Below are 144,179 nucleotides of genomic sequence, written 5' to 3'. Positions count from 1 at the left end.
CAAAGGAGGCTTCTTAGAGGAGGTGTGATTGAAAGTGGGTCTTCATTTCTCTCTAGGCCTTCCTGAGTCTCTTGGACTTTTTTTACAATGCCCCAGCAACCTCTTCACCCTAGAAGCTCACTCTAGCCCTGAACTCTACACATTATAAGTGCCCCACCCTAAGGCCTCTCCCTCCGATTGGCTGGTTCCCTTTTAAGAAAGCCCAGACTAGCTGTGTCTTTATTCCTCTTCAGGTTGCACTCCTGACTCTTGGTAAATTCTCACTGTTCTGGGTACTTTCATCTCCACCCTTCAACCCTTTTCAGATTTCTTTTATGTATTGCCCTTGAGAATGTAAGCTCCTTGAGGGCAGGGACTGTCATTTATTCATTTATTTATTTATTTTTTGCTTGTCTTTGTACTGTTAGCACTTAGCATGTTGACTTGACTTGATGACTTAAACAAAGTGATAGATATGAAGGCGTGCAACAGATACTAGAGGTTTTCTCTGACCAAGAAAAGAGTTCTATGTGGTACATTGTCCAAATGCAAATACATTTTCAAAACATATCGGTGAAAAAAACAAAACAAAACAAAAACAAACAATAAAAAACACATCAGTGTACAAAAAGCATGGGAAGAGGGGAAAGCATATTTGGAGCCGAAAGGATATTCTTCTTTTGGTTCAGTTACTTTCCAAGACCTCCTTTGTATTCTAGGGGTGCACCAGCCACCCTAGTTTCAATTGGAGCACAGACCATAAGCAGGTAGTGAGTATGAAGTCATCTACCTAGTGAAGATAGCTTCCACCTTTTCTACTCCTATAGAAATAAACTGAGAGCTCCTTTAAGCAGCCACATACAAACATTTTACCACCATACATCATTCCAGAACAAACAGGGCTGTGTTAGATACACAAGCATCTCTGATCATCCTACTACACAGTGGGAGGACATTCCAGGCACATGAGCAAAAAGGAGATGAAGTGGAATGGAAATATGGAAAGTTTATGCAGGGGTGGTAAGAAGATGGGCCTGGCTAGAGCTAAGAAATCATGAGGAATAGGAAAAGAGCCTTTGGAAGGCTCTAGGAAAGATGAGAAAAGGAGAGTACACATAATTAATAGAGGGATTAATGGAGGGGTTTAGACTTAATTAAAAATTCTAATAAGGAGCCCCTGAAGGTTCTAAAGCAGGTGAGTGGCCCTTGTGGAAGATTATTCTGTCAGATATAAGCAGAATGGCCTGGAGCAGACAGAATACTACAGATACCTCATTCTTTTCTTTCCCATCAACTACTGAATCCTTAGTGAATAGCCAAACATAATATTGGCATGTTGAAGTTCCTGTCAGGGCAGGCCTTGTGAGTAGGTGGCATATATAGCTACTTATGTAGTGAGGTTTCAGAAATATTGAAAAAGTTCCCTGCCCTAAAAATAACCTTCTCCATTTGGCTCACTACTGTCAAATTCCAAAATTAGAATTTCATTCCTTTAGTTTAGGCCAAGCAGGTAAAATGCAAATACCTTTAGAAGAAATAATAAACCAACTTCCATGTTATGAAAAGTACCGGCTTAGCCCAGGTCCTCAGAAAAAAACTCCTATTAGCAATGAAGAACAGCAGCTTATGAAACAACAGAACTAAAGAAAAACACCTCTATCCCGCAATGGATTGCTCAGGAAGACAGGGTCTGAAAGCAAAGACCACACCATGGGTCAGGGTCTCCTGGTAGGTGATGGTATAAGCAAACTAGGACAAGACCAGTGCAAAAGGGGTCTCAGGAGACCAGACTAAAGCCAGCTTGATATTAGGCCAGCCCCGTCCAGGGGCCAAGGGCTGAAACCTTGGACTTCCAGTAGGTCACACCATATAGCAATGGACAAAGTCAGCTGAAATCAAGGTTGGGGGACTCCTCAAGAGATAGCTGCAAACAACATCAGTGGGTGGGGCTTGATTCCAACAAAGCAGCCTCTTCTAGGTCCCAGACCAGGACCTTGGAAGGCAGTTTCCCATCCTAGAAATATAGTGGAGGAGGCAGGATTGAAACCTAACCACACCATACAGTGTTGAGGCAGTACAACAGCTTTCTTTTTCTTTTTTTTTTAATTCCTCATTGTTTTAAATTTTTAAAATTTATTTTGAATTTAAATACAAAAAGAGAGGAAAAAAAAGAACATTTCCATGCACACAACAGAACATTACAAGAAGATTCAATATAAAACCATGAATTTCTATTTCAGACTATTTACTTTTTTTTAAACTATGTAATAAATACTACACATTATTTCCAAAGCTATCCTGCTTTTCTATATGTCCTTCGAAGTTTTCTTTTGTTTTCTTCTGTGTGCTTTTTCCCTCTCTCTCTCTCTCTCTCTCTCCCCATCCAGTACAACAGCTCTCAGACTATAGTGGAGACAAGCCCTAACTAATCCTAGTACAACATCATCCCATTCCAGACCAGGGCCTGACAGGGTATGGGCCCAAGCTGAGACCTTTGTCCCCTACCCCAAGAAGAACTTGGGCCCCATTTGTCTGTGGGGCCCTAGGGAACCCCACCTTGGACTCTCCTTGAAATTTTCCCACTTTGTCAAGGAAGTCTCTAGTATTCACCTGAGCTATGATCCTATCAACTGACCTTTCCTACACCCAATCTCTCAATTCTCTCTCACCCTTAATTTAGCACAGCTTGCTATCGTCTGTTACCTCTGGATGCCCCCCAGCCACTTCCCACCATTGAGCCTATCTAGACCCCATTCTATCCCTTAGACACTCCTATCAAGATCCTCCCTAGACCCCTCCTCACAGTCACCCCAAACTACTTGTCCACTCCTAAACCCCTCCCACAGTCTTTCTGTTTGTAGAGTCCATCTCATCTCCATTAAGGTGTTCAGATTCTTTAAGAGTCTGTCCAGTATGGTAGATCTTTAATAAACCTTGTTTTTGGCTGAAAGAAAGCTTGGGTCAAATTCATTTGGGCAGAACCCATGTCTCTTGCTCTCAGTATTTTGGGGTCCCAGCTCTCCTGAACATCAACAGGCCTACCCACTCTACCCATAAGTTCAGGAAGAGACAGATCTTGACTTTGGCACAAAGTTCTAAATCAGGAACTGAAGATGAAAGCATGAGCAAACAGAAGAGAACACCTAATACAACAAAGAAACACTATGAGTTAATATAAAGATAAAAATCCCAGATGAAAGAATTAACTCTGAAATAATCATAAGTAGAACCACAGGTAAAAAGAATGTATTGGCCACATGGACTCCTTAAGTGCATGTAAGGAAAGAAGGAAGAACTGAAATAAGTGTAAAGAAATGCAATTACAATACCTGGAAAGAGAATAAACATCTTAGAGCAGAAAGTGGTCAATCTTATTCAGATAATGGACGTACTGAGCATGAAAGAAAAATAACTCAATGATTCAGTAAGGCAAGAAGAAATATTGGAATTTTGTTAAAAAACTGAAAAATGAGAAAAATAAGTGAGGTATCTATTATAGAAAACTTCCTTGGAAGACAGTACAATAAGAGATAATTTAGAGCTAGTGAGGGTCTTGGCAAGGGGTGGCCTAGAGTCAAAAAGACCTTCATTCAATACTCCTCTCAGTCACTTACTAGCTATATGACCCTGGGTAAGTCACTTAATGCCTCAGTTTCCTCAATTATAAAATGGGAATAATAATAGTGTTTACCTCCCAGAGTTGGTGTGAGAATCAAAGGAGATAATATGTGTAAAGCACTTAGCACAGTGTCTGGCACACAGTAGGTGCTTGTTTCTTTTCTTCCTTCCCATTGTATTCCATGGAACCCATAACTAAAAAAAAAAAAAAAGATATATTTTTAAAAATTGTAAAACAAAACTTTCCAGAACTATCAGAGACAGAGGATAAAGTGAAAATAGAAAGAATCAATTGAAATTGGTCACCTACTGAAAGAAATTCCAAATTAAACATATTATAAAATGTTACAGACAGAAGTCAGAACTTCCAGATCAAAGAAAAAAATATTGTTAACTAGTCAGAACTGTTGAGGTCTGAGAGGTTGAGACACTCCTCAAAAACCAGAGTACAGGACAAGGTCATCTGGAATGAATTCACAGACTCAAGCAGTCTTTAAGTCAAGTTTACAAAGATTTATTGTTACGTTTGCTTTACAGTGGGCAGAGGTCCTTAGGGAACTTGCAACCTAACAGGAATAATGCTAAAGCTTATATAGGAAAAGTAGTGGATTATGTGGCAAGTATAATAATTAGGTGATAACATACAACTATGTCATTCAGTACTGGAAACCATGGAGGAGGGTTTCTCTGGGGCATGTCTTTGGTCTGTTACGTCTGAAACAAGATAGCTTCAGAAGTTGACATCTATAGCTTGACCTCTGGATTGTATACTGTAACTGTGGGCATCAGTACTTGATAGTTCTGCTGGTACAAGATAGTCCTGTTCATACAAGGGAAATTCTACAGAGGTCAGCTTGTTCTTGTAACAGGGAGAGATAGTTTGACTCACTGGGCCCACTCATGAGTTATTGCCAGAGATACGGTTCTTGGGCTGCAGCGAAACTGTCAGGGATAGTGTTTCTGAGAGTAGGGAGAAATATGATCTTGGAAGTGGGGTCTGAGTACAAGCACCCAAGCACCCCATAATTTCCCCCTTAAACATATGGGACCCAAAATCTTTTGGGGTAAGAGACGAAGGTCTCAGCTTCTGAAACAGCTTCCTGCTGGGATTAGATGTAGAGCTGTCTCTGCTTTGTGGGGTCCCCCATTCAAGGGGTTGGTTCTTTAGCCAGTATCTGGAACTTGACCAATGCCAGGTCCAAGGGGTGATGGTGATGCTCTTGGACAGGGGTTGGTACCCAGTCTGAGAAGTCATCTGGAAGTGGAGGACACTGAGCCTAGGGGAGACAAATCTGGCAAGGAGATTAAAGAAACAAAGGCCAAAAAGGAGTAAGAGGAAAATGACCAGAAGTGGGGTAAGTATGGGCTGTTCTTCTGACAGAGCTATCTGAAATTTGGTTGAGCTTTTCTTCTTAAGATACTGTCATACTTCCTCATACCTTTTCAACATACTTAAACCATCTGAATTTGGCACAAAGGCACCCAGACCACCTATCCATGGACAACAGGAGGGACTTGGATGTCCCCCCCTCCATTTGTCTACCTTCTATATTTTCAATCAAACCTTTATTTATCTTTCCAAATCTTTCGAACTCATTACTCAGACTACTCACATATAAGACAAGATAGCTCGTAAATTGTTACTCTTCACTGACATAACTGCATTGCCTTGAACAAAAGAGGTTCCTAACTTTAACCTCACAACTGAATAGATTCACATCCTTATTTCACAAGCTTGTTTATTCTTCTCTAATTATATTCACTCCAAAAGAAAGAGATACTTCAGAAATTGAACCTTTTACATATGATAAATTTTAACTCTTGCTTAGGCCATGGAATGACTATAAATTCAGATCAAAACAGCAAGATCTCACATACTTACATTGTGCTCATGTCTTTTACTGACCACTTACTCTGATCATAGAAATTTGCCATAAAAGGAAAAGGCAGAGACATGTGACATACCAAATATGACAGGATAAAACATCTTCAGCTCCGTTTGAATTCAGATAAGAGTCAACCATGCAGTATCAATTCTACCTCATAGTTGGACTCAGGAATAGTCAGGTGGGAAAACATTCCTTTTCAAAGGAACACAAATGGGGAAACTGAGCCAGGAGAATCCCATCCTAATCCCATCCTAGATTGAGGCTAAGATTGTCCTCATGGCTTTTTCCTAGATGCAGACCTTCACTGGTTAACAGTACAGGATCACATTCCCTCTGAGTAGCTTGTGGCATTTCTCTCAGATATTGATTTAATGCAGACAACTATACCCAAATTCAAACTCAAAACAAAATTAGTTACAGTCCCAAGAGCCTTTACCTCAAACAGCAAGTTTCAGTAACCATAGCTTAGAGTCAGATGCAGTTAATTTTACTCTCATGGAGTTGTAATAAGCAATAAAGACTTACCAGGACTCACATACATAAGGGATTCCATGTAACATCTTTCCTTCTCAAATTTAAACTTGTCCTGGTGTAAAAACCAATCATTAGAAATCACTTACATACACTTGCAAATTCTCAGCAAGTCAAGTTCATTGTTTAGGAATTTCATAACCCAAACAAGTGCTTTGCTCACACAAATGGTTTCCAGGGACCTAGAAAGTTTACAAAATAAGGAGAATAGACATGGACCCCAGGGAGGGGCTGATCCTGGTGCCCCTGACTGCTGACCCCCATACTACAAGGAGGATTGTTCTGAATGTGCAGAACCAATCTGGATAAGGCTTTCACCCAATGCCCTCCTTTTCACAGACAGTAATCAATTAACAATTTTAGGTTGTTTTTTTTTGTTTGTTTGTTTTGTTTTGTTTTGTTTTTGGTGAGGCAATCGGAGTTAAGTGACTTGCCCAGGGTCACACAGCTAGTAAGTGTCAAGTGTCTGAGGCTGTATTTGAACTCAGGTCCTCCTGACTCCAAGGCCAGAGCTCTATTCACTGTGCCACCTAGCTGCCACAATTTTAGGTTTTAGCATTAAAACAGTAACCCCAAATAACTTAGTTAACAATTTACAACTTTCATAAGTGATAGCCAAATTGTTTTAGCTGTAACCTCCACTGTAACTACAGGCAAAGGTGGAAATACCTGGTTTTCTAAATGGCAGTTATAAAACATTAACAGGGTTAGCAAGACTGATAAAATAACAAAACTGGTTTTAAACAATTTTCCACCATCCTTTAGTTTTTTTAAGTTCATACTTTAATAACATCCAAATTATGAAAAGCTGCTTAATATAACTGATACAAAAGTTTACCAATTTAAAACAATATTATGTACTTGAAACTTGAAACAAACACATTACCAATCAGGTGACTCCAATTCTGTTGAATACATTTCCAAATTACCTTACATAGAAAATTGGGCATCTCACCACCATTGGCATTATATACAGGTCACATCTAATAAATGAACTAATAATAATAATAATAGTTAACATTTATGGTGTCTGCCTTCTGTCAGGCATTGTGTTAGGCACCTTCAAATTATGTGAGATAAAATGAGGTAACTTGCTTAATGTCACCCAGTTAACAAATTTCAGATCCTTACGTTTTCCCAATTTGCCTTACTGCCAAGCAGTATAATAAATTCTGACTTAAGTATCAGATTAGGAGCAACACATTTCACTTAAAATATGACCAGAATGAATTCAGTTACCTTTTGGTTGTGTTCTGGTACACAAAAACTTTTCTCTTTTACATGTGAGGCAGGACACGTTAAGAGCTAGTCAACCTGCCTCTTTGATCTAAGGGGAAAAGGTTCCCCCTTTCTTTCTTCTCCCTCTCTCTCTCTCTCTCTCTCTCTCTCTCTCTCTCTCTCTCTCTCTCTCTCTCTTTCTCTCTCCATTCAAATCTTGGCCAAAGTTAGAATGTAGAAAGAGAGAGAAAATTTTTTACCAACAATTTTCCAAAAGTTTCCAAACTCTTTACTCTCAAACCCTCTGTTCACACAGTTCTTGCAAATAGATTATGCTTTTCTTTCTACCCATACCCCTCTCATTCCTACATGCTTAAACTTTCTTGCCTTTCCTTCTACCTATTTACCCCTCTGGTAAACTTTGATTAAGGTCCCTTTAAAACTGCATGTATCTTATTTCTTTCTAATTCTGATCTGACACTTCTCTTACCCTCTCCAACTTGCGTTTACCAATCTTATAACCGAAATAGTAAAGTATTTCTCTCTCTCTCATCCACCTGCTCCTCTGAGGCTGCTGCAATCAGGGAGGGAGGAAGGGGAGGAGAGAAAGAAAGTGGCATTCCAAGCAAAGTCCAGCTGCAGCCTTTGGATGTTCCTCTTGCTGCCTGGCTGCAAAGGGTGTTGGATTACACACCGACACTCACTCATACCACAAAGAGACACAGACACACAACAGATACAGACAGGGTAATAAAGATGACAGGGAGAATCCAAAAGCTCAGAGAGGCTTATCAGAAATCCCCTGCACAAATCAGACAACTTTTCATGGTCCTCCAGATTGTATAGAGGCCAGGTAAAATGTTCCTTTTTAAGGTCTTGGAGAGTAAGCTTTCTCTAGTCCTGTAGAAGGTAACCTAGGGATGAATCTCAAGGTGAAGACAGAGATTGGCTCATCCTTTTTGCCTATAAGCCTATAGATAGAAAGGGAAACCAATAAGCACCTGTAGTCACTTGCCTCAGCCAGCTCCTGGAGAGGGAGAAAATATGCAGGTGTTCCCAAAATATGGAGTCCCTTGTCAAGAAAGAATTCTGCCAGAGTCTATTGCAGGCTCCACCCAAAGTGAAGCCATCCTAGGTGCTTGTGGGATAATCCAACTACAGAGCGAGGGGAAGGAGAGGCTTAGCTTGACTCAGAGAATGCCTGAGACTTCAGACAGGCCCCACATTGGGCACCAAAAATGTTACTGTCTGAGAAATTTAGACCCCTCAAGGACCAGAGTATAGGACGGGATCATCTGGAATGAATTCATAGACTCAAGCATTCTTTAAGCCAAGGTGGCAAAGATTTATTGTTACACTTCATAGTGGGCAGAGGTCCTTAAGGAATTCTGCCATGGTGGGCAGAGCTCCTTAGGGAACTTGCAACCTAACAGGAATGATGCTCAAGTTTATATAGGAAAAGTAGTGGATTATGTGGCAAGTATAATAATTAGGTGATAACATACAACTATGTCATTCACTACTGGATACCATGGAGGAGGGTTTCTCTGGGGCATGTCTTTGGTCTGTTACGTCTGAAACAAGATAGCTTCAGAAGTTGACATCTATAGCTTGACCTCTGGATTGTATATGTAACTGTGGGCATCAGTACTTGATAGTTCTGCTGGTACAAGATAGTCCTGTTCATACAAGGGAAATTCTACAGAGGTCAGCTTGTTCTTATAACAGGGAGAGATAGTTTGACTCACTGGGCCCACTCATGAGTCACTGCCAGAGATAGGGTCCTTGGGCTGGAGGGAAACTGCCAAGGATAGTGTTTATGAGGCCAAGGAGAAATATAATCTTAGAAGTAGGGGCTGAGTACAAGCACCCAAGCACCCCATCAGAACTACATTCAGGACCACATAACTACATAGGATCAAATATAAAAGAAAGAACATTTTGGAACTGGATACTCTAAAAAGAAAAAAAAAGACTTGCAACCAAGAATAACAATCTGCAAAAGCATCTAATTCTATAAAGGAGCAAATGGTCCTTTAATAGAACAGAGGATTTTAAAAAAACATTCCTATTGAGAAAATCAGAGCTGGGTAGAATCTTTAATCTTTGAAATACAAACACAGGAGTCAGGAAGAACTTGGGTAAATATATTTGTGTGACTTGAAAAAGCTAAATGATAATTGAATGCTCACACTCAAATAGTGAGAAAAAAGACAACCGTACCTTCAAAAATCCCACTGTTTTTTAACAGTCAAAAATGAGTCAAGAAAGATAAACTCGGCCTGGGTAGCATTTTGTGCTGTTTTGTTTGGATTTGAGAATAAAGAATAGGAATGGAAAAAAATATATATATGCAGGAAGAAAAAAGGAAGAAGGAGGAATTTACTATTTTTCATAATTAGAACGTCATCAGAAAAATAAACAAACATGAGCGGGGAAGAGCAGCCATCTCATGAACATCATTCTTATTTAAAAAATTGTGTTTTAAAATTTATTATTTTATTTTCCCCAATAACATATAAAAGCAATATCTAACATTCATTTTAAAAATTGAGTTCCAAATTCTCTCCCTCCTTATCTATCTCCTCATTGAGAAGACAAACAAGTTGATATAGGTTATGTGTGTGTAGTCATGCAAAATATATTTTCATATTAGTCATGTCATTAAAGAAAACAGACCAAAATAAAAACCCAAGAAAAATAAAGAATAAAAAATGTATCCTTTGATTTGTACTCAGATTCCATCATTTCTCTCTCTGGGGATAGATAGCATTTTTCATCATAAGTTCTTCAGAGTTGTCTTAGGTCATTGTATTGCTGAGAATAGCTAAGTTATTCATAGTTGATCATCCCCCATCATTGCTGTTACTGTATACAATGTTCTCCTGGCTCTTCTCATTTCACTTTGCATCAGTTCATATAAATCTTTCCAGATTTTTCTGGGAGCATCTAGCTCATCATTTCTTATAGCATAATAGTATTCCATCACATTTACATACCACAAATTGTTCAGCCAATTGATGGGCATTCCTTCTATTTCCAATTCTTTGCCACTAGAAAAGAACTGCTATAAATATTTGGGCATAATTCCAGATTGCTCTACATAATGGTTGAATCAGTTCACAACTCAATGGCATCTCAATTTTCCCACAGCCACTCCAACACTTGTCATTTTCCTTTTTGTCCCATTAGCCAATTTAATAGATGTAAGGTAATACCTCAGAATTGTTTTAATTTGCATCTCTCCAATCAATAGTGATTTAGAGCATTTTTTTCAGATGGCTATAGACAGCTTTGATTACTTCATCTGAAAACTCACTTGAACATCACTCTTACTTAAACCAAGAAAGGAAAGGAATTAAAATTAACAGGATAATGGGTGGAGATAGGGAAAGGAAGAGGCAGGATTGGAGAGAAGGGATGGAGTTGGGAAGGGAATGGTTACAAGCAAAACAAATTTCAATTATGAAGAACGAACTGTGAAGCAGAGTATAAAAGGAGAGGATGGAAGGATTAGATGTGGTTGACTAAGTTGGGCTGGATAAAGAAAGGAAAGGCAAAGAAGGTAGAATCAGATCATTCTGATTATGGATTGCTAGCATTGCTTCCACTCTTTTTTTAGTCACTTTTTTTTTTCCTTTGTAAAAGAGGGTGTCAAAAGAGGAAACTTCTTTTATAGGTCATGATGAAAGGAAAACACTTAACAATTATAACCATGAATGTGAATGAAATGAATTATTCATAAAATGGAAGAGTGTAGCAGAATGGACTAGAAAGCACAAACCAAAAAAAAAAAGTTGTCCGTAAGGAACACACTTGAACCATTAAGATTCAGAAAGTGTGAGGGTTGGGGAGATTGAATATCCCACTTAGAATAATTCCTCTGTCATAAGGATCATGCCTCCTGCACTCTGTCATCTCCCACATTATCTTCATCTCCCTCTCACCAGAACCTTGAGCTCCTAGCACAGTATACCTTGAGCTTCTTGAGCACCCTCTGGATACCCTGATTCTATTGATGGGCTTTTGCCTTATCTCACTAGATATTGTCTTTCCCCATTAGAATGTAAACTCCTTGAACAATTTACACAATAGTAATATTGTAAAGATAACTTTGAAAGACTTAGGAACTCTGATCAATACAATGAAAACCACAAATCCAAAGGTCTCATTATGAAACTTTCTATCCATCTTCAGATAGGAAGTTGATGTACTCTGAGTACAGATTGAAATATATTTCTTCCTTTGTAGGGGGCAGACACGCAGGGGGATCCCTGATGAGGGAATTTGTTTCACTTGACATAAGTATTTGCAATAGGGTTTTTTTGTTTGTTTGTTTGTTTTTGGTTACCGCAATGGCTGAGGGAGGGGGAAATGGGAAGAGGGAATTCAAAACTGAAAATAAAATTAAATTAAATTTAAAAAAAATTTAAAAAAATTAAAAAAATTTTTGAGGAAAATAAACTATATTGTTATTTGTATTTTTATTTGTATGCTCAGCACCTAGCACTGTACCTGGCACATAATAAATGCTTTATCTATGTATTTAACAAGATGTTCTATACCTTGATAACTTTATTAGATGAGAATACCTCTCCTGAAAGTCATTAACTAGGTATGGAGAAGTCTTTAATCAATTTAGAAGGAGTGCAAGTCATTGGACAAAATGAAATAATTTTACAAAAGAAGTGTGTTGGGATTAGTTGAGATAGCTTTTTGTGGGGCTTGGATAAAACTGCAAGCCAACTTAGAACAAGTAATTCCAGTGGCGGGCCAGCCTGGAGGGAGTAGCTTCAGCCAAGCGCCTGAGAGTGAATCACTTGTGGGGTGGGTGGAGAAGGTCTTGTCCCAACCTTGACCAGAGGATGACCTGTGGATTTTGAAAGGTCAGAAGATTTTGGACTTCCCTTAGCCTTCTTAGACATCTCCCCAGGAGGCTCATGGTAGTGTAGGAATTGAGAGCCAAGCAGAAACTGAGGAAAATTGGCTTCATGATTCTACAAAGAGCCAAGCAGAAGGCTAGACCACGCTCAAAGGGAAATTCATGAAGACTCCATGAAAAGGCTGAAAGGACTTCCAGCAAATAGAAATCGTGAGTTGCCCTTTTCTTTGCCAGATGTTCTCTCTTAGTTTGAATCCACTTTCCCCTAGATTGGTTTGGGAGAAGGTTTATACCAACTGTTCTTACTATACCAACTCAGCAAATATCTGCTTTTAAAAGCTAATTGAGGCAGCTGGACTGCGAGGGCCTGGGCAATGGTGGCGGCTCCGGGAAGTGAATGGTTTTACCACCATGCCTCACATTGTCCGTCCCTTCAGTGGCATCAGCCCCCGGCCACTTCCCTCTTTTCTCTGGGCCACAGTGCTCATATTTACTGCCTTCTGCTACATGCTGGTGTTGCTGCTCACCACCATGTTCATCTTCTTTGCCATCTGGCACATTACAGCAAATGATGAACCTGTGGGTCACGAAAAATTTGGCAACAGTAAAAGGTTTCTGAATGCGCAATGACCAAAAATTAATTAAAAATCAAATGCTTAACGAATCGGAGGTGTTTCTGGTAGAGCTAACCACAAGTTGCATATCACAGCCTTGGTTCTGAACACAAAGCAAGCTCTTTGTGCTGCATGTGCCCTCGGGCCACACAATACCAACAAATGCAGAACCGAAAAACATAGTGAGTAGAAAAAGTTTAAGAAGCCCTTGCAGTATAGACCAATGTAAAACACTCAGTCCTCTTGTACTTCCAGAATATCTCATCCACATTTTCTTCTGCATCACGTTTCTCTGTACATGTCTGTTACACTGGGTCTCAATATTCCACTTTTGGCATATCCTATTTTGGAGGTATATGAGTTGACCAGTGATGAGTGAATCAGGACTTTATGATCCTACAACTATCATGAATGCAGATATTCTGGCATTCTGTCAGAAAGAAGGATGATGCAAATTAGCTTTTTACCTACCATCATTTTTATTTTTTTACTGTCTATATGGCAAGATTTGTGTTTTGGTGAGCTCTTAAGATGACGTACAACAGACTCAGTCCAGTTAAGTGCAAACAAAAGCCACAAAGTGAAAGGATTCTATCAAAGAGAACCTGTTTCCAAGATTAGCTTATGAAATATGATGAGTTACTTTAAAAAAAACCACCTCCTTATTTTTAAAATGTTTCCACATTTTTGGTTTGTGGAAAGACTGTTTTCATATGCCATGCTTAGACAAAGAAATTAAATGGAATTACTGATAAATTAATATAAAAGGATCACTTCTGGTTTTGACAGGTTTGAACTTATACTCCCTAGCAACAGCCATAGTTTTCTGAATAATCGTATTAATTACTGACTTCCTTAGTCTGTTGGAAATTTTTGTTTATAGGAGCTTGTAGTAGCTTATGTTGGTTTTACTGAAATACTGACTCATTATAAACTAGCTGTAGAGATCACGCATTGTTGAGGACTGAAAACTTTGTATATGTGGCCTTGTGGGAGGCCTTATAGGTTTCTTCATATATTATGTAGAAGATTACCTGGATATATTTTTTCTTAGCATTTGAATATTAGCCATATATATTGCATGACCTGTGAATTTTCCATAATAGTTCCATAAAATTCATATACCTTAATTCTTAAAATATAAATGAACCTATTAAGTATACTAAATTATCTTGAAATGCATTTAAAATTATTTTAAATGGTTTTATTTGTAGCAGTCATTTAGTAAGAAATTCGATATTCTAATTATTGTTACAATCTAGTAATAAAAGATATTCTTAAGGACTTGCAAGTTATACCTTAGATGTTCAGAACAGAAAATGATAGAGAACATTGTGTAACTACCTTGCTGTTCCTTAGTGCAATACAATAAAAGTCTAAAATGAAAAAAAAGCTAATTGAGTCTATGGCTAAATGAAATAAAGTAGTAATTAGTGAGGGGGAGTACATATTGATGGGGGCTAGTGAGCAATAGCATTAGAAGTTCTAGAAGTGGTATTGCTGGGTCAAAGAGCATGCAGTTTTATAGACCTTTGAGCATAGTTCCAAAATGCTCTCCAGAATGGTTGGATCAGTTCACAACTCCACCAACAATGCATTAGTGTTCCAATTTTCCAACATTTATTATTTCCTGTTTTGTCATGTTAGCCAATCTGATAGTTGTGATGTGGTACTTCAGAGTTGTTTTGATTTGCATTTCTCTAATCAATAGTGACTTACAGCATTTTTTCATATGACTATAGATGGCTTTAAACTGCCTGTTCATATCTTTTGACCATTTATCAACTGGGGAATGACTTGTATTCTTATAACTTTGACTCAGCTCTCTACATATTTTTAGAAATGAGGGCTTTATCAGAGATACTGGTTGTAAAAATTATTTCCCAGCTTTCTGCTTCCCTTCTAATCTTGGTTGCATTGGCTTTTGGCAAAATCTTTTCAATTTAATGTAATCAAAATTATCTGTTTTGCATTTCATAATGTTCTTTATCTCGTTTGGTCATAAATTCTTCCATTTTCCATAAGTCTGACAAGTAAACTATTCTTTGTTCTCCCAGTTTGCTTATAGTATCAGCCTTTATGTCTAAATTGTGTACCCATTTTGACTCTGTCTTGGTATAGAGTGTAAGATATTGGTCTAACGCCTAGTTTCTGTCACTTTCCCCAGAAGTTTTTGTCAAGTAGTGAGTTCTTATCCCAGAAACTGAAGTCTTTGGGTTTATCAAACAGTAGATTACTACAGTCATCAACTACTCTATCTTGTGTCCCTAATGTATTCCACGGATCCACCACTCTATCGTTTAGCCAGTACCAAGAAGTTTTGATGATTGCTGCTTTATAATACAGTTTAAGATCTGGTATGTCTCAGCCACCTTCCTTAGCATTTCTTTTCATTAATTCCCTTGATATTCGGGAACTTTTGTTCTTCCAGATGAATTTTGTTATTATTTTTTCTAGCTTTATAAAATAATTGTTGGTAGTTTGATTGGTATGGCACTGAATAAGTAACATAATTTAGGTAGAATTGTCATTTTTATTGTATTAGCTCAGCCTACCTATGAGCAACTGATATTTTGCCAGTTATTTAGATCTGACTTTATTTGTATGAAAAGTGTTTTATAATTGTGTTCATATAGTTCCTGGGTTTGTCTTGGCAGATAGACCCCCAAATATTTCTTTCTATAATTTCTAATTTCTAATAATTTCTCTTTCTATTTCTTGCTGCTGGGCTTTGTTAGTAATGTATAGAAATGTTGATGATTTATGTGGGTTTATTTTATATCTTACAACTTGGCTAAAGTTGTTAATTATGATTCTCTAGGATTCTCTAAGTATATCATCATATCACGTGCAAAGAGTGACAGCTTTGTTTCTTCTTTGCCTTTTCTAATTTCTTCAATTTCTTTTTCTTCTCTTATTGCTAAATCTAACATTTCTAGCACAATACTGAATAACAGTGGACATCCTTGTTTCATCCCTGATTTTATTGGAAATACTTCTAGCTTATCCCCATTACATGCTTGCTGATGGTTTTTGTTAGATATTACTTATCATTTTAAGGAAGACTCTACTTATTCCTATGTTTCTAGTGTTTTTAAATAGGAATGAATGTTGTATTTTGTCAAAAGCCTTTTCTGTATCTATTGAGATAATGATATGATTTTTGTTAGTTTTGTCATTGTTATGGTCAATTATGCTGATAGTTTTCCTGATATTGAACCAGCCCTGCATTTCTGGTATAAATCCTATCTGGTCGTAGTGTATTATCCTCATGATAAATTTCTGTAATCTCTTTACTAATATTTTATTTAAACTTTTTGCATCTATATTCATTAGGGAAATTGGTTTATAATTTTCTTTCTCTGTTTTGGCTCTTCCCGGTTTAGGTATCAGCACCATATCTGTGTCATAAAAAGAATTTGGTAGGACTCATTCTTTGCCTATTTTCCCAAATAGTTCATATAGCATTGGAATTAATTGTTCTTTAAATGTTTGAAGGAATTCAGTTGTAAATCCATCTGGTTCTGGAGATTTTTTTCTTAGGGAGTTCATTGATGGCTTGTTCAATTTCTGTTTCTGAAATGGGGTTATTTAAGAATTTTATTTCTTCTTCTGTTAATTTGGGCAATTTATATTTTTGTAAATATTCATCCATTTCACTAAGATTGTCAATTTATTGGCATACAGTTGGGCAAAACAGCTTCTAATTATTGTTTTAATTTCCTCTTCATTGGTGGTGATTTCACCCAATTCATTTTTGATACTGGTAATCTGGTTTTTGTCTTTTTTTTTAATCAAATTAACCAAAGGTTCATCTATTTTATTATTTTTTTTCACAAAACCAGCTCTTAGTTTTATTTATTAGTTCAATAGTTTCCTTAATTTCAATTTTATTAACCTCTCCTTTGGTTTTCAGAATTTCTAATTTGGTATTTAGTTGGGGGATTTTAATTTGTTTTTTTTCTAGCTTTTTTAGTTGCATGCCCAATTCACTGATCTCTTCTTTCTCTGTTTTATTCATTTAAGCATTGAGAAATATAAAATTCCTCTTAAGAACTGCTTTGGCTGTATCCCATAAGTTTTGGCCTGTTGTCTCATTATTGTCATTCCCTTGGATGAAGTTATTGATTGTTTCTATGATTTGTTGTTTGACCCACTCATTCTTTAAGACTAGATTATTTAGCTTTTAATTAATTTTTAGTCTATCTTTCCATGGCCCTTTATTACATGTAATTTTTGTTGCATCATGGTCTGAAAAGGATACATTTAACATTTTTGCCTTTCTGCATTGGATTGTGAGGTTTTTATGCCTTGTACATGGTCAATTTTTGTGTAGGTTCCATATACTACTGAGAAAAAGATATATTCTTTTCTATCCCCATTCAATTTTCTCCAGAGCTCTACCATGTCTAACTTTTCTAAGATTCTATTCACCTCTTTAATTTCTTTCTTGTTTATTTTGTGGTTGGATTTATCTGGTTCTGAGAGGGGGAGGTTGAGGTCCTGACTAGTATAGTTTTGCTGTCTATTTCTTCCTGTAACTCTCTGAACTTCTCTAAGAATTTGGATGCTATACCACTTGGTGCATGTATGTTTACTAATGATATTACTTCATTCTCTATGATTCCTTTTAGCAGGATGTAATTTCCTTCCTTACCTCTTTTAATAAGATCTATTTTTGCTTTTGATTGTCTGAGATCAGGATTGCTACTCCTGCTTTTTTTACTTCAGCAGAAGCAAAATATATTCTGCTCCAGCCTTTTACCTTTACTCTGTGTATATCTCTCACTTCAAAAGTGTTTCTTGTAAATTACCAACATATTGTAGGATTCTGGTTTTCAATCTACTCTGCTATCCACTTCCATTTTATGGGAGAATTCATCCCATTCACACTCACAGTTATGATTACTAACTTTGTCTTTATTTCCATCCTACTTTTCCCCATTTATGTTTTCCTCTGTCCTTTCTCCCTTTTCCTCCTCACCGGTGTTTTGCTTCTGACCACAGACTCTCTCAATCTGCCCTCCCTTCTACTAATCCCCTCCCTTTTCTTCCCTCTTTCCCCTCCTACTTCCTATAGGGTAAGATAGATTTCCATACCCAATTGAGTGTGTATGATATTCTCTCTTTGAGCCAAATCTGATGAGAGTAAGGTTCAAAAAATACTCACTTCCCTCTTTTCTTTCCCTCTGTTGTAAAGTCTTTGTGCCATTTCATGTGATACAATTTACCCTTTTCTTCCTTCTCCTTTCCTCTTCTCTCAGTACAATCTTTTTTTATGCCTTAATTAATTTTTTTTAAGTCATCACGTCAAAGACAACTTATATCCACCCCCCTCTGTCTATGTATACCCTTTCTAAATGTCATAATGAAGATACAGTTCTCAAGAGTTACAATATCATCTTTCCATGTAGGGAATATTGAATGGTATTTTTTTTTTCCTTTTCCTGTTTACCTTTTTATGCTTCTCTTGAGTCTTGTATTTGAAGATTAAGTTTTCTGTTCAGCTCTGGATTTTTCATCAGGAAAATTTAAAAGTCCCTTATTTCATTGAATATCAATTTCCTCCCCTGAAAGATTATGATCAGTTTTGCTGGGTGGTTGATCCTTGGTTATAATCCAAGCTCCTTTGCCTTCCAGAATATCATATTCCAAGCCCTTCAGTCTTTTAATGTAGAAACTGCAAGGTCCTGCACAATCCTGACTGTGGTTTCACAGTATTTAAATTGTTTCTTTCTGGCTGCTTACAGCATTTTCTCCTTGATCCGATAATTCTGGAATTTAGCTACAATATTTCTTAGAGTTTTCATTTTGGGATCTATTTCTAGAGATAATTAGTAGATTCTTTCAATTACTATTTTACCCACTGGTTCTAGGATATCAGGGTAGTTTCCCATGATAATTTCTTGAAAGACACTGTCCAGGTTCTTTTTTTTTTTCTCACATGGTTTTCAGGCAGTCCAATAATTTAAAAATTATCTTTCCTGGATCTATTTTCAAGGTCAATTGTTTTTCCAATGAGGTATTTTACATTTTCTTCTTTCTTCATTCTTTTGATTTTGTTTGACTGATTTTTGATATCTCATAGAGTCATTAGCTTCCACTTGCCCAATTCTAATTTTTATTGAATTGTTTTCTTCAATTAGCTTTTGTACCTCCTTTTCCATTTGGCCAATTCTACTTTTTAAGGAGTTGTTTTCTTCAATGGACTTTTTTTTCCCATTTGGCCAATTATATTTTTTAAGGAATTGTTTTCTACAGCCAATTTTTGTCCTTCTTTTTCCAAGCTGTTGACTTCCTCTTGTATACCTCTCATTTCTTTTCCAAATTTTTCTCCTACCTCTATTATTTGACTTTTAGAATCCTTCTTGAGTTGTTCCAAGAAGGCTTTTTGGGCTTGAGACCAGTTCATATTCTCCATTGAGGTTTTGCATGTAAATATATTGACGATGTTGTCCTCTTCTGAATTTGTGTTTTGATCTTCCCTGTCCTCATGGTCAGTGTCCATTTCTGCTTTTCTCTCATGCTGTTTGCCTGATTCCTGGCTTTTTAAGTTGATGTCTCCTGCTGAAGCACAGGGGGCACTGTCCCAAGCTTCTTGTGCTGGGAGCCAGGGGCTTGGTCATTGGCTTTGTGTGCTGGGGCCTCAGGTGCTGGCAGCTGGAGGCTATAGGGGTCTGGCTGCTGGAAGACACCTACTCACCTATAGCTGCCCTGAAGCACTCCAAGGTCGGCTGGAGGACACCTGCTTGCTGGCACATGTGGTGATTCTGCTGGTTCCCCTGGCTGTGCCAAGGTAAGCAAGGGTATTGATGTTGGTGATTGCCTGCTCCACCCCTCTGGGACTCAGGGTCTCTCACTGGTTTGCTGAGGTGGCACTTGCTGCTGGCTTGGCAGGATGCCTCAGGTCCTGGACTGTGCCCCCATTCCACCAGAGTGAGAGGGACCTTTCCCACTGATTCCCCAAGCTTCCTGGGCTAATAGAATGCTCCACTCCATTTTTCTGCCAGCTCCACTGTTTCAGGATTTTTCCTGGGGTGATATTTTCTGGGTTTTTAAGAGGTCAATAAGGGAGAATGAGAGCAACTTACTGCTTACTCTGCCATCTTGGCTTCCAGAAGTCTCAATAAAGATTCATTCCAAAAGCCATTCTCAATAGATTCAAAGGATATGTACAGTCAGTTCTTTAATAATACATTCAAGTTTATCAACAACCATGTACAAAGAATGCTCCCAGTGATTAATAAGAGAAATTTGAGTTAAACAATTCTGAGATTCCATATCCACATCACATCTGTTAACGTTCCATATCCACATCACATCTGTCACGTTAACAATGATAACAAAGGAGGAAACTAGCAATTGTCTGGTAGGATTGTGGAAGGACAGGTGGAACAATGCACAATTAGTAGAGCTGTTAAATCATTCTAATTCAATCCTTGTATAAAAATTTTGAAAATATACTCTCAAGCATTGCTAAACTGTATATACACTTTAACCCACAGATATTATTATAAGATATATAATCCAAAGAAATTAAGGGCAGAAGGAAAGAACCTATATGTAAAATCTAACACTTTCAGCTATAACAAAGAACTAGAAACAAAACAGTTGCCCATCAGTTTGGAAATGGCTGAACAAATTGTGGTATACAAAAGTAATAGAAAATATTATTATGCCACAAAAATACAAATATGACAGATTTCAGAGAAATGTTTTGCTTTATTTTATTTTATATACAAATATAAACATATTTATATATTATATATTTATATAATTTTACATATCCTGGGGGGTGTGTCCTTATTTCAACTCCCATTTTCACTATTAAGTCAGATTCCACAGAAGGTAGGTACATCTCTGGTTGTAGGGGTAACCCTTGGGAGTTTGGACCATCTTTCCAGTATTACTTGTTTGAGCTCTCATCTGTGTGTTGCGCAAATATCTATCTATTTATCTATCTATCTATCTATCTATCTATCTATCTATCTATCTAATATGAATATATATTGCAAGTTACAATTAGTATCTCCCCAATATCATTAATTGGCTCAGTTATTAGTTTTGTAATATCATTTAACCATTAACATCAATTAGCTTTTATCAAGGGATATTTGCTGAAAAGATATAGCAAAAACCAAAGCACAGAAACATCCCCCTGAACTACCTTTGTCCCTGGGAGAGCAGGCTCAAACTTCAAGCAGTTGCTACAAAACATTTGCCACACATCAAGTTCACTTTTGGCTTTGGTACTGCCACTGAACAAGTATTTCCCTTCCTTCAGGACATAGCTTCAATCTCTGAATCAACCCGCCCATTGCTGGCTTGGATCCTGCAGGTCATTCCTCAGGGTGATGTTAGTGCCTCACCTTGCTCAGGCACCAGCAAACTCTGGTTTGGACTCCAGGGTGGATCACTGATACTCTTTCAACCTTTCAAAGCTCATAAGCTTGAATATGTTCTGCCTCCAATATCCCTTCATCAAAGGTGGGAAAGAATAGACACAACAGGGACAGAACAGGAGTGGGGACATGTGCTCATGGTTTCATATTGACTGAGGTGTGGAGGGTGCCTAAAGACTCATTGCAGTTAATGTATCTTTTGCCATCAGGGAAAAAGAAGCTATTTAATGACTTCCCATGTTGGCAGCCCAACATCTCCTCCCTCATTTACTATTTCAGGCTATTTGACTATTTGACATCTTCCAATAATTTGGTAATTTTCTAATTTGATTCATTATTTATGTTCATATATCATCCCCCTCCCTCTTGATTATAAGCTTTTGAGGACAAGGACAAGGTCTTATTTAATTTTGTATCCCCACAGTAGTGGACTTGTAGATAGTAGGCACTTGATAAATGTCTGTTGATGTTAATTCAACATTTGTTGAGCTGTGAGTCCAAGACAGGACTTTTAAAATGTTAGCAGGAGCTCCTCAAGTGAATGTGACTGTAGGGAAAAATTTTCTTTTGAAAATCCCACCCTTGAATTTTAAAATGACATAGTAAATTCAACATGTTAGTTTCAAAGCTGTCCTGTTTGTTTATACCTACTTCTGTGTGTTCTTCCTTTCTTCTTTTCCTTTTGACATCCCTATTGCTTGTCTTCTCCCTCTGAAATCTGTACCTCCCAACAACAACAACTCCCTTATAACAAATAAGCATTGCCTCACATTGACCATTCTGAAAATGGATAATCTTAAACTGCCCCTTGAGTTCCCTTCTTGAGTCAGGTGGTTGGCAACATGGCAACTTTCTAACAAAGCAAATTTGTTCAATATTAGGATCTAAGACGACTGGAAAGCAGATATCATTAAAGAAATATGTCATGTTTTTTTTCTTTCCTTTTTTTTTTTTTTTGGTTTAGTTCTACGATTTCTTTGGTGTAGGGAACTCCTGGTAGATAAATTTCTTCTACCATGATCACCAATTGCTCTACATTCATAGTCTTTGATAGTTCCTGGGGGCACTAAGAGGTTAATCAGCTTATATAGGGTCACACAGCCAGGATATATCAGAGTTAGGACTTAAACTCACATCTTACTAACTGTGAAGCAAGCTAGACTAGGATGCCTTTCACTAAAACATATCTCTCTTTATTTTAGGCATTTTTCTGTTGTGTCCTCTTTGTGATCCTATTTGGGGTTTTCTTGGCAAACATAATGTAGTGGTTTGCCATTTTCTTCTCCAATTCATTTTACAGATAAGGAACTGAGGCAAACAGGGTTAAGTGACTTGCCCAGGATCACATAGCTAGTAAGTGTCTGAGGCCAGATTTGAACTCAAGTGCAGCCTTATATCCACTGCACCAACTAGCTGCCTAATAAGATATCTATTTAATCCATTAATACTTCATCATCTGTGATTACATCCTGTGACTACATCTACAGAGCTTGGGATAAGGGGGAGAGAAGGAATCAAATCCTCCTCCCTTTTACTTGTTCCCCCAGTTAAATATTTGTTATCCTCAGAAAACAAATACGTTTTGGAAAAAAGTCCTTTTTGGAAAAGTTCAGTTGACACAGTTTAGAAAAGATCTATAAATTAATATTCTTCAACAAGGATATAGGAGTATCTGTACTAGAGAGATCCTTTCCAAATTTAAGGTTACATAATTTTAAGAAATATAAATTTTAAAAATTCCTATAGGTTACTGCTTATTTTAGTGTTTGAAAAGGCCTTCCATAGTTCAAAGAAAATAAAGAAAAGGGAAAAAGAAAATCAAGCCTCTGACCTCAGAGGGAAAGTCTGGTCCCTATAGAAGTTCCCAGAACATGTGAAGCTCTCCCCAAAAGAATTAGGGACCTGAGCTCAACTAGAAGCCACTCCCTCACTTTGCAGGTGAAAAACCACTATGCTTTGTCCTGGTGTTTGTGGACAACAGTAGATTTTCTAGATCCAGGAGAGATGAGAATGTTTGCCCTCTCAGTTCTCTGCTACTGACATAGACTGGATTCAGTTTGGAAGGGTAAAAACATCTCCAGGTCTTTTTATCACATAGGTCATCCCAAAATTTCTCCAGGGACTCCTGAAGCATATAAGGCAATCCAAATGGGGGTCCAAATTCATACTTCACTTAGGACAAGCAGCTTCACTTAAAAGAAAACAAAGTCAGGGAAAAGCCAAAGAAGCATCAGGCTCCAAAAAAAGGGACTCAGTGATTGTGGTCGATTTCTCAAAATTTCTAAGCAAGTTAAGTAAACCTTATCCTATAGCTCTGCAGTCCATAAGGATCCTCAGACAAGTTGTCTGTGTTCATGTCACAATGAAGCAAGCAGTGGAGATCTGGTAGAAAGTTAAAGAAAAATGATGATTGGTTGAACTCCAAAAGTATGCTCTTGGCAAATTGCTAGGTACCAGAATTATAGGGATACAAGTATGCTGCTTATATCAGCTTTCATAATCATAAAGGGTACAGTAAAACAAGCAAACAAAAACCAGCCAAACAGATACAAGTGCATCCCTTTGTGAAGTATGAGCACTACTTTCTGATTACTTCCTATCATTACATCAATTGAACTGAGGAGGGGAGGAGAAAAAAATAATTCTCTCTCCTTTATATACTTATTTATAAAACATATGCATGTACTACTGTACTAAGACTACTACTAATACTAATGTACTACATTATAAAACTTACTCAAAAATGGACATCTAAAAAAAAACAAGACAAAGATAAAATAATATTTGATCCTAGTATCAATAGGGATCAAGGAAGCAATATGGTCAGACCTAGGCTTTAGAAAAATCACTTTGGGGCAGCTAGATGGTGCAGTGGATAGAGCACCGGCCCTGGAGCAAGGAGGATCTGACTTCAAATCCGGCCTCAGACATATAACACTTACTAGCTGTGTGACCTTGGGGAAGTCACTTAACCCCATTTGCCTGGCAAAAAAAAAGAAAAAAGAAAAATCACTTTGACAGCAGGATGGAGAATGGATTGGAGAGACAAGAAACAATGTAGGGAGACCAATTAAAAAGGTGATTGCAATAATACAAGTAAGAGGGCCAGAACTAGAGTGGTGGCTCTGTGAGTAGATAGAAGGGAATACATGGGGGTCAAAATGACAAGACTTAGCAAGTGACTCGATTGTGGAGTGGAAGAGATAAAAATGATAGTGCTTGTAACAGTAATAACTAAGTTTGAAAGAGGGAAGGGTTTGGGTTGAAAGAAAATATGAGATCTACAGTCTGCCATGTACAGAAATATTGATATACATCTCAATGGACCTTGACTGGGAACAGTCCTCTCTACAAAATAGTTTAATGGCTACTTTATATTCATCCAGCTACTCTTCTCAGAAACCCTGTAACACATAAACCTCTCAGAGACTGAGGAGGGAATCTTCTCCCGGCTTTCTCCCTCTACTAAACAACCTCAAAAATTTCTTTCTAAAACTATTTAAGATTTTCGGGTTCATTCTCCCTAGTTTTTTATGTCTGCTCATGCTGTGGGATCTACTCTGTTTCACCCAAACTGAAAAGGAAGGAGGCAGGGCTTTTACTCATAGGTTGCTCCTCCAGAGTGCAGACCCCACCTCTGAGAGGTCTCTGCATCAACTGATCTTGGGGAAAAGGGATGAGTATGTTTGGGGATAGGAGCCAATTTTACTAATAGCACTTGTGCAGCTGCTGCAGTAGGTGCCCATAGAAGTGGCTATGTTATAACTAAGGCTCTGGACCAGCTAAATGCTTTACAAATACTTTCTCAATTGATGCTCACAACAGGCAGGTGCTATTATTATTCCCACTTTACAGACGGGGAAACTGTGGCTAAGTGACTGGCCCAAAGTCACATAGCTAGTAAGTATTTAAAGCTGGATTTGAATAAGGACTTCCTGACTCCAGGCTAGTCCCTAGAAACCAGATGATGCTTTATCTTCACATCTCATCTAGTCATCCAGCTATCCACCCACAGTGCATGGCATACAGTAAGTGATTAATAAATGTTTTTTCATTCATTCATTTACTCAGCTGACCTGAAGTGCCTATATTGTTAGCTATTACAACACAGGGAGGGTTGGGATGGGAGAGTGTTGGAGGATAAGAATAAGTGTGGTTAAGTTGGACACAAGCCCCATTGTTGGCTATTGTGGGAATGGTGGGATGTGATCCATTTTCCAAAACTTTGGTTGGTTGATGGCACACATCTTGGGGTCGGGCTATGACCACTTCTTTAGAAACTTAGATTTTTTTGTAGCAATTGTGCCAGAGATTGTCTGTCAATGCAATAATGGCAATAACAATTTATTTTAAAGCTTGGAAGTGAAAAGGAAGAGGATAATAATTGTAAGGGAGCTACAGGATCACGTGAATTTTTTTTTTTTTCAAAATAGGGAAACCTGCAAGTTTGAAGGCAGATGGAAGGAACCGGAGAAAGAAAAAGATTGAAGACACTGGAAAAATGGGATAATGAAGGAAGCACAATGAAAAGAAAAAGAAAAGAAGCAATAATAGGTAATATTTATATATCAATTTAAGCAATTAATGTAAACTATGTTATTTCACTTGATTCTCACAGCAATCTTATAAGGTGGGACCATTATCACCCCTATTTTATAGATGAGGAAACTGAGATTGAAAGAAGCTAAATGAATTGCCCAGGGTCACATAATTAGTAACATTCTAAGGCAGGATTTGAACCCAGGTCTTCTTAACTCCATGTCCAGTATGTGATCTCTTCCTCCATCTACCTGCCTGTAAGAGGAAGATAGCTTCCTCCCAGATAAGAAGGTGGGAAGGGAATATAGATATTGAAATTGTTATTTTGAGGTGGAAAGGAGGTTGAGGTGGTTCACAATCTTGACCTTGTTAGTACTGTTGTTGCTCTTAGCCTAGAGCAGTTCCTATTCTCCCAGTTTTCTTCTACCTGAGTCCACTTATTGGTTTTTCTTAAGTACTTACCACCCCCACCTACTATCTATCTTAGATGAGATTCCTTCCCCCACTTTTGCGGAGAAGACATAAAGAAATAAGCACATCACTGCCCTTTAGGTTTTCTTTAAAGGTTTTTCCTGCTAGTCATTACAGGGAGTTACCCTTACGCTAGTAATCTATTGTCCCATTTTGTGTCAAGGAGGAGGCCTTTGATTCTCAAATGCTAAGCCAGGAGCGTACAGGTTCTAGTAGGTCCTACCATGCTGGAACACCTTCAGGTATGGGAAAGACCATATATCTGTTGTCTGCACACCATCTTCATCAAGTTTGGGCAGATTCTTTATTAGAGAAAGACTGGATAACAGAATTTTTTTGGAGGGCATCACAGGAACTAATGAATTCCTGTCTGTATCTACTAAAGTATAGAGGGGTTGTGACTTGCATAAGTGAAGGGTATATTCACACTGATGAAATTGTAGATCTTGGATTTAGGTAAATATAGGGAAGATGATAGAGTGACAGATGATAGAACATTTATTAAGCACTTACTTTCTGCAAGGCACAAACCAAAGAGAAAAATTATGAATAGACAGAAATTTTATAAACTAACCCTGGTTTTCTACCCAAAGCTATGCTTCAAACTTCCCCCCACTGACCAAATGACTCTCTCCCACAACTGAACCCTCCTCTCTTCCTTTAATTCTTCTCTTTCCAGAGCTATGAGGCTTCAGTATTGTCTAAACTGAATGCTAATCCAAGATTCTTGACTCATAGCCCAAGGTAGATTTGTTTTGGCTAGGCCCTCAGCCCTTCTATCTTTATTTCTCAATCTAATCTCCAGGTGTGGGATTTTTGGTTATAAAGGGCTCTATATCAAGTCCTCCAAGATTCCTTCTGTGAGCTTCAGGCTGTGTTGTTTGGACTTTTTAGCTTCCTATTTCATGCTTGTTGAGGCATTGATGATTTCAAATGCTTTTCAATTAAATTCAAACAAGTATTCATATTGCCCCTATTTTGTTCCAGATACTGTAGGAACCTTTGTAATAAAAACACAACAATCCTTTTGAAGTCCCTTTTTCCCCAATTTTATTAATTTATTGATTTATCAACAATCACTTCCACATGCTTTTGAGTTGAAAATTTTTCTCCCCCTTCCTCCCCAAGATGGCTCACAATCTGATATAGGCTTTACATTTACATACCCATTAAACATATTTTCACATTAGTGAAGTTGTAAGTAAAAATTAAAACCAATAGGAGGAACCATCAGAAAGATGAAACAAAACTCAACAAAAGGTAAAAATAAGTGATAGCAATTCGACTTCCATAGTTCTTTCTTTGGATGTGGACAGCATTTTCCATTCTGAGGCCTCTGGAGATGTCTTAGATCCTTGTAATGCTGAGAAGGGTTCAGTTTAACAATATTAGTCATTGCATAATGTGGCTGTTATTGTGTACAAAGTCCTCTGGGTTCTGCTCACTTCACTCAGCATCAGACCATGTAGGTCTTTCCAGGTTTTTCTGAAGTCATCCTGTTCATCATTTCTAATAGCATAATAGTATTCCATTACATTCATATACTACAACTTGCTCAGCCATTCCCCAGTTGATGGGCATCCTCTCCATTTCCAATTCTTTGCCACCACAAAAAGAGCTGCTATGAATATTTTTGTACATGTGGGTCCTTTTCCCATTTGTTTGATCTCTTTGGGATATAGCCCTAGAAGTGCTATTGCTGGATCAAAGGGTATGCACATTTTTGTAGCCCTTTGGGCATAGTTCCAAATTGTTCTCCAAAATGGTTGGATCATTTCACAACTCCACCAACAATGTATTAGTGTTCCAATTTCCCACATCTTCTCCAACATTTATCATTTCCCTGTTTTGTCATGGTGGCCAATCTGATAGGTATGATGTGGTACCTCAGAGTTGTTTTGATTTGCATTTCTCTAATCAATAGTGATTTAGAGCATTTTTTCATATAACTATAGATGGCTTTAATTTCTTCATCTGAGAATTGTCTGTTCATATCCTTTGACCATTTATCAATTGGGGAATGGCTTGTGTTCTTATAAATTTGTCTTAATTGTCTATATATTTTAGAAATGAGGCCTTTATCAGAGAGACTGGTTGTAAAAATTCTTTCCCAATTTTCTACCTTCCTTCTAATCTTAGTTGCATTGGCTTTGTTTGTGCAAAAACGTTCAATTTAATGTAATCAAAATTATCCATTTTGCTTTTCATAATGTTCTCTATCTCCTGTTCGGTCATGAATTCTTCTGTTCTCCATAGATCTGATAGGTAAACTATCCCTTGTTCTCCCAGTTTACTTATGGTATCAGCCTTTATATCTAAGTCCTGAACCCATTTTGACTTTATTTTTGTATATGCCTTTTGAAGTTCTACCTTCACTTTTAGCTTGCTGAAGAAGAAGAGCATTTCTCTGCTCAAAGATTTCTATCATGGATTTTTAGGTCATTCTTCACTATCTTGGCATTTACATGCTTCACCCTCAGTGGAGCGATTTGACTCCTGGGAATCACTATCATATCCTTGACTTGATTTCTTTCTCTCTTTCTTGGTTAGTATGACTTTTTGTGGAGTCTAGCTACTTCACCTCTTTTTCTAGAGTAAGACCTCTCAAAGGTCCACCATTTTTTTGAGGTCTACATCTTCATGGCCTTCTGGAATACGGTATTCCAAGCTCTACATCTGTTTATAATGGTGACTGCTAAATTGTGTCTGATCCTGACCCTGGCTCCTCAGTACTTGAAAGCTTTGTTTCTGGCTTCTTGCAGTATTTTTTCTTTGACTTGGAAGCTCTGGATTTTCACTACAATATTCCTGGGACTTTTCATTTTGGAGGCTTCTTTCAAGAGGTTATGAGTGGATTCTTTTTTGTTTCCACTTTGCCCTCTTGTTCTGAGACATATCAGCAGAATTCTTTAATGATTTCTTGAAATACAATGTTTAAACTCTTTCAGTCATTGCTTTTAGGTAGTCCAATGATTCTTAAAGTATCTCTTCTCCTGTTTTCTAGGTCAGTTGTTCCTGTTATGAGATACTTTACACATCCTCCAAGTTTTCAGTCTTTTGACTTTATTTTAATATTTCTTCTTCTCTCTTGGAGTCATTAGCTTCTATTTGGTCTCTAATTTTCAGGGAGTTTGTTGCTTGGGCAAGGTTTTATTACCTCTTGTGCCAAGGTATTAATATCCTTTTCAATTCTTTTTTCCCCCATTTTTCTCATTTCTTTTCCAATTTTTCCCCTAGTGCTCTCATTTTATTTACAAAAATATTTTAATTTTATTTAAACTCTTGCCTCACCTCTGAGTAATTTTAGTTGAATTTATTCCAAAGTGTGTTTTTCATTTAGGCTTTTTTTATAGATATTTTAGATGTTTTCTTCTGGGTTTGTATTTCAAGTGTTTCCTTCACCAAAATAGCTTTTTATGGTAGTAGTCTTGTTTGGCTTGCTCATTCCATATGTCTTCCCAGTTTTATCTGAATGTCTTTCATCATTTCTTATAGCACAATAGTATCTCACTAAACTTATGAATATAGTTTGTTCAGTCACCCTCTAACTGATGGGCAGCCCCTTAGTGTCTGGTTCTCTACCACTATAAAAAGAACTGCTATAATTTTTTTTATACATAAAGGACTTTTTCCTCTTTCTTTGTTTTCTTTGGAGTATAGGCCTAGTAGTGGTATTGCTGGGTCAAAGGATATGTACATGTGAGAAACTTTTTGAGTATAATTCCAAATTACTTTCCAGAATTACTGGACCAATTCATAGCTCAACTAATGATGCATTAATGTGGTTGTTTTCCTGAAGCCCCTCTAATATTTTAAATTTTCCTTTTTTGAAAACTCTGCCAATTTGACAGGTGTGAGGTGGAACTTCTAAATTACTTTATCATTTCCCTAATTATTAGTGATTTGGAACTTTTTTTTCATTTAGTTATGGACAGCTTGGATTTCTTCCCCTGAGAACTGCCTATTCATATCCTTTGAACTTTTATCAAGTGAGGAATAGCTTTTAAAAAATTGCCCCTCAGTACTTTATTAGGACACTATCCCTGCTCACTTCACTTTCCTCCCTTTCCAATCTCAGCCTTGTAGTTGGACAATTCAATTCTATACTGTCCTGTACTCTTGAATTCCTTCCCTCCATGTACTAACACCCCTTGTCCTTTGCCAAACCTCAGCCCTGGGTTACTATTTCTCTCCATCTTCTCTGCCCCTACTCAACTTGCTGCTCAATGGACATAGAGGAAGTCACACACCCATGGTGATTAGGTACCTTACAAACTCCATCAACCCACTTCAACTGAGGCCACATTTCAGCAAGAGAGTAATTTATTCCTTTCTAAGTGATTCTCCATCTCATTCTCCATAGAACCTATCCCAAACATTCTTTTCTCTCCTAACCCTCTGTCATCTTCCTTCTCCCTCCTGCCTCTCAGTGGAGGACCTTGCCTCTTTACTTCAAAAACTAAGGCCACTTAATGGAAGTTTCCTCTTTTCACCTTCTCTTAATCTCATAACACTTTGATATTACTCTCACTTTCTTTTCCTTTTCTCCCAGTCTCTGACAATGAGGCAGGCTTTCTCCTTGTCAAGACCAACGTCTCTGCCTGTGCTCTTGATCTCATCCTCTTCTGTCCTCTCCAGCAGATTGCAACCTCAATCAGCCTCCCTTTCTGATCTCCCTCAATCTTCAACCTCTCCCTATCTACTGGGATAGTTCTGTTCTACTGCCTTCAAACATATTTGCTCCCTTCATCTTGAAAAAAACAAACTTTGCAATACCATATCTCTCACTCAAGCTATCATATTATAACTCCTTTTCTCAGCCAAACTCCTAGTAAAAGCTGTATGTATTTCTTGCCTCCACTTCCTCTCCTTTTATGTACTCCTCAACCTTTTGCAGTCTGGCTTCTGGCTTCAATTGAAACAGACAGCTCTCTCCAAAATTGCCAACTTTCTCTTAATTACCAAACCTTATGGTCTCCCCTCCTCCAACCCCCAAATCCTTAGGCTTCTTGACCTATCTGCTGCATTTGACACTGTCGGCTACCCTTTCCTCCTGTCTGCTCTTTCTTCTCTTTTCATGACACTTTTCTCCTGGGACCTATCTAAAAGTCTCCTTTGCTGGTTTATAATCCATACTCTCTTCTCTATATACTCTCTTGGTGACTTCATCAATGCCCATAAGTTTAGTCATCAAATTTGGAAAACTCAGTAGTGGCCACAGGATTGGAAAAGATCAGTTTACATTCCAGTCCTGAAGAAGGGCAATGTCAAGGAATGTTCAAATTACTGAATAATTGCACTCATTTCACATGCCAGCAAAGTTATGCTTAAGAGTCTGCAAGCTAGGCTTCAGCAATATGTAAACCAAGAATTACCAGAAGAGCAGGATGGTTTTTAAAGAGGCAGAGGAACTAGAGACCAAATTGTCAACATTCAATGGATTATGGAGAAAGCAAGGGAGTTCCAAAAACCATTTACTTCTGCTTCACTGACCACACTAAAGCCTTTGACTGTATGGATCCCAAAAAATGTGGCAAGCCTACAAAGAGATGAGAATACCAGATCATCTTATTTGTCTCCTGAGGAAACTGTATGAAGGCCAAGAAGCAGCAGTTAGAACCAAACATGGAACAACTGGTTGGTTTAAGATTGAAATAGGAGTATGACAAGGCTGTATATTGTCATTTTATTTATTTAAATTATATGCAGAATTATGGGAAATGACAGACTGGATGAATCAAAAGCTGGAATTAAGGTTTCCAGGAGAAATACCAACAATCAACAATTTGCAGATGAGACCACTGTGATGGCAGAAAATGAAGAGGAATTAAGAAAAGAGGAGAGTGTAAAGGCTGGCTCAAAGCTTAACATCAAAAAGACTAAGATCTTGGCAACTGCTCCCAAGACTTTCTGGTAAATAGAGGGATAAGAAACAGAAGCAGTGTCAGATTTTATATTCTTGGCCTCAAAGATCACTGCAGACTATGACTGCAGCCATGAAATTAAAAGATGCTTGCTCCTTGGAGAGAAAGCTATGGTAAGGCTAGATAACATACTAAAAAGCAGACATATCACCTTGATGATAAAGGTCCATATAGTCAAAGCTCTGGCTTTTCCAGTAGCAATGTGTGACTGTGAGAATTGGACTATAAGGAAAGCTGAGTGCTGCAGAATCGATGCTTTCAAATTCTGGTGCTGGAGAAGACTTTGGAGAATCCCTTGGACAGCAAGGAGGTCGAATCAGTTAATACTTAAAGGAATTAATTCAGACCATTCACTGGAATATTAAATACTGAAGAAGAATGAAGCTTAAATACTTTGGCCACAGAATGAGAAGCTGGAACTCATTGGGAGTTGGGAAAGACAGATGTTGGGAAAGATAGAAGGCAACAGGAAAAGGGGATGACAAAGGAGGAGATGAATAGATAGTGTCATGGAAACACCAAACACGAACCTGGATAGACTGAGAGATAGTGGAGAATAAAAGGGGTTGGTGTGCTGTGGTCCATGGGGGAAGAGTCAGACAAAACTAAACAATTGAACAACAACAACAACAACAAAGGCAGATGACTCCTGAATCTATGTATCTAGCATTAGTCTCTCCTATGAACTTCAGTCCCACATCACAAATTGCCTATTCAACATTTAAAACTGGGTTTCTAGAGTCACGTCTAACTCAATGAGCGGTTGCATGGTATAAGTGACTGAGTGCTAGGCCCAGAGTCAGGAAGACTGATGAAAATTTTACCTCTGACATTTAGTAGCTGTATAATCCTGGCAAATCATTTAATGTCTATTTTCTTAAATTCCTCATCTGCATAATGAGCATAATAAAAGCAACACCTCTCCCTTCAAGGGTTTGATCAACTAAGATAACTTACAGGGAGCATTTAAAAATTTTAAAGCACTATGTAAATATTAGCTGTTGTCATGATAAAACAAAATTTATTATTTTTCCCTTCAAAACCACCACTATTCCAAATTTCCTATTTCTGTCAAAGGCACCACCATTCCTCCAGTCTATTTAGTTCAGAACTTCTGTGTTATCCTGGCCTCTTTACTTTCCCTCGCCCTACATATCCAAGTGGTTGCCAAATCTTGCATTTTCATTTGCCGATAATTTTTCCTATTCAACTCTTTCTCTTTATTCACTTGACTATCCACCATAGTTCGGGCCCTCATTACCTCTTGTCTAAATTATTGCAACAGACTCTTAATTGGTCTTTCTGTTTCAACTTTCTCCTACTTGAATTCATCTACAAAGCTGCCAAAGTGATTTTCCTTAAGTACAGATCTATGTCACTCCCCAATTCAGTAGTTCCTATTGCTTCTAGGCTAAAATACAATTGCTCTGTTTAGTTTTTATAGCAGAACACAACCTGGTCTCAACATACTTTTCTAGCTTTTGTATATAATACTCCCATTTTTGACACCCTCCTATTTAACAAGCTTTAGTAGCTCTCTATTACTTTCAGGATCAAATAGAAAATCCTCTCGTTGGTCTTTAAAACCCTTCAAAACCTAGTCCCTTCCAACCTTTCCACTAGACATGTACTCTATAATCCAGTGACCCTGGCCTCCTTGCCTTTCTGTTCTTCCCACACAACACAACAACAACAACAACAACAACAACAACAATAACAACCACAACCATCTCTGAATCAGTATTTTCACATGCTGTTCTCCCCATGCTTGGAACTTTCTCTCTCCTCATCTGTGCCTCCTGGCTTCCCCGGTTTCTTTCAATTCTCAGTTAAAATCCAACCTTCTGCAATAAGACTTGCCTAGTCTTCAAAATTAATGCCTTCCCTATGAGACTGCCTCAGTCTATCCTGTCTATGGCTTATTTGTACATAGTTGTTTTCACGTTGTTTCTCTCACTAGGAAGTGACTTCCTTTGAGATCAGGGACTTTTTTTGTTTGCCTTTCTCTGTATCTCGGATGCACAGCGCGGTGCCGGGCACTTCATTGTCAGGCTTGCTGACTTCTTCAGGATCCACTGGTCTTTCACTTCCTTACAAAAGACCCACCCATCTTCTCTCTCTATGCCTTTGCACAGCAGTAACCAGACCTTGAGCCTGGAAGGCCCTTCATCTAGACTGTGAGCTCCTTGAAAGCAGGTACCGATTTTTGTCTTTGTATCTCCAGTGCTTAGCACAGTGCCTGGCACTTAGTAAGCGCTTAATAAATAAAAGCCAGCTGCCTGCCTGCCTCCTAGCTAGCATCTCTCTTAAGCCAAGGTGCCGCCGAGCATCACTTCTCATTTGAAACCATAGTTGCTGGTGTCCTCCCTCCCAAACTACCCTGTATTCCTCTACTTTGTATTTATTTTCTATTTGTCCTCCATATAGTTATTTGTGTACTCATTGTTTCTCCGGTTAGAATGGGTCAGGGTTGCTTCATTCTTTAGATTTGCAATTTCGGAGCTTAGCCCTGAGCCTGGTACATAACAGGCACTTAATAAATGCTTGTGGATCGACTGTTTTGCCACCAAGAAATGTTAACTTCTCTCCGCCCTTTGCTCCTTCTTCAGCAGCTCCCGAAACCTGCCTCGGTCTCGTGAGCTGCTCGGACCCGAATCGCTGCCCCTGGCCGGCCCGGCCCTTCCCCAGAGGTCAGCGCACCAGCCCGGGGAGGGAGCGCGGCAGACGGGCAGCCGCAAGCCCAGGATGGGAGAGCATCCCCGCGAAGGGACGCAGTAAGTGCTAGAGGCTTCCAGAAGCCTAGGTAGTAGGCGGGGTGGCAGGAAGAAGGCGACAGGGTGTCCTGCCTCTGTCGCCGCCCCAGGAGCCCGGCCTGGACTTGGCAGCTGCTTCCTGCACCCAGTTGGGGGGCCCACAGGGCCCGGGGACCACGTGCGAGGCTGGGGGCGGAGAGCGGCGGGGGCGGGGGCGGGGGGCTGCTGCTTCGGCGGAGCGCCGCGGCCCCTTTAAGGCCGGGGAGGAGCCTGCCCGGCCGCGCATGGAAGAGTCGCTCTGCGCAGCTGCGGGAGCCTTTAAGCCCGGACTCCCGGGCTGTAACTTGCCTTTGCTGCTGGGAGCGAGGTAGCCGCTGTTCGTCCTTGTCTTTCCCCTTCCCCGCCCCGGGAACCCCGGCTCGCCTAGCCTCGCCTCGCCTCGCCGCGCCCCTCCGGCGGCCGGCCGCCCTCCCGCCGTCGCTACAGCGGAGCCCGTGCCCGCGAGCTCCGGCATGCCTCGGTACGAGCTGGCTTTGATCCTGAAAGCCATGCAGCGGGTAAGTGACCCGGCCCAGCCCCGCTCCTTCCCCCCCCTCCCCTGCCTCTGCATCCTCCCTGTCTGCTCCGCAGTTTCGGCATTGTCACGCCCCCCGGCCCCCCGAGCCGGCGCGGGTGAGGGGCTGCTCTGCTTCTGACTCCCCTTGGGCTTCTGGGGCGGGGGCTGGGGGGTACCCGGGGAGGACGCAGCCGAGTTCATTTATTGCTTCCCGCTCGTCCTTTTCTTACACACGCACGCACACGCGCGCGCGCGCGCACACACACACAGGTTGCCCGCGCCTGGCAGGTCCCGGGCGCGGGCGCGCGCCTGCGGGTGCCTGGAGACGGGCTCGCGCGTGTGTTTCTCTGAGTAAATGAGTGGAGGCGTGCGGGGGCGTGGGCAGCTCGGTGAGCTCTGAGGTGGTGCGTCAGCTCGGGATGGCCTTAGTAAGTATTTCCATAGCGCTTTTAGGTTTGCAAACCGCTTTACCCACGGTGCCTCCTTTGAATCTTATCACAAACCCCGGAGGTAGGCGCTATTGTTAACCTCAATTTACAGATAAGGAAACTGAGGCTCTGAGAGGTTAAGGAACTTTGGTCTAAGGGCTGGTACGTGCCTGAGGCTGGATTTGAACCAAGGTCTTAATGACTCTAGGTCCAGCGCTTGATCCACTGCGCCACCCAGCATACACCACCTATGTGTATCCGTGTGTGAGAGCTTGATCGCGTGTTTCTGTAAGAGTGTAGATGTGTGCCCCCGTGTGTATGTATTCTCATGTGTACTATACGGTGCATTCGTGCCTATCTGCCTGTGATCGTGTGTGCATGTGCAGTGGGTTACGTTCATTTCTCGAAAAGGGGGTGTTTCCGCTCACTCCCGGACTGCCAACTCTGCATCATCTGTATACACAGGTATGCCCCTTTAGGATAAATGTGGAACTTAAACCATAATCTTCTTGCCAGAAGAGAGGAGGAAAAAAAAGTCAAACGCTGAATGTTTTCTGGCCATCGTCGAGTTGGGGAAACCTTGCAACGTTACTACAAAACAAATAAAACCCAACTTTCTAATTCTATGCCTATGGTATACTTATTGCTAATTGCCGTATTCTAGGTTCTCCTAGTAAAATGCGCTCCTAATTTTTACTCATCTTTTTATATGCCTCAACTATCCTCAGCTGTTTTTGATTGAAGAGCATGTGTTTTGAAACTTCAGCACAGTTCAATAAAATTATCTTTAAATCCTCATGTGTAGTACTCTTTTGACTTGTTGCTATGTTTCTGACTTCAATGAATATTCAAAGAATCAAACTTCAAAGGAGGGGGGAAAACTCCACTAAATCCTTAATCTAATTCTTCATCAAAAAAAAATTAGTAAGCCTAAGAGTTTCTATGTATCTTCTATGTATATTGCTTCTTTGTATATAGCTTCAATGTGTATAGCTGGTGTTTTAATCTTTATTTTATTCATCCAAAGATTGTTCTTTCTGCTTCTCTCTGATTGAAAATTTTTCATGTGAGAAAAAGAGAAACAGAGCCAGGGCAGAGAGGAGGCAGAAAGAAAGACAGAGAGAGGGGAAGATAGAGACAGAGAGAAAAGCAGACCAAAAGGTAGGTAGAGAGACAGACTGTTTCAAGGGAGCTTTTGGTGGCATGGTACATGATAACACAAAGTTAACTTGTTTTGTGCTTTATCAGCCCTAGTGAAGCTATTTGAGTTTATTATGCTATGGAGACAGCTTTTTATCCTAGCACCATTGTGTCTGATATCTTAGAAATTTGGGCTTTTCCCAGGAACTCCTCTTGGTACTTAAAAAAAATAAATGCTGTATATGTATTGGTATTTGGTATTATGGTTTTTAGTATTTACAGACAGACCTTTTCATATCATAGCTATGTATAAAACTTTGTTAACTTTAGAATGTGTAACAAACAGTGATTGAACATCTTAAGCTTTTGAATATGGCAAAAATTTGCTGAACTAGTGCTAATACTTACAAGGTCTAAAGAATTTAATAAATGCCACAGAAAAGGAAGAAAGCATATGAGTAATTTGCTAACTTTCCAAGTTAGAAAATTACTGGATACTATAAATTTTGAGTTCTGCCCTGAGAGTCATAACATTGTGCTCTCCTGACTTCTTCCTTGCAGTTGAGAAAATAAATTAAGAATTTAAAGTTTATGAGGCCCCCAAATAGTACTCCATATTTTCCCAATTCACATAAACATGAAATTTAATTGGGGACAGAAAAAGGAAGGGGGTGGTAGGTGGGAAAGCAAGAGCTAGAGATATATGCTTTGGGAATAAGGAGAGTGTTATTGTGCCCTTCTCAAGCAGTCCCTATATTATAGAAGTTATTAAAAAATTGGTTTATTGGCCATTGGCACCTTCCTATCTTCCTACTTTTTTCATATTAATCTGTTTATTTTTATGTAGGTAAATGGAAGGTGGGCAAGAAAATCTTGTTAATCAGTATTGGCACAGCCTGTGTGTATTTGAATTTTGTCTGGAAGCCAAGAGCAAAGTTAAATCACAGCCTCTTTATCCGTACAGTGTGTCTGCAGGCACATTAGTTAAGTTTTGCTTTTTCTCAGCTAGCTGTCAAGAGATAGGTGGGGGGCTACCTAAGTTTAGGGCTGTGAATGTGGGCACCACCTGGCATCAAATAATGTTGACTTAATCACTCTTGTGTAGTTAATAACACTGATAGGAGGGGGGGCAGGTTTGGAGGAAGGAGAGTCATAGGGAAACTCTTGTTGAGTTTTGTTTTCATGTTCCTTGGTCACCAGGGTTTGTAGAGGGCACATTGCAGCAATGATGTTATGGTTGAAAAGGCTAAAGAAATTATCTTGGATTTAAAGTGGATTAAGAGTAAAAGGTATACAGCTCTTACTTTTTTTCTCCTGCCTTTTGAAATGTCTATGTAATGAACATGCAAGGTTTTTCTGGTTTCAGAAAATTTGTTGTGCTTAAGTTATTCAGAAAACTGGGATTTGCAATTCTTAGGCTAAATAGTTGCGAAGGTCAGCTTGAACAAATGTACTTAGATGTTATATTTTATAGAGTGTATATAAAGGATTCCATGTGTAAATTATTACTTTTGCAGACCCCAGATTAATAGGATTATAAATTTAGAGCTGTAAGGGACTTTAGATGTCATTCCTAAGGGTTCCTCACCTCTTTTACAGATAAGGAAACAGACCTAGCAAGAAATAATCTACTCATGGTCACAAATGTAGTAAGTAGCAAAGTTGGGATTTGACCTCATGTTTGCCAACTCCTTCTCTGGGGGGGAAAAAAAGCTTAATTGACCAACAGATATTTATGTTGCTACAATGTGTAAAAACATGGAGACTGCTTAAAAATAATAAAAAATAAGGGCTTAAGGGATAATTACATCATTAGTGCCTTTAGATTGGATTGGATACCTAGAGGTGTTTCTTTCCCATCTGTTTCATGCCAGTTATAATCTGTAGGGCAGTGGGGTGATTCTCAGTCTTCTTGGAATTATGACATCCATTGTTTGGTTTCCTTTTACCCTCACCACTCCCTTCCTCCTCCCAGTACTAGTGACATAAGTCCTTCTTAAATGTGAAATGTTCAAAACGTAATACTTTGTTTTTGATCACCTCTCAGGTACCCGAAAAACCATTAGGATGTGACCAAGTTATTTTTGGGGGGAATCCCTGCTATACATTTCAGGATATATTTAGTACATATTTGAAACAGTGATTTAATGTTAGTGAATTCGTGTTTGAATCAGGGAAAACTTTAATGAGATGGGATGGAATGGAAAAACCTAAGTCTTTAATAGGTGCCAGGCACTTGTGGAATAGTAGTCCTCAGCAAAAATAAATAAATGAAAAATTTGCAAGTAAAATTTAGTTTGAACTTATATGTGCATGTTTTTAGTACAAGAACGTTTAACTCCTTCAGGTTCTTCTCTGGCTAAAAATGCCTTAACTATATTTTTAATTCTCAGTTGTTAAGCATTGCATAACAGAGTAATGGAAGCATCATTTCTTCAGATGTAATTGCTTAAAATAATGAATTGTAGTGGACATTTATTCAGGTTAGCAACCTTGGGATCATCTGCTCCTCCCGTGGTCCAAATGTCCAGTTCATTGCCAAATCTTGTCATATCTGCCTTCACAACATCTGGTGTGTCCCCCTTCTAAAACTCACATAGCCACCACCCTTAAACTGACCTTCATCACTTGTCACCTACACTATTACAGGAGCCTTCTAACTGGTCTTCCTTACTCAAGTTTCTCCACTGCAATCCATCCTGCCTTCTACCAAAATAAATTTTTTAAAATATGTCTGGCAATGTCATTTCCTTCTGCAGCTCATTTTACAGATGAGGAGCTAGGGCAAAAATGGTTAAGTGACTTCCCCAGGATCACACAGCCGGTAAGTGTCTGAAGCCAGATTTGAATTCGGGTAGATTCCAGGCCCAGCACTCTTTCTATTGCACCACACTTTTCATCTATTTGGTACCTACTTGTTTATTTACTGTCTCCCCCACCAGGAGAGGGCAGAGACTGTTTTTGCCTCTTTGTGTATACTCGGCATTTATTTAGCACAGTACCTATAAGTGCTTGTTGATTTTTGATCAATGTGGCCTCTCTAGATTGCTAATGCATTCTTAGGCCACATTGATTTAAAGTGTGATGTCTAGAGTAGGGAGGTACTACAACTTTACTTAGTGCTGATTAGAGCATTAAGCACTTAGAGCACTTTAATAACTAACATTTACATAGTTGCTCTCAGGTTCACAAATTGCTTTGCTGTATTATCTCGTTTGTGAGATAGGTACAGTAGCTACCCTCCCTGTTTTACTAGAGGGAACCTTGGCTCTAAGAGAGGGTAAGTACTTTAGTATGTCCGTGGTTACTGAGCCAATAAGTATTGGAACCCCACTGGGGTGGCAGCTGAAATAGTGAGTTTCCTACCTCTTGAAATGAGTTGTTAAAAACATTGGCTGAGTGATCATTTGCTAGAGATATTGAAGAGAGGATTCCTTTCTTGCATGAGAGATCACACTTGATAACCTTTAGGCATGGAGGTTAAAAATAAGGGTATGATTAATAATTTGAAATAACCTTTAGAAATAAAATTAAAGTAGCACTGTGTTTTGGGAAAATGTGAGAACATACAAACCTTTGGTTTGAAGAGAGAGATTAGGTTTAGTAAGGAGATAGAGGGGAAAACCTAAGACAAAAAAATTTTTGTTATATTTGTTGGCAAGAGGAATACGATAGACATTTTGGAGAAAAAAATTAAAAATATACATATGTGTATATATATATGTGTGTGTGCCATATTTATGCATACATACATATATATATGTATGTGTGTGTATATATATATATGTATGTATTGCATTTTTACAGATAAAAAAACGTTATTAGGTTAGGTTACAATGAGGTCCTCCTGACTGGTGTTAATAAAGAATCCCCTGAAGTGGTGGTATAAAAGTATTATGCATAATTTGGTTTACTTGGAAAATTATCATTGTTTTTGAGAAGGCTTTGGGCTAGAATGAAGGGAAAGAGCAATTGGAAATTTTTTTTCTATGCCTTTGCATCTCTACCCAGGTATTTTAAACTTGGGAATGAAAAATTAATGCTTTAAACAATAGCCTCATGTAACTTAGGTACTGAATGAATGCAAGCTCATATATAAAAGCACCAAATTTATCCTTCTGTAATGTAGGAGCAAGTAAATTCATAGCCCCTGTGGAAATATTTAAAAAAATAAAATAAACATTTGTTACCATTTTAAAAAGTTGTACCAGCTGTTAGGCAAGGCTTAAGGTAACAACTAGTTAAAATTATTTTGGCTTTTTATTAGAGATCTTTTGGTTTTCTTTGACAATTTATGACCATATTTCAATCTTATTGCCTTGCCAATCTGTCTCGATTCTAATTCAGTATTTAAGAATCCCCATTTGTTATTTACAGTGGAAGCAAAGTTCCTCTCCCCTTCTAAAATAGACAGTTGTGGGATTCTTTCATCTGTTTATTGCACTATCAGGGAAATAGAGAATTCTGACGCTCAGACGCATAAGATAGGTAAGCCATGGTTAAGGGGGGGGTGTATGTGTAATTTTGAGGAAGGGCTCTTGGAAACGAGCAGTTTTTATGTTATCAGTCAGCTTTCTGTTCAGCTTTGCTGGTAGATAATTCTCATGTTGGCACATGATCTGTTGTGCATGATGACCAGGGAAGTCCTTGCTTAATTTCATTTTCCTCTATTTGTCTGTACCCTGGGCCTGTCTTCTAGGAACTTTGGAAAGGAGGAGGTTTCTGTTTGGGAGTATAGAAGTAGATTGACTGTGATATAAATGTTTAGAGCTTTAGACCCTTGTTAATAGAGTCTGTCAGTTCTATGCCCTTGGGCTACTAGCATCCTCTACCTAGTCTGCAATCAGTAATCTCCCTTAACCTTCTCAGCCTCATGCTTGAAATCAGACAATTAAAACTAGATATTCAGCTATTAAAGGGCTTTGAAGGATTCTGACCTTTCACTGAGGCCTTTGTTCTTTAAAAAGAAAGAGTTATTTAACCCTATGAAGTGATTGAAAGGTTTTACTTCCCCAGAGTTGCACGAAATGATGGGGTCAATTTATGAGTGTACATTTTGTGGAAATGGTTTCAGAATATTGTGCAAAGTGAACAGTTCTCTTAAAGAGCTCTTTTTTTCCCCCTTCTCGTATTGACTGTTCCTTATCTCTTATACATTTCTTAAATGCTGTACTAGTGATAATTTGTTTTGATAGATATAGCAAGTGAGGAAATAACCTCCACCAGTACACACCCACCCAGTGCCTTTTTTCTAATTTATAATCTGTAAGAGTTGGATTATGTGACCTTGACTTGGTCAGTGTCCCCCAACCAATTTGTGTCAGGTACAACTTGAACCCAGGTTATTCTGATTCTGAAGCTGGCCTTCTGTCTACTGCATCAAGCTCTCTTTCAATTAAAAATCTAGTTAATAAATAGTAATTATATGTAATTACAAGTTTAATAACTTTTAAGGAAAGATAAAATTTAGAAGGATCTGTGATTTTTTTCAGTGTAAGGAATTTTTAGGCAGCTCACAACAGGTCCTTGACCTAGGGGCTTTCTATAAATAGAAATTTATAAGTCATTTTCCCACCCCTACCCTGCTAGTGTGAGGCAGAATTTGAACCTAGGTCTTCCTTATTCTGAGCCCACTACTCTTTCTACTAAGCTGTGCTTCTTCTTTGTGAAGCTACTCTCCCCCTCCCCTCTTTGGTTGTTTGGACCTTTGATTTCATCGAAACTCCTTGTGTTGACATTTCCTGCTTGGTTAACTGGTCTGTACTGTTGTTATTTGTCCTTTAAGAGGACCATGGCAACCTGAAGGTGATGCCATTACTTGCAATTGAATTGGATTTAAGTGAGGGAGGGCTGTGCAGAGTCACCAGCCTCACTCTCTCTTCCTGAGCCATCTGGGTCCAGTGGCCAGATATAGCTCAGGATGACTTCAGATGGCCCCCATGCAGTGAAAGACCTTGGCCTTTTTAAGTATGGTCTTTCCCAGGTTTCAATTTAACTGTAGATCTAGAGTACATGTCTTCTGAATCTAAACCAAATTAATATCTTCTCATCTAGTATCATACTTTTGTTCATTTCATAACAGATATACTGATATAAAGCCCAATAAATATCACTTAACTCCGTTTATACATACTTGGGTATTTATTACATAAATCAAGTTCCGCTTGTACTTTTTTCTTTAAAAATTTTTTTTTAAATTGAGATGTTGTCCTTTGTCATTGTTTGCTTATGTTAACTCTTCTGTTTGCACTTCAGAGATTCTCTGAAGCTTTAAGTCTTTTTGTAAGGAATACTTAGAAATCTATTAAAAGGTCCATTTTTTCCCTTGTGCGGTTGTAATCAGTTTTTTTTTGATAATCTATTCTCAGTTGTAAGCCTATTGCCTTTGCCTTCTCCCTCCTTTCTTCTTTCTCTCTCTCCATGTCTGTCTGTCTATTCCTCTCCTCCACATAATGTATACACACATATACATATATATGCACATACATACATACATGCATACATACATATATATATGTATAAACATTATCCATATTTTTCTTTGCTTTATATGTATATTGAATATATCTTATTCCAAGCTCTTTTCTCCTGTAGAATAGTGGCCACTTTATGGTGGTTATGGTTCCTTGCTACTTGAATTCTTTGTTTCTGGCTTCTTGTGGTATTTCTTTTCTTTGACCTGGAAACTCTGGATTTTGGCTTCTGGGAATTTTCATTTTGGGGGTTTCTTTCAGGAGATAAGTGATTTTTTTCTATTTCTACTTTGCCCTCTGGTTTTAAGAGATCTGGGCAGTTTTCTTTCATGATTTCTTGAATCATAAGCTCTTTCATTTGGTAATGACTTTCAGGTAGTCCGGTGACTCTTGAATTATCTCCCAGGTCAGTTGTTTTGGCTATGACATGCCTTTTTTAAATCATTTCACTTTATTTTAGTATTTCTTGTCATTGTCTGCTGTTTGGTTCATTCTGATTTTCAGGGAGTTTGTTGCTTGGGTGGGGTTTTATGTCTCTTGTGCCAAGCCTTTTTTTTTTTCTCTCTTCTAATTCTTCTATAGCTTACTTGTTTTCCTATTTTTTCTCTACTGTTCTGATCTTGTAAAAAATATTTTAAATTTAAGGGAAAAAACCCTCTTATTTCATGTCTTTGACAGATTCTAATTTAAAATTTATGCCCAAGATGTGTTTTTCATTTAGGCTTCTCTAGTAGATATTTTGGTAGATATATCTCTTATAGGTATGTATTTTGAATAGCCCCATCACAACAATAGCTTTTTATGGTGGTATTCTTGTTTATTTGCTCATTCTTCCAGCCTACTTCCTGGCTCTGGACTTGATGTTAGGGCCAGGCTCTGCACACTTTTTTGAGGGAAGGTCTGGTCTGATCCTGTTTTCTTGGGATGTTGAGGTTTGTGTTATTTCAGGATTTTATGGACGAGTGAGACTGGTGGCCTGCAAGTTTTCATTGTCCCCAAATTGGTTTGATCCAGGGCTAAAGTCTGAAGGCTCTGTCTCCCATGCTTTCCTGCAGCTGAAAATATGTGTTGTTGATTACATTCATTTGTTCATTCAGAGGATATATGTGTCTAGTATGTAAATGTAGTTAAAGTTCCTTCCAACTTGTAAAGACCTTTTCAATTCTTGTAAAAAGACCTTTTAGATCTTATTGTCACAAATTGACTTAAAGAAAAAAAAATGCCTTCTAAACACCCATGTCTTTCTTGTACTTTGTTGGCCAGCCTACTGTATGTACACCTGTTTTGTGCTTTTTATGCCCAACATAAAACTTTTTAATAAAGATTATCAGTCATTGTGATATAGTTTTTTAAAAAAAGGCAAAGGACTAGAGTAGAAATGTCTTCCTTTAGATAATTTTACTCTAGTGCAAGAATTCTTTCATCTTTTTCTTGTCATGGACACTTTTGTCAATATGGTGAAGCTTATGGCCGCTTTATCAGAATAGTGTTTTTAAATGTATAAAATAGGATTACAAGGGAAACTAATTATATTGAAATACAACTATCAGAACATTTTTTAAAACAGTTCACTGGCCACAGGTTAAGAAATTACTCTGCTCCAGTGGATGTTTCAGAATGAACTCTGGGAGCAAAATGTAACTTATTCAGAGAAAGCTGTCACACTTCTGAAGTGACCAGAGTAGGAGAAGGTGGCCAGTGACATGATCTGTCCCTTTTTGCTATGTGAATTTTAATTGTTTTCTGTCACCTTTTGTCTTTAATGACCTCTTTTGTGGTTTTATTTTTGGTCTATTAGTAATACTTGTTAGGTACATAAAATCAATAGTTAGCTCTCCTATTAATAATACTCTTGCTACTTGGGTTCCTGGGCACATCATGACCTTGTAGGTAATCAGTGGCTCCTTGGCAAAGTGTAAGAAATTAGGAGTGGTAAGGAGTACAGGTTTGTTTTTAATTAATTGCAATCTTTGTGAGTCTCTTGAAAGAAATGGTAAATAATAGTCTGTGTCTCCCAAAGGACATAAACATTGTTCTCAGTGTTTGTTTATATATGGACCTATGTGGAAAGTGACTTTTTATTCCTTAGTCTTTTTATCCTAAGATTGTTGTATTTTGAGGTAGTAGTAGTAGTAGTAGTAGTAGTAGTAGTAGTAGTAGTAGTAGTAGTAGTAGTAGAAGTAGGAGAAGTAGTAGTAATGGTAAGCTCCTTCAGAATAGAGACTGGTTTTATTGATTTTTTTTTCTTTTTTATCTATCTGTCTAGCAGATAATGGATGTATAATAAAAGCATACTGAACTAATGTATATTGGGTGTTACTATTTATATTTAATTTAAATAAAGTAAAATGTAATTTAGCTTAATATAACTTAAGTTACAAATAACTTTTTTTCAGATGTAGGTTTTCTTCTACTCCACCAAAAAGTCCATCAGAGATAAGTCTGACTATAGAAAATTGGGCAAGGAGTGGTTTGAGCCATAATACAACTTAGAATAAAATATTTTTGACTAAAAATTGTCAGAAATTGGTATTCATAGACCATTTTTTTCCTGTCTTCTGTGTGCCCAGATGACTGAGTAACCATTATTACAAGTTAATGTATACCTTTGTGCAGAACACTTTGGAAGTTTGAATGCCATCTCTAGGCAAGGCATAGTTTCTTTAGAAAATGATGCCTCCCTCACCCCCACCCACCCAAATGTCTTGGTGATGGTATAAATGACCATATGTCAATAATGGCACTATGTAGCATCTTTTATTGCCATTGAAGTTTGTCTTATGTAGCCTGTTAAACATGGTGCTTTATTGGATGATTTCTTCCAAATTGTATAATGATCATTTGTGGTTTTAACATTCTCACTTTTTTTTTTGACCTTTAAGGAAGCATTTTTTTTTTGACTAGTGGCTCATTACAAATTTTTTCTTACTTTAAATTTCATTACTGTTATGATGATTTTATTTGGGTGAAGATGCATAAATGACTCCTCTTGTCATCCCTCTCCCTCTACCCCCCAAGAAAAAACCAGAATGGAGACAGTCAGACAGGGCTGACTACCTTTTTGTTCTTTTCTATCCCTTCAACAAAGTCAAAATTTTTTGTATTCTGAAGAGTCCTTTTTAGATTCTCCAGATCAGCACATTCTTAGAGTGATTATAAGACCTTAGTTACAGGTAATCTTTAACAACTTTTTGAAGACTAGCAGTTTTGTGTACATAGAACACAAATTTAAGTTCAAATATGATCAAATCAAATAATATTTAATTGCAGCACATTTCTTTTCAGTCTTAAATGCTTTATAAAACTTTTTTTTGAAGTAAAAAGCAAAATAGTTGGGGAAACTATAGTATAGAGAATGATGTATCAGAAAAATGTTAATAAATTCTTTGCAAACCTTAATGTTATAGAACTAATTAGCTTTTATGACCTGTGTTAATATCTTATTTTCTGGTTTGAGATGATTGTAAAACCTGTCTTGAAATAATCTTATACATGATGTTGTTAATCATTTGTTTAAATCCAATAAATGCAGGCAAAAACCTCTTCATAAAAAGTAGTTGCATGGTGTAAGGGAAAGAATGCTGGACTTGTCATTAAAGAGCATGAGTTCAAATTCTGACTGCCACTGTGACCTTGGGTAAGTCACCTTCTCTCAATAGCTATCTGTAAAATGAAGGTATTAGACTGGAGAGAAGACAGAGGGGGCACCTTAGAGATACCAATTTTAGGGCTAGGAGGCACCCTAGAGATCTCCTAGTCCAGCTTCCTTGTTTTATCAATGGGAAACTTAGACTGAGTGGTTAAGTGATTTGCCCAAGGTCACACTAGTTGTGAGCCTCAGAGGTAGGATATAAATCCGTGTCACCTCCAGCACCTCCTCCTTTTAAATTTTCCTCCAGGGTCCTAGACTTAGGATCACTGAAACCAGTCAAAAGGAAATGCTATCGTGAGTTTGGAAATCCATTCTAAATGAAATCTGTGAGGACCTAAACCAGGACAGCAGTATTAGGGTGAAGTGTGATTAGCATTTTTGTGGACCTACAGTTTACCTTGAGCAATTATGTTAATTTCAGGATTCTTTCTCAGTGAGGACATGATGGCAGGTTCCAGGTTTGTCATGTGGAAAAGAGATGGTTCTCTTTGGCCTGAGAGGGTGGAGTGGAAGATAGAAAGAGTCCATTGTAGACTTAATGTCTGGAAAATTTTCCCAACAGTTTTAGATATCCCAAAATAGAATGGCTTGTCTTGAGAGTTTATAGATTCCCTGTCCTAGAAGTTGTTGAGGTAGAAGCTATACAGCAAGCTGCTTGTTGAGTATGTGGGGATTCCTTTGTTCATGGGGTTGGACTACATAGTTGCTGAGGTCTCTTCCAACAATTATGTGATTCTGTAATTTTCTCTAACCTTCAGGCAAACTAGCTCTAAATTGATTTAGAAGCAGGATTTTCAAAATATGCCTACTTATGCAAGAGGTCTGGGTTGATATTCTATGGCATTTACTTGTCTTCTGTCCTGACTTCAGAACCGAGATGACTTGAGTTTAAATTCTATCCCTGACACATACTGGGACAAGTCACTTAAAATATCCTTACTACTTCCTGATAACTCTCTTAATAGAAAGAAGTACCTCACACTTCAAAGTTTCCTGTACTCCATTAGCTCCTTAATTACTTCCAGGATCATCTATAAAATCCTTTGTTTGGCATTCAAAGCCCTTCATCACCTGGCTGCCTCCCCCTGCCCTTCCATTCTTCTTAAGCTGCCACAGATTGTGTAATTCAGTGACACTGGCCTTCTTGCATTGCTCTGTCTTCTATCTCTGTACATTTTCATTGGCTATCCTCCATGCCTGGAATTCTCTCCCTCCTAGCTTGCTTGGCTTCCTAGTCCCAGCTAAAATCCAACTTTCTGCAAGAAACCTTTCCCAGTCCTTCTTAATGCTGATGCCTTCCCTTTGTCGATTTTTTCCAGTTTATCCTATTTATCTTGTTGCTACATAGCTATTGGTTTGTTGTCTTCTCCCATTAGATTGTGAGCCCTTGAGAGCAGGGACATATCTTTTGCCATTCTTTGCATCCCCAGTGCTTAGCATGTAACAGAATCAACACTTACTGTTTGTTGACTTGTCCATACCAATGGCATTAGTTCTCTTTTAGTCCCTGTCCCTATTTTATTTTATTTTTTCTTTCAAAGTACATTAATTTGGGTGATAAATTTCTGTTCTTCTACATACTACTGTTTTAGTTGTATTGGGAGATAAACAATTGGGTAATTTTAGTATATTGCTCATTTAAGTGCAGCATTAGACATTTCTGGCATCAAAGATTTTGGAAAGAAACTAAATTGCTATCTATTTCCTTTCTAACCTTGAGAAATTTCAGTGAAGAAACATCTCCCAAGCTATGGGATGTTCAGAAAAGGCTTACTTGCCTGTTAACGAGTCTCTAATTGAGAGCTGAAATACTTTGGTCCACCAGAAATGTGCTTTTATATTTTCTGGTATGCTTCCAGTTGGAAAGCTGGAAGATAACCTTGTAGAGTTGTGCCTCCAGGGAAGGTGAAGTTGGAACCTGGTGGGAAATATGTGTGAGTAGAGCAGAAGGAACATGGGAATGTGAGCTCCAAGGTTGCCCTGGTGGATGTCCTTGAATAACTTGCTTTATCTAGGTGACTTTGATCATTAGCTCTCTGGTAGAATAGAGGGGTAGTATTAAAATTGTCCCTCAGTACCAGAAAGGAAATAGATGCTTACAATAACCTTCTCATTTAGCTTGTATACTTTAACAGGTGAAAGGCACTGTGGTGCACGAGACTACTGGACTCCATCTCAGGAGAAGACTTGGGTGTAAATCTTGCCTTTGATATTACCTAGCTGTTTGATTATGGGAAAGTTACTTAGCCTCAGTAACCCTTGGCTAACTTTATTAGATTTTATGAGAAGAGAAATGACTTGTGCACTGTTAGTTGCACCCTATCAGTAGGAGAAACTCGCACAGAAGACCTAGGAAATCACAGGTCCTTGATGTGTATTGATTTCTTAAATTTTAAAGAATATTTTATCCTTTACTTAACAAAGGTATGCTGGAGGGAGGTGAAATGCCTCATTAATCTTTAAGTATGAGCATTTACACCTTGGAAATCAGCAAACCTACATATCAGGACTTGATTTATTGTTTTGTTGATTGTCTAAACTTAAGAAAGTGATGGAGAAAATGTTAATTATGGAGATTAAACATAAAAGTGTTTCATGTGTACAAAATTTTTGAGAGCTGGTTTTTAAAACATTTACCACCACACCCACTGCTTATAGATCACTTTCATTTCCATATATATCCCTCCTCTTCCCCTACCCAGAGAGCCATCTAATTTATACAGTATTCCTTGCTGATAGCATGCCAGTCCTTTGAAGGACAAGAAGTATTTTTTCGTTGCTTCTTCAGAGACAAGCTTAGCCATTATAAATCTATCTTAAAATGATAATTTAATTTTAATTCAGTTATGGTTTTTATTTTGTTCCTTCCATTTAGATTGGAGTCATTACTCATGTTGTTTACCTGGTTTTGCTGACTTTACTTTTCCTTACTTCCAATGACTTTAAAAATAGTATTTTATTTTTTCCAATTATATGTAAAGATAGTTTTTAACAATCATTTTTATGAAATTTGAATTCTAAATTTTTTTCCTCTCTTCCCGCTTCCTAAAATGGTAAGCAATTTGATATAGGTTATATATGTGCAATCGTGTAAAACATATTTCCATTTTTAGTCATAGTTGTGAAAGAAGAAACAGACAAAAAGGAAAAAAAAATATGGCAAAAAATGAAGGGAAGATGGTGTGCTTTGCTCTGCATTCAGGGTCCATTAATTCTTTCTCTGGATGTGGATAGCATTTTCCATCATGAGTCCTTTGTAAATTGCCTTGCATCATTGTATACTGAGAAGAGCTAAGTCATTCATGACTGATCATCACCCCACATTGCTATTACTGTGTACAATGGTCTCCTGGTTCTGCTCATTCACTTTGCATCAGTTCATGTAAGTTTTTCCAGGTTTTTCTGAAATCTGCCTGCTCATCATTTCTTATTGCACAATAATGTTCATTACATTCATATACTACAGCTTGTTCAACTGTTCCCCAATTGGCAGGCATCCCCTCAATTTCCAGTTTTTTGCCACCACGAAAATAGCTGCTGTAAAGATTTTTTGTGCATGTAGGTCCTTTTCCCTTTTCTGATGACTCTTAATAGACAATAGCTTTGACTGTCCTTTGAATTTTTGTTGTCTGCCTTTCAAGAGTCTTGATCTGACATAAGTGAAATAAGGAGTGTAGTGTTTGTATGATTTTTTAAAAGCCTATTTGTTCCTCTTTTGTGTTTTATCTTAACAAACCTGTGACTCAAACCAATGTACAAATCAGAAAACTATGGCAAAAATAACTCATGTGCACAATTAGTCTTAAACCATTTTTGATAGATTTCATTGTCCTGAAAAGTGGTGAAAAATATTAAGTTTTTGAGATGAGAAATTTTTGAAGTGGTACAAAATCTTCCCATGTGCTACAGTGAACTCTTAATTTGTTAGTTCCCTTCTTTGTGGGAGTAGTGCAGATGAATGTCTTTGAGTTTAAGACTTAAGACAAATTCAGGTGACCTTTCACCTTTTAAAAAAAGGAAATACCATGGTGAAGTAGAAAGAACACTGAATTTAGAGTTAATGGACCTGGGTTCAAATTTGCACTACTTACTTTTGTGGTCTTGGGCAAATCATTTCGGTGGGCCTCAGTTGCCTCAAATGTGGAAATTGGACTTAAGAAAAAAAAAGAAATTGGACTTGATAGAACCTATTGTAAAGATCCCTTTGTAGTAGGTCTGACCCTGTTAGTCCCCTACTCAAAAACCTTCACTTGTTCAGTCTTCTTGCCTTTAGGGAAAAATAGAAACTTCTCTATTAGATGTAGAAAAGCCTTTCACCATCTTTTCTAGGTTTCTGGGCTGTTTACTAGCCTATTTGCTATTCTGTCCAAATGTCATTCCATCTCCTGCCTTATATAAGACTTCCTCTTATTACTCCCCTTTCCTCTTTCCTGGAATCCTCTGTCTTCACCTCTGCCCCCTGGAATCCCTAGCCCCTTTTGGGCTCATCTTAAGCACTATTTCCTACATGCCTATTAATGCCCCTCCTTAATTTGTTTATATTTTGTATTTAAATTAGCAAATGTTGTTTCCCACCAGTAGAATGTAATCTCCTTGAGGTGAGGGACTGTTTTGTTTTTGACTTTGCATCCTCAGCTTCTAGCTCAGTTCCTGGCATGTATAAAGGTCATCAATGAATGCTTCTTGAATTGAAATGCAGGGAAACAGACTAAAATGAAAGGTGTAGTAATTCTTGGAACAAGCTCTGGAAAAGAAATAAGCCCAATGAAGATAAGTGGTCCCTTCCTGTGGGTACGATGGGTAAGTGGTGCTTCCAAATAGACTAATTCTGTGCATTGTGGATGAAAAAAGAAAAAAGATTTTTATCTGGACAAAGAATGTTCTGCTTGGTTTATTTCTGCATTGTTGCCCTGTCTTACCCATCTTCTTGGAACTCTGACTTCCTGACACATCTATGTGATATGTATATAATTTGGAGTGATGACCTCATAGTAGTGGTTCTCAGCATTTTTCCCAGTTTTCTGATTGGAGAAGAGAGGCTTGTGAGTCCTTCTGGTAGTTAGTAACTGTATGGCCTTAGGTGAATGATTTATACCTCTTTTGACCTTACTTTTCCTTACTTGTAAAATGAGAGACTAGATGATCTTTAGGATTCCTTTTTGCTCTAAAGAGATACTGTTGAATAACTAGACTTTGGAACCAGAAGACCTGAGTTCAGATCCCCTTTGACAGTTGCTGGTCTTGTGGTTGTGGATTTATTTATATTTACTATCTCAAAACCTCGACATCTTTATCGCTTTATCACTTGTGTTACCTACTTCACAGCTGTTTGTGAGGAAGGCACTGTTAAAAATGCGAGGCCATTTCCTTATGCATTTCAGTGTCTTTTCTAGCATTGTGGTGTTTTGGTTTTTTTTGTGAGAATGTAAAATTATTCCTTAATTATGGAGAATCAGAATGAAGTAACCAGTCCTTCCTGCTTTTCATAGCTCTGAATTATTCTACAACTTTTCAGTGAGTTAACTTGAAAGCCAGCCCAGTCTTAAAAATAAATATAAAAGCATAAATTGGCAACAGTCAAATTTTGACTAAGGAAGGACTTGTCTGTTTCCATGTATTTTAAGAAAAGTGGATGTCTAACCATTCACTTTACTATCGCAGTGGACATGTATGTATCTGTATAAAATAAAGGTATGAATGCTAGGAAATTCCAAATATACTTGATAGATATCTATCCATCTTAGTGATATTCAGTTAAATCGGCAAACGTTCATTAAACATCTACTTTATGTTAGATCCTGGGGCTACAAATTGAAAGAAAAAAAAAGAAATAATTACCACTTTTAAGGAGCTTATATTCTGTTGGGGAGGGGGTACAAAACGTGCCTATATGAAGGATATGAATAATAAATGTAAAAGGCAAAGTAGTTAAGGAGGTAATTCAGAGTTGAAGAGATCAGGAAAAGGCTTTAGAAGTGATGGTCTTACAGGGCAGCCAGGTGGTAGAGCACTGGTCCTACAATCAGCAGGACCTGAGTTCACATTGGGCCTAAGACACTTACTAGCTGTATGACCCTGGGCAAATCACTTAACCCCTATAGCCTAAAAAAAAAAAGTGGTAGACTCTGTTGAGTGGATGTTGGGAGGGCATGCATTTCAGTCATGGATGATAGTTAATGCAAAGGTATGGAAAAGATAGAGCAAGTAACAAGAAAGGCCAATTTGGGTGGACCGTAGAGTTCAAGAAGGAAAGTAATGTATGACGAGGCTAGAAAGACAGGTTGGAACCAGAGTGTGAAGAGCTTTGAAAGCTAAGCAGAGGACTTTATGCTTTATCCTAGAGGCAATAGGGAGTAGGGGAGTGACGTGGGCAGATAACTTAAGGAAAATTGCTTTAGAAATTGTGTGAGGGATGGATTAGAGTAAGGGGTGGCACCAAATATCGAGACCATTGCACTAGTCAAATGGGAGCTGATGAGGACCCAAACTAGGGTGTGAGTGGCTCTGTAAATAGAGAGGAGGGAGGCATATGTGAAAAATGTTGTAAAGATAGAAAGTGTAAGATTTGGCAGCTGATGGGATTATGTAGAGTGATTGAAGAGTTGAGGGTGATATTGAGGTTCTGAACTTGAATGATTGGAAGAATTGTCACATCCTTGAAAGTAGTAGGGGATTTTTTTGAGGGGAGGCAGGGATGGGCAGAACCATGGCAGGTCTTCTGGCAGCAGAGAAGAAATGGGTTGATAATAAAAAACTAAAGATTAGAGAGAGTATAATAGTGGGGTCACTGTGCTGGAGATGACTACAAATCATGGAACCAAGGACAAACTCAGTGAATGGCCTCCTTTGTCAATTAAAGATGAGGAGAGGACCTCACCTTGAGAGAGTGCTGGGAAGAAGTATTATGGGAGGTTTGGGAATATACAGTAGTAAGCAGCAATGGTGTAGTAAAAAAGAGCCTGGATTTGGAATTAGAAGACTTGCGTTCAAATACTCTTTCTTTCTTAGTCTTTTTTTTTTTAGTTTCCTTATTTAAAGAATAAAGTTATTAGAACAGATAACCTCTAAGGTATGCGCACAAAAAGTTTGCAAAAGCTTTGGGGTGGAGTGAGACAGGTAACATTTCTGGGAACCTTTCCTTTATGATTTCCTGAAACATGAATGAATGAAATAGCTTAAGTGCTTCCTGTGTGCCATGGGCTGGGAGTACAAATAGGAATAGTTTGGTAGTCCTGGGGCTCATGCTGTAATTAGAGGGACAACATGAATTCAGCTGCAAGGCGGGTGGTCAGGCCTAGGGGCCATGATGGTGCATCAGCAGGTCAAATGGCTGTGTAGGGAGATTAGAAAGTATGACAGCAGGATAGATAATAAGACTTCACGATTCTGTCACATCAGAAAGTTTGTAAGTGGTGACTCCTACCTTGGCCAGACAGTGTAAGCTCCATTTTGCTTTTCCTTCTTGGGAAGCTGTGGGCTTGAGGGAGGGGTGAAGGTAAGGCAGGGGCAAAAGGCTTTCATCCCAGATTGTCTTGTACTTGTGTTATTTGTTGCATTCTCCCAGTGGAATATAGGGATGCAGTTAGAGAGGAAAGAGCACTGTGCCCTGTGGAATCAGATGACCTGGGTTCAAATCCCACTCCAGACACTTACTGTCTTTGTGACCACAGGCCTCAGATTCCTCATCAATAAAATAAGTGAGGTAGCTGTGTTGCCTTCCAACTCTGGATCCAGGGTCTAGTGATTCCCATGAAGTCAGTGATTATTTCATTTTCGTCTTGATGAAATTTGTGATCAAGGAGATTTCTGCTAGGAAGAAAATGGACTGGTCACGTGTCAGGTCCAAGGAATGACAAGTGAACTGCCAGAGTACTCCATTGGTTACCTTTGTGATGTCAAGAGAAAGTGAGACAGGCTCCTATCACATTTGTTGGATGCCCCCTGGCAAATTTGTGGGAGGACATGGCTGAGTCACGTGGCATGGGCAGGTATGGATGGGTTGTGAACTACATTGTTGGAGGCATCTTCTAAATGGACGATGTTATGGTTATCTGACAATACTTGGGGCCTAGCTGATGTAACACATTATGCATAGTATATATTTAAGCATTTGTTGAGTTGAATTAAGTTCTTGCTTTTCACAAAGCCCAATGATTAGCCTAGCATCTTCCCTAATGTTTACTCTCCTAGCCTGCCTTCTCTCCAGACTTGACTGACTACCCTTATTGGCAAGTTGCTTAACCTAACTGGGCCTCGGTTTCCTTATTTGTAATGGGGCAGATCAGTGGCACAGTGGATGGAGAGCAGGGATGGGAGATGGGAAGATACATTTTCTTGAGTTCAAATCTGGCCTCTTAGCTTTCTGACCCTGGGCAAGTCACTTAACCCAGTTTGCCTCAGTCTCTTCATCTGTAAAATGAGCTGGAGAAGGAAATGGCAAACAGCTCAGGGATATTTGCCAAGAAAACCCTAAATGGAGTCACAAAGAGTTGGATACAACTGAAAAACAACAAATTCCTCATCTGTAGAATGAGGGAGTTGAATTTATAAGCTTCTGAGTCTCTTCTAACTCTAGGTCACAAATTCTTAAATTGACATGTCCTTAAGATTGATTGCTTTAGTGTACAAAGATTCTTAATCTTTTTCTAACTATACAATATTCTGGGCATATTTTTCTGTTTCCTCTTACATTTTCTACATCCTTTGCTTTCCAGTATCATAGTTCTGCTTGCCAATTGCCATTGAATCCATTGTCTTATATTTTCCATTAACATTCTTAACCTATTTTGTTTTGTTGTTGTATTGACCTAGGTTTTCTTATTAGTTGCTTTATTTTGTTTTATAATTTGGGCTTATTTTATTTCCTTTAGAAATTTTGTCTATTTTGTTATATCTTGATAAAACGAGTTTCGTTTCTGGTGCTTCTGTTGGTGCTGTGTCTATATTTTTCTTCTGGCAGATTTTCTCTGCTTTTTTAATAATCTATACTATTTCTTTGTAAAAGAAGATTCTGACTTGTTTTTTCTTTCTTCTTAAAGCCAGTTTTTCTTTTCAGGGTTTCTGGTAGTTTGGTACTGTGGTCGTGGTCATTGGCTTGCTTCTTTTTGGGTTATTACTCCCATTAGAATGTAAGCTGATTTTGAGACAGGATTTTTTTTTTTACTTGTATCTTCAGCGCCTTAGCGCAGTGCCTGGCACGTGGTAGCTACTTAACAAATATTTCTTGATTGATTCCTGTTCTTCTTTCCCTCTATTTGTGAGATGTATTCCTTACAGGATCTGGGGCTTTGGGGATCATGGCAATAATATCAACGTTTGACTAGCAGGGTCATACTTTCATGCAATTATGGTTGAAGAAATCTTGAAAGAGTTATTGATAAATTCCCACTTTCTCCCTCCCTTCCTTCCTGAAAAGTAGCATTTCACCAAAAGATTATAACTCAATTCCTTAACTATTATTGAATAAATGCTTGTTTTAAATGAAAGTATGTATGTGTGCTTACACATGCTTAAGTGTCTGGAAAGGGAAGGCATGAAAATTGAATGAGGTAGTTCTGGTTAACTTGTGAAATTTATTAAGACCAATTAATTTTGAATCCACAGTAATTTTTCTTTTAACATTGTGGAAAATGTATGTGGTTGTGGGGGGAGAGGGAAGGAAGATAAAAATAATTATTTTAAACTGGATGTTTTAAAAATAATATTTTTTTTAACTAGAACAAACAAATCCATATATTTAAGCTATTTAAATATGGCTTAAATTAGTTCAAAGACAACATTAGTAGATAGTCATAATAACCTTTTATGATATTCTGACGTATTATAGCTAGGGAGGGAACTGGCCTAGGAGTCAGGAAGGCCTAGGTTTAAGTCCTGCCTCTAACATATCCTGTCAGTATAACCTTGGGTAAGTCACTTACCTGCTCAGTACCTCAGGCAGTTCTAAGAACAGAAATTGCAGAACAAGTGTTATCTACCTTTTGTTAGAAGTTTTCTCACTGAGTATCCTTTACCATTGAAATCGCAGATCCAGTGATTTCCTCTCCCAATGTATAGAGTAAGAAGAAAGTCAAGCTGTCTTTTAAAAAAGACAATATCAGTTAAAAAAAATAAACCTTTTGTCTTTTCCACATAGTGTATTATTTAGTCCTTTTTTTCTGCATAAGTAATAACTATTGTAACTTGATCTGCTGAAATGCAAAAATATTTTTTTGTTTGTTTGTATTTTTTCTTAGTACTCTCCTAGTTTTTATAGTAAAGTTGGACGACATCTAGGAGTGGAAATAGAGTGACTTTTTCATTTGTGTAAGGCAAAATGAAATTTTAGGGGCCCAGCAAAAAATGCCTATTTGGAGTTTTGTTGCCATGAGTGAGTGGGTCTTGGCAGTATACTATCACCCACCTTAAATTTAGTGATTCTTTTGTTTTGTTTTTGACTAATTTCTCTGAAGCGTTCTGGAGGTTTGCTATATATCTTTATTCCTTTAGCCGATCTTGTATAAGACTGTTTCATGGTGTATGATTCTTAACTGTTGGTAGATTAGTGTTAACTGTAAGCTGAATCTGTGTTCCCTACCAAACTACCTGCCCCACATTTTGTTTTTTTCAAAATGAAAAGTATTCTGTGTCACGTATGAGATGGTAGTTTATTCCTGACTAACGTGTCTTGTTGACTAGAATTTTTGTGTGATTCTCTAGTTATATTTTGAAAAGTTTTTTTTGAGTCCATCTTCTTGCTCCATTTGTTTGCCAGACTTAAAAAAAAATTTCCTCGTGGTTTGGTGAAATCCTTCTCTAATTCAATCTTTGTCTTTTGTCTTTGCTGCCTTGCAGGGTTGGTACAGTAGGCCTCACTAGACTTAGCTGCAACTCAGAATTTCTCCTTCAACAACTGAGTAAATGCTGATGGTCTTTGTGGAATGTGGATTAAAAGTTCGGGCTAAGTTCTCAAAATTCCAATTAAGAAGCGGAGAAAAAATTTTAAAAACTGTCTCCTTCAAAGTTTGTCACAACCAACACCATCAAGACAGCAAATCAAAGGACAAAGACTTTGACCTGCTAAATTACTATATTTAGTCCAGTCCACGTATGGTATAAAGACTTGGCTGGGGGGACCAAAAAGTAAAGTTGAACACATCTGTCATTGGAAGCTGTTGACTTAACAAAGTGACCAAAATGAGGGCCGTGCTGGAGACAGCAGACATTGCCATTGTGGCCCTATACTTTGTGCTGGTCATGTGCATTGGTTTTTTTGCCATGTGGAAATCCAATAGAAGCACCGTGAGTGGATACTTCCTGGCAGGGCGCTCTATGACCTGGGTAGCTATTGGTGCCTCTTTATTTGTGAGCAATATTGGGAGTGAACACTTCATTGGGCTGGCAGGATCCGGAGCTGCAAGTGGATTTGCTGTAGGTGCATGGGAATTCAACGCCTTAATGCTTTTGCAACTTCTGGGATGGGTATTCATACCAGTCTACATCCGGTCAGGGGTGTACACCATGCCTGAATATTTATCCAAGCGTTTTGGTGGCCATAGGATTCAGGTCTATTTTGCAGCCTTGTCTTTACTTCTATATATTTTCACCAAGCTTTCGGTTGATCTGTATTCAGGTGCCCTCTTTATCCAGGAGTCTTTGGGTTGGAACCTTTACTTATCTGTGATCCTGCTGATTGGAATGACTGCTTTGCTGACTGTAACTGGAGGCCTTGTTGCTGTCATCTATACAGATACACTTCAAGCTTTGCTCATGATCGTTGGGGCACTTACACTTATGGTTATCAGCATGATGGAGGTTGGTGGGTTTGAGGAAGTTAAGAAAAGGTACATGTTGGCGACGCCTAATGTGACCTCAATCTTGTTGACTTACAACCTTTCCAACATGAATTCTTGTAATGTCCATCCAAAACCAGATTCCCTGAAAATGTTGCGTGAGCCAACAGATGAAGATGTTCCTTGGCCTGGATTCATTCTTGGGCAGACCCCAGCATCGGTGTGGTATTGGTGTGCCGACCAGGTTATTGTGCAAAGGGTCTTAGCTGCCAAAAATATCGCACATGCCAAAGGCTCCACTCTGATGGCTGGCTTCTTAAAGCTTCTGCCTATGTTTATTATAGTGGTCCCAGGGATGATTTCAAGGATATTATTTGCAGATGATATTGCTTGCATCAACCCAGAGCATTGTATGCAAGTCTGTGGCAGCCGAGCTGGATGCTCCAACATTGCTTATCCACGCCTAGTGATGAAACTGGTACCTGTGGGCCTGCGGGGGCTGATGATGGCTGTAATGATTGCAGCACTGATGAGTGATCTCGACTCAATATTTAACAGTGCCAGTACCATATTCACCCTTGATGTGTACAAGCTCATTCGCAAAACAGCAAGCTCCAGAGAGCTAATGATTGTGGGGAGAGTTTTTGTGGCCTTCATGGTAGTGATCAGCATTGCTTGGGTGCCAATCATTGTGGAGATGCAAGGGGGCCAGATGTATCTTTATATTCAAGAAGTGGCTGATTATCTGACACCCCCAGTGGCAGCTCTTTTCCTTCTGGCCATTTTCTGGAAGCGTTGCAATGAACAGGGGGCATTTTACGGTGGAATGGCTGGCTTTGTTCTAGGAGCTCTTCGCTTGATCCTGGCATTTACCTACCGTGCCCCAGAGTGTGACCAACCTGATGAGAGGCCAGCCTTCATAAAGAATATCCATTATATGTATGTGGCTACAGCTTTGTTTTGGGTCACAGGACTCATTACTGTGATTGTCAGCCTTCTCACACCACCTCCTACCAAGGAACAGATCCATACTACCACTTTCTGGTCTGTAAAAGTCCCAGACAAGAAAGAGAGCATTCCACGAGAGGACCCATACAAAATGCAGGAGAAGAGCATCCTGAAAAGCAGTGAGAACCCTGAGGGTACCAACCACATTGTTCCTAATGGAAAGTCTGAAGAGAACCTTAAGACTGTGCAACCGGAGGATATCAACCTTTGATGCCATGCAGAGAAGAGAGCAACCCAGTGTCTTCTCTAAGTCATTCTGAGGCCGAGACACCAGTAGACTGTTACTCCAATGGGCAGGCAGCTCTCATGGGTGAGAGGGAGCAAGAGAAGGAGATTGAGGGTAGACACCAGTACTGGAAATTCATAGACTGGTTCTGTGGTTTTAAAAGTAAGAGCCTAAACAAAAGAAGCCTCAGAGATGTGATGGAGGAGGAGGCTCTTTGTTTGCAAATGTTGGAAGAGACTCCCAAAGTTAAGTTAACACTAAACATTGGACTCTTCGCTGTCTGTTCACTTGGAATCTTCATGTTTGTTTATTTTTCTCTGTGAACTTTTAAGGGGATGGTGAGACGCTAGTTTGTGAGGATACTTTCTTTGGGAAAAAAAATTATCTGTAACTGTTGCATCTCTCAGGCATTGTTTGTTCTGAGGTTTTAGCCAAATTTTACTTAGCAAAAAAAATCATCTATTTGGAAGACTTTTTAATCTACCCAGAGTTGAACAAAAATAATACTCTTCAGTTTAAATGAAGCAAAACTTTTTTTTAGCCTCCTCAGTTGTACAAATGAAATTAAATTTTTCCTTCAATACCAAAGTAAAGAAAATGGTTTTATCTTAATGTTATACTATGAGAGAACCTAGACCAGCTACCAGTGGGACCTTTAAAGCAGAATAAATTTATTTTACAGTACTTTGAACAGATGTATAGTATACGCTGCCAAGTCTGGGTAGGATTTTTCACACCTCAGAGGACAAGATGCATTCAAATGTAATTCTCTTGCATCTTCTTACCTGTTTCCCCCACCCCCATTCAATTTTTCTAAAAAAAAAAAAGATTCTTATTGCACAATCAAGTTTTGCTATAAAACTATTTATTGGAGTTCTATGGTAAGTCCATCAGAATAAGTTAGCCAGTTTTATTGCCAGAATTTGTAAGCCAAGAGTCTTTGTGAAAAGAAAGGAAAACTTTTCCTATAGGTGTTCTTGTATCAGCTGCTATAACAGGATTTTGAGAATAACTTCATGTTCTAGTTTCTTTTCTTTATTTTCCTCTTTCATTCCATACAAAAAATGGGCACTTGCAAATTGTCACCATGCCTTTCCCGTAAGGGAAAATGGGTGAGAGAACGTGAATGATACGGTTTGAGCACTATTACTGAGACAACTCAGAACCTAAGTCTTGTTGACAAGTTGGTTGACTTTCATCTCTGAAGAGGATGGAAAACATTTCTGTGATGGCATGCTTTGAGGAGAGCCCTCTTCTTGTATTGGAGATGCTCCCCTTGGAGGAGCTGGCTTGACATGGCCTGGCTTCTGTCTAGCTTCGATAACTGAGATGAGAGTTCCATGTCCTATGCCCATTAGTAGGGAAGTCACAAGCTGGCTACCTTGGTTGAGGGTGGCATAAAAGCACACAGAGCAAATTCATAATTACTCTCTCTTACTGAATCCTGTATAGCTATATAGGTCTTCAGTCACCACATCTTTAGAAAAAAAAAAAAGTGGAACACTTCTACTCCCTTTAGATTTTTATCAAAACCATATAACTTAAATGTTACCAACTTCTTAAAACTTCTGGCTTTCAGTCAACCATGAACCGTTAACTTAAAAGATTTTTGTCTCTAGACTAATCTTACTATGTTGGACTACTACTAATTGATCCAACCATGATTAATTTTAAAATTTATCTGATAGCAAAATGTCTTCCCATCCCCACAGGGACTTTGTAGAGGATGTCTGTGGTTTATAATAATTCCTTGTATTAATAGCATGTCTTTATGGAGTGCCTTGTGAACATTATTGAATTCATTCTACATGTTTATACTCTTGGGATAAATAAGAAGGGGTCAGCCTTATTTATCCAAGATACCAAGTTGGCCAGGTCTCCAACTTGTGTTTTGCCCATTAAGATATACTTTTCTAAAGACGAAATTCTCTGTGTCTGTTGAAAGGTATGATTAAAAAGTTAGGAGTTTTTTGATAACTTTTAAGAAATGTTGTAATGTAAAGATTTGTCCTAATTTAATTTTCTTTGGTAGCTTATCGTATTGTAGTGTGAATTATCTGTATGCTGACTTGCATGATATTGGTGTCATTTTACCCCACTGATTTAGAAGCAATTGTTTTTTAACATATTTTAATTTTTTTTTCTGAAGAATGAAATTTAGAACCATTGGTTCTCATCTCCCTCTAGTTGTCTTAATTGGTTATTATACAAATAATAGCATCTGTGTGTGTATACATACATATATAAATATATCTATATCTATATATCTATATATATATATATATGCATATATATATATATCTTAAACCTGGGCTAATGGTTATGAGTCAGGAAAGCTGTCAAATTTGTGGTCAACTAAAACTATCTGTTACTTTAAATTGAAAACCCTGATTATTGCCAAGACTATTTTTCAGCCAGAAATAATAACCTTCAGTATCATAAGTTATTTATGACTTGCAGACAAAAATTTCTTAACATATTCTATAGGATTACTTGGAAAGAGGCGTGGACTATTTTTAGTAAAATACTTCTAATGATACAGCCAAATAGGCATCTCTTTATAGACATCAGTGTGCACATTGTTGTTTGTTATTTTAGGTTAAGGTTCATATTTGGTTTATAGTAACAGGAATCAAAGCTACTAAGAATCAAAGTGAGGGAAATGAATGGATTTGTTCTGCAAAGATGAAAAGAATTCTATTAGCTGTCCCATGGTCCGAGTTATTTTGATGTTTTTAGGTAATTATCTTCATACTCCCAAATGGGCAGGGTTAATAACTCTCTACCCTGGAGTGACTACCTCAGCCCTTCCCCCCCCTTCCCCCCCAAGGCAACTCATCAGTCTCCTACTTTAGATAGGAGAAATTCGGGTTCTGAAGGACTCTTTAGAGTTGGCAATGCTGACAGTTTTTTGTATCCTTTAGCCATTCATTTTGTAGCCAAAACCCCTTTTGCATTTGGCTGCCATGATACATTCTCTCTGTTGCAAAGAGTCTGTGGTTTCTCAATGAAAGGGGTTGTTGCAACAGTCTGTCAAGGTGACCCATGGTTGCAGCTCCTAGGGATGGTCCCATGTTTTTCATAGAGCACTCTTAGAATGTAACTTTTTAGAACTGGAATGGATGTTCGAGATGGTCTAGCTTACGTTTCTACTTGCTTCTTTATTCTTCAGTTGAGATAGTTGAGGCTGGGAGAGATTTAATGATGTGTCCTTACAAGCTAGAGCCATTCCAATGAGTTTTCTTTTCTGTTATGCCACACTACTTTTAACTATTTTACAAAGAATCAACTGCTATTTGCAGCTCAGTTTTTCTACCATTGTCTCTGTGGTCCAGCTGTGTTCATGACTACTTACAGAAAAGCATGGTCTTTTCCATTTTGGGGTATATTGGCAGCTTTTACAATTTTTTCCTCTTCCCTACTAGCTATACCAAGGCTAGTTCACCTCTAAAACCTTGCCTCTGTACCTGATTATCAGGTGCAGAAGGATAGGAAAACTGAAGGTAGTTACCATAAGGTATAAGGCTTAAGGTATAGGACCACATTCCCTTTCATAGGACACACCCAAGAGCAAAAATACTTTCTAGTACCTCAGAGATAACTAAAGCTCATAAATTCTTCTAGCCATTCATTTAGAAAAATGAACTAGGCAAATAACTGGGGATTCTGAGTTTTACTTGGATAATATTAAACATGAGCAAGGCAGTAAATTTAAATGATATAAATGGAAATGATGACTTCCCAAACACAGATTGGAAAAAAAGTGAATGTGGTAGATGTTGACGTTTAATCATATTAAGGAAGCCTGGTTTGACCTTAAATTTTTTGTGATGGACAGACTGTTAACCTTTATAATTGAAGTGATAACAGTGGTTGATCTTTATTGGTCATAATTTAGTAATGACAGTGTTTCAATTTTTATTTCCAAGGATATTAACATTTCATTTGGCATGATGTCTGGTTAATACTGAGATTATCCAGAATGCATTTTAGGCATAATATTGTCTACAGAGATGTGACTCCTCTCCTTTCTTTTTCTGACTTCATTTTCCTTCTATCTCCTACTTTTCCTGTTTTCCTTTTCACATTTTAATCGGTCAATGTTTTGTTAGCGTGAAGTAATTTCAGACTTCTGGTCATTGTATGAGAGTCCTGCTTTACTGTGGTATTGCAGATTATAATCCCAAAGAAGACTCACTAAGTTTAGTTATATAAAATAGTCAAGAATAATATATTAAACTTATTTCATTTTAAAATTTAATGCTTGCTGCTTTTCATTGGGAAAATCAGAGCTTTTTCCCCCAGCTTCATTCAATATTCTTAGCAAATAATGTGCACTCTAGCTTAACCACCAGTATTACTTAATTCCCTGATGTTTTGTTCTATTTAAAAAAAACAAAAACAACACAAAATTTGAGGAAGCTACAGTTAAGGATTCATATCAATTCCATATAATGACAGTAGCTTAATACAGTGAGACAGAGTAATGCTGTCCTGCCAAAAAAGAATTTATAGGTAGTTTAAAAAATGGCTTTTTAGAGAAGAGGGTGTAGGAACTGATGGCTGATATGGGATAGATAAGAGGTTTGATGAGCTGAATTTTTCATCTCCTAGTTGTTGGAGTGTTGTTGGTAGGCCTGAAATTTAACCAAATTCAGAAGGCAGTAATCCGTGACTGCCTTGAATCAGAAGACTTGCAAAACCCTTTTCTATTTTAACGCAGAGATTCTTAACCGTTTTTGTGTCATGGGCCCTCCAAAGCTGCTAGGCTCCTAAAAAGGTTTAATTTAAAAATCATAATGGAAGAAATGCTAACTTTTAGTTAGAGGTTAGTGCAAACAAAGATGCAAATTTCTCCCTCCATCCTGAAGTCTACTTACAGACCTCGGTTAAGAACTCTTGCAGTGATACACTACCCAACTACCTTTGTGGCAAGCCAGAATATTTGGCAACTTGGATCAAGGTATTATTGCCTTTGTGTAGGAGCTTAGCAGGAGGCTCAGACTTCATTACAGGGTCTAAATGCTGCTACTGTCTCCTTCTTTTCATCTGACTTAAGTTTTTTTTTTAAATTCTTCTCCCCAAATAATGGGAATGAGGCTTAAACTACTGATGTACCTAATAAAGATGCTGTGAGGATAAGTGAAATTTGTTTAGTTATTTTTAAGCACTTTGAGATTTTTCAGATTATGTTGATGTCAAAAATAGTACTACCCCACATACCCCAATAGTTAGACTTCTAGCAATTGCAACAAATGAGACACAGCCATGACTCTAAAAGGCTTTCAAATAGAAAAAAAAAATCTAGCATTTGAAATATCCCTTGTAAAGACCTGGAAGCCCTTTGAGGACAGGGACTGTGCCTACTTATTTATCTCTGCCGTTTTAGCACATAGCACAGTGCCTTGTTAACAATAGGTGCTTAATAAATTAGTGTGTTTTTAAATGAATGAATGATCGAAAATACCCATGCACTTTATTCCATATAAGAAGCCCTTACCTAGAGCCTATGGACTCAAACCATTTTCCTTACTTTACCAAGAATCTTGATTGTATGAATTTTTTTTGGGGGGGGGCTGTTAAAAAAAAAAAAAGCAGGCACAATGATAGCGATAAGCCTTTTGAAAATGTGTAACCTGATAGACAATAAGGGAGAATATGCAAGGTAAATGCTGCATAACCATTAGGGACCACATAGTATAAAGCATCTTCTACTCAGCTCTAGCCCCACCCCAGGCATCATGGTATTACCTCTCAGTAGAGTGATTGATCATATAGATCACATACTTGTTAAGAATATCGTATTGTAACTGTTAAAATGTAGGGATATTTCTAATACATGGTAGGAATACTTCCAGAAAATGTTTTAAAATAAAACTTGGCACTTAATAGCATTTCTGATACCCACTTAGGGCATACCCCACTTAACTACTAGTTCTGGGTCAGTGAGGCATTACTGTACTCTGTATTTTCTTTTACTTTTAAACAGGCAATCTGGATAATTTTTAATCATTATCTAGAGATATAATTAATTAGCATGTTTCAAAAATAAGTTGTTCTGTTGTAAATACTGGCCTGGGTTGAGGATTTGGTAGTAATGCCTCAGGAAAATAGGTCCATGTATTTTAGTGGTAGGAAGATTAAATTTTTCCAGTAATGTGGAAATCAAAATTTGTTTGACTTCTCATGATACAGGGAAACACAGCATCTCCTGGGTTACTTGTGATGAGGCTTTTAAAATTAAAATTATCTGTATTTGACATAGTGCCTTCAAGTAGTCAGTCCTGACTTTTCTGGGTCTTTTAACTGTAGTAGTATAAATACTAATTCTTGCAGTTTTCTTTTATAGTTTAATATAACTAGGAAGAATAAATCAATGTGTACACAAGCTCACTGTATAGCCAACTTTTTATTAGACTGAAAGAATCCATAATGTGATATGTTTGTTTTTTAGCTTAAAATTATATTTATTTTAGTGTTCATGTGTGTATGGGGAGGGGGAGTTTTTTATTTTTTTATTTTTGGCAACCTTACAGAATTTTATGTATTCACTTACTGAAGCATAATCTGTAAGGCTTTTTTATTTTTTGTTCCTTTAAGGCTTTTTTATTTTTTGCTTTTATGTTTGCCTAGTATAACTTTATGATGCGATGTTTGCTAAAATCTTTGTGTGAAAAGAACATTTTTTTATTCTCTATGGTGGGAGCTACAAGTGCATTGAAAGCCCAGGATTTATCCTTTTTTTTTTGTATATAAAATATATGTATATATACACACACACACACAAAGCACAACATAAATGATGTATTTCCAGTATTGCCCCAATTTCAACTCTAAACCCCACCAAAAACATTTCCATTTTGTTACATATAAAGATGGAGAACCTGATATTGGAAATTCCAAATAGTAGGTTATCTACTCATTTCATCAGAGATCCTAGATTATTATAAATTCTGTATGTTATTCTGTGTCTGTTTGTGTGTCATAGAGGGAACAGGGGAAGCCCAACTGTTAAGAATATACAGTTAACAAAACTTACTGCCAATATATTCACTGTCAGTGTAGGAAATGGGGTCTGGTGATTTGTAGCTTACTTGGCCTTTTTTTCCCCACAGCCTTCTAGGGTAGGGGACTAAAATTGGAACTCCTTATTTCTGGACTGGTGGTGTATTAACATTCTTCTTTAGGCTGCCAAGTCTGTCTTAATTGTAAAGTTACTTTGTAAAACATTGCCATTTACAAGCAATTCCATAAATAAGTCTTAGTTTTTTAAAAAAAATGATTCACATTTTAATAGTGTGAATGCTTTATATAGTTAATTCCTACATGCACTTCTATTTGAGAGATCTGGGTTACTTTTTTTTTTCTTCTTCATGGGGGACCTCAACTAACCTGAATCAAATCTAGATAATGAACAGCAGATTTGAAACTTAAATGATTGTCACCTTGCCTTTTATCTTCTCAGAGTAGCTGCATTGTACCATCTTATTTATACAGATGCGTTCTTCCCAACCTATTGTCTTGACCTATGATGCAGTGGTATTAATAGCTAAAAGAATTAGTGTTCTTCTATTTGTGATTATTTCCTCTTCAAACCAGTATCCATTCAGAATTGTGTAGGGGGAATGAATTTATGTGAGAGATATATAGATATATATAATATATATACGTATATATATTATATATATTATATATATATATATATATATATACGTATACATATACGTGTGTGTGTGTGTATATTTTTTCCCATGGGGGAGGAGTTGTGGAGAATTCTTAATACTTCTGCCTAAGGACTACTGATATTAGGGACCCAAATAAATTTTACATTTTTGAACTGTTTCCTTTAAGACTTGGGGAAGGATAGAGCACCACAGAATAGAAAAACTGGAAGGTGTGATCTTAAAAGCTGGGTATTATTTTAGTAAAGGAGTGAATCCTTAAGGACAGAAGTATCAAAGAAGTGATTGTTCTCAGAATTTTAAGTAAGGAAAGGGCTTGACTTTGGCAGTGTATGGTAGAGCAAAAAAATAATTACAGGTAATACAGTATGCGTGCTGTACCCTTTATTGTTGTTTTGAAGTTAAAATGGTTATATGTGATAATTTAAAGAAATGTTTTGAATATTCTTTTAAAATGTGAGCACTCTACAGTTTTAATTATGGACATATGCTACATTTTTGGTGGTGTGTGTGTCTTCTCTTACACCATTTTAGTTTCTTAGTCAACAAAAGTTAGGAAAAGGGCAGAGGAAAGCATTCTCACTTTTGGAATCCCTACTGTTTAGACCAGTACTGACTATCATATATGGCAATTCTATATTAATGTGCTCTGCGTCTCAATACTTTTATTTTTTAATAAGGTGGATATCAAAAATAGTTGCTGTGCAAAATGTTAGTAGTCTTCTTCAAGAAGAAATAAATTCTTTTTCTAATATCCTGTGAAATCTCTTCATTCATTCCTTTACTTTTAAGCCAAATGTCAGCAGAGTACTGCTGCTTTTATCTAGTAACTTTGATATGTAAGTATTAATGCATTTTTAAAAGATGTCTGTAATAAATGACTTGTTCTTCATCTTGGCCCACTCCACTATCTTGTGCAGCTTTTTCTATGAGAGACCATTTAATACACTGGGGCCGTGTATTTATGTATATGTATTGTTTTAATTTGTTGGCCATGTGCACCGAAGACCAAAAATTATTGTAAATGAACTTGTGGGAAAGTTAATTTTATGTTTTTATTGTTGTTCAATTTTCCTTTCATTGATTCTTCCTTCCCCCCAATTCTTGAAAAATAAAGTGGGCTTATTTGGTTTCAGCTCATTGTACAATTTAGTTTAATGCCCAGTAGAATTTTGTAAAGCAGGTTAATTCCAATATTGAAAGGGGTTTAGTGAAAGAATAGATTTAAAATTAACTAGTCATGACTAATCTAATTTCACTATCCTAACCTAATGTATATTAAATATGATTTTAAAAGTTATAGACATATTGTGTGATACCAGTTTGATGTGTTTTCACAAGTGTTATAAAAATTAAAATTAATCTGCTCAAGAAATGGCAGTTTCCATTACTGACTTGATGTAAAATATGAAAATATGATGGGGTTTTTTTTTGTGTACTTTGTGTGTGTGATTTTGCCAGCTACATTAGCCTTCAAAAGTATTTGGATACCTTAAGCCACATTTGTTGCAGAGAACATTCCTTTCTGTGGTATTTTGTCCTGTACCTGATGTATAGTAATTATTTTACAGACACGTTAGCACTTCTGTACCAACTTTGAATAAAAATGAAAAATTTAGATACTTTGTTGTGATTGAGTTTTTTCAGTCTTTCAGTCATTTCTTTGGCCTGTGTTCCTTTGCCTATCCCTATTGCTTGCTTTTAAAATTTGCCTAGTTTTTTAAAAATAATTTTTATTCTGATCTTGACAAATACCAACAACTGAGCATTTCCACATACAAAGAACTGAAAACAAAGATTGTACATGAAACTTCAGATCTCCATTATGTATTACTTTAAAAAAAAGTATGTAATCTAGCATGTTATTTCCCAAGCTGCCTTGCTTTTTTGTTTCCCTCTGAATCTCTGTATACCTTTCAAAGTGCTTCATTGATTTCCCCCCCTTTTTTTTCCTGCTTATTATGACCCTTCCTCTTAACTATTTTTCTCCACCCCTCAGAAATAGATAGTGGTAGACATTTTCAGGTGTTCCTGCTGTCATACTGTTCATTTGAAACTTAAGGCATTTACGCAGCTACCAATGAGGGTAGTCAAGGTCTGGGTGTTAACGCACTTTGAGGGGAAATTGAATCCTCTGTTGTATGTACCTCAGTGTGTGCCTTTATTTCATTGCTCTGGAACTGAATCCATGTGATAATAGGAGTGAGTTAAATGTGTGTAGTAGGCCTCAGACACTTGACACTTCCTAGCTGTGTGACCCTGGGCAAGTCACTTAACCCTGATTGCCTCACCAAAAAACAAGAAAAGAAAAAATATGTATAATAGAAATAATAATTCTCATTAATCTTAATTTAAAAAACAAACACTGGTCTTGTGATCAGGAGAATGGGATTCTCCACAGTCTTGTAATCTGGGCCTGTAGTGACTGGGTACATCACCTAGGCCAGTGGACATCTCTGTTTTCTACCTTCACAACCTATTTCATGTAGTGACCTTCTGTCCACTCACAGCTTCCCCCCTGGTGCGGGCCTGCATCACCTCATGCCTGGACTATTGCAATAACAGTCTTGTGGTTGGTCTTCCTGTTTTAGATCTCTTCCCTACTCCATGTTTCATTAAGCTGTCAGAGTGCAAGTCTGACCACATCCTTCTCCTCTAGTCCCCCCCCCCTTCAATCAATAGGGGCTTTCTGTTAATTCAAATATAATCTCTTCTGTCATTGAAAGCCCTTCAAAATCTGGCCCTTTTTAGTCTTTCCAATCCTCTTACATTTTACTCCCCTCAATAGTGTACTGTCCAGTGATACTGACCTTGTTCATTACTGTACTCCATCTCCCCATCTTCTGGCTCAGTTCAAAGCCCATTTTTTGCCAGAGCGCTTTCCTGGCTCCTCCCACCGCTACTGTTTTCCTTCTGAGACATGCATAGATTGCATGTATTTTGTATGTGCAGTTTTTTTGCATGTTGTCTCCCCCATTGGAATGTGTGCTCATAGAGGGCAGGTGCTGTTTCTGTCTGTCTGTGTCCCTACTACCTGTGCATAGCGCCTGGCAATCACTGAAATAAAGGGTTATCAGCCAGCTCTTTGAAACGTGACTTAGGATACTGAAATAATGATTTCTTGGCCAGGGGAGGTATATATATCTAAAGTGGACTAGAATCAGTATGTTAGCTGTAGATTGTCAGCTCTACTCTAAGAGGGAGAGGGGGAGGGAAAGAGGTACCTGCAGCTGCTGACCTCATGAAGCCTCTGCTGATAGAGAGAAGTAGGTATGATCCAGGAAGACCAGCCCTGGAGGTGCTCTGTAATTCACCAGAAACAATGATAGATGAAAGGGATGGAAAACATACTCAGGCTTTGATGTCTATACACTAATATGGGTAATAATTAGCAAAAAGAGCCCAGAGATCTTATTATCTAGAGACATTGTGACTTCTTTGGTATTCATGAGAGTTAGTGGGATGTAACTCAGAACAAGCAAAGTGATGAAAAGGAACAGTGTGTCCAGAAAGTACAGGTGAGATGAGAGGGGAGGAGTGCACAGTAGCATAAAAACCCACCTGTGTAGAAGTCTACAAGAATGAGGTGGTTAAGGGGCAGACAACTGTGGAGAACATTTGGGTGTAGATCAAAGGAGGCAATGATCCGAGATGATGAGTATGTGAAAGGGGTATAGATGTGATGGCAGGCTTGAACACTTCAGACTTCTGCAAGGTGTCTTCTACTAAAAGCAGAGAAGCAAAAAAAGTTTAAAATTTTCTCACAGAGAATGTCATCTTTCAGAAGAAAGGAAGTGATAAGATTCCAGGCAATAAATAAGGAAGGCATCTGCTTGGTGAAGAGGAAATAAACATTGAGAGGAGTGACCATGACAATTTGGGATTGGATATATAAAGAGAAAACCAGATATAAAGTAACATTTAGGATTGGGATGTCCTTGAGAGTCAAGGTCTGGTGATTGCATTAATCCATATGATTAGGGGGTGGGGAAAGGAGATTGTAATCTCTAGACTGAGACTCACTTGAGTTTGGGGAAACTGACCACTCCTACTATAGTGCTGATACTTCCCTCCAAGTGACCTCAAAGAATTTTGACAGGGAAGGGACCTCGTTGACCATTAGATGCATCCCATACATGAAAAATAATACCCTTTTTACCACATACATGGTAAGTGGTTAGCTGAAGTTTGCTTAGCATAGTAGCTGGTACATAGTGCTTAATAAATGTGTTATCTAGTCACAACTCCTATACTTCGACCTTGGTGAGGGGCATCTCATTTCTGCCCCAGGAACCCTGATCAACTTTTGACCAGTTCTCATTAGGAAGTTTTACTTTTATATATACTTTTTGTGTTTTGGAGGGGGGGGTTGGAATTCTCTGCTGTTATAATTTCCATACACTGTTCTTCATCTCTTCTCCTGGGCATCTCACAATGTAAGCTGCTTGACTGTGGTTTTGTCTTTCTATCTCTAGAGCCCCAAACAGTGCCAGGCAAAAAGCTATGGAGTGTTATGCATGAGGAACATCCAGAAAATTAGTGTTGCTAGATGGCAAGAGTTCTCTGGGGAGTAAAATATAAGAGAACTGAAAAGGAAGGAAGGGTTCTGAAGGGCTTTTAACCCAAAGAGAGGATTTTATATTTAATCTTGAAAGTAATAGGAAGCCATTGGACCTGTGCTTTTAAAAGGGTCACTTTGGCAACTAAGTAGAGGATAGAATAGAGTGGACAGAGACTTTGAGGCCAGGAGAGATGAGTTCAATTTTGGAAACGTTGAGTTTAAGGATTGAATTCAAGATGTTCAATAGTCAGTTGGAAATGGACACTGGCAGAGTTAGGGCTAGATAAGTAGATCTGAGAATCATCTGCACAGAGATGATAATTGAATCCATGAGAGCTGATTTCAGTAGGTGAAATAGTATAGAGAGAGTAGATTTGTATGCTTTGCTTTTTGTAGTAGCTGAAAATGATTTTAGATGTACTTCTTTCCTATTTCCTGGAGCTCCCTTCAGATTTTCATAATTGTAGTTTTTTTTTTTTTTACCAGCCTGCAAGTAGAACAGTGAGAGAGCTCTGACAGCTGAGCTTTTCTGACAGATCTGAGTGTATTCCTTGGAAGTTTGAGACTGAGGGGAAAACTTACAGGGCTGCTCCTTATCCTGGACCACCTTCATTGTATTCTGAAGCCTGCATCTCAGGCATACATAAGGAAATTTCTATAAACTGAATTGAAGGAAAAATTGAATGGCTAATTAAAATTATTTTATTAGCAGTGGCTTTCAGTGAGTGGAGGCTGATTGGGATACAATAGAGCATCAGGGAAAATTAATCTCAAGATAGGTGGAGGGATTTGAAGTGAATGAAATCTAATTTTTGCCTTTATCTAGGCCAGTCTAGGTAGAGGTTTTCCAGATTGAAGTTAGCTTTGTGTCATTTGGAAGCCTGTAGTTTACTTTACTCCTTGCCATTGTTATTATTTAATAGACAGCTGAAGTTAAATTACACTGTTTAGTTGGACTTTCAGTTTCTAAAGAGCAGCAGTGGTTAGCTAAAAGTGCATTTCATCAATGCTGAGTCTGAAATGTTGCTATATCTGTATTTGTTTTCTTATTTTTAATATTGGGAACCTGATAGCTGTCTTCAGATTCAAAAAGACCTACATTCATAGGTAATTCATATAACATCTCAGTGTCCCACATCAACTCTCTGAGACTGATATACAAACTGCCTCAAGACTGAAAATATATTATCTTCCATCTAGAATGTAATCTCCTTGAAAGCAGGGACTTGCTTTCTGTTTGCATACACTGTGTTTAGACTGCATAGTGACACTAAATAAGTGCTTCTTTATATTCTCTGGAAACCTTTTCAGCATCTCAATGCAGATGGCTCGTATCTGTGGATCAAAGTCTCCCTTCTGAGCTTCAGTCCACTTGACCAACCTCCCATTTGACTTTTCACGCTAGATGTTCTATAGACATCTTACTCAAACTCAACATGTCTAAAACAAAACTACTTCTAAATGACTCTTTCTGTCAAAGGCACCACCATTCCAATAGCCCACATTGGTTACCCCACATATCCAGTTGTCCTTGCCAGTTCAACCCCACTACAGTTCATGCCCAGTTCTTCTCTAGTCACACAGACACTAACTTTTGGGGGTCCTCTTCCTTGCTTAGATTATTACAGCTATTTTCTAACTGGTTCCCCTTTTCCAAGTCTCTGTATCTCCCCATTCATCCACCCAACTGCTATAGTGATTTTCCTAAAGTGTAGATCTGACAGTTTTATTCCCCTCCTCAGGAAATATCACTGGCTGGCTCCCTTGTGCTTCCAGGGTCAAATATGAACTCTGTTTAGCCCTGTCTTTTAAGTTTCATGATACATTACTACTCATACTCCCCAGCTAGGGTGGTGCAGTGGATGGAGCTCTTAGCCTGGAGTCAGGAAGACCTGAGTTCAAATTCAGCTTTCAGACACAAGGTGTGTGACCCTGGGCAAGTCATTTAACCTCTATCTCAGTTTTCTTGTCTGTAAGATAGGGATTATAATACTAGCACCTACCTCTCATGGTGGTTGTGAGGATCAAATGAGATAATATTTGTAAAGTACTCAACCCAGTGCCTCACACATAGTAGACATTTTAATAAGCACTTATTTCCTTCTTCTTCCTGAACTGTGACCCAGCCAAATTAATGGTCTTCCTGCTTCTCACACAAGGGACTTCATCTCCTGGTTTTTTGACTTTGTACTGAGTACCCCCCCCCATGCCTGAAATATACTCCCTCTTTACCTCCATCTCAGAATTCTCCTCTTCCATCAAGTACCACTTTTTTACCTAAAACTGTAACTGATTTCATATTCTTGCTAACTCCTAGTGCTTTTCTTCCTAACTACTTTGTATTATCTTCTTTCATTATATTCTCTTCATATTCTGTATATACTTATCTATATGCGTTGTCTTTTCTCTACCTTCTCCCCCTCCCCTCTCCTTGCCTGATGTACAATGTAAGCTCGTTGAGAATATTTTTTTGTATTTTCAGTACTTGGAACATAGAAGATTTTTAAAAAAATTTATTTTGATTTATCAACAATCACTTCCATATGTTTTGAGTTGAAAATTTTTCTCCCCCTTCCTCCCCCCCACTCTCCCCAAGATGTTTAATAAATGCTTTTTGATAATTTGCCCTTTTACAGTTTTCACTTGTTGCCCACAGTAACCCTCACTGGGATCAGACAGATCAAGGAATAACAAATTGCAGTCCACACATAAAGCTGGGTCACACTCTTTCACCAGCGTAAGGAAAAGTGGGCACACACAGAAACATGTCAAGAAACAACATGAGTGAGGAAAACTCGTGTGCTTGGGTAATCACAGTTTTGAAACAGTAGACTTCAGTGACCTTATTCTGTCTCAGGAACTGCCCAAAAAAGTTTCTTGATGAATGTAGTTTTTGAGTTGAATCCTGGAGTGAATGGAAAATATAGTATGCTTCAGTGATGTACAGGTGAAGTGATTAGAGAACTTTTTAGGTTAATAATTGGGGAAATTTGGATACCAGAGCTATTCTGTGATTAGAGACAAATTTGTCTGTGATTACAGACAAATGTAATTTATCTGACCATAAACAAAAGAAAATTTGATTAGGTTAACATAAATTAAAGTGGAATTGTTAGCAGAAAGGACCCAGGATCTGAAAGATGAGAGGTGAAAGGAGAGATTTGAAACCTTCATCTGGAAAGGACAGATACTACAGTTACTGTGGAGATGTCAAGCTGACCAAGGAATGGTGGTACCCTTGACAATAATCAGGAAGTTAGGAAGGGGGGGAAGGTTTGAGGGGGAAAGATAATGAATTCATGTTGAATTTATGATGTCTATAAGGCATTGAATTTAAGATATTCAATAGTTGGTTGAAATTGGGACACTGGTGGTCAGAGAAGAGGTTAGGGCTAGATAGTAGATTTGAGAATCATTTATATAAAGATGATAATTGAATCCATGGCAGCTGATTTCACCAGGTTGAATAGAATAGATAGAGAAGAGAAGAGGTCCCAAGAAAGATCCCACAGGTATACCCACAGACCTGGAGGAAGATCCAGTAAAAGTAACTAAGAAGGACTGATCAGAAAGGCAGGAGAATAGAGCATTGTCATGAAAACCTAGACAGAATGAGGATGATTGACAGTGTCAGAGTCTTCAGAAAGGTCATGAAGGATGGGGCTAGTTAAAAGACTGTTAGATCTGGCAGTTAAGAAATTATTAATAATTTTGGCAACAGTAGTTTTTGGTTGAGTAATGAGGTCAGAATCAAGGCTGTAGAGAGGTGAAAAGATAGTGAGAGGAAAGGAGGTATAAACACCTGTTGTAGAAGGCCTTCTCAAGGAGTTTGGTCACAAAAGGGAGGAGGTAGATATGAGACAACAGGAATGAGAGGATCACTTGAGGGTTTTTAAGGATGGGAGAGGTGTGAGTGTATTTGTAAATAATAGGAAAGCAGCCAGTAGCTAGAGAGATTGCAGATGAGAGAGAGTGGAGGCAGTCTTGCTGGAGGAGACAGGATGTGCATGTAGAGTGGCTTGCCTTGGTGAGGAGAAGCCCCACCTCATGTGAAACAGGTGAAGGAGGAGATAGTGGCAGAAGTTGTCCTGGTGATGTGAGATCAGGTGTTGGGGAAAAAAGGGAACTCTTGGTGAATGCTCGCTCTCTCTCTCTCTCTCTCTCTCTCTCTCTCTCTCTCTCTCTCGCTCTCTCTTCTCTCTCTCTCTCTCTCTCTCTCTCTCTCTCTCTCTCTCTCTGTTTTAGAGGTAAAACATGAGGCAAAGTTCAGCTAAGAGGATGAGGGAGGGGGAACCTTGGAAAGTTTGAGGAGGGATGAAAAGGTTTAGAAGAGCCACTGTGGTGAGTGGTATAGTGAGTCAGGTAAGAAAAGAATTACTCTTATTACAGTGAGGAACCGGTTAAGATTGTATAGCTTAAATTTGTAGTGAGCCCAAGTGGCGCAGTTTCATGATTTTTTACAACTAAATTTAGTGCTATGTGTATAGGAGAGAAGATAGTAAATGGCTCTATGATCCAAGGTTGAGGCTTTGCATGGCAGGGCAGATGAGCAGCCCTGTAAGGGGGCAAGGGACTCAATAGAAGTGGACAGTGTATGGAGTTGAAACTGGTTCACCAAAGGGTCAAGATGGGAAAGGAAGAGAGCGTAGCTAGTGATGGACTGGGAAAGAACTGTTGCATCAAGGGATTGAAAGTCCTTGTGTGGATGAAGAATAGGGTTTGGGGCTGTATGTTAGAGAGACATGTGAGGACAATAGATTGTAGTCAAGCAAGGGATGTTCTGGGTTCATGAACATTCAGGTGTTCCATTTGTGGATGATGGCAAAGTGAAGGGTATGACCATCTTTGCATGTGGCTGATGTGAGGTGGAGGAATAGGTCATGAGAAATGAGTAAGTTAAGGAACTGTGAGAATAGGGTGTTTGAGGGATTCTGGGTATGTTTGCTGAAGTCCTCTAGTATGGGGGCAGGAGTTGGAGAGGAGACTGTGAGCCAGGCATGGAATGAGCTGGAGAAAGAAGAGGGGTGTCCTGGTGTTCTGTGTTTACAAAGTGCCAGAGGTTGGATTATCCAGGATTGACTATAATAATAATTGGATATAATAATAACAACAACAATAATAACAATAATTGCAGGATTGGATTTATACCAGGAATGCAGAGTTGGTTGGTTGGTTTAATATTAGGAAAACTATCATTATTGGCTCTAGTAATAACAAGAACAACACATTGTATGTTAATTTGCAGAGAAAGCTTTTGACAAATACAACACCCATTTCTGTTAAAAACACTAGATAGTTGCTAAATGTGCCTTTCTTTAAAATGATAAATAGTAGGGCAGCTAGGTGGTACAGTGGATAGAGCACTGGGTCTGAAGTCAGGAAGACTCATCTTTCTGAGTTAAAACCTGGTGTGTGATCCTGGGCAAGTCATTTAACCCTGTTTGCCTCAGTTCCTCATCTGTTAAAAAAAAAATTAGCTGGAGAAGGAAATGGCAAACTACTCCAGTTATCTTTGCCAAGAAAACCCCAAAAGGAGTCATGAAGAGTCAGACACAACTGAAAATGACTGAACAACAACAAAACATATCTGAAATCAGGAGCCAAAATTGTGATGGGAACTTTTTAATAAGATGGGAATGAAGCAAAGATGTCCATTGCCAACATTTTTATATAACATGGCACTAGAAATGCTAGGTATAGCAATAAAACAAGAAAAAGAAGTTGAGGGAATAAGCAGAAGCAAAGAAAGAACAAAATCGTTGCTTTTTTTTTTTTGCTGGAGCTTAAAAAATCATTTATTTTAGACATTCTTTTCTTTTTAAGTTGAGTTCCAAATTCTCTTCCTCTCCTACCCACTGAGAAGGAAAGCAAAAATTATATCTGTTATCCAGGTGAAATCCATGTGAAGCATATTTCCATATTAACCATATTGCAACAACAACAAAAAGCAAGAAACTTATATTCCAGTTTGCATTCAGAGTTCATCAGTTCTCTCTCTCTGGAGGTGTGTAGCTTTTTGTCATCGTGTGTCCTTTGGAATTGTCTTGGATCATTATATTGCTCAGAGTAGCCAAGCTTTTCACAGTTTATCATCATTACAACATTCATGTTACTGTGTACAATGATCTCCTGGTTTTTCTCACTTCGCTTTGTATCAGTTAATAGAAGTATTGCCTTTTTTTTTTCCTGAAACCACTTCCTCTCGTCATTTCTTACAGCACAGTATTATTCCATCACAATCATATGCTACAACTTGTTCAACCTTTCCCCAATTGATCAGTATCACCTCAAAATTTTCGATTCTTTGCCACCACAAAAAGGGCTACTATAACTTTTTTTTTTAAATTTTTATATAGGTCTTTTTCCTTTTCCTTTGACCTCTTGGGGGTACAAATTTGGTAGTGGTATTGCTGGCTCAAAGGGTATGCACAGTTTTATTTATAGCCCTTTGAACATAGTTACAAAGTATTCTCCATAATGGACAGACCAGTACACACCTCCAGTAGTTTATTAGTATACTTATTTTCCCTTATCTCCACCAGCATTTGCCATTTCTAATAGAAGTGAGGTGATACTTCAGAGTTGTTTTAATTTGCATTTTTCTAATCAGTAGTGTTTTAGAGCATTTTTTCACATAACCATAGAGAGCTATGATTTCTTCTGGGGGGAAAACCTTTTTCTGTCCTTTGACCATTTATCAATTGGGGAATGGCCCTTTATCTTTATAAATTTGACTCACTTCTCTGTCTGCTTGAAAAATGAGGCCTTTATCAGAGAGACTCAATGGAAAAATTTTCAATATTACTTCATTGTCTATGGTACCTTTTAGCAAAATGTAGTTTTCTTGATTGTCTCTTTTAATTAGGTCTATTTTTTCTTTTCCTTTGTCTGAGATGATTGCAAATTCTGTTTTTTAAAGTGTTATTTTCTTCAATATTTTTTTGTGTGCCTCTTTTACCAAGCTGTTAATTATCTTTTCTTAATTTTGTTACATCATTCTCATTCCTTTTCTCAGTTTTTCCTCTACCATTCTTAGCTCTTTCATTAGCTCTTGCAGGAATTCTTGTTGAGCTTGGGTCCAATTATCATTTTTCTTTGAAGCTTTGCATGTAGCTGTTTTTTCATGTTGTTGTTTTCTTCTAAGTTTGTGTCTTGGTCTTCCCTACCACCACAGAAGCTTTTGTTGTTTGCTCATTTTTCCAGCCTATTTCTTGACTTTGAACTTTGTGTTAAAGTTGGGCTCTCCTCACCTTGGGGTAAGGTGGCCCTGTCCTAAACTTAAGGCTTTTTTGTGCTACTATTTTCATGGCTAATTTTGGCGGTCTGCAAGTTTTTGGTGCTTCCAAGGTAGTGTGATCCAGGGAGAAGTGTTGACATGGGTTTTCTGGTCTGTACTCTGGTCTTTAGCCAGGAAGGACCCCTGCACCCTTGGAATTGCGAACACTCATGTTCCTTTTGGCCCTTGTACTATGACCAGGTCCCCTGATCCTTTGCAGCCATACGATCTAGTGCTCCTCTCCACCCTGGAACTGAGATCCAGAACTTTGTGTGGGCAGTAGGTTGCCAGTCAGTGGAAGCTGTACCCAGAGTCAGCAAAAGGGTCGTCCTCTGTAATCGCCTTCTTACTAGTTGTTCAACCCTCTTATTATCTCTGGGCTCCAAAGCTGCTCAAAATTGTTGCTTTTTGCAAATAATATGATGGTGTATTTAGAGAACCTTAAAGAGTCAAATAAAAATTAATTAAAACTAACTTCAGCAAAATTACAGGTTATAAAATAAATTATTTGAAATCAGCATTTTTTTTTTGGTATAATATAAATAAAAGAAGGAAGAGTTAGAGAAATTCCATTTAAAGTAACTACAGAATGTATATAATGCTTTGGAGTCTGTCACCATACATACAATATCATTAGATATTAGAAAATGTTCTTTACATAATAAAAATAAATTTATATATTTAGAGTGATGTTAATTGCTAATGCAAGCCAGTAAAATAAAAATGAAAATATTAATTAAATTAACTTATTTTGGTGCTACAACAATCAAACAACCAAACAATTATTTTATAAAACTAGAAAAAACATAATAAAATGTATCTAGAAGAACAAAAGGTCAAGAATTTCATGGGAAATTATGAGAAAAATAATTGAGAAGGAACAGGGGCCTAGTAGTACCAGCTCTCAAACTATGCTATGAAGTGGTAATTTTCAAAACAGTTTGATACTGGTTAAAAAAAAATTTCAATCAGGGGAATAGATTAATCTACAACATACAGAAACAAAAGAACCTATTATCCTAATATTCAGTAAACACAAGGGCTCCAATTACTTAAGTAATGACTCAGTGTTTGACTGCATATCAGTCTGGCAGAAATTAGGTTTAGATCAACCCTTTATACCTTTTACCAAGGTAAGCTCCAAAATGGATGCATTACCTATATATAAATCAAATTAGAGAAAAGGAATAAGTAGCAAATAGGAAGAAATTGCCTTACATATCTGTGGCTAGGGAGGAGTGTTCATGACTAAACAAGTGATGGAATAACAGAGCAAAACATGGAAAGTTTTGACTACATAAAATTAAAGCATTTTTATACAAACAAATCAAATACAGCTAACATTAGAGATGAAACAGTTAATTGGGGATAAATCTTTGCAGCAACTTTCTCTGAAAAAGATCCTGTTATGTTGTAATGTTGGGGGAGCTCTGTTTCTCTGTCTCCCTTCCAGATAGATAGATAGATAGATAGATATGAAACTAATTCACATTTATCAGAATAACAGCCATTCCCTAGTTGATAGTTGAAGGAAATGAGTAGGCAGTTATATTTCTTTTCAATAAGACATCCTTTTTCCATACTTTATTCCAATCAGAGAATTATTCAGACTAAAAATAATAATTCTTTCCTTCATCAGTTACGTGTAGTGTTCTTCTAACAAGCTTTTTGGGGTGTTTTTTTTGACCCCTGAAACCTGCTGGTTTATTTCTTTGAATGAATAAACATTATGCTCATTAGAGAGCAGCACCATATGGAAACATTAGAAAACAAAACCAAAAATCAGAACAAAACCATTAAACAGTGAGATTTTTAAAGCCTAGATCAAATGCCATCTTCATTATCCACAGCACCATCTCCCCTTTCCCCTTAGGTGATCTCACCCTTCTAAAGCCCTTCATACTTTACAATGAGCTTGAATTGCATTCTTTTTGTTATGTGTGTGCTCATTTGTACACATAGATCTACATGTATCTTTTCTCCGTGACTAGATTGTAAGCCTGTGAGGACAATGACTTTCTTATTCATCTTTTCCTCCCCTCTTATCCTGCTGCACAATTATTCTTACCAGTGATGTCTTAATTACCATATCCAGTGACGTCTTCTTGGTCCTCATCCTTTTTTGATCTTAATGACTGCTGTTGCTGTTTCACCCCAGGGGAAGCTACCCTCCTCAGTTCTAACCTCCTGCTCTCCGGCTATTCTGTTTTACTTCAGCCATATTCTGCTACATGTATACACAGCTCACATCCAGTCCTTTGCCATTTCTGCCTTCACAATATCCCTCTTATGTTCCTCTCCACTTAGATAGCCACAACCTTAGTTCAGGCTATCATCAGCTTTCTCTTGGCTCCTACTTTTCTCCCTGCTTCAAGTCTCTCTTTCTCATCATATACATCCTTGTCTCCTCCCTCTCACTCCATCTAGTCAGTATCTAGTCAGTTGCTAAGGCCTATTTCACGGCATCTCATATACATCCACTGTGGTCTGCTCACATAGCCACTGCCCTGGTACAGGCTTGAATAGCCTTCTGCTTGGTTTCCCTGCATCATCTCTCCCCACGCCAGTCCACTCACTCAGCAAGCTACCAAGGTGACTTTTCTCAAGAGCAGGCCTCACAATGTGACTCCCCTATCCAGTAAACTCCATTATTGCCTCTGGGATCAAATGATAAATAGGTAAAACAGTCTGCAAAACTTAGGAGGCAGAATGGTAGGGAAGAAATAGCCCTAGATGTCAGTAAGAGGACTTAGGCCCAAATCCAAGGTCTGTTCCCCACTCTTTTACCTGTGTGCCCTTGGAGCAGACTCAGTAACTTCATCTGCAAAATGAGTGTCTCAGACTACATAACTCAAATTCCCTTCTAGCTCCAGATCTGTGATCCTTTGTGAGTCAGTAAAATTGTCTTTAATAACTTTTAATAATTTGTCTTTAATAACTTTTAATAATTTTTAAAATTTATTTTTTCAATCAAAAAGCGTGTATCTTCTCGTCTTCCCATCTCTTCCTCTCCCTTACCTCCTCTCTCCACTTAAAAAAAAAAACCAGCTTAGAGAACTGACACCCAAAGAAATAAAAAGTGATTTGTGCTAAGTCACAAACCTATTCAAATGGAATTTGAACCCAGGTCTTTATCACTGATTCTCAAGTCTAAAGTTTTTCTACTCTCCAACCCTGGATGTCTATGTTAATATCAAACAATGAAGATCAGTCCACTCTCTTTTTGTTCGTTTTTGATTTTTTTAGCGGGGGGAGGGAAGGCAACTGAGGTTGGGTGACTTGCCCAGGGTCACACAGCAATTAAGTATTTGAGGGCAGATTTGAACTCTGGTCCTCCTGACTCGGGGGCCAGTGTTCTGTCCACTATGTTACCTAGCTGCTGTCCCCTAACCCAGAGTTACAAAGGGTGGGGCATGTCTGGAAACATCCAGTAATGTATTTTCAAAGTTCAAGAAACTTAATGAATCAGCATAAACATTTTATACATCCTGAAGTAGAGGGATGGACTGAATGACCTCTGAATGTTCCTTTGTATTTATGGAAAACAGCGAATTTGTAAGGCAGTCCCCTTAGACTACTATTTGAAATATGAATATATGGATGGATCTATGTGTAGGTATTGAGATATTTTGGAAAACGCCTCAACATTGTGGCTTCATCATTGATAAGATGTACTTTTGTTTTTGAATAGGAGGGCTAGGTGGGACTGATGCTGATGATGTCAGCCTGGTTCCTTCATGTAAAACTTGGTCAGAATTTGAGATCATTCTTCAGAAGTGATTATCTGATTGTCTTTTTTTCTTGGTAATTAATCTAGATAACCATTCGAAATAACGGGGAGGGAGGGAGTATTAGCTCTTTTTCTATTTCATTTGTTATCATCTACTGTAGAAATTATAGTTATATCACAGCTTACCCAGATGAATGCAGCTCAATTTAGTGATTTTTAAAGTGACTAATAATGGTAACATTTATTAAATGCCTACTATGTATCAGGCACTGTGCTAAGCGCAGTGTCATAAAACCTAGAAAGGAGCCTATCTGGATGATGATCGAAAGTGTCAAAGTCTATATAGGGAGGTCAAGAAGGATAAAGATTGAAAAAAATCCATTAGGGCATTGGGTAACCCTGAAGAGAGTTACTTGAATAATGAGGCCAGAAGCCAGATTGCTGCCAAAGGTTTAGAGAGAGGAGATGAAGTAGAGGCACTGAGTTGTAGATGACTTTCTCATGAAGTTTAGCAACAAAGAGGAAAACAGATATAGGACAATAATTATTGGGAATGGTTAGATCAAGTGAGAGTTTTTCGAGAATCAGGGAAACATGGATGTGTTTGTAAACACGACAGAAGCAGGAAGGAGGGAGGAAGAGGAGAGAGGATGATAATGAGAGAGAAGCAGGTGCAACCTTAGTTAGAGACAGCAGAGGAGGAGAAGGAGCAGTCAGATAGATAGGAGGAGAATCGGAGAAAAGAGTATTTGCAAAAGGATGTGGACAGGTCAGGTGTGAGGATTAAGAAAAGAGCATTGTATTTAGCAATTGAGAAATGATTGGTAATTTTAGAGAGAGCAGTTTTCAAGTTGAAAGTCAGATTGAGAGTTTAGAAAAGAGGAGCAGGTGTGTAGGTGGTTTTCTCAGATGGTTAGTCACAAAGGGGAGGAGAGATGGGGTGGTCAGAATGTGTTAAGGGTAAAAAGAAATGGGCATGTTTGTAGGTTACAAAGAAGCCAATAGATAGGAAGAGATTGCAGTTGGCAGAGGGAGGGGATTATAAAAGAGAAAACCTATGGGAGAAGACAGGTTGGGATGAGATCAAAGGTATTTGTAGAAGAATTTTCCTTGGCGAGGAGGAGGGTATAATCAATTAGCATTGATTCCTAGTTTGAGCCAGGCACTGTGCTAAGTGCAGGGGATCCAAAGAAAGGTTAAAAAACAAACAGGGGCAGCTAGGTGGCGCAGTGGATAGAGCACTGGCCCTGAAGTCAGGAGTACCTGAGTTCAAAGCCAGCCTCAGACCAAACACTTGACATTTACTAGCTGTGCGACCCTGGGCAAGTCACTTATCCCCAATTGCCTTAAAAACAAACAAACAAACAAACAGAAAAACCAGTCCCTGTTCTCATGGAGCTCATAGTCTAGGAGGGAAGACAATATACAAAGAACATAAAGGATCAGTTGCAAATAAGGGAAAGCGCTAAGGTTAATGAGGACTTGGAAGGCCTCCTGCATAACTGAGAGAACTTAAGGCGCTTCATGTGAGAGTGAAGAATGAGAGAAGGTGCCTAGTGATGTGAGATGAGAGGGGTCAGAAGGGGATTGATTTTCTTGAAGAATCGTCTCAATTTTTTCAGTGAGGCATGAGGTAATATCTTCAGCCAGGAGGGTGTGACCTGGAAAACTTGGACAAGAATAATATAATGGTTTGGAATGTCCACTGTGCTGAGTAGGATAGTGAATTGATTAGGGAATTGTAAGATTACTTTGCTGCAGTGAGAGCCCATTTGAGATTATGTAACTTAAATGTGTAATGTAGTTCTCAATCCACATTTCCTTCTATTTATTTATTTGCAGGATGCTTTGTTTCTCTGCAATTTTCTTCCCAAATTTTTTGCTATTTGATGGTCTTGCTCTTTAAGTTGACTCTCAATTTATTTTGAGCCATAGGTGCTAGTGGTAGTACAGACTAAGAAATTCATAAGTTCCTCCTCTACACTGAATGGTTCTATTTGAGCTCAGATAACCCAAGCTGAATATGTGAGCCCCTAAATGTGCCCTCATACTTTTTCCCTTCCCTCCATACCTTCATTCTTGCCTTCCCATTCCCAGTGTAGTACTGGTCCTCACCCCCTCCTTTTTTTGCATAGCATATACACATGGGAAGACAACTGTAAGACCATCTTCTCCAGCTCTCTCACTTCCCAGATGAGGAAGCTTGGGCTCAGAGAGATTAAATGACTTGTATAACACTGATGAGTGCCCAGGTCCTTTGACTAAACCCAGTGTTGTTTTGGGAATGCTATGTGCTGGTTATCTAATTGAATGTGATTAGCAATTTATACTCGTGACTTCTCCCAGCCCTGTCTTTTTCTATTAATGGAGGTAACTGATATCCTTTGAGGTTTGGAGATTAGACCCAAGTAAGCTGGCATTCAGTTTATCTGTGTTTCCCAGTCCTTCATTCAACCAGAACATGTAAAATGATCACTGGATGTATGGAAATGTAGTGTCAAGTATAGAATGTTAAATAGATACTCTCCCTCTGTTTAAGGAGTTCAAAGCAATTCAACAGACATTGAGGGCTTACTGTGTTCAACAAACTGTGCCAGGCACCGAGTTCCTTTCTTCTATTGGGAAATACAACACGGATGCAGATGAGTATATACAAAGTAATATTAGGCGAGTGCTGAGAAGGGAAATCTAGAAAGTTTGGTTACTTCTGGGTATGTGAGCCTTTGATCTTCACCAATCAGAAGAAAACATTGTAACACTTATATTCTACTTCTATTGATATGATAAACTCCTAATTCTGTGAGTCTAATTCTAGTATCCCTTAGGTAGACTTTTGTAGGGGTAGAAATCAACACATCAAGAGTCTGCTCTGATCTGTGTCTTGTCACTGCCAAGGAGAGGTAGATGTATGCCCCCTTGATCTTCTCTGCTGCAAAAAATCAAATCTGAACATCTCACTGAAGTATATGTCTTTTACTCTCATTGACTTATGTCTTTCAATTCCTTCTTTTCGTGACCTTCCTACAACTTGCTTTTACTGCTTGTAGTGAAATTTTAAATTTTCATTGAGATTTGCCAAGGTAGATTTTCTTGTAAACCTTTTATCTGTATTGCCAATTCTGTCATCAAATTCTTGTTGTGGTTAATCTGTACCAAGAAGAACAACCTTTATGTTTCCCCTCCTCCACAGGAAGGTGTGGGGATGAGGGGGTTGAAATTTGAGGGGTAGGGCTGCAAGGAGACAGGGAACAAAATTATATGAGAGAGATGAGTCAGAAAGGTAGCTTTTTTGGGGGGGGGGATATTTACCTGTTTTTTTCCTTCCATCTATCAATTCACTTGCTCTGGCATTTAATTTACTTGCTACCATAGTAACCAGGCCTCCTGCCAATCTTCTCCTTTTACTTTCCTTTTTTCTTCCTCTGTCTTATGTATGTTTGAGGAGGAGGACATAAGTGGAAATCTACCAGTAAAGGGGTTTGCTGCATTTGGAAAGGTCCTAGAATGGTACTGTGCCTAAATCTTTATTGTTATTTCTAGTGGGTGCAGTAACATCGCCTACTTGTAACCTGTTGGGATTACAATATAAATTTTTATATATTCTTGTTAAGAGAATGTTAATATTGAGGGGTAATACAAGAGAATAAAGCTTTTATGATGGTGGCCAAAATTCCTTTCTAAACTCTTATCCAAATGAGGTCCTCTAACCTATAGGCATTAAGAAATCCAACAATTTGTTGCAATAATTCAGTAAGCATTTATGAAGCCACTATTTTTATGCAAGGCTTTATGCTAGGCACATGGAGGATTATTACTTTGATACTTCAGTGGATATGTGATTTTTTTTCTAGGTGGATATTCTTTCCAGTGGTGCACGTCACAATCCATCATCCATTTTTATCTTATTTCTTATTTTATGTTGTGTGGCTGCTAGCTGAGTAAATGGGTTGGTCATTGGTTTTCCTTTATTCTTTCTTTGTGACTGGCTCACCTCCTTTCCTGGTTATACAGTGACATCATTTGGAATGTAAAGATGAGATGTAAGCTATAGTTCCTGTTCTTAAGGGGTTCTACAGATTAAAGATGTCATCATGATTTTAACTCAGGCCATTTGAAGTATTGGAAGGGTTGGAGAAGACAGCCTGTGGATGTCTTGTCCAACTACATCTTATCTAGTGGCAAAGACAATGTTGAATTTTCTAAGGTTATGGCTGAGGCATCTGGTGCATCGTACCATTGGCACACAGTCACCTACTGACAGATAGTTTAGGGAGAGATGAGATCTAGGGGTTTGTCTCTTGTACAAAATAGTCTGAAAATGGGCAAATACAGTAGTTCATAAATAGGGTTGAGATGTTAGAATGGAGCCAAATCAGAACCCAGGGTGGAAGCATTTTTTAAATCAACAGGAAATAGAAGAGTGTCTGGAGTAATTGCTAAGATTGTAGGGCAAATCGTTCTAACCTTTGGAGCAGTGCTAGCACTGGCAGCAATGGATACTTTTGCTGGGAAGAAGTTACAAATTCTTTGCAAATGTATGCAACATTGCCAGCTTGGAGAAAGTGTACACCGTCTTTCCTCTGATCCTTTCACTATCATTAGAAGTAGCATCAATGACTCTTATAATTCAGGAAAATAGGGCATTTGATAACAGATACTAACATGTAACAGATAACATGTAACAGTCTGATACTATGTATTGTCTCCTCCCCCTCCTTTAAAACAGTGGCATTAGGAAAGATTAGCATTGGCATTGGATTTGATGTTTAGACATGAGTGTGAATTCCTTGGGAAAGTCTTTACCTTTCTGGGTCTATTTCCTCATTTATAAAATGAGAGGATTAGGGTCATGTGATCAGTAAGATCTCTTCCATTTCAAACCTAAAATCTTTGTTTTGAAAATAAGATGAAGTAAGAAGGGAGGTATCTCTATAGTTTTGTGCAGTTAATTTTTAGAGCTTAACATTGAAGGTGTTCAGTATCAGAGCTTAAATAGGACTTGAAAAGATTATTTGTTTTATGTAGTTCTTTATTCTCTCCTCCTTCCAGATATAAGTATATTAAAAGTATACAACTCTTTTTATGCTAAAAAGAAGAAAATTATTCCCAAGGGAGAATGTAGAGGAGTTTTTATAAAATATTTTTTATTCAGGGTATAGAAATGACTTATCCTATTTCAATTATTATTTCACTTGTAGTCAGATTTTATTTTGGCCTCTCTGTTTTAAAAATGAAATGGCCACTTTGTGTAGTCCATCTCTATTCTTTAAAACAAGGTAGTTTTTTAGAGGAATTATTGGATTTTCAAAGTACACAATAAAAAGGCTCTAACCTCCCCTTTTGCTATATTAGCTTTTCCCTCAATATATTCTACATATGACTCTGTATGTGTGTGTGTGTGTGTGTGTGTGTGTGTGTGTGTGTGTGTGTGTGTGTGTAATATCTACCAGTTTAGTTGGTATTTTGATTGTGGGATAAATAATCCACTAATTATAGCATTGAGGTTTTTTAAAAAAAGTATTATTGCTTCCTTTTTTTATGTCATTTCCCAGTATACTACCCCTATTGAAATCCTTCTTCATAACAGAAAAATTCACTTGATAAAACAATCATATGGAATAAATATACAACATTCCCCACCTATATAGAAGTTCAGTTCACACAAAACTTTTAAATTTAAAGGGTCCAGAGGTTGATTATGTTCTCAGATACTTAGCAGCACTTAAGACAGAGAGCATAATACCTTTTTAGATACTCAAATACATACTCGGACTTGATTGCTTATCTTTATTTCTTCCATAAACAACTTCTGTCCTATCCCAACTGAGACTTACTCTCCTTAGTTAATCATTGCTTCTCCAATTGGCCAAGCATCTTCCCCCTCCCCCCCATTCTTTCGTTCTTAAATGAGTTGCCACTGTAATTGGCTGCTCTCTTTAATCTGTCATCCAAATTCTTGACAACAGTGGTTAAGTAGTGCCTGATCCAGAAGTGGGCATTAAAAAAAAATTTCAGGAAAAGTAGTTGTTAAATCCGCCCCCCCTTTTTTGATAATTTATGAGGTATAGGATCATAGATTTAGATATAAACAGGACCTTAGAATTGGGAAGTTCTGTTATACTGAGATCTTAGAGATGATCAAGTTTAAATCCCAAGTTGTATTTTACCAACCTGGTAGGCAGTAAGACATAGTGAAAAGAGTGTTTTGGAATGAGGACTTTCAAGATTTGAGTCTGAGGTCTGAATCCCAGCTATGACTTTGGGCAAATCACTTAACCTTTATGGCCTTAGTTTTCTCATCTCTAAAATGAGTGTTTTAAGTCCCTTAAGTATGAGAACAGGAGTTGGGGTGGAAAAGAACACTGTGAATCATATGCTGAATTTATTGAGAAAGAAGGAGGAATGAGCTAGGTACCAGTGGATGACTGTATGGATCTAGACAGATGGAATGAACCTGGAAATATGAAAAGTTGTTGAGTGAGGCTAGAAGTTTTCTTGGGAAGTAAAGAATATATGAATTTACAACAGCAGCAAGGTTCTGAATCACAGGGATCAGGAAAATTAGAGGCAGGAATTTGCACCCTCATTAGATTGAAGCTAAGGAAAGTATGAGTAAATGTTCCAGGGTGATATCTAGATCAGGGGGTTTTAATCTTTTTTGTTTCATAAGCCCCTTTGGCAGTCTGGTCAAGTCTATGGATCCCTTTTCAGAATAATGTTTTTAAGTTAATAAAGTGAAATATGTAACTGAATAACTGAAATACAGTTATTATTAAAGAAAAAAAATTCACAGATTCCAGGTTAAGAATTCTGGCCTAGATAATTGCAAATAGAAATATTAGGATTATAGGATAATAGATTTAGAGCTTCAATGGACCTTAAAAGTCAACCACTGCAGTTCCTAATTTTTGTAGATAAAAAAAGTAAAGCACAGTTACTTGCCCAAGGATGCGTAAGTAATTAGATATGGGAACTGAAATTCTAGCATTGTTCCTCTTATTAGTAATCCAGTGTGTTTTTCACTATATAATGCTGCTTTTCAGTTAGCAACTTCTTTGGATCTTGAGATCAGCCCTGTGTGGTGTTATTACATGGAGACGTGTAGCCATTGAGACTTTCAACAGACTGGTGGTTGGTGGTGTGTTCTAAGTTGTTACCAAATGTGGCAACTTAAAACTTCGAAGAATTAGCCGGGATGTGTTGATGCACAAAACCATGTGCTTGTGGAGGTATGGTGTCAGGAATTCAAAATCCAATGCAGTAGTCTATAGTCAGTCAACATTTATTAAGTGCCTACTGTGTGCCAGGCACTGCTAAGTGCTATGCATACAAATATGAAAAAAAGAAAGACAGCCCCTTGCTCTCAAGGAACTTGCATTTTAATGGAGGAAGACAACACACACAGAGGAAGCTGAAAAGGATATGGGGGGGGTGGGGAAGTGCCCAATGTGAGAGCAAAGTCAGACACGTGTCAAAGTAGTGCAGTCAGGTGGGAAATAAGGAAATACCAATTCATTTCTTCCACACAACCAGCCTCTTTCATATATCATGTCAGGCACCACCACTTAAATGCGCTTTTCCTTAACTGCCTACATCCTCTGCTGCACCCAAAAAACAATGAACTAGTGAAGAATATGGTCATGGAATCTGAGGCACTGTCCATTTATTCTGATCCATATCTGAGGGAGAATCCCCTCTTAAGACATGCCTGACAAGTAATTAGTCAGCCTTTGATTGAAAAATTCCAGTGCAGGGAATCCACTGCTACCCAAAGTATCCCGTTCCATTTTTGGCTAGCTTTCATTGTAAGAGATTTTTTTTTTCTCATATCAAGCTAAAAATGCCTTTCTAGAATTTCTATCCATTACTCCTAGTCTTACATTGTGGGGCTAAGGAGAACAAATCTGATCCTTTTTCCATATGACATTCTTTCACATTCTTGAAGCCAGCTATCATATTCTTCATTCTTCCTTGCCTCCATCATCTAGGCTAAATGTTACCAGTTCTTTCAACCAGTCCTCATAAGGTTTGATTGCAAAGAAATTGTTAGCCCCGAGACTGTCAACCAAAATAATTTTAAAAACTTTTTTATAATATTTTATTTCCCCCAATTACATATTAAAATAATTTTTAACATTTTTTAAAATTTTGAGCTCCAAATTCTATCCCTCCTTCCCTCCCTCTCTACCCCTACGTAAGATGGTAAGCAATTCGATATAGGTTATACATGTGCAGTCATGTAAAACATTTCCATATTAATCATTTTGTACAAGAAGACTCAAAAGGCATGAAAGGAAGAAGGAAGAAAGGAAAGAAAGAGAACAATAGTACGCTTCAGTCTGTAATCAGATAATATCAGTTCTTTTTCTGGAAGTAGATAGCATTTTCATCATGATTCCTTTGGGATTGTCTTGGATCTTTGTGTTGCTGAGAATAGCCAAGTTGTTCATAGCTCATCATACAATATTACTGTTACTGTGTACAATGTTTTCCTGATTCTGCTCACTTCACTTTTCATCAGTTCACCTAAGTCTTTGCAGGTTTTTCGGAAAGCAGGTTTTTCCTGCTTGTCATTTCCTGTAGCACACTAGTACTCCATCACAGTCATATACCACAGTTTGTTCAGCCATTCTCCAGTTGATGGGCATCCCCTCAATTTCCAATTCTTTGCCACCACAAAAAGAGCTGCCATAAACATTTTTGTGTAAGTAGGTCCCTCCCGCTTTCCTCCCCTTTTTTGTAGACCTTTGGACATAGTTCCAAATTGCTCTCCAGATTCAACCAAAATAATTTTAATGAAAGTTATTGAGGTATAATAGAACCAAGCCCTAGGCTTAGAACAGTAATATCTAGGCTCAAATATTGGCTCTAGCAATTACTTTCTGGCTTTTCTGGTAGGTCATTTTACTCCTCAAGGCTTAGATAGATCCTTATAAAGTGGAAGTAACGATACGCATTAGGATTGCCATATGTAAATGTAAGTTTCCTCTCTGTATATTGGTCATTGCTCTTGTAGCATATTTTGATTTTTTTTTTAAAGCAACTCATTCTTTTTAGCAGTTCCTTTTTCTTCCTTTTTAATTGACAGGCCATTATCTACAATCTTGGCATTGACCATATGGTGTGCCTGTTTAATATTTCAAAGTTGTCATAAATCCTAGACTTTTTTCTTTCTTTTTCTTTTTCTTTTTTTTTTGTCTAAGCATAACGAGTTACCCTAATACGTTTTTTAAAAATCTCTTTACAAGGTTTTTCTTTTCATACTATTTGGGTAACCTGAAATCTTCAAGATACCAACTGTGCCATGCAAGTTCATTAATCCTTGAATTAACCTTTATATTTAGCGAATAAAACAAGAAAATATGTTTTGGTTATTCTTGGTGCTATTAAGTATCTTTTTTCCTCTTTTTCAGATAGAGATTATAGGATTATAGGATCATAGATCTAGATAAAATGAAAGGTTTTTAAAAAAAAATTTGATTCATAAGATCTTATTTTACAAAGAATATTCCAAGTTTCTGGTTGAAAATCATGCTTCAGTTAGAATTACCAAAGAGAAATGCTTTTTAGTTAGACAAAACTAAAATCAAAATGCATAGTATGGCTACCAATCCAAGGAGCTATGGTCAACCAGAATTGTTTTCTTCTTAATCTAATCATCCCTGAGTTATATATAATATGCATGCGTTCTATTATAAGGTAATTAATTTGGAGTTACACCATGATTTATTAAAAATAATACTTTTTATGGGTATTTTTAAAAGTTGCCAGCTTGTTAAAACATATAATAAAAATAATTTTTTTTGTTCTTATTACACATCTTATAACTCAACATATTTGCTGAACACATTAGCAGTTTTTCGTTAGGATTTGTGGAAAGAAAGATTTCAAATGTTCATATGAATCACTTTTCTTTGGTAATATACATGCAAATTTCATTAGAGAAATTCAAGAATAATTTCTTCATGTTCTGGGACATTTTATTTTATCATAACTCAAAATCTTGTATTGTTACATTGGGATGTACATCCATTGGTGTGTATGTCTATTGGGATGGATATGTCAGTGTTTAAGAAGTTTCTTGTGTTACTTCTGATCGAAGCAGTAAACTGTGTTTCTGTCTTCTTCTAAAACTTAACAGCAAGAGACCGCCACTGCCCTGAAGCGCACGATTCAAGCCCTACTGGATAAAGGGGCAGTAGTGAGAAATTTGGAAAACCTGGGTGAAAGGGCACTTCCATATAAGATCTCCATACATAATCAACGCCATCACAGAGGAGGGTAGGTTCTGCCTTTATCACCTGCAAAACATCTTTAGTATAAGCTAGCTTAATAGATAGTACTGTTTAGTTCAACCTAGAGATTCCTGTCATTGTATGCATTATAACAAATTAATTATATAATGTGATTTCTTTAGTTCAGGGCGCTCTAATGCAGCTCCTTCCTGGAGCATGTTTTCACATGTATTTACTTCCTGTTGCAATGTTGTGTTGTTGTTTTTTTTTTTCCCTCCAGCCAGATAATTTCATTGATATAGGCATTCCCAATGAGGAAGTTCCTTTACTAACACTGATAAAACACTCCTGTGCAGTGAGCGGAAAGAGGATTTACAGTAATTCATGTTTTCACCGTCTCTATATCCAGCTCCATGTGCATTATGCCACACTGCCTCTCAAGAGTACAAAAATAGGTCGTATTGGGGATTGAAATTATGTAGAACCATATGATTTAGAGCTTTTTTAAAAATTAAATTTATTTTTAATTTATGGGATAAAACAAGTACTTCTGTAACATAGTATAATTAAAAGAAAAAGATTGTACCTTAAACAGCAAATCTATTATGTACAGCTTGCTATTTCTTTTAAAGTTATGTAAATTTCTTTTCTCCCCTCCTCCCCCCTTTTTTTTTTTTAAAGATTTAGAACTGAAAGGGACCTTTGCGATCACTTAGTCTAATTCTCATTTTAGAGATGAGGGAACTGAGACCTAGAGAGGTGATGTGGCAAGGTCATGCAGGTAGCAAGCACCTGACTCCGAATGCTGGTTCAGGTCCCTTGATTTGTTGTTTATTGTTTAAGTGTGGTTTGTACCCAGTGATTTCCAAGGTGCCTTCTGAGGTGCTGATGCCCAGTCCAGTGCTCTAGCCTTCTTTCTTGATGAAAAACAACAATAAAACCCTTTTTAAAAAAAAAATCTAAGAACTTAACTCCTATCTCTTGCCTTTTGAAAATTTCCAGTAACAATGTGTTGGCAGTATACTGGCTGCATCCTTTCTAAATGTATTGGTTGCAGTAATTACTGAAATGTGCTAAGAGTAATTGACCGATTTGTAGAGCTTAGCCACATAATAAAAAATAGCTACTACCTAATCCAATTTACTTTACTACTTGCCTCCCAGCAACATATACCAACTTCTTTTTTATAAAAATCACATTTAATTTTTTCAGTGAACGAAACTATATTTTTTCTCCTACTTCCTGTAATAAATATATCTTTATATCTCTATTATCTGTCTGTCTAGTTGAACAAAACAAATTGCTACATTGGCCACTTTCTAAGAATATGTGTCTCATTCTACACTCTGACTACAGCATCTGTGTGTTAGTAGATGTACAGGGGCTTCATCATCAGTCCAGCCATAGTCTTTGTGGTTGTTTCTTGCATTGAACAGAGTACTGAAGTCCTTCAGAGTTATTTGTCTTTACGATGTGATTGTTATTTCGTAAGTTCTCTTGGTTCTGCCCACTTTACTCTGCATCAGTTCATTTACCACCTTTCTGAAGCAAATCTTTTCTTTTTTTTAATCTTTTTTTTTTTTATTTTTGGGCAGTTGGGGTTAAGTGACTTGCCCAGGGTCACAGAGCTAGTACGTATTAAGTGTTTGGACTGAGGCTCGATTTGAACTCAGGTCTGCCTGACTCCAGGGCTGGTGCTCTATCCACTGTGCCACCTGCCTGCCTCTTCTGAGCAAATCTTGAAGATTGGATGCTATAGTGTTGAGTCTCTTAGCAGGAATAGATTAGGCTAAAAGACTATCTTAATGTTTTTGTAAATTATTCCGTGGCTGGTGGAATTCTGCTCTTTTTTCATATGCCCCATTCTTACTCATCTGAGGATAAACCTACATATTCTCTGGATGAGGGTTGGGGGAGCCAGGGAAGACATGGGAGATAATGTAGAAGTCAGATGTTTAGGACTGCCTATGGCATGTTATACCAAGCTGTTCTTCCTGTGGGACTGGAGCTGTGTATAATGCATGAGACATTTTCCTTCTTTCCATATGCCAAAGTACAAAAGATGATCCTTCCCAAAAGGAAAACTTGAGACTTGGTGATGCAGAATGAGGCACTGGATTGAGTTTTTGTATTGCATGTAAACCTTCAGTCATAGCCAGGTACTGTAAATTCCATCTTCTGGTTGTTTAACCTTGTTAAACAGTAAAAAACTAATGTTCAGCTCCTCAAGCAACTCTGAAATGAATGCTGGTGCTTAGCAAGGTCTGAGAGATGTTGCTAGGCAACTTGTAATGCGCAGAGGCTATCCCGTCTTGTGACAGTCAAAATAACAATAAAGGGTTTTTTTTTTGTTTCTGTTAAAAACAAACAAACAGAAAACCCATAAACAAGATTGTTTTTAATATCAAGGATGTAAACCTTTTTCACTCCCAGATATTGGCTCATGGAATCATTAATCAATCTGTGCCTGAATCCACCCTTGTTTTGTATAAAGTAGGGACAACCTTATTTCCATCATTCTCGGGTAATGTGGATTGAGGGCCCTCATGGTTGCCCTACCTGTTAAATATCATGGCATGATGCTGACTCACCTCATATAGGAGCTGGCTTCATCCCTTGCTGGTGGATCCATCCTGTCATAAAGGAGTCCTGTGTGAGTCACTTAGATGGGTCATGAGTCTTAATGTTAATGTGGGCTCATCTTATTACAAGAGCCAAATTTCTTCAGAGATGATTCTAATTTCAGATTCCTGCCGGGGTCTGAGATAAAAAACCAGATGGAGGTGATGGACAGGCCTCTATTTTGTGTATATTGTATTCAGTACTGCTTTGAAAGCCTGTGTTCTCTAGGTCTGGAGGCAGTGGGGTAGAAGAGGAAGGTTTTTTTTTTTACTGAAATATCTGCTAACTAAAAAATTCCTTCCAAATCCAGGAGCTTCAGAACAAATCTCCATACTGATAGTTACAATGCTTCATTGCTTTTTTTGAAGCCCTTTCTGACTTCTCATCTTATTTTATTCTTACCACATTCTTCTGTGTTGTACTATATGTCAGTAGATATTACCTCCATTTTACATATAGCAAAAATTTAGGCCCAGAGGAGATACATTCAGCAACTTGATTTACTTTTCCAAAATAATTTAGTCTTAGCTCATTTATAAGGGAGAATTCTTAAGCGAGCATTTTATTTCCATGGAATGGTTTTACCTGCTGAGGCCAGACAGTTACAAAATGAGAAACCAAATGTAGCATAAAGGGGTATGTGCATGTGTATGCGTGTGACAGAGATAGAGATAGAGACATAGAGGGAGAGAGAAATAGAAGCAGAGAGGAAGAGGGAGAGGCAGAGATTTGTCTTTGATAAATGGATCTTCAGTTCTTATTTGTAAAAAACATTACTCTCCTCGGGGAAGAATTTTGACTCTTGGTTTTTATTCTTTGGCTGTTGGAACCCATGGGGATGAGACATCATAGGATCATAGATTTAGAATTATGAAGAACATTAGATCCTGTCTAATCCAACCCCTCATTTTTATGATTGAGGACACTAAGATTTAGGGAGGTTAAGTGACTTGCCTACCACCACACAGATAATCAGTATCAGAGGTGGGCTTCTAACCTTGGTCTTCCTGACTTTGAGTTCCTTCTTCTATCTACTCTGCCTTCAACCAGGTAGTCTCTGGTGTTTATTAAATGATTGATTTATGTCTAAACAAAAGTGTTGGCATCATCACATTTTATATGCTACTACAATTTCCATTTTCCAAATAATTTTTTTTTGTAGCAAAAATGTGTTTATAAACCAACTGTCTGAAATTCAGAACTCATTTCTTCATATAAAAATATGTATATAATTATTGTGTTCTCAGGCTTGCCCAATCAGTCAACAAACATTTATTAATCACCTACTGTGTAATTGGGACTGTGTTAGGTGCTAGAAATACAAAAAAAAATGCAACAGTTCTTACTTTGAAGAAACTAAGATTCTGTTGTTTCCATTCTTTCACAGTAGTATACAGAGTTAAGGGATATATTTCTATAAGCAAATGCAGACAACATTGTTCAACATAAGGTAGTTTTCAAAGGCAGGCCAGGAAAGACTTTATGAGGAAGGTTGTGCTTAAGCGGCATCTTTGAGGGAAGAAGGATTCTGTGAGGTGGGGCTGAAGATGAAGTGCATACCAGGCATGAGGAATGGCTAATTTGGCTAAACTATAGAGTTCTGGAATGAGAGTCATGTATTTTGAGGCCAGAAGGATAAGCTGGGATCAGATGTGAAGGAATTTAAATGCCAGAGGATTGTCCTGGAGACAATATCGAGTTTATTGTAGTTTATTGAGTAGGAGAATGACCTGGTTAGATCAGCGCTCAAAGGAAATTAGTTTAGCAGCTATGGAGGATTGATTGGAGGGAGGGGTGCTTGAATTCATAGCATTTGAAGAGGTGGAAGAACTGGGTGATGAGGGTGTTTGGTCACCAATGTTGAAATCCCCTAGTGTAAGGGCAGGAATTGCAGAAGAGAACAAAAATAAGAATGAACCTCAAAGGAGGAGGGTTGCTGAGCATTGACTTCAAAGAAAGAATCTGAAAGTGTCAAGTGAGGGGAGGAAGGAGTATTCTGATTCTTTCTCTAGGACCAGTGAATAGAGGGATGTGAGAATAGGGTACAACTGGTGCTAGAGAGGATGGCCAGGGGTGCAGTGTCATCTGGGGGTAGTCGGGTCTCAATGCATGTTAATACAAGAAGCATTGGAGGACGAGATCCAAAATGAAAGGAAGTTTGTTTATTATGAAACAGGAATTTCAGAGAGCAAAGTGGAAGGAGAGGCATAATTGGAATGAAACGTGAGAAGGGTAGGGTTGAGGAGGATGAGGGTACAAGAAAATGGAGCTGAGGTTTGGGGACAGATTACCCATAAGCAGCCAGTGATTAAGTAATAAAGAAATAAGGAGCTAGGTAGGTGGTATAATTAATAGAATGCTAGACCTGGTGTCAGGAAGACCTACCCAAATTCAAGTCCTGTCAAAAACATTTATTAGCTCTGTCATTCTGGGCAAATAATTTAACATGTCTCAATTTTCTTGTCTGTAAAATGGAGATAATAATAGTACCTACCTTCCAGAGTTGTTGTGAGGATAAAACAAGAAAATATTTATAAAGAGTTTTGAATACATTAAAGCGCTGTATAAATGCTAGCTATTTTCATGGCTATTATGAAGTGTACGTGGGTATATGAATTACTTGGGCCAAAGTAACATAATTAATTGTGACATAAAACAAACCTCATGATTTTTTACAACTTTAAAATATTTTTAACATGTTATGTTTTCTTTTTTACTGCAATCTCTTATTTCACTCTTTTTACAGTATTTTGATACACATTCCTTTAATTCATCATGAAATTCACATTTTTGAAAAAACATTCTATTTTAAGGGTGTCATTGATAAATAGTTCTTTTTTCCATGTCTAGATTTGATTGTAGGTTGTAGGTTTTCTTTGTAGTTTAAATTCTGTCTCTTGTTCTATAAATATGCATATCAGAGTTCATCATCGAGTCAGTGGGTACAAGACTTCCAAACTCATTGAAAATAAACTCCCCGGAATATGTTTGATGGATTTTTTTTTACAGGTTAATGAAGATACAGTATTACTAGTTCACTCAAACTTCTTATGGCAGTAGTTCTCATATATGGCCTTAAATGAAATAAGTTTCATCAGTAAAATTTAACTTTTTCCAGTCTTCAGTACTCCAGTTTTTGTATTGTCCCATCCATAACAGGCATTCTTTCTTCGTAGCGATTATTATATATTTTATATATATATATATATATATATATATATATATATTATATTTTATATTATATATATATATAAAATATTATTATTATCATAGCCAATTAAAGAGGCATTTGTCACTTTGGAGAGTAATTGTTACCAATTCTTCCAGCTGCCTGGTTCCTCTAAAAGTATTTGGTTATTTTCTGAGGATTAATTCAGCTATTTTGCAGTAATAGTTTGTCATGTCTTAGAGATAGTTTTCATTTTCAACTGCACTTTGGTACAAGATCCATTTTCATTGAAGATAAAAATGATCTTTCAAATTCTTGCCTTCAATCATCAATTGCTGTAATATTGAAATACAGAATTTAAAAAATATTATTTTTGATATAAGTTCCAAATTCTCTCCCCTTCTATCCCTCCCCATTCTTACGTGTGATATAATATATATTACATATTATATTCATTATACATATGAAGGCATGCATAGCATATTTTCACATTAGCCATGTTCTGAGAAAAATAAAGAGAAAAAATATGCCTCAGTCTGCATTCAGAGTTCATTAGTTCTCTCTCTGGAGGTGGATAGCATTTTTCATCTTGAGTTCTTTGTAACTGTCGTGGATCAGAGTAGTTAAAACTTTCACAGTTGAGCATCACTACAATATTGCTCTTGCTCTGTGTATGGTTTTCCTGGTTCTGCTCACTTAACTTTTCATATAAATTGAAGTGTGCTTTTTACATGTTTCCTTGGAATAATCTCCATTCTTAAAAATGGAAGAACTAAAACCAACAAAAGAGCAGTGAAATAACAGGTGGAGTTAGAAGCTCTTGCTTGCTTTTTGCCAGGCACTGTGCTAAAGTTCTGGGAATACAAGTACAAGCAATAAGAAAGACATTTCCTTCCCTGAAGGAGCTCACGTTCTAAGGTAGAAGGGGGGAGACAACACGTAAAAAGGGAGTGAAAATTGGGGGTGGAGGTGAGGAAGAGATCTTCATGACCCCAAGATATGAGAGTCAGGAAAATCAGGAGCAGAAATGGGAGAAAAGTAAGTATGATTGGCCTGGGCACTTTGTCCAGTAGAAGTTCTAGATAGGAATTCCTCAATTGAAAGAGGGACCACAGAGGCTGAAGCATCTCCAAGGGTGAAAAGGCAGCTGGGGAAGAAATGTAAAAGTTCAAAAAGTCAGAAAAGAAGTGAAATACAGTACTCAGCTGACAGTTTACTAAAAGCGGGGAAACCAATTCAGTCCATTTTCTTCCAGTTAAGATCAGATATTTTGAGTTAGTAGAAGCATACATGCATGAACTTTACTGTCACAGAAAGAAATCTCAAAATTGGTGCTTATCCTAAGTGATTTGCACACCAGAAGAGTGTTGATGGTTGGCACATGAAACATAAGACAGTCCTCATGGGGGAGGGGAGTATTGCAAGGTCCCTGGCCTTTGAGATAACTCCCTTTCTGGACTGTAATGGGGACATGGAGGGAATCCTGTTTAACTCATAGTTTAGGTCAACAGCAACACTTTATTAAACACCAACCAATTCTGTACCAAAAAACTGCTAGGTTCTGGGGAACAAAAAAATCCCCTGCCCTCAAAGAACATACTTTTTGCTTATGGAATAGTACTATTTTAAAAATACCTAACTGCCATTTATAACATTGTTTTTATGGGGAAATGGATGCTTGTCAGGTCTCTAAGCTCTAACAGCAAGAACCAGATTTCCTTAGGCTCTAGCCTTCGGTGTGACCATGGAAGAAGCAGTTTCTTCAGCAAGGAGGTGATAAGATAAATATTCTTAAGTACAAATAACGTTAGTACTCTACTCTTACATACAAGAAATAATCTGCCCTATATTTACATAGAACTAGGCAGCTCCCCACGCATTCTGAAAACAAAGGGCAGTTTGCCTTAGTAAGAGGCAAGACTCCATAGACAGGCATAACTACCTACTATGTTCTATACTTAAATGAGTTTTTGTTGTTCATTCATTTTCAGTTGTGTCTGACTCTTTGTGACACCATTTGGAATTTTTTGGCAAAGATACTAGAGTGGTTTGCCATTTCCTTCTCCAGCTCATTTTACAGATGAGAAAACTGAGGCAAACAGGGTTAAGTGACTTGCCCAGGATCACACAGCTAATAAGTGTCTGAGGCCAGATTTAAATATAGGAAGATGAGTCTTCCTGATTCCAGACCTGGCACTGTATGTACTTTGCCACCTAGCTGCCCCCCAAACATGAGTTGAGGATCTATTATACTATGACAGACCAGCTGCAAGTTTCCTGGAACAACTGTGAGCACCAGTGGTCCACATGTTTTGTGGTTCTTGCAGAATCCCAGCGAATGAGAGTCAAAAGCCCAGGCAGGGTTCCATCTATGGTTCTGTGATCTTACTTCACAGTTTTGGGCACTAAAGTCTCTGCCACAAAATATTGTCATTGCTTTGCCTACCTGTCTGCCTATAGATACGCACTATAAGTATAGGTACCACTGAAGATTACTTGTTTGATAACCAGGAGAGCTGATTTTTTTTTGACAACTTCTTGATTTAAAGTGAACCATTGAATACCAAGAAAAGGGCATAGCAATACAAGCAGTATTAATATTTAGACCTTCTTTATAAAAAGCCTAAGTTTTCCAAACATGCATAATTTCTTTCAGAGGCAGTATGATAGACAAGAAAAAAGGAATGCACATAGAATCAGAAGAGATCTAAATTAAAATCTTACCTTTGGAACTTGCTTGATTAATTAGCTATATATATATACCATGGGCAAAAATCCATTGGTTTCTTGGAGCCTCAGTTTTGGCGTGCCTGCATCAAGTCTCCATAGTTCAATCCATCCTTCGTAGAGCTACCAGTGATTTTTCCTAAAATGTAGTTCTGACCATGTCACTTCAGTATTCTACAGACTCCTGGCATTCCAAGGTCTTCATGCATGACCTGATGTGCTCTGCTGTCTAGTTATACTGGCTCGGTTGCTATTCCTCAAACTACCATCATCTCTCATCTCTATACTTTTGCACTGGCTCTCCTTACACCTGGAATACTTTCCCTTCTCAACTCTCAGTCTTAGAAATTGTTGTTTCCTGGGGGCGGAGCCAAGATGGCAGAATGAAAGCAGTGACTTGCTTAAGCTCTCCCCCAAACCCCTCCAAATACTCATAAAAAATGACTCTAAACAAATTCTGAAGCAGCAGAACCCACAAAAAGACAGAGTGAAACAAATTTGCAGCCCAAGACAACCTGGATGATTGATCAGAAAGGTGTATCGCTCCGGGCTGGGAGCGCAGCTCAGCGTGGGTGCGCAGGCCACAGCGAACCTGGAGCAGGCCTCAGAGGACTGAATCACAGGCAGCTGTGGAGGTTTCCAGACTCCTCAATCCAGGAATGCCAAAGACAACTTAGAAGGGCAGTGGGAAAAGTCTGTTTCTGTGGGTGCTGAGAAAGGAAAGCGGGGTTTCAGCTCATTCCCCAAGAGTGTGGCCTGGGGGGGGGGGGCAGCTGCTTCCCAAGCTTTTGGCCCACAGACTGAGGGGGAATCCAGTGGCTGATCAGAGAGGGATTGCAGGGATTTCTTTGCCAGTGCTGAGGTAGGGATCTCTTGCTTTTCCCGTGTTTGGATCTGGGTCACAGTTCTGGGTGGTGGTGCTGGGGTGAGGAGGAATGCTGGCGTGGTGGAGCTTGGAGTGGCTGTGGACAGGAACCCCTCCTCACAGTTACAGGACAGAAAGGAATACTTGTGGTCACAGGCCAGGAAAGGAGTAAACACAGGCCCTTATCATACCACCTTGCAAGAACTGAAAATTTACAGGTCCCTACAGGTATCTCTGAAAACAGCTATACAAACCCCTGAAGCTTGGGACAATACATTCTCCACATTGGAAGCGGACTCTTACCTTAACAAAGAGTTTAAAACTCAAGTAATTGGCTGGGATCATGAGCAACCAGCGCAAAAAGAGTCAGACCACAGAATCTTACTTTGGTGACAAAGAAGATCAAAATATACAACCAGAAGAAGACAACAAAGTCAAAGCTCCTACATCCAAAGCCTCCAAGAAAAATATGAATCAGTCCCAGGCCTTGGAAGAGCTCAAAAGGGATTTTGAGAAGCAAGTAAGGGAAGCAGAGGAAAAACTGGGAAAAGAAATGAGAGTGATGCAAGAAAATCATGAAAAACAAGTCAACAGCTTGCTAAAGGAGACCCAAAAATACTGAAGAAATAACACCTTAAAAAATAGCCTAACCCAAATGGCAAAAGAGGTCCAAAAAGCCAATGAGGAGAAAAATGCCCTAAAAAGAAAAATTGGCCAAATGGAAAAGGAAGTCCAAAAGCTTACTGAAGAAAATACTTCCTTAAAAATTAGAATAGAGCAATTGGAAGCTAGTGACTTTATGAGAAATCAAGACACTGTAAAACAAATCCAAAAGAATGAAAAATTAGAAAACAATGTGAAATATCTCATTGGAAAAACAACTGACCTGGAAAATAGATCCAGGAGAGAGAATTTAAAAATTATTGGACTATCTGAAAGCCATGATCAAAAAAAGAGCCTAGACATCATCTTTCAAGAAATTATCAAGGAAAACTGCCCTGATATAGTAGAACCAGAGGGCAAAATAGAAATTGAAAGAATCCACAGATCTTCCTGAAAGAGATCCCCAAAGGAAAACTCCTAGGAATATTATAGCCAAATTCCAGAGTTCCCAGGTCAAGGAGAAAATATTACAAGCTGCCAGAAGGAAACAATTCAAGTACTGTGGAAACACAATCAGGATAACACAAGATTTAGCAGCTTCTACATTAAAGGACCTGCAGGGCATGGAATATAATATTCTGGAGGGCAAAGGAGATAGGATTACAACCAAGAATCACCTACCCAGCAAAACTGAGTATAATCCTTCAGGGGAAAAAATGGTCATTCAGTGAAATAGAGGACTTTCAAGCATTCCTGATGAAAAGACCAGAGCTGAATAGAAAATTTGACTTTCAAATACAGGACTCAGTGGAACATGAAGAGGTAAACAGGAAAGAGAAATCATAAGAGACTTATTAAGATTGAACTGTTTACATTCCTGCATGGAAAGATGATATTTATAACTCATGAGACCTTTGTCAGTATTAGGGTAGTTGGAGAAAAAAATTATATGTATGTATATATAGATAGATAGATAGATAGAGGGCACAGGGTGAGTTGAAGATTAAGGGGTCATATCTGGAGAATAAAATTAAGGGATGAGGAGGATTATACTGGAGAAGAAGAAAGGGAGAGGTAGAATGGGGTAAATTATCTCACAAAAAAAAGAAAAGAAAGTCTCTTACAGTGGAGGGGAAGGGGAAGGTGAGAGGGAATGAGTGAATCTTATTCTCATAGGATTTGGCTTAAGGAGGGAATAACATACACATTCAATTGGGTATGGAAATTGTCTTACCCTACAGAAAATAGGGGGAGAAGGGGACAAGAGAGCAGGGGGATGATAGAGAGGAGGGCAGATTGGAAAGGGGTAATCAGAAGTAAATAATTCTGAGGAGGGACAGGGTCAAAAGAAAGAATAGAATAAATGGGAGGGCAGGATAGGATTAAGGGAAATAGAGTTAGTTTTTCACAACATGTCTACTATGGAAGTGTTTTGCATAGCTGCACATGTACAGCCTATATTGAGTTGCTTGCCTTTTCAGTGAGGGTGGGTGGGGAGGGAGGAAGAGAGAAAATTTGAAACCTAAAGTTTTAAAAACATATGTTTCAAAAAAAAAAGTTTTCTCATGCTATCGGGAAATAGGAAATACAGGCAATGGGGTATAGAAGTCTATCCTGCCCTACAGGAAAATAGAAGGGGAAGGGGATAAGAGAAGGGGAGAGAAAGAAAGAGGACAGACTAGGGGAAGGGATATTCAGAATGCATGCCATCTTGGGGTGGGGGAGGGTGAGATGGGGTGAAAATTTGGAACTCAAAAACTTGTGGAAATGAATGTTGAAAACTACAAATAAATAAATTTATATTAAAAAAAATTGAGTTCCAAATTCTCTCCCTCAGCCTTTGCTAAGAGAAGCAATATATCAATTACACATGCAAAATTATGCAAAACATATTTCTATATTAGCCATGTCAGAAGAAAGCAATAGGATTTAAAGTGTAAAAATATACTTCAGTTTACACTAAGTTTGTCAGTTCTCTCTCTGGAGGTGGACAGCATTTTTCATTAAGTCCTCTGGAATTGTCTTAGATCATTTCTTAAGCAGAGCCGCTAAGTCATTCACAGTTGACTGTGTGATCATCATTAAAATATTGCTGTTGTTGTAAAAAAAAATTGTTGTTTCCTTTAACACTCAGCTTACCTTCAGGAGACCTTTCATGGTCTCCTCTTCCACGTGCTAGTACCAATGTTCTTTTGTGTTTGTGGATGTTTGTATATACCTACAAATTAATATACTTGTTGCATATTGTCTTCCCCATAGAAATGTCACCTCCTCAAGGATAGGGAATATTTTGCTTTTGTCTTGGTATTAGTGTCTGGAACATAGTAGATCCTTAATATATGTTGATAGATTGATGGGACTGAAGTGAGGTTTCATATCTTACTGCCACACTCTGGAGGAAACAGCACAATCCATTAGAGCAATGTTTGTTCTTATGTTAAAAGATCCCCCTATTTGCTTCTTCATTCGGTTGATTTACTGAGAGGGTGACATTTAATTTGCTTAGTTACAGATGACCATGGTAATTTAAGTCGATATTTCCATAGTTTCAGTGTATACATACATGCTCTGCTAAAGGGCTTTAAAAAAATCTTCAGCCTTTTACTTTCCCCTCTGTCAAAAACAGTTTTGATAAATAGACATTAAAAAGGGCCTGCCATCTTGTATCTAAATTACCCTTTCATTTGTGGAGAGGGAGAAATGCAAATATAAATGATACTCTAGGAGATAAGTGGAGTTTTACTGCATCACTCCCATAATGGGTCTGCTCACTCCAGGAGATCTGGCACATAGGGTTTTAGCTATACTTAACAAAGGAGATTGATTCTCATTTCTATTTTTCTAATTAGTTAATATTTCCAATTACTTCCTCAGCAGTAGGACCAGTATCATGGTCTTTCTCCATTGCTTTGTTTTCAGATTGTGAAGGTTGCTGCATAGTGTAGGGGAAAGGGTCAGGAGAGAACTAGGTTCACTGCCTGCCTCTGATACTTCCTTAATTGTGTTACTGTGAGTGAGTCACTTAACCTTATCTGTTTCCTTATCTGTAAAATGGGAATAGTAATATCTCTAGTACCTAGCTCACAGAGTTGTTATAATGTTCATATATATAATGTCCTTTGCAAACATTAAAGTGCTGTATAAATATCAGCTATTATTATTAGTCTAACCTTTGTCCAGTGCATAATAATTGTAGATGAGTAAGCTTTTCTGTAATTGTCAGTGTTACAGCTTCATCAGAAATCTGCAGTCATTTTTAAAACGTAACTGAAGCAACACACAAAAGATATGGATGTTTCAATGCCATTTGCTCCTCCAGTTTGAAAATCAGGGTAATCACTATCTCTCTGAAATATAACAAGAAAGGCCAACTGATAAGAGTGTAAGCACTGTAGAGTTCAAGTTACTGGGTTTCTCTAGTAACAAGTAAGAAAAAGATACTGTTGTGGGAAAAGGCTGGAAGGTGCTGCAAGGCAGTACATCCTTCTCTGCAGCCCTTCCCCCATGAGCAAGTGTTATCAGTGGAAATTTCCACTGTCTGCTCTAGGGCAGAGCTAGGGAGGCAGACGGAAGCATGTGAATTCAAACTGGCTTTTCTCATGGACTGGCTATTGCAACAGTGCTTTGCATATAGTGTCACTAAATGGTGAATACAGAATTTGTATTTAGCAAAGGAATTAAGCCATCAGAAGTGTAGGTTAAAATGCCATCTACACACACACACACACACACATAACACACACACACGTATTTGTAAATATATATATATATATATATACATGTTATTGGTATCCTTCATGTTTTGCCTACGAGTTAATTATGTGTTTTTGCATAGATACTGCACAGTGTGAATTATGTTTATGCATGTGCTAACCATGTCCCTAAAGGAGAAGAGAGAGCAAACACTGTTTTTTTTTTTTTTAAAGAAAATGCTTTTTAAAAATTTCCTCCCCCACTCTTCGTCAGAGTAAGATGGCTTGAGAACTGAGCTTACTTTATTTGGTGCTGTGATTTTCCTACATTTAGGTTGCTGTGGAGATTTTTGTTATCCACCTGGGGCTTTATCCTTGGGATGCTGTGACTTCAAGTGTCACGTGATGCAGTGGTCTTTCTAGTGACAAGGCTTGTGGAGGGGATTGAGTGTTTAGAAATGTAAATGACTGTTCTTCCTTAGAAATTTGTGTGCCGAGTTTATGTCTGGAAATTCATTTTCTCTTCCCTTGACATTGGAAAATTGGAATTTTAAAAAAAATTGTGAATACTGGGATTTGTGAAAGGAAGTATATTAGTGTAATGGGACCAGAAGTCATGCAAATGGCCACATTCATGAACAGGGGTACTCTTTCATGTTCTTCACACCAATTTCAGTTGGCTTGGAGACCTTGACAGCAGATTACAAAATAGTGAGTTAAATGTATGTTCAGAGTTAGACAAAAGAGGAGAAATCAGATCTTTGTAGAGAATTAAGTATGTGTAGCTAATGACCACTCCTGTTGAGACACCCTTAGAAGGTATGTATAAAATCATAGAATTTAGAATCAGAAAGGACCTTGAAGATCATTGAATCCAAACCCTCCATTCTGCATATGAAGAGACTGAGACCAAGAGAGAGGAAATGACTGTCTCACTGCTACCTGGCTTGAGTGAATTATGAGTGAGAGACTCATAATTTGAACCATTTGAATGACTCTCATGGTCTGTTCTAAGATGAGGCTGCTACTAAAAATCACTATCCAAAATGCGCAGTTTAACTTTGTCTGCCTTACAAAACCAGAATCATGTTGGTCAGACCACTGACTGTGTACTTCCTAAGGGCATTCTTAGAATTAAAAATGTGTTTAAAAAGTTTAGATTTTGGTTTTAGAACTTAGATTTTTCCAAAATCAGTAGTCTTTCCCCCCCCCCAAATCACCCATTAAAACAATATTTGATTAGAACAGTAATTGGAGGAATTTTTTTTTTAAAGAAGGCCCTGATTCCAGCATTCTCAGCATTTCCACAGAACTGTCTGACCTGCTATCCTCCACTTCTCATAGTTATGCAGCTTTTTCAATTGAGGTCATTACCAATTTGTGTTATCTTATTTCATCTGTGCCCTCACGGCCGCATGGCTGTCCTTTTTCCTTCTCTAATTGACCCTCTATCTCCACCTCTCCACAGCAGCTGTTCTCGGTTTTCTCTTCACACTTCATTCTCCCTATGTCCTCCCATATGGCGTTTGTTCCCACATTGCATAGGATGTCTCCTACTCTACTGAGAAAATTGAGACCATGCATTGAAGCATCCTCTTCTCTATGCCTGTACTTCAGAACACCTCCTCATACCTTCATCTTTTTCTTTAGTCTCTGATGAAGATGTGATCCATTTTGTTGTTAAATCCAACCCCTCTTCTTGTCTCCATAATCCTATCCCCTCTTGACTTTCCTATCCATCATTATTGCTTTTTTGTCTTCAATCTCTCCCTGTCTGCTGCATCTTTCTTTGATCCAATTGACAAATATGCTTATTTCCCCACTCTCCTTCATAAACTTTTCCGTGACTGCCACCCTCTCGAGATATCTTCTTTTTCATTGCCAGACTCCTAGAGCAGTGTGTAACTCCTAACATTCACTTCCCCACCACCTTCTGACCTCAGTACTCTGCTGAAATTGTACTCTCAAAGATCATCAGTGGTCTTTTAATTGCCAAATCTCATGGCCTCTTCAGGCCTTATTCTTTTTGACTTCACTGCAGTTTTTCTCACAGTGTTGACTACCCCTTCTTCCTGGGTGCTCCCATCCCTCAGCTTGATTGAAATTGCACTTTTTGGGTTCTCCTCATATTTGTGTGACCACATTCTTCACATTCTTCTTTCCTGGATCATCATCTATCTCAAGGCTCTGTCCCTTTTCTTCTCTCTCTCTGTTCTCTCAGTTGGTTCTCTACCATTCCCAATTATCAGCTCTTTGCATATGTTGTAGGCCAGGACTGACTCAGTCTTCTCAGGTAGTTCAGGTTTGAGATTGGAATTACACGAGACACTCAAGGTCCATCTTACAAAAAGGAGGTTTATTTAGAGATAGTATAAAAAGAATATTTTTCTTTTTGGTGAGGCAATCAGGGTTAAGTGACTTGCCCAAGGTCACATAGCTAGTAAGTGTCAAGTGTCTGAGGCCGGATTTTGAACTCAGGTCCTCCTGACTCCAAGGCTGGAGCTCTATCTACCGCGTCACCGAACTGCCCCATAGAAAGAATATTAATCAAGGATATAGTATCGCTGTTTCTCCTTGCATTTCTTTATATAGAAACAAGTTCCTGTCATGTAGGAAGCAGTGACTTGTGCAGGTATGGAACATCTACTAAATCTGAGGGGCGCTGACTTCTGGCTGGTTTCTTTTATGCCTTTAGTCCCCTGGACCAGTCAAGTTGAAGGGATGTCTTACTTGTCTGTAGTGTTGGTGGAACAACAACTAGCCTACATAGCAAATCACTCTCCCATTTATATCACTAGTTCTCATTTTTCTCTAGAACTCCAGTCCCGTATCAGCAACTTTTGCCCACTTGTTGCCTCTAACTGGATGTCACTTTGGCATCTCCAGCTAGTGAACTGGTGGAAGAAAGCCCTAGAGTTGGAGTCAGATGGCCTGGTTTCTAATTCTAATTCTAGTTCTTCCACATAATCTCAGTATGACCTAGGGCAACTGGACTCTCTGGTCCTCAGTGTCTTCATTTGTACTAATTTGCCTCTAAGACCCTTTCCAGCTCCAAATCAATCAATCAAAAAACATTTATTCAGCACCTACATTGTGGTGGGTATTGTGTTCTTGCTGGAAATACAAAGACACAAATAAAGCAGTCTGCCCTGAAGAAAGTTATCTCTGTGGAAAGAACATATGTAGATATAAAGTAAATGTAACGTGGGGAATGATTGAACAAGCTGCGATATAGGAATGAAATGGAATACTATTGAGCAATAAGAATGATGAGCAGGCAATTTCAGAAAAACCTGGAAAGACTTGTACAAACTGATGCAAAGTGAAATGAGCAGAACCAGGAAAACACTGTACATAATAAAAGTAATACTGTGGGATGATCAACTCTGAATGACTCAGCTCTTCTTAGCAATGCAGTGGTCCAGGACAAGTAGAAAGGACTTATGATGGAAAATGCTATCCACATCCAGACAGGGAACTGTTTTACTCTGAATGCAGATTGGAGCATACTTTTTTCATTTTTTTTATGGTTTTTTCCTTTTGATCTGTTTCTTCTTTCACAACTGTGACAAACATGGAAATGTTTTACACAATTGCACATGTATAATCTATGTCAAATTGCCTATCATTTTAGCAAAAGGGGAGGGGAGGGAGAAAAATTCGGAACTCAAAATCTTGTAAAAATGAATGCTAAAAATCGTCTTGACATACAGTTGGAAAAAATAAATGCTAGTTAAAAATAATTTATATACGTAAAAAATAAAATAAATATAATGTAAGCACAAGATAATTTCAGAGAGAGAAATATCAGCTGGGATACAAGGAAAGACCTCATGTGAAGCTTGAATTGAACTTTGAAGCTAGACTTTCTCTAAGGCAGATGGAAGCAGTAAATTCTGTGTGTTTTGGGGAGGGAGGAGTTTTGGGGTCAGCCTAAGCAAAGCCATGGAGCAGGAGATGGGACGTTGTATGTGGGCAACAGCAAATAGGTCAGTGTGGCAGAACTGTAGTGAGAAGGAATGCATGAAGGGGAGTTATGTTTAAGTCAGGAAAGGTAGAATGAAACCAGATTGTGAAGGCCTCTAATCATGAAACGAAGAAGTTTGTATTTTTTTCTAGAGGGTTTGGGGGGCAGAGGAAAAGATTTAAGACATTCACACTTTGTCTTAGGCCTTTCTTTTTATCTCATACATTGTTTAGCACAGTGCCTGGCACATAGTAGGCACTTCATGAATGTTTATTGACTCTCACTGGCCTTCTCTTTTTCCAGTTAGATAATTTTTAATCAAGCAGCCCACAAGTATTTATTAAGCATTTAACTATATGCCAGGCACTATGTTATGCTCTAGCGATACATAGTCAAAGAATGAACCGATCCCTACTCTCAAGGAACTTGCACTCTTTGGGAGGTACAAGTAGATAGTTGTTCATTTAATTCTGTTCTAAAGTGTTATGTTCAGAATTTCCAAGAGTACATTCTTTCTGCTATTGTTAATTTTAAAAGAATTTATAAGTGATATCTTCCTAAAATAGATTATAAAATCATTGAAATGAGGGTCCATTTCTCACACCTTTCTATATATATCTCATACTCCTTAGCCCTCACAAAAGTACCTAGTATGGTGCCTTGCATATGGTTTGCATGTACACCAGTAAAGGCTAAGTAAATATTGATAGATTCATTCATTCATTGATAAGTTTACCCCCAAGAGAAAAAGAGCTAAGGAAATGCTATAATGGATTGTTAAATATTTGATCCATATAGGACAGATTGGGTCCTGTGGGCCCTGATTGATGTCTAGTAACTGTTAAACATGATCATCTGCTGGAATGATGCCAAGCCCTCCCTGGGCCTGCTCCAGTCATAGCTTGCTATTGACTGTCTCTCCTCTCCCCAGCTCCTTTCTGCCCACAAAGAGGGGAGGGTTCTGCTTTTAGCCAGAATAGTGAGTGCAATGTAATCTCTTTCTTGGCACTAACCCCACTCCTTTTGGAAATTTCCACAGAGTTGTAAAAAGGAATCAAGAAGTTTTTGCCCAAAGGAGACCCAAATTAAGACCAACTGGATGATAAGCACTGAATGACTTTAATAAGTTTTGGTTGTGGGCACAGGCTTGTTTGCATTTTAGCCAGTGATCTTGGTTTTTGAGAACCCACATTTTAGTTTGGCTGAAATAGTATTATTATCTGTGGCAGAAAATGGATAGCAAGGTAGAAGTGACTGAGGAGCAAGCTGTGCATATTCCAACCCTGGATTTTGCCACTTATCTGAGCTGTAGTTACAGACATGCCAAGTCATTTGGAGTCCTCACCTGTCGTCCATATAAGGAGGGAATAAGTATTTGTATAGCACCTACTGTGTGCTAGGCACTGTGTTAAGCACTTTTATAAAAATTACCTCATTTGATTCTCACATAGCCCTGTGAAGTAGGTACTGTTATTGTGCCTATTTTGCAACTGAGGAAACTGAGGCAAACAGAGGTTAAGTGATTTTCCCCTAGGGTCACATAGCTAGTAAGTACCTGAATCTGAATTTTAATTCAGTTCTCCCTTACTGCAGTCCTGCACTCTCTCCACTGTAACCACCTGCTGCCTCTACGGGTGACCTAAGGACCAGCTCTAGACTCCATAAGAGAGAGTCTGCTTTGGTCTTGAGCTATTTCATAAAGCTTGGCCCCAAATTGTGTTTAAGTTCTTTGAGGCCTCAGAGATTGGGCTAATTCCATAACTATTTAGGGTTTCTGGCTTTTTGTGGATGAGTGTTCTAGACCAAACCATCCACTCTAAACTACTTTCCCAGCCTGGAGAACATGAATCAGAGCACCCCCTGCCTACCCACCTCCTTTCCCCAGTGACACTTAAAAAGATGTGAAAATGAATTGTTTTTCAAGGCAAAAAAATAATCCTCCTGAAACCTCCTTGTGTGAAAGTAACCCTGTATCCTTGAAGGCTATACCAGTGGAGGAAAAGCTAAAGAGGCTTTTGTGTAGGCCCAGTAATGTATGTCTTTGCATTCAAGGACCAGTGTAGCTACGTTTAGATAGACTTCTTATCAGTTTGGTTATAAGATGGTTTAAGTTTTTATTTTTTTGTTTTGTTTTGGCCCAACTTGGAGAAACTGTCAACTTAAGTATATAGAGGGGTTGCAATCCACTTGGTAAGAAGTATAACCTCTTCATACAAGATTGGAGTGAAGCAATTAGTAGTGTGAACTCAAGCAGTAGTATGACTGATGTTGTAAGAATGTAAGCTGAGGAAAAATAAAGAAGCCAGTACCTTTCGTTTTTTTCTTTTAGGTTCTTAGCAGAGAGGGTGGTAGGAGGGTGCTATGGGAGGCTTAAGGAGAGAAGAGATGTGGAAAGATATTAATAGCTAGCTAACATTTATATAGTATGTTAAGTTTACAGAGTGCTTTACATCTAGTCTCTTGTTGGGTCTTCTCAGCAAGATTGTGAGGCAGGTGCTTTTATCTCTTTTGCAGATGAGGAAACTGAGGCAGAAAAAGGTTAAGTGACATTCCCAGGATCACACAGCTACTAATTAGTGCCTTTGACAAGAATTGAACTTAGCTTTTCCTCACTGAGGAAGGTCCAGCAGGGTTGGGGAACCTGTGGCCTCTGGGCCACATGTGGCCTTCTAGGTCCTTGGGTGCAGCCTTTTGACTGAGTGCAAGTTTTACAGAACAGATCCTTTTATTAAGGGGATTTGTTCTGTGAAGTTTGGATTCAGTCAGAGGGCCACACTTGAGGACCTAGATGTGACCTTGAAGGCTGTAGGTTCCGCACCTCTGGTAGTGCTTTATCCACTGCAGACCTCTCTGTAGAGAGTAAAATAGTAAGATAGTAAGAAGAAGTACAACGATTATCTTCCTGCAATGAAGACCAAATTCAAATTAGAGGATATAAATTTGTAGTGAACTCAATCAACACAGTTTTATGATTTTCACCAACTCCATTTAGCAACAAAGGAGACAAATGGTGGCATAATCAAAGATCGAAATTTGGCAAGCTATGATCTATAAAAGGATAAAGAGGCAAGGCATTTGATAGTAGAGGTTAGCATAGAGTTGAACTGGTTCACCAAGAGGTCAGCATAGGGAAGAGTGAATAGTGTAACCAGTGTACTGGTGATGAAAGAACTTGAAAGAACTAAGGGCTAGAGGAAATGGGAGTTATGGTGAGTAGGGAGAATAGGCTTAAGGGTTTAAGGCATAAGGAAAGATGAATTGATAAAACACTATCAGACAAAAGAATTTCAGGGTTCACAAATGTGGGAAAAGAACACTTCTGGGTATGGCAAGATCAAGAGTTTTGTGACCATCTTTGCAGTAGGTGAGTTGAAGTGGAGGAGTATGTCATGTGAGTTGAGTGGATTAAGGAACTGAGAAGTTAGGATATTTGGAGGGACATCAGTGTGTATGTTGAAGTCACTGAGGAAAGAAGGCAAATGTCCTGAGCATCATTAGATATTCCCCAGAATCTCTACCGGGTGATGTTTGGTAGTGTAAGTCTCAAAAAAGAATTGGTTGCTGAGTGTTGGTGATAGAAGGAAAGTCTGGAAGTGCCCATGGGAACAAGCAGTATTCTTCTGATTCTCTTCTCACAGTTTGTAAGTCAAGGAGATGAGAGGAAGGACAAGTCATTCCTGGAAAGGATGACAAGGAAAACTGTGTCTTCAGAAGGGAGCCAGGTCTCACAATGTGTCAGAAGATGGAAAGAGTAAGAAAGGAAGAGGTTTAAGATGAGAGGAAATGTGTTATTTATGGAGCGAGCATTCCAGGAGTGAAAGGGACATAAGAGTTCTGGTGTAGAATCTTGCTGGGTTGAGGAGGGGTTAGTAATAAAAGACTGAGCAAAGGAAATGGGGATTTGTATTTGTACTTGGGCTTTGGAGGATTCAGAATCATTGGCTTAATGAGAATAAAGTGGGGTAAGGGGAAGGTACATATTGAGCAGTGATTTTAGGCAGAGTATCAGTTTGGATAGAGGTCCGTTGGGGAATGTAGGTGAACAGACTGTTCGGGATTGTCCCTTTGAGCATCTGCCTAGAGAAGACTATGGGGACTGAGAGAGAAACCTGGTAGTAGGTGATAGGATCTTGTCCCTGGGCTCTCTGCTTAGGTAGTATGCATAGATACATGTATACATACACATATACATGCATACATATACATCCCTATGTATGTACTAGTATATGAGTGTATATGTTTTCATATTTATTCATACACATGTATGTATATGGGTGTGTATATAAAATTTATGGATAAATATACATGTGTTGGGAAGGCCAGCTTTTTGCTGCTAGGTGTAGGCAATTAAAAAGATCTGTAGACCACTACAAGAAGAGATAAGAACTTGAACATTTGGAGTTGCAGTGGGAGTGGAGGAGAGATAAGCAGGGTTTGACAGAGATTATATGCTGGGAGTAGGGGCAAGGGGGAAGAAAGATGATTCCAAAAATTGTAGGAGAAAGGTTTATGCCATTACATATTCCATTTTAGACATGAATTTGAAGTGCTGGCAGAGTGTTCAGGAGGAGATAACAATTCTGGGAAAGCTTGAGGTTGGAACTAGAGATTTGGGAATGATTTTTATTCGGGTGATTGTTGAACCGTGGGAGTAGATGAACTCCACAAAAGAGAAAGCGGGGAGAGGGAAGAGGGATTAAGAGAGACTTTTAGGGCATGTGAAAGGAGTGGACCAAGGATGAAGAGCCAGCCACAAGTCAAAAGGAGCAATCCCAGAGATAGAACCATGAAAGGGAAGTGTCAGGGAAACCAAGGGAGGCAGTGGCATGGTATAATGGAAAGATTGCTGAATTTGGAATTGGAGGATTTGGTTTAGAATCACAGCCTTGCCTCTTGGTACCTCTTTGACTGACACAGTCCTAGCCATTTAACCTCCTTGTTCTTCAAAGAATATGGACTACATGACCCATAGGGTCCCTTACAATTCCAAATCAGTGATGATAACAGGAATCAAGGATATCAAGGATGGGGTTGTCCACAAAATCAGATACTATGACAGATTCCAAGGAGGAGAAAGACAGAAAAGAGGTTTGCAAAGTGCTTTCCTCACAGTAGCCATGTAAAGTAGGTGGAATAAGTCTCCTGACTTGAAGTCCAGAACCATATCTATTATACCTTGCTACTGCTCTGAAGTGTGAGTGTTCACTTGGAAACATTTCCATAGAATTTTTGTTATAAAAAGATAATAGAATGCAGAGCCTGAAGCTATAAGGGGGTTTTTTTAAGGCAAAAATCCTCTGATTATGGATACCCTTTGATGATTTCTAGCGTCATCATGGAGGGAAAGAATAGAACAGATATCTGTCTTTGGAGAAGATTAAGGGGAGGGAATTGACCAAAGTAATAAAATCTAACAAAATAATTTTGGAGCTAAACTTTTCATCTCCAAAGACTAGTATTAAATAAATGCTAATTGGATGAATGACTGAATTGAAGCTTTGGTTATTTCATTGCAGGTATTTCTTGGTGGATTTTTATGCACCAACAACAGCTGTTGACAAAATAATGGAACACTTATCCCGAGACATTGATGTGGTCAGACCGAATATTGTGAAACACCCACAAACCTTGGAAGTGAGAGAGTGTGAAGGCATTGTTCCTGTTCCTTTTGAAGATAAATTATATTCCAAGAAGAAATAAATGGAAGATGTGGCTGGCTGCAGCCTAATTGCCTGACAAAAGTGCACAATTTATTATCAGTTCACTATTCTTGACCTTTAATTGTGTATCAACTTTGTAATTAACACATGGCAAGTGTACTTTTAATTTTTGAAAGTTAATATGTTAATATAAAGTTAATATAATAATAAAATTAATATAATAATAAAGTAAACTTGGGTCTCTCTTCTCAGAAGAATGTGACTTGTTCAAGGAAAATTGCCCAGTTATCTTCAGGTCTATGTAAGGCTATAATATCATTTTCTGAAGTCATTTTTTATTAAAAAAAAAAAAAGAGAGAGAAGGGGCAGCTAGGTGGTGCAGTAGATAGAGCACTGGCCCTGAAGTCAGAAGTACCTGAGTTCAAATCTGGCCTCAGACCAAACACTTGACACTTACTAGCTATGTGACCCTGGACAAGTCACTTAACCCCAACTGCCTAAAAAAACCCCAAAACAACAAAACAAAAAGAAAAAAAGAGAGAAGAGTGTTCAAATTGTAGCATCAAAATAGTAGTCATTGTTGAAAATTGAAAGAAAGGTGAATAACATCAGAAGGACAGATGCATTGAAAATGCCTTGAACTGCTAGGGATTTTGTTTCTAACCAATCATAATCATGCTGTGTAACTAGGTATAAATTGATATTTAAAACCACTATGTAATATTTGTACAAATTCCTTTTGAATAAGGTAATAAAAATTATTTTAAAAATTAGTATAAGGTCAAGGAGAATATTCCAGGGATTTCTTCACAGTCTCTCAACATACTTTCATTAGGGTGGCTGAGTTTTAATTGTTTTTTTGGCAGAGTATCCAGACTTCACCAAAATTCAGACAACTGTGTGTGCAAGGTAGGGGAAATGCAGAAGAAAGGGAAGTTGTATTATATTTAACTGTGAACAGATTTTTTTGGCCTTTTTTTTTTAAAGACAAGAACCTGCCCAGCAAAAGTTCAGTTAAATTCAATAGATATTAAGTATTTTCTGTCTAAGACACTGTCTTAGATACTATAGAATACAAAGATGATAGTAGCTTACTCTGGAATAGTACTTTCCATGCATTCACATTTGATCCTTACAACAACCCTGTGAAGAGAATGATCTAACTATTCTTGTCCCCATTTTACTGATTAGGAGCCTGAGGCTCACAGGTAAAGTAACTTGCCTGTGGTCACTTAGGTAATTAATGATACAGCCTAGGACTCGAGTCCAGATATCCTAGTGTCAAATCAAGTACACTTTACATAATGCCAAGCAGTATCATCTTCCTTGGGGATAGAATTCTAATAAAAATAGAACTATTCCAGGTGATATGAGAGATTTGAGGTTGCTTCCTTCTGTGTTGAATTAGGGATCTGGGCCTTGAAAGAAGTCAACAGGCAAAGATGGTGGGAGAGAATATTTCAGGCATAGGAGACAAAGGCACAGGTGAAGAAAAGGATGGCCCGAGTTCAGCAAACAGTATGATTTATGTCTCAGCCATTTTTCTGCTCATCTTTTGGGGGGTGGGGAGAAGCATAATAGATCCAAGATGTTTTGTGAGGCCTGGGTTTCCCTAAATTGTTGGACGCTAAATACAAGATACGTGAGAAGGAATGAGTGCCTCACACAAGCAGTTGATCCTGTTACCAGGAAATACAAATAGCAAACTCAGCCCTTGATTTAACTGGCATTGCTAGAGAGTAGCAGAGAGTCTCCCAAAGTCAGTTGTGAGGACATTGAGAGAACACCCAGTCTTCTTGAGCCTTGCTCCAAAGTCCCATGCCCATCACATAGAGGTAGGTCTGTCTGTCACCACGGTCCGGACATCCTCTCTTTTATAGTCTGACATGTTCTACTTCCCTCACCCTGTGCACAATATTAAGAATGATGTCAGAACCACCTTGGGTTAAAAAAGAAGCCACACATTTCTGTGGCCAATTGTCCTGAATTGGAGACAAGGCATGCTTTGAGACTAGATAATACCATTGGTATACTTAGTAATTTTCCTCCATAGTTGCTACAGCCTGGGGAAGATGAGTGATCTGCATCTCTTTTCAGGTCATGCAAATGTTTGGTTTTGTGGTGTGATTTAGAAAAGAGCTCGTAAGGAAGCTTGCTAAGTAAGTAGGACAGCAATTCAGTGTGCCAGTTACTGGCCTCTGAACCACTGATTTGCCACCTGCCTGTGAACACACAGAGGTTCCCTGCTCCATAAACTGCAGTCGCTTCCTTTTAACAATAGGACCTCCTCTGTTGACAGTTTTTAAGTCCTTTACAATAATAGCTAGCATCTGTATAGCACTTTAAAGATTGCAAAGCTCTTGTTATCCACATTTTATGGATGAGAAGTAAGAAGTGTCTGAGGTAGGATTCAAATTTAGGGCTTCCTGGCTCCTATGGAACCCCTTTGCTCCATGGTACCTTCACAAGCTAGCCCCAACCTCATTGTGCTTGACTCCCTTCCCATACTCTGGTTTCAGCTAAGCTGACCTTCTCTTTGTTCTTCATACTACACTCTATCTCTGTACCTTTATAGGAATTCCTGCTGTGCCTGGAAAGTACTCCTTCCTCACTTTAGCCTCACAAAATCCTCCTTTTCCTTCAAATCTCAGCCCTTAACTCCTCCCCAAACTCCTCTGTATTGAGCCACTTTGTATTTAATTGTAATTATTTCCTTTATATTTCTTCTGTATAAACTTTTCTATATTCACCTTATCTTCACCATTAGAATGTATATATTCCTTGCAAGTAGGGATTGTTTTCGTCTTTCTTCTCGTATCTCTAGTGCCAGCCCAGTCAGTGCCTTGTACACCATAGATGCTTAATATATACTTATCAAATGATTGCTCATTTCTTTGATTCCCTCTGGCCTTGTGAGCTGCTGGCAAAGAAACTCTGCGTTTGTCTTTCTTGCCATCATTTTCTAAGGTCTGCTTTTGCATGTCCTTGTCAAAGACTTGCTTACATCAGTAATAAACCCATACTGGTTAGAGACGTGGACTCAGTGATGGGACTTGATTTCCCAGATCTTTGATGCTCCTCAGAGAGTGAAAATGAAGAGATTTAGCTTGGTGAAGAACCAAAGGCTAGATGCTTATTAGCAGGAGAGGCTAAGTCTGAAGGGGTAAAAGAAAGGAATGACCTCTTCACATCCTTACAAATAGGAAAAGATCATTGTGTATTCATTGCTTCTAATTCATTTAAGATGTTTTTTAAAAAATTGCTGGATAGGGGGCAGCTAGGTGGCACAGTGGATAGAGCACTGGCTCTGGAGTCAGGAGGACCTGAGTTTAAATCTGGTCTCAGATCAGATACTTGACACTTACTAGCTGTGTGACTCTAGGCAAGTCACTTAACCCCAATTGCCAAAACAAAAACAAACAAAAAAAATTGATGGGTAATATCAGTCTGGCCTTACTTGATTTGACCTAGCTGCAATGTAGAAAGTTACACTTTGCTATAATTAGGTGAAATTAACTCTATTAGCTTAGAGGGTTAGTCAGAAAATTCTTGGCTATAGCCATGAGACACCATAACTTCTCCATTTAAAAAGGGAAGTTAAAAAACAAAACAAAATCAAGTTTTAATTACATGTCCTCTTTCTGTACTTTGTGTTGGAAAATTACCCATTCTTTCCTCTTCGACCCACTCCAGAAATACTCCCTTTCTGTCAATAGCCTGGTCTCAGCTGTTTGAAGAAGAGAACTAATTAAACAAACTTACACAGGCTAAGTGCTTAGTGTGTTGGCTCTCCAAGGGAACAGAGAGAAATTCAATTAAACATTAAGTGCTCTGAGCTTAAATCCTACTGGGGAAATATGACATGTACACAAGTATGTTCCTTCTTGGCCTCACTGGATCATTATTAGATCATCATCTATGACCTGCTCCTCTAACTATGGTTTATCCCTAGGCTCTATACTGGGCCTTCTCTCTTTAAACCCTAGCAGTGGCCTCTTGAATTCCCATGGGTTCAGTTGTTACCATTAGGCTGGAATACAAACTAGACCTGTAATGTCATTAGTATAGAGATCTCCCAGATGAGAAAACTACCTCTACCTTTAGAGGTTTCATTGTTTTCTCTGCAACTTAAAGTCTTAGTTGCCTACAGTGCTAAAAAGTTAAACATTTTGCCCAAGGTCAAAGTCAGTCCAAGGCTGGACTTGTACCCAGATTTTGGCTCTCATTCCAGCTCTCTCTACACTATGTCATATTACTTATCTGTCTCTGTGCAAGTGGTACTGAAATTATGGTAGCTGTACCTGAACTCTCTAGTCTTGTATTGCTGAGTCCTTAATGGACAACTCCACCTGGCAGCAAGGTGGCATAGTAGATAGGGAATGTTGGGCTTGGAGCCAGGAATAGCTAAGTTCAAACCTTATCTCATACTCTTTTATTTGCTTTGTGATCCTGGTCAAGTCACTTTAGGCATTTCAACCTCAGTCTTCTATAATATGAAGGAGCTGGAGTCAGTGTCGTCTAAGGAATTTTCCAGCTCTAATCTATTGGCTTCCCTAATTCATAATGTCCAAAACAACCCATTTTCCCTCCACCCCCATTATTCCCTAAACTCGCCTCTCTAATTTTTTGTATTTCTGTTGAGAATATCACCATCCTTCTAGTCACCCAGGTTCACAATCTAGGAATCATCGCTGACTCTTCCCTCTTCCTCATCATCCCATTTATTTCCCCTTCCCTCCCCATATCCAAACAATTCTTGTTCGTGCTACCTCTATGTCTCAAAGCCATCCCATATTCTTCACTTCCTTGGCCATCAACCTAATGCAGGCCCTCCTCACTCCTCTTCTCCAGTTCTCCAAACTAATGCTAAGACAGTCTTCCAAAAGAATTGGTCTAATCGTGTCACTTTAATGTTCAAGAATCTTGGTGGCTCCCTGTTCCATCCAGGAGAAAATACAAACTCTTTAGTTTGGCATTATAAGCCCCAATCTGGTTCAACTTCACAGACATTTCTTAACTGTTCTTTTTCATGAATTTCCAGGCTAATAGATCTATTCATTTTTCCCAAACCTAGCATGACCTCTCCTACCTCTGCCTTTCCAAAAGAGTGCAGTCCTTTCTAACCTCTGCCTTTTACAATTCCTAGCTTCCTTCAGGGCTCATGGCAGGTGTCATCTTTAGAAGCCTGTCTTGACATACCTGTAATTAATTCTCCCTTCTTTCTCAAACTGTATTGGTTTAATAACAATAGCTTATGCATAATACTTTGCCTCCATTTATGTGTTATGCTGGCCTCCATTTATCCATTCTATCCTCTAGCTGAATGTAAAACCCCTTGAGACCAGGGGATTATTTGTATCTAGGTCCCTAATAAGCATTTGTATGTCGAATTTAATAAAATATAAACTGAAGGAAGGCACTAAGAGGGGGCACTTCTCAGAGGAGGTAGTATCTGAGTTGAACCTTGAAGGAGGTTAAGGATTATGAGGTGGAAATGAAGGGTACTCTAGGTAGGGGGTACACCTATGCAAATGCACAGAGGCAAGAGAAATTTGTTGAGGTTGTAGAATAGGTGGAATAAGTAGTCTAGTTTGTCTGGACTATTAGGTTAAAGAGAAAGTAGAAGAATGAGATAAGGATGGAAAAGTAAGTAGCCCCCAGAAGGACCCCAGGAAGTCCTTCAATGCCAAGGTAAAGAGTTTGTATTTTATCCTAGAGGCAATGGGAGTCACTGAAGGTTTTTGAGCAGGAGAGCAATAGATTTGGACCTGCTCCTCAAGAATGATATTTTGTCAGCTACTCTTCTCCCATAAATTCAGTTATCATCTCTTCTGATGATTCTCAAATCTATTTATCTAGCCCTAATCTCTCTTTTTGACCTCCAAGTACCTTTTGGACATCTAGAACTGGATGACCTATAGACATCTTAAACTCAGTGTGCCTAAAACTGAACCCATCATCTTTCACATGCAAAAACTTCCTCTTCCTAACTTCCCCATTGGGGTCAAAAAGCACCATTTTCTTTAGTAGGCATCTAGGTTTGAAACCTAGGTATCATCCCTGACTCTTCACTTCATCATCCCCTTACCCAATCTGTTGCTAAGTCCTGTTAGTTCTACCTTCAAAGCATCTCTTGTATATATCCTCTACTCTCCTTTGACACTGTCACCGCTCTGGTGCAAACCATCATCACTTCACAACTGCAATAAACTGCTGATTGGTCTCCCTGCCTCAAATGTTTCCCCACTCCCACTGTCAAAATGATTTTCCCAAAGATCACGTTTGACCATGTCTCTGTCCTATTTAAACTCCAATGGTTCCCTATTACTTCCAGCATCAAAAGGAAAACCCTTTGGTTTTTAAAACTCAAACTCCTGGCCTCTTCCTACCATTCAGTCTTGTACCTTACGGAGGGCATTTCTAGTCATCCTGATCTATATCTTGCCACTGGACCGAGATGGTTCTGGGGGAGAAAGTGAGACTGGTGACCTTGCACAGCCCTCCCTCGCTTAAATCCAATTCACTTGCAAGTCATGACATTATCTTCCTGATGTTGTGGTCCTCTTCAAGAATGAAGGACAGATGGGGCAACTAGGTGGCGCAGTGGATAGAGCACCAACCCTGGATTCAGGAGGACCTGAGTTCAAATCCAGCCTAGCTGTGTGACCCTGGACAAGTCACTTAACCCCATTGCCTAGCCAAAAAACCAAAAACAAAACAAAAAAGAGAAAGAAAGAATGAAGGACAGACAACAAGAACAAGTTGTACCTTATTCCTGTCCATACTTTCTATGGTCTTGTGCCACTGGCTTCCTTGTTCCTCTCACAAGACATTCCCATCTCCCAACTACATTTTTATTGGTTGTCCTCTCCCATGCAAGAAAGTACTCCATCATTGTCTCTGCCTCCCTGCTTCTCTGACTTCCATCCAGTCTCAGCTAAAATTCCATCTTCATCAAAAAGGCTTCCCCAATCCCCAAAGATGCTGGTGCCTTCCCTCTGAGACTGTATCTGATTTATCCTGTATATAAGGGCATGTAGATGTTGAAGGAGGACTAGCACCTCTGGTGTAAGAGCTTGCTAAGCTCTTTTCAGGGCTACTCATCCACCTTTGGTGTCCACCTGGGACTCATTGCTCACTTGTGGCTCCAAGAAGCTGTAGCATGCACAGTGGCCACACCCTGGTAAAACCGTCTTGGTAGATGTGTTAAACCAGGTTGAGAGTAACCTATGGACCTCAAACCCTGTGGTGAATTAGGGGAATGTCTACGCTAAGCATATGCCACCAGGAACAGTCTTCATATGCTTGGGGTGGATATCCCCTTAATTCGCCAATAGATTTGACGCCCTTGGGTTACCCTCAACCTGGTGGCTAAAGCACATGCTATGGAGCATTTAGAGCTTGGTCATACATTGAAGATGCTGAGGTCATCCACTATGTACTGGGCCATCTCCAGTCATCCTGACTGGTCTTGCCACTGGACTTCAATGATTCTGGAAGAGAGAGTGAGGCTGATGACTTTGTGCAACTCTGCCTCAAATCTAATTCATGGGCAATTCAAGACATCACCTATGATGTCATCAGTCATCTTCGAAGTACAAATAACAACATCCTGTATTTACATAGTTTTTTGCTTGTTGTTTTCTTTGGTAAGTTGTGAGCACTGTGCCTGACATATAGTAAGTGCTTAATAAATGCTTGTTGACTTTATTTGTATTAGAGAGAGGGAAAGACTGTTTTTAGGTTATTTAGGAATCTCTTGCAAAAGTCCAGGTGAAAGGTGGAAAGTATGTATGTAGAGAGAAGGGGACATATGGAAGAGGTGACAAAGTTGAAATGGATTATTGGTACAGGGGTGAGGGAAAGGAAGGCATCTAGGATGATTCCAAGGCTGTGAACTTGAGTGACTGAAAGGATAGTGCTTCGTAAAGATAATTAAGCTCATGGAAGCTGCTAAAATCACCAAGAGAGTGTAGAGAGAGAAGAGCAGAGGGCTCAGAACAAAATGGTGGTTTGGGGTGGCAAATGGGTGGAAGAACATTTAAGGAGACTGAGGCCTGGTAGGAGGAAAAACCAGTGTCACTAAAACCAAAGGAGGAAGGGTTTGGGAAGAAGGAACTAAGCATTCATAGAGTGCCCACTGTGTGCCAGGCCCTGCTGAGCATTTTACAAATAGTTCTTCCTGACTCGAGGCCCAGAGAGGTGGTGGTAGTAATCCAGGATTCCATATGCCCAGGACATAAAAGATTGAGAGCAGAGGACAGTATAGAATTGAATTAACTATAAGGTTTACTTCCAAGTGACATGAAAAGCACAGAGAAGACCAGTTTTCCACATATATTATAGTTAAGCTCAAATATTGATGAAGAAATCCAGTGACAAAACAGCAGTCCCTCCTTCATCCAGTTCAGAACTGTCCAACAAAAGAGAGAAGCTGTAGGTTTGGAAGAAAGATCTCATTAGGGAAGTTAGCAGAAGCTCAGGTTAAACAGGCGCTGGGGGGAATGAAACCCACAGCACCCTGATAAGAGACAGGAAGACTAGAAGACTGCTGGGCTCTGACTAGTGATATCCTGGAGGGGCTGAAAACCCATGGCACCTGGAACAGGGACGTCCTAGGGCCAGAAGCCTTCAGCCCAGCATACAAGGACAGCCAGACCAAGAAACCATAAAGCTTTGCCTAGAGAAATGGAAGGCTACCAGATATTCCATAGAACACGGAAGACAGTGGTAGGAATCCAGGAAACAAGGGATGGGACCAAACAGGGCCTTGCTATCCTATCTAAAGTTGCATGATGGGGGCAGAGTCTAGCCTTGGCACACAGCTATCCCATAAACTGAGGCTGTAGATATGAATTATTGTTCATCCTTTGTTTTCTGAGAGGACTAATAACATCATGTTGTTGGGGTCAGGGTACAGTGTGTTTGGCTATGGCTGGTAGATATCAGTAATGGAAGAAAACTCCAAACATAATAAAGAAATAATATGGTTCAAAGAAAATCAAGAGGTAAACAAAGTAAGTAACCAGAGCCTCAATCAATCAATAAACATTTATTAAGCATCTGCTATGTGCCAGATACTGTGCTAAGCACTGGAGATGCAAAATAGAGGCAAAAGATAGTCCTTGCCCTCAAGGAATTTACAGTCTAATAGGGGAGACAAATATATACAGACAAGCCTGCAGCTCATGGGGGATATACTATACCTCAACACTTTTTTTTTTCCAGCCAGGTTTATTAAGGATCTGCCATATTGGCCAGACTCTTAGAGAATCTGAACATTTGTGAGCTATTGGCTAGGTTCTTAAGGAATCTGAGCACCTTAATGGAGACAAGAAGGACCTTATATACAGAAAAACTGTGGGAGGGATCTAGGAAGGATCTTGATGGGAGAGACTGGGAGGTGGAGAAAGGGGTCTAGATAGGGTCAAGGGTGGTAAGTAGCCAGGGGCCATAGGGAGGTAAGACAATGGAGGGCTGAGGTTAAGGGCAACTGAGAATTGGGAGATTGGGAGATTGGGCATAGGTGATAGTTGATAGAATTATAGCTTCAGGCAAACGCCAGAGATTTGTCCATGTGTGAAAGTCCAGGGTTTTTTCTTTTTGTGGTCCAGATCCCATCCTCGTCATTCCCCCCTCAAACAAATGAGACTCAAATTCTTTTGGGGTGAGGGGCGAAGGTCTTGGCTTCTGAAACTGTTTTCTGCTGGCAAGGGGCGTACAGCTGTCTCTGCTTTGAGGGGGTTGACTGAAACAGAGCACAAGCTGCATCTAGGGAATGGTGGGGGGACATTGGCTGGTCCCAGCTGTTTGCTGCCCACTGTGGGTGAATAGCCTGTAGTCCATAACCCAACACTCTTGCTCCATTCTTACAGCATGTTGCTCCTTTCTCTATCAGTCTCTGTATTTAACTGTCTACCTAAAGTGGAACCTTGAAGAGCATGTCTTCTTTTCTCTGGATTTTAGACTGAATGAACATAGCATATTCTTTTTTCAGTGTTCCACCATTACCCATATAGCTTTTTTAGCCTCCTCAAGCATTATTGCTATGTGACATCAGGTCTTGAGGTCTCTCCACTAAAATTCCAAAAGCTTGTGCCCTTGAGATTTCCTAACAGTCTACTTATTTTTTTTTCACTTGAGAATCTTGCCAGGACATTTTTCTGACTCAAATATCCCATATTTATTCCCCATGGAGACACGTTTCCTTCTTTAGATCTGGGGTTCTACCATGACGCCACAACCCGTACTGTGAGGTGTAGAAGATGATGGCATCTGGAGTTGCTCATGATGCTACAGACGTGTTTCCTGCTAGGGTCAGTACAAATAATCTGTCTCTAGATACACCCATGTTGATTAAGAGTCTTAATAAGTCCTCTCATCCTCAGTGAGAGGTCTGGTAATCAGCTTGTAATGTTACTGGGGATTTTAGAAGAGAACACACCTTCCGGTAACTTACAAAAAAGAAACAATGTGTTATCATCCTCTTCATGTCTTTTTGTATTTCAGTCTCCCCAAACTATCAATAGCAACTTTCAAACTGCTTTCCAGTTTCTTTATCTTTTAAGCCCTATGACCTGGAGTCAGAAGATTCATCTTGCTAAGTTCAAATCTGACCTCAGACATCTACTAGCTGGGTGACCCTGGGTAAGTCACTTAACCCTGTTTGCCTCAGTTTCCTTATCTGTAAAGTGAGCCAGAGAAGGAAATGGCAAACCCCTCCAGTATCTTTGCTAAGAAAACCCCAAATGGGGTCATGAAGAGTGGGACACAACTGAAAATGACTGAACAGCTACAAAAGGCAACCCTTTAACTAAGAGACTTCTGTTCATCTCTAGCTACAACGCTAACCATGAGTACTCTAGGAATATAATCTGTACATCACTCACGTCAGCCTCTGCATTTGATTTTTTCCTTTGAAAATGTTTCTTTATATGCACATATAATCTGTCCTTTCCACTGTCCCTCCCCCAATTGAACAATAACAACACAAAAATTTGTCACCGTTTAAGTATGTATAGTCCAGAAACAAAGATTCCCAAACTAGCCTTACCACAAAACTTACATTTCTCTATTCATTAATCTCTGTTCATCACCTCTCTGCCAGGAGGCGATTGGTGTATTTCATATTCATTTTTTCTGGATCTGTGGTTTTTCATTGCATTGATCAGAATTCTAAAATTTTTCTGAATTGTTTTTTTTCTATAGTGTTGACACTGTTCTAACTCTACTCACTTCATTCTGCATGAATTCATAGATGTCTTCCTAGTTTCTTCTTTAACCACTCATTTAATCATTTTGTGGTTTCTTCACCCCTCAAACTTATTATTTATTTATTTTTAGCATTCTTTTCTTTTTACATTTTGATTTCCAAATTCCCTCCTCCTTACCACCCCTCCCCCACCCACAGAGAACATAAGCAATATGATATCAATTATATATGTGATGTCATGCAAAACATATTACCTTATTGGCCATATTTTTTTTAAAGCAAGAAAAATAAAGTGAGAAAATTATACTTTAATTGGTAGTAAGAGTTCATTGGTTCTCTCTGGAGGTGGATAGCAATTTTTATCATGAGTCCTTTGGAATTGTCTTGGATCATTGTATTGATCAGAGTAGTCAAGTCTTTCACAGTTGATCATCATCATAACGTTTCTGTTACTGTGCACAGTGATCTCCCAGTTCTTCTCACTTAACTTTGCATCAGTTCATATAGGTCTTGACAATTTTTTTTCTGAAACCACCCCCCTTGTCATTTCTTATACCATAATACTCCATCATGATCATATGCCACAACTTGTTTGGCTATTTCCCAATTGATGAGAGTATTCTTGATTTCCAATTCTTTTCCACCACAAAAAAGCTGCTATAAATATTTTTGTATGTATAGGTCCTTTTCCTTTCTCTTTCATTTCTTTGAGATACAGACCTAGTAGTGGTATTGCTGGGCTAAAGGGCATTGTCCCAAATTGTTCTCAAGAATGTTTGGGCCAGTTCACAACTCCACCAACAGTTCATTGTTGTACCCATTTTACCTCATCCCTTCCAGCATTTGTCATTTCTGATGTGTATCAGGTGGTACCTCAGAGTTGTTTTAATTTGTATTTCTCTAAACAGTAATGATTTAGAACATTTTTTCATATTACTATAGTTTTGATTTCTTCTGAAAACTTCTGGTTCATATCCTTTGACTGTTCGTCAAATGAAGAATGGCTTTTATTTTTATAAGTTTGACTCGGTATATGTTTGAGAAATGAGATCTTTATCAGAGAAGATTGCTGTAAAAACTTTTGATATTACTTCATTGTCTGTGGTACCTTTTAGTAAAATGTAGTTGTCTTGTTTATCTCTTTTATTTAGATCTATTTTTTCTTTTGCCATGTTTGAGATCATGAGTGTTACCTCTGACTTTTTTTACTTCAGCTGAAGTATATTATATTCTGCTCCATCCTTTTATTTTAATTTTTCTGTTTCAAGTGTATCTCTTGTAACAAGATATTGTTAGATTCTGGTTTCCAATCTATTGTTTTCTACTTCCATTTATGGGTGAGTGCATCTCATTCACATTCATAGTTATGATTAACAACTATGTATTTCCCTGCATACCATTATCTTCTGTTTCTTTCTCTCTCTTTATCCTATCCCTCCTCAAAAGTCTATTTTGTGTCTAACCACTGCCTCCCTTAATCCTTCCTCTCCTTTATCATCTCCCACCTTTTTTTTTTTAATCCCTTTCCACTCCTGTTTCCCTGTTTGGGCAAGTTACATTTCTATAAACAATTAAATGTGCGTGTGCGTGTGTGTATGTGTGTGTGTGTATATAAATTATTCCTTCTTTGAACCAGTTCTGATGAGAGTGAAGTTCAAGCATTGCCTGCTACCCCCCACCCATTTTCCCTTCCATTGTAAAAGCTCTTCCTTGCATGTCTCTTTTATGTGAGAAAAATTTCCCCATTCTACCTCTCTATTCCCCTTTCTTCCCATACATCCCTTTTTCTCTCTGCTCCATTTTTTTGAGATCATTACAATATGATCAACTCACACCCATAACTTCTGTCTATGTAACCCCCCTTTAACTGCCCTAATATGATAAAATTCTTAGGAGTTACACACATCATCTTTCCATGTAGGAATATAAACAATTTAATTTCACTGACTCCATTGGGATTACTCTTTCATGTTTACCTTTTTATGCTTCCCTTGAGTCTTCTGTTTGAATGTCACATTTTCTATTCATCTCTAGTCTTTTCATTAGGGATGATGGAAAGCCTTCTATTTCATTAAGTACCATTTTTTTTTCTCCTAAAGGATTACACTCGGTTTTCCTGGGTAGGTGATTCTTGGTTGCAATCCTAGTTCCTTTGTCTTCCAGAATATCATATTCCAAGCCCCTCTGCTCCTTTAATGTGGAAGCCACTGAATCTTGTGTAGTCCTAATTGTGGCTTTATGATATTTGAATTTTTTCTTTCTTGCTGTTTCAAGTATTTTCTCTTTAACCTGAGAACTCTGGAATTTGGCAATAATATTCCTGAGAGTTTTCATTTTGGGATCTATTTCAGGAGGTGATGGGTGTGGTCTTTTAATTTCTATTTTACTCTCCAGATCTAAGATATCAGGTGCAGTTTTCCTTGTTAATTCTTGAAATATGATGTCTAGGCTTTTTCTTTGATCATGGCTTTCAGATAGTTGAGTAATTCTTAAATTGTCTCTCCTGGACCTGTTTTCTGCGTTAGTTGTTTTTCTGATGAGATATTTCACATTTTCTTCTAGTTTTTCATTCTTTTGAATTTGTTTTATTTTTGCTTGATGTCTAATGGAGGCATTAGTTTCCATTTGCCCCATTCTAATTTTTAAGGGATTATTTTCTTTCATACCTCTTTTTCCATTTGGCCAATTCTGCATTTTAAAGAATTCTTTTCTTCACTGAAATTTTGTGCCTCTTTAACCAAGTAAGTTGTTAATTCTCTTTTCATATTTTTCTTACATCACTCTCATTTCTTTCCCTAATATTTCCTCTACCACTCATCTCTCTAACTTTTCCAGGAATTCTGATTGAACTTGGGTCCAATTAGCATTTTCCTTTGAGGCTTTGCTTATTACTATTTTCACATTATTGTCTTCTGTTTATCTCCCTGCCACCACAGTAGCTTTTTATGGTCAAATTCTTCTGTCGTTGTTGTTGTTTTCTCATTTTCCAAGCCTATTTCTTTCCTTCTTTTTTTATATTTTAATATTTTATTTTTCCCAATTACACATAAAAAGCACTTTTAACATTCTCTTTTTAAAATGTTGACTTCCAAATTCTTACCTACCCTTTCTCTCCTCCCCCATCATTGAGAAGGCAAACAATTTGACAGAAGTTATTATCCATATACAGTCATGCAAAACATATTGCCATATTAGTTATATTGTGAAAGAAAAGACAAACAAAAAACTAGAGTAAAAAAAAATATGCCTCTCTCTGCATTCAGATTCCATCAGTTTTTTTTTCTCTGGAGGTGGAAAGCACTTTTTATCATAGATTCTTCAAATTGTCTGTGATTCTTTTATTGCTGGGAATAGCTAAGCCATTCACAATTATCATTGTATAATATTACTGTTACACAATGTTCTCCTGGTTCTGCTCACTTCATTCTACATCAGTTCATATAGGTCTTTTTAGGTTTTTCTGAAATCATCCTGCTCGTCATTTCTTATAGCACAGTAGTATTCCACAACAATCATATACCACAACTTGTTTAGTCATTCCCCAAATGATGGGCATCTTTTCAATTTCCAATTCTTTGCCACCATAAAAAGAGCTGCTATAAACATTTTGCATATATAAGTCCTTTTCCTTTTTTTTTTTTTAATATCTCTTTGGGATACAGACCTAGTGATATTTCTGGGTCAAAGGCTATCCATACTTTTATAGCTCTTTGGGCATAGTTCCAAATTGTTCTCCAGATTGTTGGATCGGTTCACTGCTCCACTAAGAGTTCCTAGCCTATTTCTTGACTTTGAACTTTATGTTAAAATTGTACTCTGCTCACCTCGGGGTGGGGAGGCACTTCCCCAAGAGTCAGGCTTTTTTTGTGTGCTGCTGTTTTTAGAGCTAGTTCTGGGAGTCTGCAAATTTTTGGTGCTTCCAAGGTAGAGCAATCCTGGGAGAGATATGGTCACTGCTCTCCTGGTCTGCACTCTGGTCTTTACCCAGGAAGGGCCCTTAATCCTTTGCAGCTACACGCACTTGTGCTTCTCTCTGCTTTGGTACTGTGATAAACGTCCTTGCTCCTTTGTGACCGACCATCAGCACTACTCTCTGCCCTGGAACTGTTACCCAGAACTACGTATGGGCAATATAGAGTTGCCGTTCAGTGACAGCTGTACCCTGTGTCAGCAAAGAGTCCCTTGTAATCTCTTTCTGACTAGTTGTCTGACCTCCTCACTGTCTCTGGGCTGAGAGCTCCTGAAGCTGCTGCTGCTGCTATTGCTATGAGTGCTGTTGCCACAGGTGTGTGTGTGTGAGCCCCAGACAGACCTCTACCAGACCTGCACCCCAGTGTTACAGAGTTCTCCTGCCTACCTCTTAAGTCTAGGTTCTTAGGCCAGAAAAATATCTCACCCCAACTTCTTGTTGGCTCTGCTGCTCCAAAATTTGATTTAAGATGTTGTTGGGAGAGCTCAGCTGGGTGGCTGCCCCTAAATCTGCCATCTTGGCTTTACCCCCCTTTAATCATTTATTATGGTGCAATAATACTCCATTATTTTAATATATCATAATTTGATAATTGTCAACTTTGACAATCTGAAGAATGTAAGGTAGAATATCAAAGTTGCTATAATTCACATTTTTCTAATCATCAGTGTTTTAGAGTATTGTTTCATTTGGCCATTGACTGCTTAGAATTCTTACTTTGAAAACTGGATTTGAAATCCTTATCAGAAAAAGTTTTTTTCTTATTTTAATTTTCTTCTCATTTAAATTTCTTAAATTTGTGCACATTTTTTAACTTGAAGTTATCAAAGTTGTCATTTTACCTTGTGCAATCCTCTCTATTTCTTGTATAATTGGGAAATCTTCCTCATTCATGGATTTGAAAGGCAAATTCTTCTTTGCTCTTCTAATTTGTTTATGTTGTAACTGTTTACATCTAAGTCATGTATCTATTTGGTATATGGTGTGAGGTGTCGGTCTAAACTTGATTTCTTTCATACTACCTGCTGTGTAGTTTTCCAAGAAATTTTTCTTTTTAATCAAATATTGAGCCCTTCCCTGGTCTTTGGGTTTACCAAACACTTTGCCATTGTGTATATTTACTTAGGTATGTTCTGTACCTAATCTGCTCTACTGATTGACCTATTTTTTGATAATACTCAAGTTGTTTTGATGATTATTACTTTGTAGTACAGTTTGAGGTCTGGTACCATTTCTGGTAAATTTCCCTTTCTTATCTTATTGCTACAAGCTAGCATTTTTAGCATTATGTTAAACAATAATCCTGGTAGTGAATATCCTAGCTTTATCCCTGATCTAACTGGTCTCTAACATGATTTGTCATATTTATGGTATTTCTTACATTGAAACCTTTTAACTGAGTTACCTAAATAATCTAGTTTTCCTTTTGTTAATATGGGTATTTTATATTTTTGTATTTATCTATTTCCTCTGTTACCAAGGTTGTTTTTAGCATGTTAATTGGACAGAATAGTTTCTGATAAATTACTTCCTGTTCACTTACTGTGAATTCTTTTTCATTTTTGATACAATTTAATTTCCCTCTCTCTTTAAAATCAGATTCCTTTCTTTTTTAAAAGCAGCTCCTGATAAAAATTTTTATTTAATGGTCTTTTGTTTTCAATTTAATTAATCTCTTTAAAATTTCAGGATGTCTGCTTTGTTGCTTGCTTAGGGATTTTTGATTTCTTGCTTTGAAAGTTTTTTTAATTGCATTTCCTATTCATTAATTTGTTCTTAGTCTTTATATCTGTAATGTCTGAAGTAATATTAGCAGGATGCATACTTAAATATTCAACTATATAAAAGTTACACCAGAAGGAACTTGTCTGATTGGTAAAGGAAACACACCAGAAAATAGACTACCCAATATCAGTCTACAACAAATGAAGAAAAACATTAACATTGTCTAGTGGATTCTTTCACAACTAGAAATTCCAGAAAGGGTTGCATCCTAGGTGAAGAATCTCTCTAGGGGTGCTAGAAAAGTGATGGACATCCAGATATGTCATCAATGAACTCCAATGTGTAATGCACTCTAGGGCCTCACTCACCCAACTCATATCACCCCTGCCCATTTGGACCCCCAGAAAGGTGGCTGTTACTATTCTGGAGGGTAACCCTGTGGATTGATACTCACTTAAACACTAGCTCATGAGCCCCTACTTGTATACTTCTTAACAATCAGCCAGAAGATTCAGTTCTTTATTGAAAGTATTTACTCAAATGGCATTGCAAGAATCATAATTATAGGGTACTTCCCCAATAAAGTGTTATATTAGTGAGGCACACATATAATGAACACACATGGCCAAGTCAACTCACAACTTTGGAATTTCAGGGCCTTGATGTTCCTTGTCTCTCCAGAGGCTCCTCACAAAGGTTGCTACAATTTGCTCCACTGTTCTTCTGGACTGGCCTTTTTAAGGGCATTTCTGTATACCTGCTGGAACAGCATTTATTTGGGCTTTCTCCTCCTAGGATGTGGTGTTTCTGTTGTATGGACCAGTCTGTTGCTGGACTGGGTCAAATAGGTCACTTGGCTTTGCTGGTTCCTTTCTGGGATCCATTGTTACTGGGCTAATTATTACTAGGCAGCAGTTACTAGATATTGACTGCCAGTTGCAGCTGGGCAGACCACTCTGTGACTTTGAGTAGCTGCTGCAAGGCTGGGCTGGGCAGATTGGTTGCTGGGCCCTTTTCAGAAGACCATCTGTCTCTTCAATTCATTCGTGTATGCAGCTGCAATCTTTTATCCACCTTCAGACACTGGGTAGGCCAAGTGGAGTTGGTTGCCTTCACTCTCTTCAGCTGGAGGTTACAGTGCTACTTAAATCTGGAGAGCTATAAAGTTCCTTCAGCTAGGCCAATGACCCTTAGCTTAAGATATGAAGAAGCTTCTTCCCTTAGGTTCCCTTAGTACTTTAGCTTTGAGGCTGTTAGTTATTTCCTACCAGGAAATGGGAGAAATCTTCCTTGTCCTATCAGCAAATTCTTTTCAGCTGTAAAGCCCTTCTATCAGTAAACCATTCCAAGTTTCCTTAGGGTAATACATTTCACTTCAGTCATTTTCACCTCCTGTATTTCTTTTGGAATCATACTTATCAGAATCCCTAAGAACAAAAGCGTGAAGGCAATCTATGCCCTGGAGATATATGTCTCGCTGGATTCTTCATATGCACCTTTCTTAGGCAGGAAATGTATATTTTGCATCTCAAGGTTTTCCCCTTTACCTTTCTACATCTCTGCCTTTTAACCTCTGCAGACCTTTGGCTTTTGCTGAAGTCTTACAAGGGCTTCCTGCCCTCCATTCCATCCTGCCCCCAACTCTGAGAAATTTCAGAGAGATCAGGATCAGGTAACAGTTATGGATGATCATGAGAGCAATGGCTTGACTATCTTTATGGTTAACTGTATGGTTGAGTGAAGAGGGAGATATATCATCAGAGCTGAAGATGTTGATAAACTGGAAAACAAGAGTTCTAAGGGAACAAAAACATGTATATCCTCAAGTACGAAGGTCTCGGTTGGTATGGAGAGCCAGGAACTGAGAAAAGAGGGTGAATGATCTAGAGCAGAAGTTTTTAACCTAGGCCCTGTGAATTTATTATTTTTTTAAACAGTATATTTTTATGTGTTTCATTAAATATTTCCCAATTACATTTTAAAAAGCCATTTTTAAAGTATCTTGATAACTGTACTTCAGTAAAATTGGTTTCCTTTTTAATCCTATGTGTTTTATTTTATGCATTTTTAAACATTATTCTGAGAAGGGATCCAGAGGCTTCACCAGATTGTCAAGGGGATCCATGACACAAAAGAGATGAAGAACCTGTGCCACAGGGTAGTAGTTGACCACAACAATATCTGGACAGGGTGATATAGACAGATAATATATACTTCAGAAGAGAAAAGATTGCTGGATGATAGAAGCAGAAGGAGGGTCCGGAAATAGCAATAGCTTTGAGGATCAAAGAATGTAAGTATTCTAGGTCTTAGTCCAATGCCTGGAAGTATATATCAAAGCCTGTTTTTTTTCCTTCCCAATACTATATTCAAGAAATCAAATGGAGCTACTTGACTGTGTCTTAAACCCAGATCATTCTGTCTCTCACTGATGGGCCAACTGTAGGTCCTAGCCCAAGCCTCACTTGGTCATTGTTTGGGTTTTGATGGCAGAGAGTGAGTGTAAATAGCAACTGTGTGTTCTGGCCAGAAACCTTGGGGGTCTTCCACTCCCAGATTGTTTTTTTTTTTTAGTAGGTAAAAGATGCCTTTTTTTTTTTTTGCTTCATTTCTTACCTAGCCTAGCCTTAATCACTGATTGGGTATTGCCTCAGAGAAATTGAGACCTGGGAAAGACCTTAGCTTAAAAAGGCCAAGGTCTCCCACTGCATCCAGGACATCTCTAATTGTCCTGATCTATATCTTGCTACTGGACTCAGATGGCTCTGGAGGAGAGATTTAGGCTGGTGACTTTGCACAGCCCTGGCTCACTTAAATCCAATTCACCTGCAAATCATGGCATCACCTCCATGATGTCATTGGCCCTCTTCGAGAATGAAGGACAAACAATGAGAACAACGAGAAATATATAAAAGGAGTATCATGTCCTAGAGAGCTTAGACAGGTATGACGTAGCTTTTGGAGAGAAAAATAGGTTTCTGTGAACAGCTGGAGACAATGAATGGCATAGCATCCAGAAACATATAAACCTGGTAGCCTACTGTTTGATAAATCCAACGATCATGCTCCTGGAATAAGAACTAACTAATTGACAAAAACTGCTGGAAAAACTGGAAGGCAGCTTTGCAGAAGTTGGTCTAGGTATAGACCAACATCTTATACAAGATAAACTCCAAATGGATACAATAGCTTAGACATAAAGGGTAACTTAAATTAGAGGAACAAGGAAGTTTTTTTTTATCTTTCAGATCTATGGATAGGGAAAGAGTACATAACCAAACAATGGATAAGGAAGATCACAGAGATAAAATGGACAATTTTTGTACATAAAATTAAGTGTTTTATACAAATAAAACTCATACAGCTGAAATTGGAAGAGAAACAACAAACTAGGGAAAATGTCTTTGCATTAAATTTTGCTCAGGGGTCTCATTTCCAAGAACTGATTAAAATCTATAAGAATAAGAGCCATTCTTCAATTGATAAATGGTAAGGAAGAAAGCTAAGCTATTAGTAGCCATATGGCAAACTGTTCCAAATCACTGATAGAGAAATGCAAATTAAAGCAACTCAGATTTTCTACCTCACACTCATCAGATTGGCAAAGTGTACAAAAGAGGAAAATGACAAATGTTGGAGGGGCTACTGGAAAGTAGGCAAATTCATACATTCGTGATAGAGCTGTGAAATAGTCTAGCCATTCTAGAAAGCAATGTGGAACTGTGATCCCAAAATTACTAGACTATGTATGCCCTTAGATCCAACAATGCCGCTATTAGGTCTATGCTTCAAAGGGATGAAAGAAGAAAAGGATTTATCTATACAAAAATATTTATAGCAGTTCTTTTTGTAATCATGAAGAACTGAGAAGTAAGGGGATATGCATTAACAGGGGAATGGCTGAACAAATTATTTCAAGTGAATGTAATGGAATATTATTATGCTACAAGATATGAAAAGGATGATTTCAATGAAAGCTGGGATGATCTCTGTGAACTGACAGAGAGTAAAATGACTAGAACAAGGAGAAGAAATTATATACAATAACAAAAACACTGTAAAAGCAACTTTGAAAACCTTAAAAACTCTGATCCACACAGTGACTGACTATGATACCAGAGTACCAATGATGAAACATACTGTGCACCTCCTGAAAAAAGCATGGACTCAAGGTACAGAATAAGTGCCATATATTTTGGGGGCAGGTTTTAGGGGAATTTGTTTTGCATGACTATGTGTGTTTGTCACAAGGATTTTTGTTTTCTTTTTCCAATAGGAGGAGGTGGGAGGAAAAGAAAATTTATTTTTGTTAATTAAAAAAATAAAGTTTAATTAAATTAAAAAAAGATATATGTGAGAGGACATTCATGAGCCTGGAGGTGGAAAAATTGGAGACTGGCCTCCTGTCGTACATAACTTAAAAAAAATTCAGGATGTGAGACCTTCAAGAAAGAACAAAGATACAGTTAATTGAGGAGATGGAAATACAGAACATTTCTTGGCTTGTAAACTGTCCCATATCAATTAATTCCTTTCCTTTCCCTATCTCTATCACCTATCCTAATGCTAGTAGCTGGCAAAAGACAGCTGGCATTATTTTGAGTATCTCAAATATTCAAAAGCCCTAGCCTGGTGTAATGGGGCTCAGGGGTCTCGGACCATGCCCAGATTGCCTTACATGACAGCATCCTGTGTCTCTGTGTTCCCCTACCACATGGGTTGGCTACTTAGTTAGCCAGAAGTAGCCAGAACAAGGTGCCTCTTTAAAAACTTCCAGACTGGGTTGGTATCTTTCTTTGCTGCTGTGTCCAGAGGGTCAAGATCACGCAGTTCACCCATAGCAGGGATGCCATGAACTAAACCAGGAGGGAGGATCCCTTCCCACTCCTCCTCCTTTTATCTTGGCTTCAAGAAATGGTCCGGGGGAGGGGGTCTTTGTTTTGTTTGTCTTTCTTGGTTTCAGGTGCAGGTGGTCATCCCCCTCAGACCTAGGAGATGGAGCCATGGATTGCAGGCAGGTTATTGCATGCAGCCGGCTTGGCAGTGAAGCCAGGAGAAGCCAGGGTACTTGAGACTGGAACCAAAGGAAGCTTTGGATTTAGAACTTGAGACTGTGCTGTATAGGAACTTGGCTAAACCATAAACCTAATCCTCTTCCTCTCCTCAGAGAATGAAGTGGTTGGGGTGGAGGAAGTGATTTGGGGTGAGGGAGGAGATTATTAAGCCTCATGTGGTGGAATACATTTGTATATTTGTTATTATACCTTTTGGAGTAAATATTCCTGTGTAAATGCTAACCTGACTGTTAGTGGTTAAACGGAACTGGAGCACAGGGGACTAACCCCCACAACTGAGGGAACACCATTGGTAGGGGCTGGAGCCATTTACAGAGAGCCTAGATACCTCAAACTCTCGAAAGGGTAGACGAGAACTCTTGGTGGGGGGGAGGGGGGTTACGTGTCTGGCCGTCAGGCAGTGGGGGCCAACTCAGTCAGTGGTGCACTTATGCATATGAAGACAGGCACTTCTGTAGTCAGATTGGTTTTTAGGGCCAAAAGGCATTTATTTGTCTATTAGGAACCTCTAATTTTGGGGGGGTGAGAGAGTTGTGAAAGACAAAGAAAATACAGTTTTCCCTTCCACGTTGCAACTTTCCGCATCACAACTTTCCTCATCATGTTTCATAATATCGTGGGTTGGCATAAAAAAATTAAATGGGAATTTTTGGGAAGTTTTCCAGAGCTGCAAATGACATGCAAAGGTCAGCAGATAACACAGAAAAAGTTTAGTATGTAATAATGTAATACAGAAATGTATAAAATATATGTATAGTATTGTATAATATCAACATATTCTATCTTTTAATACCATAATAATAATTCAGATTTGTTCTCTAGTACGAAGGGAGGGCCAAACATTTTTATGCAAATTTTCCAGATGGGGGGAAAGAAGGAGAGGGGCGCCTTGCCCCTAACCCTTCTCCCTCACGATATTGAAAGGATAACTATAATATTTCTCACTCACATTCTTGAGTTGCAAAGACTTTTGCATGCATTAAAGTCCTCATTTCATCACCATAGTAGCATTGTCAAGTAGAAGAGTAAATTATTATTATTATTTTTCCCATTTTAAGATAAATGACTCGTCTGATGAAGGTCACACAGTTAGTGTGCAATAGAAATAGACCTTAAATCCAGGTGTTCTTTTTGTACTCCCAAAACAACAACAGTAATAATAGCTGGCACATGTCCATGTAGCTCTTTAAGATTTGCAAAGTACTTTACGTGTCTTATTCCATTTGATCCTCACACCAGCTGTGAGGTAGGTGATATTATTGTCCTCATTTTATAGTCAAGGAGACTGAGATTAGTAAAGTTAAATGACTTGCCTCAGGTATGGCTACAAATATCTGTGGGAGGATTTGAATTCAGACTTTCCTGATATAATCTACTATGCCTTCTCTCCTTCTTCCTCCTTGACTTGGACTTTGAAGTCCAGGAGTTCTCTTTGTAACTTCATCTTCCCATTACTGTCATCATAGTTCTAAGGTCATTTTCTTTTCTCTGCAAAAACTAGTCTTTTTGGAGAAAGAAGCTATGTGTGTGCATATATATAGGTGTGTGTGTGTGTGTGTGTATATACACACACATATATACACATATATATACACACTCATACACACATATACATATTGTCAACCTTCAAGAGTTTGTTCTAAGAAAGTCAAAACAAAATTAGGCTGCATGTGCATGTTTATTTCTCTCAAAGCAGGCAGATATGCCTATAAATGCATGGGAGTTCATTAGGAACGATTCAAAGAAAGGCTAGTTGAAGGAGACCATATACCCATAGAACAAGGAAGTGTCCTCCTCCCTTCCCTTTCTGTCTCAGGATGCCTGTGTCAGCCATAATTATAGTTTCCATATCTGTCAGCCATAAATATGGGAATGTCATAAAACATTAATGTCATAACATTATAGTGTCCATAAAACATCAAGATAAGAGAAGTGTTGTTAATCAAGATAGTGTCTAGTTCAAGGTGCCTGGTCCTTGTCAATCATAAACAGAAGAATGTTCCTAGTCAGCTTAGTTTTTGGGTTCACTCAAAGAACATGCAAAGCATTGTGTTATGTTAACTCAGAGTGGGCCAAAAATGTCTTTTTCCTGACCGGCCAATCCAGGTTTTTGGCCTTTTTCAGGTGGTAGGGGGCTCAAGCTGATTTATGTTTCACACACACACACATACACACATACACACATACACATATTTTCTTTCAGCAGCTACTAAAAAGAGGTTTTTTTTATTCCATCCACCAAATTCCGGGGCTTCCTAATGATGCAGAAATGGATGACCCTGAGTTCTCCAAGGCTTTCCTAGAGGAAGTGTAGATCTTGCAGTTTTTCTGAAGCAGGAAAGGCTCTTAGTACAGACTGATAATAGACTACCATCCTAGAACCAGTCTAGTTACATTCAGAGTTCATTATCTTGAAAGGTGGAACACCAGCTTGTTTTGGGCTAGGGTAACTCATATCTTTCCTGACTTCCAGTTGAGGTATCCCCAAGGGCCTGCCACCTGAATGTCTTATAAGCGTCTAAAATTCAGTACCTTCCAAACAGAACTATCTTTCCTCTTAAATTTACTCCAGTATCTACCTTTCCTATTTCTGTCAAGGGTATCAACATTCTTCCAGTCCCCCAGGTGAATGTTAGAATTCAGTCTCAACTCTTCACTCTACCTCACCGACTATGTCCAGTCAGTTTTTAAATCTTGTTGGTTCTACTTCCATATTATCTTTTGCATCCAACTCCTTCTTTCTATAAATATCACAGCCATCCTAGTCCAGACAGTTATCTGCTCCCATTTGGACTACTGTAGTAGCCTCTGAATGGGGGGTTTCTTGCAGCCAGTGTTTCCCCTCTCCGATTCATCCTCCACACAACTGCCAAAGTGCTATTCCTAAAACACAGGTTGGCCATGATCGTATGTTCCTTGCCTACTCAAGAAGCTTTAGTGATTTCCTATTGGCTCACAGATAAAATGGAAACCTTTCTGTTTGGTGATTACAGCTCTTCACAATCAAGCCCCAGTCCATCTCTCTAAGGGCTGCTTATCTATTATTTTCTTTCTGCTTTCAAATCCTGTCTCAAACATTTAGTTGGGAGCCGTAAGAGTCTGGCAAAATCACTTTGCCTCTCAGTCTCAATTTCCTCATCTGTAAAGTGGGGAAAATAATAGAAGCTACTTAGAAGGTGGTTGTGAGGATCAAATAAGATGTAACTCAGGGTTCAAGTCCATTTTGCATAAGACTCTCCTCATTAATGGAGAATGATTATTTGTTAAGGGTAGAACTGACAAGAGTTTGGAGAAGAAACTTTTTGGTTCTTCTGGCTTCTGACTTTAAGAAAAAACAAAGATGGTTCCAGATTGTCTTCAGAGAGTTTCCTGGAGGGAGAGAGAGACTCCAGGGCAAAGTAGACACCTACCAGAGCCAACACCTTGATCATCTCCCTACACCTTGCTTGCCACAGGAAAGAGACTTTGGGGACTATCTCCTAGGCCGAGATCAGGGACTCTCTCTTGAGCTATCTTGCTCCCAGTGGGAAAATTCATTCCCACTGTATTGTTTGGTATATTGTTATCTGAGCTTAGATAGATGGGGTTAGTTGCTATTCACTATATGTTATGGCCTTTGTGTAACTGACATTTATCAAGCAGTCAAACCTTCAGATTTAGCTTGGGCATTCCTTCTGTATTTTTTTTGGAGGCAATCAGGGGTTTAAATGATTTGCCCAGGGTCACACAGCTTGTACATGTCTTGAGGCTGGATTGAAGGCTGGAGGTCCTTCTGACTCCAGGGTCAGTGGTCTATCCATTGTACCAGCTAGCTGCTTCCATTCATTTTGTATTTAGGGAGAGTGACCAGGAGCACAGCTTGAATCTAAATAATAATTTCCCCTAGACCAGCAATATGTGTGGGAGAGGGGAGTGGATGAGTGGATAATTCTAGCCCGGTAACCAGCTGTCTGAGAACAGACTATCCAACCTCCTAGACCCAGTATCTTGCTCCTTCGCTGGCAGGAATCCGAGTCTTCCTTGGAGAAGAGTAGATGGAGGAGAGTCCACTTAGAGATTCTGTCATGTCTCTCTAGCCACATCTAGACAAACTCGTGTAGACACAAATAACCTACATGGGCAGTATATATACCTTTTAGAGATAATCTATGTAAAATACTTGACAAACTTTAAAGTACTACATAAATGCTAGTTTTAATTCATATTGCTATTATAAATTATTAAATGTGATTAATTATACAATTATATGATAATAAATCATGATAATAATGACAATTATTATCCACAGACTCTCCATTCTGCCAAGCTACATTCCTTCCTGGTCCTGCTACATGATGTTTCAACTCCTTCCTCTGGGGAGGCTGCATAGGCTGTCATATACTCTCTCCTTACCTCTATCTTTTGGAACACCTAAGTCTTCTAAAAGCTGCCTTTCCACTCTGAAATTACCTTGCATTTAATTTCTATGCATTTTGCATTCATTAATCTATGTACCTATCTCCCCCCAATCTCCATGTAAGCTCTTAGTTTAGTCTTGCATGCCCAGTGCTTAGGATAGTTCCTGACACACTTATGTATTGTATTACGTTTATGCTTTCATCCATGCAACTCTTCTTAGTGAGGAAATTCCCTCTACTAAAGTACATTGGCACGTGCTCTGAAACATATAGTCTTGGTGAGATGGATAAGGTACTAAGATATTAATTGATTTGCCCAGGGTTACATAGACACTAAATATTGGAAGGTGGACTTGAACCTAGGTTTTTTTGTTTCTAAGACCAGTTCTCTAGCCTCTATGTAAACTATACCTGTTTTTATTATATGTTAATTATTCCTATTGAGTGTCCTGTAAAATGAGTGTATGAAAGGGTAGCTAGGGAATACAATGAATCTGTAACCTCACCAAGAGAGGCAAATTGAACCTGGGAGGTGGGAAGCATCTAGGACTAGAGATAGTATTGATTCAGAATGAGAGAACTTAGGCCTGACTTCCTTAAAAATAAAATTTAAATTAAATTAAATTTAAACTTAAATTAATTAAAATTAAATTAAATTAATTAAACATATTAAACAATTTAAGAAAGACACTGTGTTAAGGTCACTAGATCAGTAGTCTTGGAGCACTGGGTTTTAGCCCCTGTCCTACCGCTGATACGTCTGAATGACTTGGGGCAAGTCACTTTCTTTCTGTGTTTCAGTTTCCTCATCTGGAAAATGAAAAGATTGGACTAGATCATTCTAAGGGCCCTTCCAGCTCTAGAACTATGATCCTGTGCTACTGCAACCCTTTTGGCTTGATATTCTGGTCCTATAACTTGTGCTGTCTGGCTCTCC

At 38.4% G+C, this 144,179-nt stretch overlaps 2 protein-coding genes and 1 pseudogene across 2 annotated transcripts; all 3 read left to right on the top strand.

The window, feature by feature from the left end:
* Positions 1-12,528: 12,528 nt before the first annotated feature.
* Positions 12,529-13,261, top strand: LOC110214838 (protein cornichon homolog 1 pseudogene; annotated as a pseudogene).
* Positions 13,262-31,856: 18,595 nt separating this feature from the next.
* Positions 31,857-117,636, top strand: MRPS6 (mitochondrial ribosomal protein S6). Its single transcript, XM_078146125.1, has 5 exons — positions 31,857-32,056; positions 34,093-34,145; positions 34,708-34,841; positions 93,465-93,604; positions 116,720-117,636. The coding sequence occupies exons 1-5, from the start codon at positions 31,857-31,859 to the stop codon at positions 116,901-116,903; spliced, it is 711 nt and encodes a 236-aa protein (XP_078002251.1). The 3' UTR covers positions 116,904-117,636.
* Positions 54,928-69,374, top strand: SLC5A3 (solute carrier family 5 member 3). Its single transcript, XM_078146541.1, is given in 3 exon segments — positions 54,928-55,057; positions 57,903-60,051; positions 60,054-69,374. Coding segments are annotated over 2 exon segments (2,151 nt in total). The 5' UTR covers positions 54,928-55,057; positions 57,903-58,244; the 3' UTR covers positions 60,398-69,374.
* Positions 117,637-144,179: the final 26,543 nt, after the last annotated feature.

The sequence above is a fragment of the Phascolarctos cinereus genome, unplaced genomic scaffold (assembly GCF_003287225.1).
Source record: "Phascolarctos cinereus isolate Bilbo 61053 unplaced genomic scaffold, phaCin_HiC Scaffold_726;HRSCAF=1367, whole genome shotgun sequence".
In the NCBI taxonomy this organism is placed as follows: domain Eukaryota; kingdom Metazoa; phylum Chordata; class Mammalia; order Diprotodontia; family Phascolarctidae; genus Phascolarctos; species Phascolarctos cinereus.
Note: the sequence above shows the minus strand (reverse complement) of the source record. Positions and strands in the feature narration are given on the sequence as shown.

Coding starts and splice junctions, on each gene's coding strand:
- MRPS6 (XM_078146125.1), top strand. CDS start 31,857: ATGGGAAATGACAGACTGGATGAATCAAAAGCTGGAATTAAGGTTTCC. Junction 34,146..34,707: donor GACTTCTTCAGGATCCACTG/GTCTTTCACTTC, acceptor CGGTCTCGTGAG/CTGCTCGGACCCGAATCGCT. Junction 93,605..116,719: donor CAACGCCATCACAGAGGAGG/GTAGGTTCTGCC, acceptor ATTTCATTGCAG/GTATTTCTTGGTGGATTTTT.